General features: G+C 42.0%; 1 protein-coding gene and 1 long non-coding RNA gene across 2 annotated transcripts; one reads left to right on the forward strand and one right to left on the reverse strand.

The window, feature by feature from the left end:
• Positions 1-28,160: 28,160 nt before the first annotated feature.
• LOC117409659 (uncharacterized) lies at positions 28,161-36,002 on the reverse strand. The gene is made up of 3 exons (XR_004545536.3): positions 35,063-36,002; positions 30,281-30,383; positions 28,161-30,000 (listed from the first exon to the last, which is right to left on the reverse strand). It is a non-coding gene; the product is annotated as an uncharacterized LOC117409659 (long non-coding RNA).
• Positions 36,003-36,028: 26 nt separating this feature from the next.
• On the forward strand, positions 36,029-109,646 carry pum3 (pumilio RNA-binding family member 3). Its single transcript, XM_034013307.3, has 18 exons — positions 36,029-36,173; positions 50,129-50,216; positions 65,700-65,891; positions 66,754-66,892; positions 67,413-67,488; positions 67,668-67,761; positions 68,093-68,159; positions 68,837-69,011; positions 69,131-69,234; positions 72,522-72,600; positions 73,040-73,138; positions 80,266-80,319; positions 82,517-82,597; positions 83,446-83,588; positions 90,594-90,816; positions 104,085-104,172; positions 105,064-105,154; positions 109,339-109,646. Exons 1-18 carry the CDS (start codon positions 36,156-36,158, stop codon positions 109,466-109,468), a joined length of 1,941 nt encoding a protein of 646 aa, XP_033869198.1. The 5' UTR covers positions 36,029-36,155; the 3' UTR covers positions 109,469-109,646.
• The last annotated feature ends 34,533 nt before the right edge of the window (positions 109,647-144,179 follow it).

The raw sequence follows: 144,179 nt of genomic DNA on the forward strand, positions 1-144,179 counted from the left end.
GGTTTCCAGTTTTTCGTTGAAACACCATTGTCATGTATTTCAGTAGAAACTTGTTACAGAGCTGAAATAAAACACACACTGTGACAACTCCAGAACAAACAGGATCCCAAGATATTTTACTGTTTCGAAGTTAGGGGAGGACTGTAGTGACTTTAGGGCATTCAGCGTTTGAATGGGGCTTCCAGATTTCAGGGGAAACATCATTGTCATATATTTCAGTACAATCGCGTTACAGAGCTGAAATAAAACACATCATGGGACAACTCCAAAACTAATCAGTACAGCCTAAGATCTGTTGCTGTTTCGAAGTTGCTTATGTCAGGGCATTTAGCTTTTGAATGGGGTTTTTCTAGATTTCTGGGAAAACACCAGTCATGTATTTCAGTTCATTCTGAAAAGCAATAAATTAAAGGACCTCCAAAAACTGTAGGGGATAAAGAGATTCTTTCGATTGTCAAGATCTCGGTGGGACCTCTACAATAAACGGTGTCCTATTATAATGTACAAACCTGTTTTTAATATCGGTCTCTGTAAATGATGGCGGATCTACACATTACAACAAGCCAAAAATAGACCACATTCCAGACTGTTCAAAGTTCATAAATCATGTTTGTTCCACATGAGTGAATTACTCAATAGTGGGAATCTCTTCTTAGAAAGATGGCATTATTAAGCATGCAACAAAATAAGTTGGAAAATTACACAAAACAGTTAGACAATTAATGTCATTAAAAGCATTACAATGAGAACTAAGTTTTAAAAGAACAATTTACCAAATAAATATTAGTACATACTGACACAACAACCAGGGGTCACACAATACCTGAATAGATATTTAAGAGTATTGTTACCTAGCCTAGAAAGCAGTCACTTTCTGCATTCTGTTACCTTGTGTTTCCCCGAGTGTCAGGGCCCCCAACCTTGATGGATAAATACTGAGAGCTGAGGGCTCCAGCTGCAGTCTTGTAGTTTCTTTGAATCTGAGTGAGCAGGGATCAGCGGTCAGGGGATAGCGCAGGGGGCTATCGCAGAGGAATAGAGCAGGGGCTAATACAGGGGCTTTTACACTTTTCAAACAAAGAGATTATTTGAATTTCCCGCTGTATGCACCGATTGGCTATTTGTAGCGAATGGGCTTGAAATCTTGATTGATTGCTCCCCCCTTCCTCTGTCTGATTAGTTCATTATCATAATCTGGAAAGGGGAAACTTTTAAAATGTGCACAACTTTTGCTAAATAATTCAGATTTTATTTTGAATTCCCGTTATTTTTGCCATAAGAAATTACATTTATTTAGACACCAAACATGTCTGATTGCGACTTTGGTTAGACATTGCAAACAGTTTAATTCTCTTAGGGATTTATTACCAGGGTTATTCTATACTTGTTAGGCAATTTAAGAATAAAAATGCTTGCATCTTGTACTCGTAGTGGTATTAAATCAATAAGCTATTTTTCTCTCTTTCAGACTCCTATGCTAAACCACCTCTCACTAGACAAGTTAATTAAATCACGGAGACGGGTTTGATTAGCCTTTTGTTTCCTGAGTGCCTGATGCATTCAAGGTGTTAGGTTGATCGTTATCGTTAGGCAAAGCTAGACTAATTAGATTAAAGTTCATTCAATGTAGATTCCTGTTAATATACAATATCATAAGAACATAAGAACATAAGAAAGCACAACATTTGCAATATATTTCTGATGACAATGTCTATAGAACCTACAACTCCCCCCTTTCTGAAGAAGAATAGCGTTAAAAACAGCTGTTGTTCTTCAGAACCTAGTTACTGCCTTTGTTTGGCAAGGAAGGTGGTGGTGCAGTTCAAGCAAATGTTCAATTTCCTAAAACATTGTCTACATCTAACAAAATAAGAAAAAAAGAATACAATTCTAAAATAATGGCAACACACAATACAAAATCTTGATACAGGTCCATACAAGCAACAATAGTACACTAATTATAAATTTTGAGAGAAGCCTCTTCTGCATGGTTCGTCATGAGCATGTTGCAACATTGTGTTTTTTTTTTTTTTTTGGTAACTCCAAGGGATTATCCTTTTCATGGGTGAACACAGGTAGTCCTATTTTAAGGGAGTTCCTTTGCTTCTGATTGGCCAGGATTTTCAGTTCGGGATCATCGAGCAGGCTAGCTTGGGTGAGTGGGTTCGCTTCAGCATCTTGGACATGGTTGCGCATCTTGCAGATTGTAGTATCACCTTCTTGCATTTCTACCAAGTCTGTGGGTAGCTCTTCGTTGTACAAGGTGGCTGTCACCTGCAGTGATAGGGCTATATCTTGTCCTTGTTTGGCTTGTCTGCAGGTGATGGCATGGACCATTACTTGGAGTTCTGGGCTGAGTTCCCAGTTTTCTGTTTGAAGCGCCCTCTTTTGCCAGCCTGTCTGCTTGGTCGTTCCCTTGTTTTTCGGGTCCCTCAACAAGCGAGTGGCAGGTAGTTGATAAAACTGTCCTTTGTGTATGCAGAATCTGTACAGATTACAAATTCTGTAATGTCCTGCTGGATAGCTGTTTGGACAGCCAGCAAAGCTTCTACCAACTCGGCATATTGGCTGGTTTTTGATTGCAGGTGGTAACTCTTTTGGAACGAATTAGTCCTACGAATTAGTCCTACTCCTGCTTCAGTGTTCCTCACTTCCTAGTTGTGCTGCCGTCTATGTAGACTTTCGGCAGTCCCCAGCACACATCCTCATTGTAGTTCAAATGGGGATTAAGTTCTGGGGGATCTTCTGGAAGGTTTTCTGCTTCTGCACTGTGTTCGTACATAGTACAGTCGTGAAGTTCCGCCAGGTTTTGTGCTACTTCACTCTTCTTGTCCTTGGCATATCGCACTTCTATCGGGAGTCCTTCAACTTCCAAAATTCAGGATGCAATCCGGCTGCTTGACACTCTGCCATCTCGGATTGTCTGGCTGTTCAGGAAGGCAATGGTACGGTGCCGTGTCTCCAGGATGATTTTTACGCCACACACAAGATTCTTGAAGTGTTGTATTGCCCATATTGTGGCAAATAAAGCTTTCTCACAGTCTGAGTATTTGAGTTCTACTTCACTCAGGGTTTTTTTTACATTCCCTGATAAGGCTTCGTTCTGATAGTTTGTCAATTGTCTCTTGTATTGACTCATGGGCTGCGATGGGGATCCTGTACTGTCTGACATAAACTGGTTTTTGTCCAGTGTCAGTTGGTATTTTGACCATATGTACGTTGGTTTCCCCACAATCGTAGGAATCTCTGGAGTAAAGTCTCATATGCTTACAAATCAATTGCTCCAGTTGTAGACGCTGTGCATTTGTCTCCAGTGCATTAGCTTTGGAGATCTGTTATTTCAGCTGCTCTTCAAATCCAGCGAAGATTTCTTCAGTCTGTACCTGAACTCTGTCTTCTGTGACTTCTAATAAGTCCTTTGCAGGTATTGGCACTACTTTGTTTACGTGGTGTGGCTGGCAGTTTATCTCATCATCAGTCACCTGGACGGAGAGGACCAATTCCCTCCTTTCTATCCTGCTGTCGTATAAATCGTTTTTGTTTATAGGGCAGATGGATTGAATGAAGATTAGTCCTTGAGGCAGTGTGACACTGTTTTGCTTCTCCACATTGTCTGGTACCGTTCCTATAACTGGGACAGTGAGTTCCAAATAATGGAAGTTCTTTGCAATTGCCAATCCTATCTCAGTGTGTGCAGGGATTGTGACTGATTCTGCACTGAGATTGTCCACCAAAAAGTAAGAAGAGTTTGATGTAAACTCTATGTAGTCCATTTTAGCTACTGCAAGGTTCAGGTTGGAGAAGTAGATCCCTGGTTGGAAAAATGCTTCCTTTTCGGGTAATCCTTGTACTTCTTGGGGTGCGATTTGCACTAGGATATCCCTTTGTTGTGCTGGAAGCGCGGTGTCTTGTGCAGTGACAATGTGGCAGACCTGTGGGATTGTCTGCCCAGACAGCAACTGCTCTGTGCTGTCTGTGATTGGGGAAGGGTCACCTTGCAATCCGGTCCACAGCTGTTCACCAATTCTATCCACGCATATGCCGAGTCGCACTAGGAAGTCTGCTCCAAGATAGAAAGATTTACTGAGGTCTGGGAGCACATAGACAGTGTGCAGGAGTCTCCTGTTTCCTAATCGGGTCTGCAGGTTGCATCTACCTGCAGCTCTGCAAGCCTTCTTGTGGTTGGGAACACTATGCAAGTCCTCTGCTTTAGCGATGAAGGTAAGGTCTCTTCTCAGCCTCTGAAGTTTGTTGAACAGTGTAACAGGAGGAGACCTGTGCTGACTCTTCTGACGTGTTCATAGTGCTGCAGGGAGAGGGCAGCAGCTCATCAATATCTGCCTGTCAGTCATGGCAGTGACACGGAGAGGGGGGAGAGTGGGTGTGCGGACTTTCCTTCTCTCTGAGTGGCTGGGAGGCGGGTCTTGGGGGAATTGCTGACCCTATAAGTTTCATTCTGCTGTTCCCTCAGGTCTGCCCACGGAGACGTAAACGGCGTGCGGAAGCGCTGGAGGAAAATCAGCCGGGACGAAAATCCCGGCGAGACAAATAAATAATAAAAGAAAGAAAGAAAGATTTAGCGGTAGCGGGGGAAAAACTTTTGGGCAGCCCCGATAAAGTGGATAGCAGGCTGAGGGAGCCGCTAGGGTAGGACGGAGACCCGGGCCGTACGAGTAGCGATGGTTGGGGTGAAGCTGCCAAGTGCAGCACTTTTTATTTTGTAGTTTTGTTTACTGTGTTTTGTTTTCTCTGTTTCTTTTGCCTTTTGATTAGTATTTTTGTTCTAACCTCTGTACCCTGTACCACTCCGGTATAGTTGTGGCTCTGTCGCTACCATAGCTGGTACGGCAGGCCACAGACAACAGCGCCCTCTGCGGGCTGAACCCAAAATAAGTTTCTAATAAAACTGGGCACCTGTGCGGTGTTTTCAGCCTCATTTCTCTGTCTCCTGTGTCAGTGAATTACCCACCACCCTTCCACAAACAGTTTTACATTGATCAATGTCCATTCATATGTTAAGTAGAGGGGATAAAGTTTGGCAACCGTGTCCTCTATTTGTAGTAGGACATGGGTTTCTCCCCCCTTGTTGATGGTTGTGCACAAGGGTGCTGGTTCCGCATCTAGGAGACAAGCATCCTGGGTTGAGCAGCCTTCTTGCTCGGGCTTTGCTGCAGCAGCATCTTCTGCATTTATGCTGGGGCTGCTAGTGGTTAACTCTTGGGAGTCAGGAGGGAACAGCAGTGTCAGGTCTAAAGGATTCTCATCTGCGTGGGCTGTTTGGCTCTGTGGGACAGTGACAACAAAACCCAGTGCTGCAATGGCATCTTCATCACTTTTGCCACTTGTAGTGTAGTGGTCTGTGTAAATTTTGCATATTTGTGGGTAGTTGTCTCCATTTTTGCCGCCTGCCCATAGTTCATTCTGATCGCAGTCTATTATGGGTTTCAGCCTGCGCAGTAAGTCCATGCCAATTAGTAGTTCTCTTCTCTCGCTGTAGCTGACGTGGAATTGGGTGATGGATTTTTGTCCCATTGAATGTGATGTCCAACAAACTGCTGCCATATCCAGTAAACTTTATTTCACTGGGGTGTTCATCCACAGTTCTACCCTGTATTTGCAGTTCGGCTTTTAGTGCCTCAAACAGTTCATTCGTTATAAGGGTTATCTCGGCACCTGGGTCAAGGAAGGCCTCTTCTTGGAGCACGTCTTGAATGAGTACCTTTGTGTACAATCTTTCAGCTCCGCCTTTCCTAATAAGGGTGCCCAGATAGCTCGCTTTTGAGCTGTGATGGCTAGTTTCGTCAAACTAGACACTTCTGCTTCGACCTGGGTTGTGTATGTTTTTTCTTTTTGGAGAGAGTGTGCGTCGTCTTCCAGTGTTGGGGTTTCTGCAAGTGGTTGCAGCTCCTCCTCCACACCTTGCAAGTGTATTTTCTTTACTTCACTAGGTGTAGAGGGATCTTGGCTTAGTCAGCTGTCAGGTTCGTGTTTAGAGGTGTTGGCCTGGCAATTCCTAGATCCACTAGGGGGCATCTCAGTAGCATGGGGTGCAGTAGGAGGAGGAATCGACATCAAATTCTACATGTGTTGTTGTACACAACGTTACACTTCCTGCTAGTTCCTGTTGTCGCTTTTCCTTCCAATCATCTGCTCTCCTGTTGCCTTGGTGGTATCCCTCATGGTTAGATGGTTTGTAGTTATTGTGTTGATTGTAGTTCTTGTGTTGATTGTAGTTCTTGTGGGGCCCATCAGAGTATTCTCGTCGCCGTGGGTGGTTTCTCTCTGTGTATTTCTGGCTGCTGTTAGATCGCGGTGTTTTCTTCCAAGTAGGATTATTTGGAGGCGTTCACCCCCCCTCAGGTTCAAGGAAATCTGATGTGGTTGTAACTGCTACTACTTGGGGAGTTTCTTGTACTTTTCTTGCAGGCATTTTGGAAACCTGTGCATTTTGCCATACTGTCCTAGCAGCTTTCAGAATATCGTGCATGGGCGTGTCTGCATTTACCACCGCATTTACATTCGCAACTCTGACTTCTTGGGGTAAGTTGCAAATGTACAGTTGTTTGAAGCGTTTGTCCACATTTTCTCCAGGGTTAGGCTCACCAGCATGGTAAAGGCGTTTAAGTTCCTCGTAAAAGTCTCTCGGGTCCTCATCCTTCTTGCATTGTCTGGGACAGGCTGTGTGCAGGGCCGTGCAGGAGTCACCATACCTGGAGTATCTCTGTGTTACTGCTTCACACAGTTTCTCAAAGTTTTTTTCTAGTTTCAGTCGATAATGTAGAGATCCACTCTTGAACTGTGTCAACAAGTGTTAGAGACAGCAGCTTGGCTTTAAGCAGGTCCTTTGTCAGTCTCTTCTACATTGTCTCTAATGCAACTGATATGTCCCTCAATGGTGATGTCTTTTTTAGCTGGGTCAAACTTGTTGAGGGTTGATGCTAGCTTGTGGACTTGATAGATTTCTTTTTCTCCAAGACAGGTGGATTGCAGCAAGCGGTGAGGTGCTCTGTCCACTTGGTACAAACCATTAGTTCTCAGTTCAGGTTGCCCTGTTTCACCATTGTGTGTTGCAGAGGTATAAGCTGGGCTCTGCATTCTGTTGTCAGGGACGTGCCATCTGGGTAGTGGAGTGTACTCAGGTAGCGAAGTCACACTCTCGGCAGCGTTTCGGTGGAGACCGTTGTAACTGAGCACGTAGCGTTGCACACCGGGTGGCGCACTTGAGGCAGCTTCTTGCAGTCATTGGTCTCTGTTTCAGAGCCATGCCACTTCTCTGGAGAGCTGGCTCACTACTTCTGTAGGCTTCCTGCCTCAGTATTGTTTGTGGTTAGGAAGGTCATTTCAGCTCTGGATCTTTGGTCTGAGCGCTGATCTGACCTTCTTAGATAATCCAGTTCTCTGGGAGGTAGCTCTGGATTATTAGTAAGCGCAGGGGATGATTCAACTCTAGTGGTCAGTCTTCGAAATGACACCTGCAATCTTTTGGAGGTTGCGAATCTCTGTATTTGCTTTTACAAGATCCTCCTTTCTTTTTTCTAGCTCTTCGTGGAGCCTATTGATCTCCTCATCTTGTTGTTGCAGCAGCGAGCTCAGGCAGTTGTACTGCTCTCTTTGGTTAGGGATCAAGTAATATTTGTCCGTATGTATTTTTTTTTTAATAGCCCATACTGCAGCAGCACATGTTTTCCAGCTTTAAAAATTACGTGATAATTTAAAATAATGTCTGCAAAAGAAACTGGTAATATAGAACAGGATGAGCTGTTGGAAAGACTGACTGCACATTGTGGGGAATCTGAAAAGAGGTAGTAATCTTTGAATTTAAGACCTGACACTTCGATAAAGCACTTTATTGGATTGGTCTCCGTTCTATCGCAGAAAAAATGTCCGGTCTGTTCAAATCGTACGTCGGGTACTACAGTACTTAGCATGAGAAAATATCCTGTGTTTTCCGAGAACTTCAATCCATGTATACAGTTGAATTCGACTTTCTATCGTTAATCATGTAAACACAGAAAAGTGACGTTTTAAGAAAATCAATTTTCTGATTCAGTTTTACGAAAACATTAGTTTTCGGAAAACGCTTTGTCATGTAAACGTAGTCAAAACAGCAAAACTCTTGGTGCTGTATAGAGAGTCTCGGCAGTTCCGCCAAGTTTTTCTAACTTGTACGAGGAACGTTAGGTTACCTACCGTAACCCTGGTTCCCTGAAAGAGAAGACGACCACCAACATTAAGTATGGGATATTCCCTGCCCTAGAGGTAGGTAATACTGAGCTCTCTATATCAGAGCTGCCGAAGGCCCCTTCCTGTGATGACGCGCTCGGTCCCGCCTACCGAGGGTACAAAACCGGGACAGCAGTGTGGAGTAGTGGTTAGGGCTCTGGACTCTTGACCGGAGGGTTGTGGGTTCAATCCCTGGTGGGGACACTGCTGCTGTACCCTTGAGCAAGGTACTTTACCTAGATTGTTCCAGTAAAAACCCAACTGTATAAATGGGTAATTATATGTAAAAAAATAATAATAATGTAATTGTATGTAAAAAATAATGTGATATCTTGTAACAATTGTAAGTCGCCCTGGATAAGGGCGTCTGCTAAGAAATAAATAATAATAATAATAATAATAATAATAAAAACCGTCACTCACCGGAAGATCTCCCTCTTTTTCCGCCGAACCTGTGAGGGCGACCGAAGCAACCTCATGGTTGGTGGTCGTTTTCTCTTTCAGGGAACCAGGGTTACGGTAGGTAACCTAACGTTCCTTTACAAGTTGAAGACGACCACCAACATTAAGTATGGGATAATGTATACCAGAGCCGTCGCGAGGGAGAAGGAATGGCAGCATATGAGGGACACACAAGCACTGTCTAACCCAGAGGTTAGCGTTGTGAACCTACACCCTCAAGCACCCTTGTGCCCACAGACGGCACAGCAGGATCTACCACATTAATGCAGTAGAATCTGGTGAAAGTATGCGGCATAGCCCAGCTAGCCGCAGTACAAATATCAGACATCGAAGCACCTTAGAAAGGGCCCAAGATGTAGCCAACCCTCTAGCTGAGTGTGCGGCTACAGGTGGGGCAAGCCAGCACCATTACACACAGTCGAGACTGTCCACAATCCAGTGTGACAGACGATGCTTAGAGGGGCTGTCCTAGGGTCCGTGTTCCGTGACAGACAAAGAGCTGGTCAGATTGACGCAGCGCTCTTGTCCTAAGCACGTAGCATCTCAATGCCCGCACTGGGCAGAGAAAATGAAATCTCTCATCCTCCGTTGAAGCAACGGAGGTGGATGAAAAGACTCCAGTTCCACAGACTGGTTAATGGGGAAAGCTGTAACCACCTTGGGGAGGAAAGCGGGGTTGGTGCGCAGCGACGCTCCGCTTCCATCCTCCCACACGCGCATGCAGGAGCTGTGCACTGTGCACACTCACTGATCCGCATTACGGAGGTGATAACTAAGAGGAAGGCTGTCTTCATAGACAGATACTTCAGCTCAATGGAGTTTAAGGGCTCAAACGGACCTTCGTGAGAGCCTCTAGTACAATATTAAGGCTCCATTCGGGGAGAACAGTCCTCCTAGGAGGGCGTAATCACCATGCGCCTTTAAGGAAATGGGTAGCCAAAAATGCGTACCCGGAGTCATAGAATCTATGGGGGCATGGCAAGCAGAGATAGCCGCTGAATACACCTTCAAGGTGGAAGGTGACCTTCCATCACCAAGCAGTTCTTGCAGGAACTGCAATATGACTGGCCTAGGGCAGGTGATGGGGTCATGGTTTCTAGCCAGACACCAAGCTTGAAAATACTTCCATAGATATACAAAAAACCTAGTGGAGTCCGCCCTAGCGCTCTGCATGGTACCCACAACTGCGTCCGATAGCCCTAGGGCTAGCCAGCGGTCCCTTACAGGGGCCAGACCCATAGCTGGAAGCTGCCTGGCTCCGGGTGCCAAAGAGAGCCTTCCTCCTGACTGAGGAGATCCAACGAAGTGGAATCTCCCAGGGCTGGCTATGCAACAGCTGGCACAAGGTCGAAAACCACATTCTCTTGGCCACCTGGAGAACTGACGCTTTCTCTAACCCGACTTTTCCTAGAAAAGCCGGGATCAGCGGTATAGACGGGAAAGCGTACAAAAAACGCTTTGGACCACTCGTGGGCTGCTCTCAGTTCCCACGCATTATGTCCAGCGACCTGACCAGGGTCCGCAAACTCCTCCACCTGCCCAAACCAGCCCCCCAACCAGAGTTGGGTGCATCTGTCATCACCAATTGACAGTTGTGTATCACTCCTATGCTTGCACCTTCGCTCAGAAGAGAGGCTTGCTTCCACCAGCGTAGGGCTTCACAGCCTAGACGAGACACGGTCAGCTGACGGTGCCTGTCGCGCATGGGGTGCAGCCTAAGGCACTGAGCCATACTTGGATCTGGCGCTTGTGGAGTAACCCTAGTTGGGTGGGTGATGAAGCCGAGGCCATCAGACCCAATAGTTTTTAACACAACACCAATTATACTGCGAACCCTTGTTGAACAGGGCCAGACAGTTGCAAATGGCAGCCACTCTTTCGTCCGACAGGTAGGCTTGCACTGTGTGGGCCACTGCTCCTTCCTGCGACTGGGCAGATCAACCAATCGTTCAGCTAATTCATCACCCTGATCACTTGCAGCTGCAAGGGAGCTAGGACGGCATCCATGCACTTTGAAACGTGCAGAGCCTAAGGAGAGGTTGAACCACAGCACAGAAAACTCAGGACGCTCCCCTGTAAGGCGAAGCAGAGATACTTCCTGTGCACTAGACGAATAGCAACGTGGAATCCGCGTTCTTTCTGTCCATTGTGATAAACCATTCGCCCGGCCGGACAGCCTGGCGAGTACGACAGATGCCAGCGCGTAACATCCGGGGCAACCACCGGTGCAGGCGGGGTCAGCTCCAGGGCCGGCGTTATTGGCTGAGCTAGGGCCACAGCAAGGGCTTGAGCCTGCTGCCTGGCCAGGCCCAGCGCCGCGTACAGCTCAGCCGTGTACTGAAGCACTCAGGCACCAATGGTGCAGACGCACCGAGGACACTGAGTGAGGTAGAATACAGTACTGGTGCACCAAAGCATCGGGTGCAGGTGTTATTCACATGCTGTGGTGCTAAGCACTGAGGCATGGAGCATCTAAACACCAAGGGTGCCGACTGGGAGTGCCCAGCCTTAACCGCGTGAAGTCAACACAGCCTGGGGTAGCGCATAGCGTATGCCAGGGTGGAGCACAGGCTCAAGGAGCTGCAACCTGTTATTTCTTTTTAACTGCAAAGGCAGTAATAGGAACATACAGGCTTATACTGTCACCTCTCGCCGTAACCTCCGCTCTCTCTCCCCCTCTGTCCTTGCCTCCACTGCTCTCTCTCACCTCCCTCCTATCGACTCCTTTTCACAACTCTCCGTAGACTCTGCTACCTCTACCCTCTTCTCCTCACTCACCTCCTCCCTCGACTCCCTCTGTCCCCTCACCTCCCGTCCTGCTCGCCCCTCCCCTCCCCATCCCTGGCTCTCCTCTGCGCTCCGCTCGGCAAGAATCACACTGCGATCTGCTGAAAAGAAATGGAAGAGAACCAAACTCCCTGCTGCCCTAGACCTTTACCGCACTCTCCTCTCCTCCTTCTCCTCTACTCTCTCCTCTGCTAAATGTGCTTATTTCCAATCTGTAATCCAAGCCTCCACTAACAACCCACGTAAACTATTCTCTACCTTCTCCTCCCTCCTTAACCCTCCCCCCTCCTCCTCCCTCCTCTATCTCCCCTGATGACTTTGCCTCCTTCTTCTCTTCTAAAATTTCAGATATCCGCAAACTCTTTAACACCTCTCCCTCCCCCGCACCCCCTCCCGCTCCAACTCCTACACCCACTGCAACCCCTACTAACTCACCCTCCTTCTCCACCTTCTTGCCCCTCTCAGACTCTGACCTCTCCTCCCTGCTCCAGGGTCACAAACCCACCACGTGTGCCTTGGACCCCCTCCCCACTCACCTCTTTCAAGCTGCTGCTCCTGCTCTACTCCCCTTCATCTCCTCCCTCCTCAACACCTCTCTACTTTCTGGTATCTTCCCCTCTGCCTTCAAAAAAGCCTCGATCACTCCCCTCCTCAAAAAACCTACCCTCGACCCCACCTCCCTCCAGAGCTACCATCCTGTCTCCCTCCTACCCTTCCTCTCCAAAACCCTCGAGCGGACTGTACACCGCCAGCTCTCTGCTTTCCTGTCCAACCACTCTCTGCTTGACCCTCTCCAATCTGGCTTCCGCTCTGCTCACTCTACTGAAACCGCCCTCCTGTCTGTCACCAACTCACTTAAATGTGCCCGAGCTGCCTCTCTCTCCTCTGTCCTAATTCTCCTCGACCTCTCTGCTGCCTTTGACACTGTTGATCACTCTATTCTACTATCATCTCTTGCTGACCTGGGGATCTCTGGCACTGCTCTGGCCTGGTTCTCCTCCTACCTCTCCAACCGCACTTACCAGGTAACCTGGCGTGGAGCAACCTCCACACCTCACCCTCTTTTAACTGGAGTCCCCCAAGGCTCAGTCTTGGGTCCTCTCCTGTTCTCTCTCTACACCCGCTCCCTGGGCCCCCTCATCGCATCCTATGGTTTCTCATACCATTTCTATGCTGATGATGCTCAGATTTTCCTCTCCTTCCCCACCTCTGACTCCACCATCTCCTCCCGTATCTCTACCTGTCTGTCTGCTATAAAAACGCAGGGTTGGTCCGGAGTGTCACCCGTGACCGGCCTTTCGCAAAATATAAACAGGCTTTTGCGACGGAAAGTGCCTGCAGCTCACTTACTCGCTTAGCAGAAGTGACTGCCACCAAAAAAGCTGTCTTAAAAGACAAAAGCTTTAGCTCTGCGGAATGCATGGGCTCAAAAGGAGGTTTCGTTAGTGCATTCAGCACGACATTCAACCGCCAGTGAGGAACAACGTCCTTCCTTGGAGGACGGAGTCTCCTAGCCCCTTTCAAAAACTGTCCCGCCAGGAAATGTGCTCCTGGGGAGACTGAGTCTATCTTCACATGGCAAGCTGAAATAGCTGCCAGGTAGACTTTTAGGGTAGAAGGGCTCTTCCCATCGTCCAGCAGGTCTTGCAAAAACTGCAAGATCAATGCCATTGGACACATTGTGGGATCCTCTCCCTTCGACAGACACCATGTCTGAAAAACGCCCCACTTGTAGCCATACTGGGAACGAGTGGAGGCAGCCCTAGCGTTCTGTAGGGTGTCAATCACCCTATTAGACAAACTCAGACGGCTCAAATGGAGCCGCTCAGGGGCCAAACCCAGAGCTGTAGGCTCAATGGGTCGTGATGCCACAGAGCACCCTGTGCCTGGCTGTGCAGGTCGCGGCGACTGGGCAACTGCCAAGGCTGTCCGCACAGGAGCTGTATCAGTGAGGCAAACCAGGCTCTCTTGGGCCAGTGAGGTGCTACTAGTAGGACCGTGGCCCTGTCCTGTCTGATCTTCTCCAGACACAGAGGTAGCAAAGCTATCGGCGGAAACGCATAAAGTGGGCGCGCTGGCCATTGGTGAGCCAATGCGTTGACCCCTAGACACCCTTCGTCTCTCATTATGGAGAACCACAGGGTGTAATGCGTCGACTCCTGGGAGGCAAAAAGGTCGATCTCCGCCCTCCCAAACCGTTTCCATATGAGGCTGACAACCTCGGGATGGAGTCTCCAATCTGCGCCGCCCGGAACCTGCCTCGAGAGGAGGTCTGCGGCAATGTTCACCACTCCAGGTAGGTGTACCGCTCGGAGTGAGAGGAGATGGGTGTGTGCCCAGACCAGAAGCCTGTTGACCACCTTGTTGAGACTGGGTGATCTTGTACCACCCTGGTGGTTGATGTAAGCCACCACTGTCGTGTTGTCCGTCCGGACAAGCACGTGTCTCCCCCTGATCTCTTCTAGAAAGAACTGAAGAGTGAGAAACACTGCTTGCAGTTCTAGAAGATTTATGTGTCGGCCCAGCCACGGAGGCCGCCAAACCCCTTGTGCACCCCGACCGTTCCACACCCCACCCCAACCGTGGTTGGAGGCGTCGGTGGTAACGACTTCTCTCCTTGTGAACGCTCCCAGCCTGACGCCTAGGCGTAGGTGGGCCGGTTGTTTCCACCAAGAGAGAGTTCGGAGACAATAACAGGACACTGTCACCAAACGGTTGCGGTTCAGCATTGGGTGAGGGACCATCCTGTTGAACCAGGCCTGAAGGGGCCGCATATGCAGGAGGCCCAGGGGAAGGGATTGAGAAGCTGCTGCCATCAGGCCCAGAAGTTTCTGGAATGTCACCACTGGTAAAGCTCTGCCTAACTGGAATAGGTCTAGGCAGGCTGATATGCTTGACACCCTGTTGTCCGACAGCACTGCTGTCATGGATCGGGCGTCCAGACTCAAACCCAAGTAGCGCGCTACTTGAGCTGGCGTCAGTTGACTTTTCGCATGATTCACCTTCAGACCTAGTCTGGATAGGTGATCGGTGACAAGTTCCGTGTGTTGCAGCGCCTGACCTGGCGACTCCGCACAAATGAGCCAGTCGTCCAGGTAGTTTAGAATTCTGATACCGTTGAGTCTCAGAGTGGCCAGGATAGCGTCCATGCATTTCGTGAAAACGCGTGGTGCTAGGGATAGGCCGAACGGCAGTACACGGAACTCGTAGCCTTTCCCTTGAAAGGCGAACCGAAGATACTTCTGGTGCCCTGGTTTTATGGGAATGTGGAAGTAGGCGTCCTGCAAGTCCACTGTCGTGAACCAGTCGCCCGGCCTGATGGACTGCGACAGCTCAACAAGGTCAACATCTTGAACCGCCTGCGGCTCAGATACAGGTTGACCTGTCTGAGATCGAGGATCGGTCTGAGGCCGCCGTCCCGTTTGGGCACCAGAAAGTATTTAGAGTAGAACCCCCCGACCATGTCGGAGGGTGGTAAGATGCGAATAGCCTGCTTTTGCAGGAGGGTCTTTAGCTCCTGAGCCAGTGAGTCATTGGCACAGGGGTCCCTGTAAGTACCCCCGACGTATAGTGGTGAGCACCCACGAATCGCAGGTGCACTGGCCCCAGTACTCCAGATGGGCTTTGGAGAAGGGGCCCTGGGCCTGTGGCAACAAATCGTCCACTGCAGGGCCGAATGTATGCCCTGGCGTGATGGGCGTGTCCAGCAGAGCAGCCTTGTTATTCTCCGTCAGCCTGGCTTGAGAGAGCCACAGCTGACGGCGCGCAGCCACCAATGCTGCCATACTGCGCCCTGTTGCTTGACTCAGAAGCTGTGCTAGTCGTAGCAACATTCGGGAGATCAGCCGCAGCTCCTCTGTCTGATCGAGGGTCAGTCCCCCCTCAGCAGCGGAGCCCCAAATGTGGCTCTGGTAAGCCACCAAACAGGTATTGTAGTTGCCCAACCAGGCAACAAAGGCATTAGCGGAGTAAGCCTTCTTTAGAAGGACCTCCGTGACCCGACATTGCTTGTTTGGGCAAGCCGCATCTTTGGACAGCAGCGCAAGGTTCGCTGGTTGCGCCAAAGCTGGAATAGTGGACCCGACAGGGGGAAACTGGACCAGACCCTTTTTATCCCCCTCGTGAACCCTATAGGTCGTACCTGACCTAGGGACCGCAGGGCTGTGGCCGGGTGCTGCCACGATGAGGTCAGTTCCTGCCAAAAATCCGGGTGGATGGGCGGGGCCTCAGAGGGTAGCTCCTTACGCTCGTCATAAACAGAGCACCTCTCAACTGTCGCACTCGGCCATGGCACCCTAAGTGCATCATTGGCTTGATGCATCAGGGGTATGAGCTCCCCAGGCAAGGGAATCAGAGGCAGCGAGTCCAACGCTGGATCCTCTGAAAAGAACACCTCACGCTCCTCAGCTCCTTCTGAAGCGAGGACAGAGAGAGCGTCCTCCATTCCCCCCCCCCCCCAACTCAACCTCTGCCAGGCTCTGCGGAGGGGGGGAGAGAGAAGCCGCTTGTGAAGGTGGAGCAACAGGCGCTCGCATCACAACAGGTGCTTGCACCACAGCAGGTGCCTGGACTGGCAGAGACCGCACCTGCAACAACTGGGTCAGAGTTGACTGCTGTTGCTGGAACATCTCACACATATACCGCCAGCGGTCCGATGATCGGGACCTGTGCCTCCTTTTCTTACCCCTTGGGGAAGGAGAAGCAGGAGAGGAAGAGGATGAGGAGGAAGAGGGACTCCTCCTCCTGTGCTTCCTGGACTCCTTGGAACCCCGTGCCCTGGCACTGTGCTCAGCGGAGCGAGGCCTCTGGTTGCTCCCTGGAATGGCTGGAATGGCGCTCCGTGGAGCAGCGCTTTCCAGAACTGCGCTCCCTAGAGCGCCCCCTACTACTACCAGCTGCCTCTGCAGGAGGTAACTGCGCCGGGGTAATTGAGACATCACTGGACTGGCGCATAAGCCTGGACCTGCGTGTTCCTGACCTAAGCAGCGCACACATCTTTCGTGGCCATCAGCCACTGGCAGCTTGGCGCCACAGTCAATACAACCGTGAAACATAGTAGTGTAAGTACCAACAGGCTTAGTAAACTAGTGTGGGTACCCAATGTAAAGTACACCCAACAGTTAGCTTGGTACCAAACCTGGTACTGAGCGTTTGTTCTAGGTACTGAGGGAGTAGGTACCAACAGACTTAGTAAAACTAGTCTGGGTACCAATAAAAGCCTGGTACCGAACGTCAGTTCTGGGTACCGTTGGTATCAACAGACCTGGTATGAACCAGTCTGGGTACCAAATACAAATACCTACCGTCGGTACCGAAGCGTATGCTAATGCGGTAACGTCCGTACCGAAGCGTATGCAAACGCGGTAGCGTCTGTACCGAGCGTATGCAAACGCGGTACGGTACTGAGACGCGGTACTGTGTCTCAATAGAGAATTAATAAGTCAAAGGCTGCGTCAACTCTGGTACCGAGGTACAAAGAAGAAAAAACGCAAACCTAATGTACAGCAGCAGCAGCCAGCAATCCTAAAAAAGCAGGAGATCTCACAAAGAGATGCACGCCAGCTAACCGTACAGTGAAGAGACTGTGTAACAGTACTATACTTCAAAGGCTGCGTCAGCTCTGGTACCAAGGTACAAGAAGAGAAAACGCTAACCTTGTGCTAATGCACAACAGCAGCCAGCAATCCTACAAAAAAGCAGGAGATCTCACGAAGAGATGCACGCTAGCTAACTGTACAGTCAAACACTCAGTTACAGGTTATTCTCAAGCCTGAAAATAACCTCTGGACTACAGCCGTAATACAGTGTCCTGTGAGCCCACAGAACTGAATCCCGTTTTCTGTAAGAAAAAACAAGGGAAGGGGTATACAGTAATGTAAACAACACTGAATACACAAAATAATAATACAACAACAAAACTATCTCACGGGGATAGATTTTTTTTTTTTTTTTCTGGAACAGAGCCCTGTCCAGATGAGAGTTATCTGCCGTAATAGTGAACTAGACCCGGGGGAGGGCGAACGCAAGTCGCAGGCTCCCGCTGGCGCACTGCCAGGTCGGGCTGACTAGATCAAAAACTCGGCAATAATATAATATTTTAAACAACGGTAGCGACCGTAGTAAAAACACTGTTAGAGACAGAATACTGCAAAACAGGTTAAACAAGGCAATACTACTAAGTAATAAGAAATACTTAGCTCAGATGCTTTCACTCTTAGTGAAAAAGGAAAAAGAGAATTTGCAAATGGCTGCAATGTGCTTTTGTCGGGGCAACTCACATTGCGTCATGCACTCTCGCGAGAGTTTGTTGGCATAATGCTTTTCAGTTCTTGGGTTCTTAAAGGGGAATAACCCATTGGTGATGGTTAATATTTCGTACTTGAAAGAGAACCACACATACACGCACACAACAGCAAGCTGTGAGGGTAATAAAGCAGACACCACGGCAACTTGGGTGAACTGAAATTTTTAAGCGCACCGAGAGGGCAGGCTGAGGCAGTCCAGCAGAGTCAATTCCACAGCGGGGCACGGCAGAGCCGGGGCCCGGTGGAGCAACACGTGTCTCTTTTTCTTTTAACTGCAACATTATTATTATTTTATTCCTTAGCAGACGCCCTTATCCGGGTCGACTTAATAGCAGAGGAAAGCAGAAAACAGCGATCGCTGTAAGGCTTTCAGCAGACTGCAATCGCAAAGCGATGTAGGCTGTTACGCAGAAAAAAAGAGTAAACGCAGCGTAGTAACTGGACAGGGGTGTCTAGCCTGGACTACGTGCAGTCACACGACCGGGGCAGCGCGTAGCCTACCGCGGGGTGGAGCACCTTCTACAGGCAGAAGGCAACGAGGCACCTCGTGCATCAAGCACCCGAGGGCGCTATGCGCCCTGATGTACTAAGCACCTGCCTACCGAGCACCATACGTCCTGTGGGTACGATGCGTCGCAGGCCATACAGGGAAGGACCCCGATATGGTGCTGACTTTGTGCATTAGCACTGAGGCACTGCTCGCACTATGTTGAACACTGGTAAGTGTTAACGTAGTGTGTCCACTCACTAGCGTTACAGCAAGGTATGCTGAGTCCCGTGCGCACCGAGTATCCTGTTTTCACAGATACTGTTCAGCACCGTGAGCTATGTGCCAGGTTGAGCAGTGCTTATGCAATAACCTGTGCGCACTGTGTACTGCATTCGAGATGCTAGGCAGAGAGTCCTGAGACAGGACGTCTGGCTTGTGCATAGCACTAAGCACTGCTTTTACTGCGTTTGACCCACAGGTACTAACACAGTGTAAAATTTGCTACTGCTACAGCTAAGGCTATTAACACCGCTTACCCTGCGCTGGGTACCGTGGGCACAAGTGCACTGTGTACTACGCAGCGTATGGGCACAAATGTAGAACCAACTACGCCTGCACCATGTTATATGTACACCGCGTGCAGCTCTTGAGCTGAGCTCAGTGCGCACTGGTATTACCATGCAGCACCACGAGCTATGCGCTAGTAGAGCAGTACTTATGCAACAAGTGCAACGTGCACCGCACTGCTTCGAGCGTTCCAAACGCCTTGCGCAATGGGTACCATACACTGTGTGAACTGCGTACTGTGTGCACTGTGCGTATCTGCACTTTAGAACGAGCACAGCACTGCTTGCCTCGAACGTTCTAAACGCCTTGCGCAGTGGAAGCGTAGACTGCCTACCCTGAGCTCTGTGCGGAACCTGACTAGGAAGGAGTAACGAGCACCTGCGCGCTATGTGCGCTGTGAATATTGCTCTGCGTATGCTGCGTACTGGGGACACACCAAGTACCGTGTTATGCTATACTCCTACGCTGGCGTTGGATAATACGCAGCCTGCATCCAAGAGAGAATCAGGCTATGCGTGTGCCGCGGTACCGCAGCACCGGAGAGGACGCTACGCAAAGTGTGTACCCAGACCACGTGGTCAACACCAACTGGTCAGTGCAAAGCGTGTACCAAGGGGGGACAGAGGCCGAAGCCGCGATGGGTGAAGCTTTTGTTCAGCAAAAATTACACTTTTATAAGAAGGAAGGAAAGAGAGAGAGAGAGTTCACCGAACGCACATGAACCGACTCACCGCAGCGGTCAGGTTCTGCCGGTGGCTCCGCTCGGACGGGGATACGACAGTACCTAGCCCGGAAGAAGGGAGCGCGGCTGGGTCACTCGACAGCGGGGATACGGCCAGGCCTGGCCCCGAGGAGGATACTTGTGTAACTCTCTTTAGGAAAAGTCAACTCACTCGCAGGTGACTGCACAGACAGCCGCTCACATACGACAGACAGTAAAAAAGAGAGCGGCCCACCAAGGGGGGCCGCTGAAAGACAGAAAGATAAAAGACTCTGTCTTTTTCAAGAGTCGTTGATTCCAGGAAAGCGGCAAGCCAGCTTTCAGCACGAATGCTAGGGAAATACAACCGACCTGAATCGACTCGAGGGCTCTTCCTTTCAACACGCTCAGTTCTAGACACAGAGGTCCTACCTCCGTCTTGAAAAGGAAAAAGAGGGAGATCTTCCGGTGAGTGACGGTTTTGTACCCTCGGTAGGCAGAACCGAGTGCGTAATTACAGGAAAGGGACTTCGGCAGCTCTGATATAGAGAGCTCAGTATTATTACCTACCTCTAGGGCAGGGAATATCCCATACTTAATGTTGGTGGTCATCTTCGACTTGAAAGGGAACCACCGTGCCTCTCAATATATGTCTATGTATGAAACATCAGCTGCAGGCCGCAGTCATACCCTTCTCCCCCAGTCTGACAATAGCACAGGGGAGAAGTTTGCCCCGAACTTCGACTGGCAGGCAGGTCTGCCTATTTGGCAGATAACACTGTGTAACAAATTTTTTATTTTTTTTGGTTCCTGGGTAGTAAGTGTTATTTCCTAATTGCTTATGGCTCAAAAGTATAGAAAATGGCTATTATTCCCCACAAACTTTGCTTTTGTGACCAGGACAGTGATATTTTGAAATTTACCTATTTCCAATGAGAAAACGGGCGAATTTGTGTCTTTTCGTTCACATAAAGTCAGAAAAAAACAACATATGAATCCAAATTAACATGTATTTATACTAAAGTAATACAAAAATGACTACAAAAGATTTAGAAGTGAGTAGTTCTTCGAGATTTACGATTATACTGTAAATCACTTTCACGAATCAGCCCCCAAATGTAGTCTACCATCATGTTCTTGTTATACTGTCCTTGTCTACTGACTCCTTATCTAGAGCTCTGACAAATTGTTTCATAAGGCCCAATTTGATGTGCAGTGGTGGCATCAGCACCTTCCGGGGGTCCCAGCCGTACTCATCATACTTCAAGCCGTCCAGCAAGGTCTTGATGCTGTTGTAATCCTCTTTGAGGTGCACCGAGTGAGCCAGGGGAAGAGACGGGTACTTGTTACCATTATGGAGCAGCACGGCTTTGAGGCTCCTGGATGAGCTGTCAATGAAGGAGAGTATAACGAGAACATGATGGGAGACTACATTTGGGGGCTGATTCGTGAAAGTGATTTACAGTATAATCGTAAATCTCGAAAAACTACTCACTTCTAAATCTTTTGTAGTCATTTTTGTATTATTTTAGTATAAATACATGTTCATTTGGATTCATATGTTGTTTTTTTCTGACTTTATGTGAACGAAAAGACACAAATCCGCCCGTTTTCTCATTGGAAATAGGTCAATTTCAAAATATCACTCGGTCACAAAAGCAAAGTTTGTGGGGAATAATAGCCATTTTCTATACTTTTGAGGCACAAGCAATTAGGAAATAACACTTACTACCCAGGAACAAAAATTGTGTTACATAGTGTAATAAAACACCTCTCCGCGAAAACCCGCCTCCTCAGTTACATCACAAAGGAAACACGCCTTCTAAGGGCAAAAGCTGCCTGTTTCCACGCCCTCACATTCAAACTGAAAACTGCGCGCCAAGGTTTTGCAGCAGAACAGATTTGGAATGAAAAAGGTAGGATGTTTTATTCATCTTCTCAAAATACAGCGTTTTTAGCACAACACATGCACACAAAAGCATTAAAATATGTTGAGTTACAACTTAAATATGAATATGAATATCTTCTTCTGTTAAGTTATATTATATAACGTTTTTTTTGTGTAGCTATCATTTCAAATATTATTGATGCTTAATCTCTACCTTTGTCTCGTTTTGTTGTTCAAACGTATATTTGAATTATTCACTTTATGTGCAGCATAGTATTTATGCTGTACAGTGTGTGCAAGTTGTTCACAGTGATCCACAACATTCAATTACACATAATTTATAATTGATTTGCTTTTCTAAATGATAATACAAAATATAATAAACTTTCCAGGCATGTCAGCTGAAGTTTTACTAATGTCATATGTCTTAAGCAAATATTGGTAACAGAATTAACAAGGTTGGTTACTCTATACTAAATTATTAATTTACCAGCTGGTAAGACTACTGTAGTTAAAACACAGAGGCCTGGAAGGCAGGTTTACATTGGGTGTTTAATAGGCACATGCCTAGCAGGCTGGTTAATAATGGACACATGCCTGGCAGGCTGGTTTATAATGGGCACTTGCCTGGCAGGCTGGTTTATAATGGGCACTTGCCTGGCAGGCTGGTTTATATTGGGCACATGCCTGACAGGCTGGTTTATAATGGGCACTTGCCTGGCACGCTGGTTTCTAATGGGCACATGCTTGGCAGGCTGGTTTATAATGGGCACATGCCTGACAGGCTAGTTTATATTGGGTGTATTATATTGGGCACATGCCTGACAGGCTGGTTTATAATGGGCACATGCCTGGCAGGCAGGTTTATATTCAGTGTTTATATTGGGCACTTGCCTGGCAGGCTGGTTTATAATGGGCTGTGGCGGAGTGTCCCGCCCCTATGTATTATTATTTGTATTTTTGTTTGAGGCGCGGATAAAAGTGCCGCGTCTTTTATTATTAAATTTAAAAACCCCGTGAGGATGCATGGCTGATCAGCTACTGATTATTTAACTAGCTGACAGTCATGCATCCTTACCAAACACGTGCAGACTCTGGCCGAGGGATAATAAGATAATTAACAACTAGTTAATCCCTCGGCCAGAGTATATAAACCTGCAGCTCTCTGCACTTGGGGTTGAGTGTACAGGAGAGTACGGGAGAGCGGAGAGAGAAAGAGCGCGAGGAGAATAAGAGATAATTAACAATTGCTAAAATGTGCTGGATTAGCCAGCACGACACTTACTTGTTTGTTTGTTTATTCGTTTGACCCTCGTGCCCTTTTGTTTGGTGTTTTGTTAAATCTTTTGTTTTTGTTTTGTTTATTAATAAATACGCTGAGTGCCGTAGCATTCAGCTTCACCCGCCCATCCACTGTTTTGGTGTCAGTTACTTCCTGGTCCGTGACGTCATCCACCTCACCACTGCGAGCCATACTGTCACATATGGTGTCCAGCGTGGGACAAACAACGCCTCTAACAGCCAGACCAGGAAAGGAAAGGACGTTTTTTTTGTTTTTTTCAAAGTGTTTTTTTGTGTGTTGTGTTTGAAAAAAAAAAAAAAAAAAAAAAAAAAATGGATAAAGTTGATGCATGCATACATGGAGAGGTGGCATGAGCATCAGAGGGAGTTGAAGGAAGGAGGGGCTGCCTGCCCCTCCCACCTCCACCAGCAGAGGGTGAATGCCTGCTGGTTCCGTCTCAAGCGCCGTGGGAGGACTGCTTGCCGCTCCCAGCTCCACCAGCAGAGGGTGAATGCCTGCTGGTTATGCCTCAACCACTGTGGGAGGATTGCTTGCCCCTCCCACCTCCACCAGCAGAGGGTGAATACCTGCTGGTTCCATCTCCACCTCCACCAGCAGAGGGTGAATATCTGCTGGTGCCACATCCACCGTCATGGGAAGGACTGCTCCTGCCCTGCCTCGCACCGCCCAAGGATGCCTGCCTCGCACCGCCCAAGGATGCCTGTTGCTCCGCATCGCCTGGGGCTGCCTGTTGCTCCACATCGCCTGGGGCTGCCTGTTGCTCCGCATCGCCTGGGGCTGCCTGTTGCTCCGCATCGCCTGGGGCTGCCTGTTGCTCCGCATCGCCTGGGGCTGCCTGTTGCTCCGCATCGCCTGGGGCTGCCTGTTGCTCCGCATCGCCTGGGGCTGCCTGTTGCTCCGCATCGCCTGGGGCTGCCTGTTGCTCCACATCGCCTGGAGAGCCACCAGCTACAGGGAACGAGGGAGAAGTGGAGCTCCCGCTGCCGCCTCCATGGCCAGGGGCTCCCCTCCCGAGTTCACCTCCTGAGGGTCTGCGGCTGCCGTCACCCCCCGAGGGTCCGCTGCGGCTGCCATCGCCCCCCGAGGGTCCGCTGCGGCTGCCATTGCCTGCCGAAGGTCTGCAGCTGCTACCTTCGCCTCCCGAGGGTCCTGTTTTGCCTGGGGTCGCTACCAGTCCTGCCATGCGGCAGGAAATACTGTGGCTGGAGCCCCATGAAGGGGAGCTGCCGGCCACGGAAAAGGGGGGGGGGAGGTCAGGAGACCAGCTCCCCCAGCCGCACTTTCGCGGCAGGAAATACTATGGCTGGAGCCCCATGAAGGGGAGCTGCCAGCCATGGAAAAGGGGGGGGAGGTCAGGAGACCAGCTCCCCCAGCCGCACTTTCGCGGCAGGAAATACTGTGGCTGGAACCCCATGAAGGGGAGCTGCCGGCCATGGAAAAGGGGGGGGAGGTCAGGAGACCAGCTCCCCCAGCCGCACTTTCGCGGCAGGAAATACTGTGGCTGGAGCCCCACGGAGGGGAGCTGCCAGCCATGAAGAAGGGGGGGGAGGTCAGGAGACCAGCTTCCCCCGCAGCAATTTCGCTGCAGGAGAGAGGGTGGCTGGAGCCCCGTGAAGGGCAGCTGCCAGCCATGAAGAAGGGGGGGGGAGGTCAGGAGACCAGCTTCCCCCGCAGCAATTTCGCTGCAGGAGAGAGGGTGGCCGGAGCCCCACGGAGGGGAGCTGCCGGCCACCAGAGGAGCCGGCCTGTGCGCGGGCCATTGGAACGCTAAGGCTGTTTGGGTGGGAGGAGGACATCCCACCGTGGCCGCCACCTTTGGCCCATTGCTGCCCCTGTTCCTGTGCCGGGACTGCTAACCGGGACTTTAGGGAATAAGGGGGGAGGTGGCCAAAAAGGCCATGTGTGCTGCGCACAAGGGGGGGCATGTGTGGCGGAGTGTCCCGCCCCTATGTATTATTATTTGTATTTTTGTTTGCGGCGCGGATAAAAGCGCAGCGTCTTTTATTATTATATTTAAAAACCCCGTGAGGATGCATGGCTGATCAGCTACTGATTATTTAACTAGCTGACAGTCATGCATCCTTACCAAACGCGTGCAGACTCTGGCCGAGGGATAATAAGATAATTAACAACTAGTTAATCCCTCGGCCAGAGTATATAAACCTGCAGCTCTCTGCACTCGGGGTTGAGTGTAGAGGAGAGTACAGGAGAGCGGAGAGAGAAAGAGCGCGAGGAGAATAAGAGATAATTAACAATTGCTAAAATGTGCTGGATTAGCCAGCACGACACTTACTTGTTTGTTTGTTTATTCGTTTGACCCTCGTGCCCTTTTGTTTGGTGTTTTGTTAAATCTTTTGTTTTTGTTTTGTTTATTAATAAATACGCTGAGTGCCGTAGCATTCAGCTTCACCCGCCCATCCACTGTTTTGGTGTCAGTTACTTCCTGGTCCGTGACGTCACCACACCTCACCACTGCAAGCCAGACTGTCACATGGGCACATGCCTGGCAGGCTGGTTTATAATGGGCACTTGCCTGGCAGGCTGGTTTCTAATGGGCACATGCTTGGCAGGCTGGTTTATAATGGGCACTTGCCTGGCAGGCTGGTTTATAATGGGCACATGCCTGGCAGGCTGGATTATATTGGGCACATGTCTGACATGCTGGTTTATAATGGGCACTTGCCTGGCAGGCTGGTTTCTAATGGGCACATGCTTGGCAGGCTGGTTTATAATGGGCACTTGCCTGGCAGGCTGGTTTATAATGGGCACATGCCTGGCAGGCTGGTTTATATTGGGCACATGCCTGGCAGGCTGGTTTATAATGGGCACATGCCTTCAGGCTGGTTTATAATGGGTACATGGCTGGCAGGCTGGTTTATTATGGGCACATGGCTGGCAGGCTGGTTTATATTGGGCACTTGCCTGGCAGGCTGGTTTATAATGGGCACATGTCTGGCATGCTGGTTTATAAGGGGCACATGGCTGGCACGCTGATTAAAAAAAAAATAGTGATTGAAAAAAAAAAAAATTGCTGTAGCTTGCCATTGTCATAATTTCATTCTGATACTTGTTTCTCAGAGAAATGCCTTCCAGGAAGCATAAGAAGTGTACTTCAGTCACTGGTAAGTAGGTATTATTATTGTTTGTATATAAAGAATTATATTTTATCAAATTACTGAATAGTTTATGTAAAGAGCCACTATCGTAGTTTGTAGAAAATGTTATATGGTCTAATGTGTTCGTATGACTATCATTAAAGTATCTGATTTTTTTTCTAACAACTTATAACACTTTAAAATGTACACTCCACAATAATGTCTTCAGGATTGCTGCTCATGGACAGCACTTTGGCGCATACATTTTAAAGTGTTATAAGTTGTTAGAAAAAAAAAATCAGATACTTTACTGAGAGTCATACCAACACATTAGGATGTGTGTCAGGATGTTAACAACGAAAGAGAACAAATCAGATATTTTACTGATGCAGTTGGACTAACACATTAGACCATATACCAACATTTTCTACAACCTACGATAGTGGCTCTTTAAAGCAAGTAACGTAGTGTTACTTACAAGTAAGGTGTTGTATTTTTTTCCTTCATGAAAAATCATGCTGAAAAAACTACAAAAGCTACATCAGCAATCCCTGATGATCCTTCAGAAAGCGACACTGCTTCCCCACTGCCACAGGCATGCCCTCCTTCCTCCAGCAGTCGCTGTGTCACTTCAGCATTCATCTGTATCACTGGCTTTGCCTCGCCCAGCTGTAATACCCGACAGCATGGCTACACCACAAGTATTTGCTGAAGTCGAGAGCCTTCTCCCTCTTTCTTTCAACAAGAGAAAGAAAAGGTAATATAACATAAATAAACAGATTAATGTGATATTGGAACATTCCATAATTTAAATATTCTCAAGTTCATTCCAAAGGCTTAATGCACAATTAAATTAATTCTGAATTAAGTAAATGCCGTTTTATGGTTTAATTAAATTTACATTTGTGTATCAATTTTGCAATGTTGGCCATATTTTGTATTTCGTTATTCTTATACCTTTCCCCCAAAGATACAATGTGACAGCAGAGGAGATCAGGAGAAGGATAGGTCCACCTGAAAATATGTCGGCCAATTCCCTGGTTGCATATTTAAGGGTAGATAAAACTAAAAAGAGTGAGCTTAAAAAGAAGATTGAAGAGGCAGTTGGCATTAGTTCTGGCCCAGCAACCACTGTAACTTCCCTGTGTTCCAAACTGACTGAGGGTAAATTAGTAAATGTCCAGTGCAATGTCAACACACTAAAACATTGATATATTTTATCAATTAGTAGTATAACACATGGTACAATATAGAGACCACTGCATTCAACAGCTTCAAAATACCTTATCTCAATATTATATAGTGTGGGTAGCCTTGTTTTAAAACCTAACAATCTAATTATGTTTCCATTCTAAGTTGTCTTGCATTCAGGCACCAGCTTAAGTCAAATGTAACATGCAAACAGTAAACATTATATTTATCATTAAACAAATCCATTATTTGTGAATATAGAAAAATGTAATGCCAGTCTTATTGTGTGTTAAAAGTTGATTGTTACAATAATAGTAACACTTTTCTGTCTGCAGGAGAAGCTTGCGATTTAGGTGTGGGCATCGGCAAGTTGTCAGTAAGGATGATTCCTTTTGACAGGATCGCATTTTTGGAGGGCTCGATCACAAACAAAGATGTTGCCATTGGAAAGTTTCATGAATTTAAGTATGTTTCTTTACAGTTTTACACTAGTGATGAAAATGCCGGTGTAGTGTAACCGAAATGTTAAATTACATCAAATCTGTAACAAAAATATACACCATGAATATGATTATAGAAAAAGTAAAATCAGACCAAAACATTTCCCATGTACAAAACAATAAAGTTAGAAAGAGGGATCAACCAGAGAAAGATATGATTGCAATCAAATGTGCGAAATTGTAAAAATAAAGTCAACAGAAGACTTAATTAAACTATATATTTTACCTCTCCAGTTTGTTATGCATGGCACTCATTTTGTGGAAGCACAATTGTATCATATTAAATATGTAAGGCAGGATTTGCACTCTGCCTTTACGCGCTATGCCACTTGTGAGCCCCAATTTATTATTTTTTAAAGTGTAAAGGTACACATTAAAACTTCAAAATAGACTTACAGATTTTCTCAGGATGATTTATTCTGCTGGTCGTCTCAATATTTTTTGTTTTTATTTACATACCGTTACAAGATAAAATGTTAGGAGCTAAAAACAATCCTCATTAAATATTGGATAAAAGCCGTGCCTAGGCTAAAAGCAACTTACATAAAACCACGACTGGTTTATTGAGTATTGCAGTAAGAATTGTATTATTCATTCCTTAAAAAAAAAATAATAATATATATATATATATATATTTATATTTCTCAATGGCAGGGAAACCATCAAGAATACAACCGACCAAATTAAAGAATGTGCTACGGACTTTGACATAACTACTCATGGACTGGGCTTTCAAATGCTTGATGTTTACAGTTCTGTACTTCAAAACTGTGCTGATTCCCAGATAGAAAAACTGCAGAATGTGTAGTTTTAGATCACACTGAAAATAAGGCATCCTTTGCATATATGTTCATTATTTTAAAAAAGGTATTGTTCAAAACATTAAGAACAATTCTAAGCAAAGAAAACCTAAAATAGCATTTTCATTTCTATACAACCTCTTAAATATATATTTTAAAATGTACCATAAAAATACATAAAGGTACTGTACAACATCTCATATCTATAGTTTCTTGTTTTATTTGTTTATGGTTTAAATATTAACAGTATTAAAATGTAAAACTGCACATACATGCTTCAGCAGACCGATACAGAGCAATACAAAGTACTGGACCCAATTGTGGAAAAAAGTGCTGTACAGAAGAACCCTCCTCCTCCCTTCTCAGCTGTAAAGACACCCTGACATGTTCCCCATTTGAAAGAAATTCAGTTCAGGCTTAGATTTTTATGTTAACAATTTGCTTTTACACTACTCGCTACTTAAAGATTGCACTTTCTATTTACTACAAATCATATTTTTACAACTTTTATTTACAAAGTGTTACAATAATGCACATTTAAGTGTTGTTTAAAGCAATCTGATTAAGAGAGAAAAGGGAGACATACCATATCAAATAATCGACCAACTTGGCCAGAATACAATCATCAGCAATTAGAACTATGCAACATATATTTGATGTTATTTTTGATAACATGCTGCCATAAATAGCTATTTCACTCTTACTTTTACTTGAAGAGACCTTTGAGGTCCTTAACGGTTGTAATTAACCTCTATACTTAGTCCAGTTTTGTGTGCATTCAAAAATAATGGCATGGGCTCATAACAGCACATGTTCAGATAGATTTTAGTATCTGATTCTTTGCTCTGCTACCAATTATTCTTTTTCTAAAGGAACATACTTTGAATTTGGAATCAGGTCTATGGGTATATAAAGTTTGATTAAGGAGTTCTTTGAACTGATATGAATGCATGTCTAGCATGGCTTCTTGTTCTTTCAATGCGTTTTCTGTAAGCATGCAGCCTTATAATTTTGATTTTATTGCTGGCCACGCTATACTGTCCAAATGCTAGTTGGTGTGCATGTTTTACTACAGCATTCAACTCTGGAGATTCATTATAATCACTGCTGTCACACCACTCCTTTAAGCCTGAAATCATCTTCTTTACACACAGCTGTTTATTGTGCGATTGATAATTTGCTGTGATATTCGCAAAGCAGTCAGTTACCTCTTGGTTAGGGTTCTGTGTACCAATTAACTCAGAAAGTCTTAGACACATATTTCTCCAAGACTATTGGCAAGACAGGTACACTATTGGTTTTGCACATGTACTACTCCAAAATTGCCAGCACAATGTACAATTAAATGTTTTCCATCCCACTCATAACAATGCTGTTCAGTTAGTGAACTGGCTAATTATTTTCGAATTCCATCAATATCAATCCCGTTCTTTGCACATCATTTTTGCAAACTCAATATGCTTGCACAAATTACCCCTTTCAGAAACGGCGCATTCACATTTCATGCTAATTAAATCCACAGCATAACATTTTGCTTTATCTGCTTCTGAAGGCACTGTGCAATGGCCACCTGATTTGTAAGCAAAATTATTTTGAAGGCCTTTGTTCTTCATATGTAATGCAGATTTTGCAGTATCCTGTGTTTTGGAATCAGAAATCCTCTGAGCACCATGAAGATCTTCCAGATACCTGCGCCATATACAAGACAGAATAAAATTAGTAGAGCAGTATTCTATTATTCACATGCTAAAAAAGTTATGGGTTGTGTAAATTATACACATGACAAAAATGCATTTACCTGTGGTACACTATCTCCTATTTGTACAGATACTGAAATAAATGTACTTAACAACTTTATGTTCTAGGAAATTACAAATATAAAGTATAATGTATTTATTTTTTGAAATTCAACACTCATTTGCAACACTACACCACATAAAAATGCTAGTATTGGAAATGTTACACAAACCTGTAGTAACTGACCACCTTGGTATTAAGTAGTAGAAGTAGTTCATCAACTCATCTGTTTGCATAACCATGAAGAAACTGATACTTCATGCTGAAAAAAAAATCTATGGAAAAAAAGAAAAGCAAAAGCAATTTATTATTTTTTTCCCCTTTAATCAGCAATTCAACTTGGCTGACCGCAACAACTCCCCGCCTCCTCAGGAGGGATGAGACAAAGCATGCGCCTTCCGATACAAGCACTGTCAAAGCCATATGCTATTTTTCGCACTACAAGCCCAGAGCGCCCACCCCCTAGCGTGCACATCGTTTGGAGGAGTCGATGCAGCTGGAAATGCCAACACCCTGAACCTGTACGGTGACCATATAGGACATCGTCATTTCTCACGTCTCAGCGTCAGTTATCAGGAATTTCTTTGTCATGTATCATTTAGTTTGGCGATCAGTCGTCATTTCTCAATCATTTTTTCTGTCATCCCTCATGGAGGAGGAATTACATCTTTAAATTCAATTTTGAATTCCTTTAATCAGAAAACATTGCAGCTTAAAGTCTAACAGCTGCGTGACTTTTTCTGATAACAAGCTGAAACTTGGATTCAAATTCCGCGCCGTTCTGAGACAAGGGGGAGGGGCGGAGCCCGCAGCACAACGCAGTAACAAATAAAAAGCAGCCAGTGTTCAGAATGACAGCGAGTGAGGCAACAGCGTGGGAGAAGTACAGTCGTCAAACACAACCACCAGAAATCCAAACATCCAACAAATTTGAGCCACTTTAACATTTAGATGACCAAAACCATCATCAAGAGAATGAAAGGAACAACATCCAGGACCCTATAAACAGTGCTGGCCAGGCAGCAAAAAGGAGGGAGGTCATGATTGTTGGGGACTCCATATTGAGAAACACAGCAAGTTCAGTTCGCAGCTTGGACCCCCTTACTACAACAGTGTGCTGCCTTCCAGGAGCCTCTGTCAAGCACATCACTGAGAATGTGGACAGGCTCCTAGAACGAACAGGAGACGACCCGGTAGTAGTCGTCCACATCGGTACAAACAACATTGGAAGAGACAGGCCAAGATCCCTGCAAAACAAATTCAGAGAGCTAGGAAGGAAATTAAAAGACAAGACCAAAACTGTGGTATTTTCTGGGATATGGACAGCTGGAAATACAAAATCAAAATGCATGGTTGAAATCTTGGTGCACACAGGAAGGCTTCACCTTTCTTGAACATTGGAGCACATTCTACAACAAGGACTATCTATATAGGTGGGACGGACTGCACTTAAACATAAAGGGAACCAATCTACTCGGAGAAAGGATCCTTGAGGAGGTCCAGAAGCATTTAAACTAGAAAGGAAAGGGGGAGAAAACAAAAAACAGAAGGGAGACCACATCAAAACAAGGGCAACAACTCAGGTAAGACAACCATTAAATGTATTTATCTTAATGCTAGAAGTCTCAGAAACAAAATGTTAGAACTTGAAGCTACTGCACTAACAAGTAACTACGATGTGATAGGTGTTACAGAAACTTGGTTGTCTGAGACTGATGGAGATGAATATAATATTAGTGGGACACACTGTATAGGAAAGACAGGCAGGACAGAAGAGGCGGAAGGGTAGCGCTATATATAAGAAATAGTCTTGAAGCCCAGGTGTTAAATCTGGACAAAGAAAACAACGCCGAATCAATATGGGTCAGAATAATGGACAAAAATTCAAAGGGCATAATAATAGGAGCGTGCTATAGACCGCCAAATTCAGACGCCGAGCAAAGTAATCTGTTATACAATGACATTCGAAATGCATGTAGAAAAGGATAAGCCATACTAATGGGGGATTTCAACTTCTCCCGTATAAAATGGGAGAACCCAATGGGGAGCACGATGGATGAAATTGAAATGGTGGAAATGACAAATGACTGCTTCCTAACGCAATTTGTCAAGGCACCGACTAGAGGGGAGGCATGCCTTGATTTAGTATTTTCAAATAACGAAGACAGAATAACTAAAACAGAGGTCAGAGAGTCACTGGCAAACTCAGACCACAACATGATCTAATTTGAAGTATTTTTTAAAACCCCAAAAGTAATGACTAAAGCTAAGGTTTACACTTTTAGAAAAGCAAACTATGAAGGTATGAAACAGAGACTCACAGCAGTAGATTGGAGTAAAATAAAGGAAACATCCACAGAAAAAGGATGGCTGTTTTTTAAAAATGTAGTACTAGAGGCGCAAAACAATTACATCCCAAAAGTAGACAAATCTAAATCTAAAACAAAATGGCCAAAATGGTTTAATAGATCAATTAAAAAAAATATTCAGCAAAAAGAGGCACTTTACAGAGCGTTTAAAAGGGACCAAAAACAAAGTACACAGAAAGAGTACTTGGAACTGCAAACACAAGTCAAAAAGGAAGTTAGAAAGGCCAAGAGAGAGATAGAAATCAATATTGCTTTTCCAATATTATAACAGCAAGAGAACATTCAAAGAGGAGGTTAAATGTCTAAGAGACACAAATGGCAAAATCATAGATGAAGAAAAAAAAAAATAGCAAATATATTAAATGACTACTTTTCACAGGTTTTTACAAAGGAGGACACGCACAACATGCCCCACGTCAACCTGTTCCTATCCAATTTTAAATAACTTTAGCATAACAGAGGCAGAAGTGTTAAAGGGCCTAGGAGCTCTTAAAATAAACAAATCCCCTGGGCCAGATGAGATCCTCCCAATAGTACTCAAAGAAATGAAATTAGTTATTTACAAACCGCTAACCAAGATCATGCAACAGTCTCTTGACACAGGGGTTGTACCGACAGACTGGAAAATAGCAAACGTAGTACCGATCCACAAAAAGGGAGACAAAACCGAACCAGGTAACTACAGACCAATAAGCCTGACTTCTATTCTATGTAAACTTATGGAAAATATAATAAGATCTAAAATGGAAAATGACCTACATGGTAACAATATCCTGGGAGACAGTCAGCACGGTTTTAGGAAAGGGAGATCGTGTCTAACCTGCTTGACTTTTTTGAGGATGCAACATTGACAATGGATAATTGCAAAGCATACGACATGGTTTATTTAGATTTCCAGAAAGCTTTTGACAAAGTCCTGCATAAAAGATTAATTCTCAAACTGAACGCAGTAGGGATTCAAGGAAATGCATGCACATGGATTAGAGAGTGGTTAACATGTAGAAAACAGAAAGTACTGATTAGAGGAGAAGCCTCAAAATGGAGCGAGGTAACCAGTGGTGTACCACAGGGATCAGTATTAGGTCCTCTGCTATTCCTAATCTACATTTATGATTTAGATTCTGGTATAGTAAGCAAACTTGTTAAATTTGCAGACGACACAAAAATAGGAGTGGCAAACGCTGTTGCACAGCAAAGGTCATTCAAAATGATCTATTATTATTTGTTTATTTAGCAGACGCCTTTATCCAAGGCGACTTACAGAGACTCGGGTGTGTGAACTATGCATCAGCTGCAGAGTCACTTACAATTATGTCTCACCCAAAAGACGAAGCACAAGGAGGTTAAGTGACTTGCTCAGGGTCACACTGAGTCAGTGGCTGAGGTGGGATTTGAACCTGGGACCTCCTGGTTACAAGCCCTTTTCTTTAACCACTGGATCACACAGCCTCCACTCTGGACCACACAGCCTGATCTAGACAGCATTCAGAACTGGGCAGACACATGGCAAATGAAATTTAATAGAGAAAAGTCTAAAGTATTGCATGCAGGCAATAAAAATGTGCATTATAAATATCATATGGGAGATACTGAAATTGAAGAAGGGAACTATGAAAGACCTAGGAGTTTATGTTGACTCAGAAATGTCTTCATCTAGACAATGTGGGGAAGCTATAAAAAAAGGCTAACAAGATGCTCGGATATATTGTGAGAAGTGTTGAACTTAAATCAAGGGAAGTAATGTTAAAACTTTACAATGCATTAATGCAGACAGGCTAAAAGAATTTAATCTATTCAGTCTTGAACAAAGAAGACTACGCGGCGATCTGATTCAAACATTCAAAATCCTAAAAGGTATTGACAATGTCGACCCAGGGGACTTCTTTGACCTGAAAAAAAGAAACAAGGACCAGGGGTCACAAATGGAGATTAGATAAAGGGGCATTCAGAACAGAAAATAGGAGGCACTTTTTTATACAGAGAATTGTGAGGGTCTGGAACCAACTCCCCAGTAATGTTGTTGAAGCGGACATCCTGGGATCCTTCAAGAAGCTGCTTGATGAGATTCTGGGATCAATAAGCTACTAACAACCAAACGAGCAAGATGGGCTGAACGGACATCTCTTGTTTGGAAACTTTCTTATGTTCTTATGTTCTGATGTTATTCTGTTACCAATATTTGCTTAAGACATATGACATTAGTATAACTTCAGCTGACATGCCTGGTAAGTTTATTATATTTTGTATTATCATTTAGAAAAGCAAATCAATTATAAATTATGTGTAATTGAATATTGTGGATCACTGTGAACAACTTGCACACACAGTACAGCATAAATACTATGCTGCACATAAAGTGAATAATTCAAATATACGTTTGAACAACAAAACGAGACAAAGGTAGAGATTAAGCATCAATAATATTTGAAATGATAGCTACACAAAAAAACGTTATATAATATAACTTAACAGAAGAAGATATTTATATTCATATTTAAGGCGTAACTCAACATATTTTAATGCCTTTGTGTGCATACGTTCTGCTAAAAACGGTGTATTTTGAGAAGATAAATAAAACATCCTACCTTTTTCATTCCAACTCTGTTCTGCTACAAAACCTTGGCGCGCAGTTTTCAGTTTGAATGTGAGGGAGTGGAAACAGGCAGCTTTTGCCCTTAGAAGGCGTGTTTCCTTTGTGATGTAACTGAGGAGGCGGGTTTTCGCGGAGAGGTGTTTTATTATCTGCCTAATAGGCAGACCTGCCTGCCAGTCGAAGTTCGGGGCAAACTTCTCCCCTGTGACTGACAATGCGGCTCTTTACTAGTGCTTTCGTCACAATACTTACTTCATTAGATATTGTTGCTACGCGGTTCTAAACAATATGGCGCGCTCATTGTTTTCTGCATAGACTTAAAAGTGGAGAAAACTCTTTCAAATGGGGAATTAACAACCATTCGTGTATTATGGTACACTTGATGTCTTGAAAACCAAAAAAGTTTCACCAAAAAAGTTTCAAACTACGATGTCGAGGCAATTTTCCCGCTAAATTCACGCTCAAATGTTATTATAATTTATTTGTAAAGTATGTATAAACGATTTAAAATATGTTTAAACAAGAATACTAGTATTTGATCATATTAATGAAAAATACGTGGACTAATTGACACCGATTTATTATTGTGCTGTACATTTTAACAGTTGTGCTTCGTTATTCTCTGTAGCATACAGAAATATAATAATAACAATGATGGTGTTTATTTGTTATTAGTAGCCTATATTCGGACAGTTTTCTACAAACCAGCATGTCTTGCCATTTAGGGACCCAGACTAACGAAACTGCAGTTTTCTCTTTCTGAGAAAGTTTCTGAATGGTGGTTGCAGTCTGCAGTACAACACTAGCCCACGCTGTTTACTCTTTTTTGATTCATATTAAAAAATGATCTCTTACAGTTTAATTTACAGGTTTTAAAACGCACTAATGCCTTTTGCCAGTGACTCGCCTGCTTGTTTAGAACCACCTATGCGGATGTGACGTCACATTAAAGAAGCGCATTCTCACTACACGGCAAATCTTTTACCGTAATCCATGCCGATTGGCGTGAGTAACGTTTTCCGACCAGAGGTGATTTCTTAATCCTGATTGGCTGAATACGGTTGCCGTAAAGTGTTATGTTATAGATGCAGACACGTGAAGAGGTAAGTACGTATTATTGGGTATGCTTCTTAAATGAAACAAATGACCTTTTGTATAAAATGTAAAACACAACGAAGAAATAAGAACTTTTGCCTTTTGTTGCTGGGAGTGTGTTTAATACATATTTTACTGTACAGCGTGGCAACTAAATTGTATAAAACAAGCAGCTGTGTTCGTGTCTGTTACTTACAGTTAATGTTGGCAACAAGCATACATTCATTTATTACAGCTTTCAATTGTTGTAAACTTTATCGTAGCACAAATTATTGTACATAGTCATGGGGCATATGGAGACTGTCCAATCTTCCATCTGTATGTTGCACTTTTTACTTTACACATATACACACACACACACATATCTATCTATAGAACTTCTACCATTGTGATAAAACTTGCTAAGGATATTCTTATTGATGGTAACATAGTATGGGGATAAGTGGAGCGTATACCCTATCACACTTCTATGAGAACCAGTTGACCAAATGTAATGAAATTGGCTTTTGTACAAGTTATAATTAGTTGTAATGTAACATAGTCAAGGGTTAACTAGCAGTTATCTTAATGTATGCATCCATGCTGTATCATTTTCTGAGTCAGTTACGTCCTTAGGGTTACTAGTTTTTTTTTTTTTTTCAGAATTTCCTTGATTTTTTTTCGGTGTTTATTTTTAAATGATCGGTTGGGAATATTGAGGCCAGGAAAAAATCGGCATTTAGAATTCTCAAAGGTGTGATCGTTTTGGGCCTGTACGCTGTAAAAGGCAAATAAAACAACATGCTTGCTTGTTCAACTTGTTTATATTTATGAGCGTGTATTGAACAACTGACTAACAGCCTCTTATATTTTAAGCGTCTCAATAAAATTCAGCAGTTATACACACTTTAAGTAGTGTTCTCACATTATCACCATTGTGACTACTCAAGCCTTTTCATACAAAAAATAGCAGTGCATACCGTAGACCAGTGGTTCTCAGACTAAATGTTTTGATAGCCTCAGAGTGCTACTGCTAATGTTTCCTAAAATACTAAGTATATTATGATATATATATATATATATAGAGAGAGAGAGAGAGAAATATGCAGTTCTAAATGTTTTTGTAATATATTTTTGTAATGATGACGACGATATATATATATATATATATATATATATATATATATATATATATATATATATATATATATAAATAATATTATGTTTGATAAGATTTCTGTATAGCTAATTCTGGATTACAGACATACCATACAAAAATACAAAAAGTAATCTTGGAAATTAAATTAAATGTATGTATACTCAAATAGGTTTGTAAGAATAAAGGGTCACACTGATGTAGTTAAAATATCTTTCCTTTTCTACAGGGATCCCTTTATACGGTATATATTTATCTGACATGGAATTCTGCACAGATCAATATTGGATTATTAATCGTCTTCCAGTTTACATTGTACTTTTTTTACATATTTTTGTTCAATTATCCAGCATACCAAATCAGATGTTTCCACAAGTTCTTTTTTAATTTTCCTGAAAAATATTTGGCCGCCCCGAAAAGTTAGCATTGGAATTCTGTTCAATATTTTTGTTGTAGAAGTATGTACCATTTAAGACAAAGACTAAAAATAATTTTACTTTTAAACTTGTATTAGTATTGTTATGATACCCATAGGGCTTGTCTTGGTGTGGGTGCAGGCTGTATGCCTTTAAGAAAAAAGGCATGATGGGATATCAGCTTGGCCGAATGTCAGCTGATCTACAACGCTTGCAAGTGCAGAGAAGTGCTGGGTTAACACCAGTAGAATACGGTAACCGCAGTTTCGTGCAACAGTTGTGATGGTGACCAAACGTGTGTTAGTACTGTTGTGTAAAAATGTAGCTTAAAATTAACAGTGCATTCAAGACATTTAGAACAAGAACAACGAAAAATAAAAATGCACTTAAGGTTTGTGTGTTGCACACGTGCCATTAACATAATGCCCTGAAAATATGATTTTTTAATGGACTAAAATGCAGCAAGAAGCTCAATAATTAAACAAAGAATGAAAAGGTTAACTTTTCAAGCTTAAAAAAGTTTTCTTTGTGAACTCAAATAAACCAACGTTATATTTCGCCAGTCAAATCGTAGATTGCCTAAAAAGTTTTGAATCAACACGGTTTATTTCGTCTTAAGCCAAAGAAGCACGCACGTAATTTAAGACGTTACCATAATGAAAAACAGTGTGTAGCGTGAGTTTTGTAAAAAAAAAACCAGTGTCATCTGTCGCAGGGAAAACAAAGTTTATTTCTCAATCTGACAATTTTAAGGTGGTAGCACAACGCATAGAAATAATTGGGACTGTCATTTGGAAGTGTACCGCTGAGGGAAAAAAAACTAAACATTTAGGGAATTAAATGAAATGTACTGCTGCTTTTACTTGATTGCAGTAAAATTTAGCACGCAGTTTGCTAACGAAAATATCTAATATATGACAATGTGCTTTCTGTGGTGTATTTAATGTCGTAAGTAGCAGAACTCACTCACTGCAATTGAAATGTTTTACTGAAAAATAAATGGTAACATCATAAGAGCTCTGTATTGCATGCTGTCAGATCAGGACTTGACTAACACTGAGGATGGGAGCTGCACTGCAGCATGCTGTTTCCCATATTACAACTGTACATAATTAAAGGTGTGTTCACCAATTCCATTCACATTTTCAGCCAGTCTTGTATTGCAGGGGCCTTGATGCTCAAAGTCAATCCCCCCCCCCCCCCCCCCCCAAAGAAAAAAAGTTATATCAAAAAGGTTTTCATATTTTTGATTTAATCAGTAGCCCCTCGCTAAACTGGACATGTCTGGAGACATAAGTTGTCTGATTATAAAAGTTAAAATCAAAACAAAAAAAAAATTCAAATGAATACCTGGAGCGCACTTTCATTTTTACTGTAGCCCTACCTGAGGAGACAAGCGACATTGAAGCAACAATGAATATATTTTATTACTTAATAATAATAATAATAATAATAATAATAATAATTAAATTCATAAACCTAGAATAAAACTGTTGTACAAAATAGCGGTTCATATTTTTACACATTTATTTATTTTTCCCCTTTTTTTGTTTTGATTAGTAATCCCCCCCTTCCCTCATGTTGCAGTAACGTTACATTGATTTAAATGAAAACACAAAATGCCGAAACGCTGTGCTGCCATTAACTGCAATTAATTTATGAACAAAGGTTCAATTTCTTTTTTTAGATTTTCCTTGGATGAGCGGTAAGTGTAGCTACACACAGGTAGTGTTTGTACTTTGCCTTTGCTTGGAGATGTAAGCTTTTTAAATGTCTATGTGCTCTCCAAATTTTAGGTCTTTTTCACTGTGAAACTAATGTAATGCTAACCTTTAACCCTAATCCTAAGTAATCGCTGAAATATTTATGGCCCATGAAAAATAGCGCTGAAAACTGTCAGTTAGGTACTGTCCACACAATTTCTGTGCATGCGGCAAACTTGTTACTGTTCTCAAAAAACAGATTTTTTTTTAATGACGTTCAGTCATCATTTTCCGATTTATGCTCTTTCATTACAGACATATTGGGCTACAGCGAAATTAACTTCAAAAATTTGAGAAATTTTAATAACGTATTGCAAATCTACAAAAACAGAGCAAAATTTGACACGGCTCCATTGACTCTTCATAGAACATTTTCTCTGGAGCACTCTCTAAATCCCATAATTCTCTGCGCGGCAGGTGATGAAAGTCCCCATAGAGAATCTGCGGAGTTGACTATCTTGGTATAGAATATCTTTGACAATGTAGAAATTATTATAATGAGCGCAACAAAATGCTTGTCAAATAAGCCTTGATTGTTGGAAAGTATGACGGAAATGTGGCAGTAATAGAATTTCTTTATTTGTATAACTGTATGTCAAGATCAGCTAATAGCTGTTGGCTTTAAGAAGAACTGGGGAGATCTGAAAAGTTTCACTGCACACATAGTTTAGTTTAGTTTTGTAAAAACTATCTGTTTCTAGCCCTGAAGCTGCTTGAGTATGATAGCTGGCACAGAAATAGTACATTTACTCATGTTTGCAGTTTTATTTCTGTATGTATGTGGACTCACCGCTAGTGTCGGGGCCCCGGGTGCTGCTCGGTGCTACGTGAAGTTTGTGAAAAAAGGGATTAAAATGGTGCATTCTGCTGCATTTTTGTGCGGTTTAAGGATGTGCTAGACTAGTAGTGGTCTGTTTGTTTCAGCATTGCTCATAGCAAAGCAAGATAAACAAGAAGAAAAATTACTTTTGGAGCATTAGGCCCCTGCAATACAAGACTGGCTGAAAATGTGTGTGGAGTTGGTGACCACACCTTTAATTGTACAGTTGTAATATGGGAAACAGCATGCTGCAGCTCCCGTGCTCAGTGTTAGTGAAATCCTGACCTGACAGCATGTAATACAGAGCTGTTGTGAGGATACCATTTATTTTCCGTAAAACAAGTTTCAATTGCAGTGACTAATACACCACAGCAAGCACACTGTCATACATTTGAAATATAATTGGCATCTAAGAGCTACTTTTAGTTACTGCCTTTTTTTGACTGCACTACATTTCATTTTTAATTACCTAGATGTTTTTTTTTCCCCCTCAGCAGTACACTTCTTAATTACAGTATCAGTTATTTCTGTGTGTTCTGCTTTCACCTTTCTTAAATGGTCAGTTTGAAAAATAAACTCAGTTTTCCCTGCAACAGCAAACCCTGCTTTAGTACAAAACTAACGCTACATTACTGTTTTTCATGTTGGTAATGTTTAAATTACTGTGCCTGCTTCTTTGGCTGATGAGATATCAGCTCATCATCTAACTAGGGAATCTGCCGCGCAATTAAATCCTAGTTAAACTGCTGACGGTAAACAATATAACCTAATCTATTTTATCTGGGATAGTTGTGGCTACCAAAGAAGATGCAACAGACGAAACAAATCTGTTAGTTGTTGGGCTAATCACGTTAGTTTGTTTAATAATCAATTTAAACAATTAATTAGTTTGACTGATTAAATAGTTAAAATTTCTGTGCATTAATTAACCTGAATGAACACTATATGACCATTACCGTATTAGATCATTGACTAAATAGACAGTTATCTATTGGTTATCTATGAAATAATCTGAGTACTCATTCATGTTAATTAAAATCTCATCTTTTTATTTAATGACGTGTGAAAAAAAAAATGCGGCGGAGGTCGCGCTAGCCTTTAAAAATGTGCATTTGTAAAAAGCATACCATCTCAATTTGCGTTTTCAACCGTAACATCTGCATATTGCATCAACATAGTTATTATTTTCCAATGTAACTATTTCAGGTTAACAAAGTTAACATGCAAAACAGTACACAGTATAAATGATGGTAGGAGAAATAACATAATGACAAGCTTACCATGAAACGTTTCCTTTTGAAAATCCCCCATTCACGATGTAAAAATCAGTGTTTTAAAACATGTACAAAAGTCTCTACGGGTAGCTGTCAACATCATAACTATTTACAGTTTTGCTGTTATAAAAGTTTTTAAAATTTTCATTTTTACACCCAAGTCAAAAAATGACTTGTGCTCTTTCAAAATCAAAGTCTTAATAATTCTTAGGAGCTTCCATTGAAATTGTCATGTTTTAGATGATTCTCATGTAAACAAGAGTCTTTACTGGTGTGTACTCTGTTCTGACCTTCTGCTGGTACACAAGATACAGGTATCATTGCAATTGCTGCAAGTTTTGCAAAAGCAGGAAATATGTCAGAACAGTTCTCATTAAAAATCCTGCAGATCTCATCCATGGTCTTAAAACCATGATGCAGGGAGCAGTGGAACCATTTTTACACGGTGCATTGCATAAAACTACTTCGTAATATAAACTAAATTATTGGACAGGGGTGCAAAGGGGATCTGTTGTCTTTTACATCTGTGCTTTAGAAACACATTGCTGTTATTTTTTTGCGTTTTATTAAAATGTCCTGCGTATATATAACACAATTCTGCATAAACGTGACCTCTGAAATGCAGTGTCAACTTTATGTACTTTTTATTTCAGGAATAAACAAAACAATGTTTAACTTGAATTGTTGACATCCATTGTTTTGTAGTTAATTCACTGGGGTCAAGAAAGGCCTACACAGCATATTCTTTACTCCTGTGATATTTTTCTACTTTGACGTGCTGCTGTAAAACACAGGCACACACACGGCCCGTGCCCCCCTTCCCCTGCTGCTATGCGATCTCTGCCTGCGTTCTGAGCAATGTAATGACTTTTATTACTTTTTGAAGACAAACGAATATCCAAACCAATACTTAAATTGAGCGAATATCCAAACATAAATCCTGTGTTCGTCCCAGCACTAATTTGTGTGTGTAAGTGTGAGGTGCGCACAGGGGAGTACTCATAGAACCTATACAGTTGACCCAGGAGGTCTTTAAACTTTAGCAGGTAAGGAATTCCAGTAGCTGCCTGAGCAGCAGCCAAGGCAAGACAGTGGGCGATGCAGTGAACATTGACCATCTTGTTATTCGCAGCCCTCAGTTGTGTAGCAACTTGACGAAACCCAGCCATCTTTCCAATGTCCACATCCACATCAGTAAGGAACACTTTCAGAACATAAGAAAGTTTACAAACGAGAGGAGGCCATTCAGAACATCTTGCTCGTTTGGTTGTTAGTAGCTTATTGATCCCAGAATCTCATCAAGCAGCTCCTTGAAGGATCCCAGGATGTCCGCTTCAACAACATTACTGGGGAATTGGTTCCAGACCCTCACAATTCTCTGTGTAAAAAAGTGCCTCCTATTTTCTGTTCTGAATGCCCCTTTATCTAATCTCCATTTGTGACCCCTGGTCCTTGTTTCTTTTTTCAGGTCAAAAAAAGTCCCCTAGGTCGACATTGTCTATACCTTTTAGGATTTTGAATGTTTGAATCAGATCACCGTGTAGTCTTCTTTGTTCAAGACTGAATAGATTCAATTCTTTTAGCCTGTCTGCATACGACATGCATTTTAAACCTGGGATAATTCTGGTTGCTCTTCTTTGCACTCTTTCTAGAGCAGCAATATCCTTTTTGTAACGAGGTGACCAGAACTGAACACAATATTCTAGGTGAGGTCTTACTAATGCATTGTAAAGGTTTAACATTACTTCCCTTGATTTAAATTCTTGTTGGCCTTTTTTATAGCTTCCCCACATTGTCTAGATGAAGACACTTCTGAGTCAACATAAACTCCTAGGTCTTTTTCATAGTTCCCTTCTTCAATTTCACTATCTCTCATATGATATTTATAATGCAAATTTTATTGCCTGCATGCAATACTTTACACTTTTCTCATTTGCCATGTGTCTGCCCAGTTCTGAATGCGGTCTAGATCATTTTGAATGACCTTTGCTGCTGCAAAATTGTGGGACAGCCACCGCACATCTTTGCATTCTTTCAACTTGATGCTTTCAGTTTGAGAATTAATTTTTTATGCGGGACTTTGTAAAAAAGCTTTCTGGAAATCTAAGTAAACCATGTCTTATGCGTTGCAATTATCCATTGTCGATGTTGCATCCTCAAAAAAATCAAGCAGGTTAGTTAGACACGATCTCCCTTTCCTAAAACCATGCTGACTGTCTCCCAGGATATTGTTACCATATAGGTAATTTTCCATTTTAGATCTTATTATAGTTTCCATAAGTTTACATATAATAGAAGTCAGGCTTATTTGAAAAAAAAAAAAAATGTAATTGTATATAAAAATAATGTGATATCTTGTAACAATTGTAAGTCGCCCTGGATAAGGGCGTCTGCTAAGAAATATATATATATATTTTTTTTATTGGTCTGTAGTTACCTGGTTCGGTTTTGTCTCCCTTTTTGTAAATCGGTATTACGTTTGCAATTCTCCAGTCTGTCGGTACAACCCCTGTGTCAAGAGACTGTTGCATGATCTTGGTTAGCGGTTTGTAAATAACTTCTTTCATTTCTCTGAGTACTATTGGGAGGATCTCATCCGGCCCGGAGGATTTGTTTAATTTTAAGTCCCTTTAAGTTATTTAAAACTGGATAGGAACAGGTCAACATGTGGGGCATGTTGTCCATTTGCTCCTTTGTAAAAACCTGTGAAAAGTAATCATTTAATATATTTGCTATTTTTTTTTTTGCGTCTATTATTTTGCCATTTGTATCTTAGACATTTAACCTCCTCTTTGAATGTTCTCTTGCTGTTATAATATTGGAAAAACATTTTGGAATTGGTTTAGCCCCCTTAGAAATGTTCATTTCTATCTCTCTCTTGGCCTTTATAACTTCCTTTTTGACTTAAGTTTGCAGTTCCAAGTACTCTTTTTGTGTACTTTGTTTTTGGTCCCTTTTAAACGCTCTGTAAAGTGCCTTTTTTCGCTGAATATTTTTAATTGATCTATTAAACCATTTTGTTTTAGATTTAGATTTGTCTACTTTTGGGATGTAATTGTTTTGCACCTCTAGTACTACATTTTTAAAAACTTTTTCTGTGTATGTTTTCTCTATTTTACTCCAATCTACTTCTGTTAGTCTGTTTCATAGCTTCATAGTTTGCTTTTCTAAAAATGTCCCCTCCGTGGAATGGCATCCTTGCGTTGCTAGGGAGTACGTCATCCTATGACGCAGACTGCGTACCTACCTACTCAAGACCATAGATATAGGCTATTATATATGCTGACAACTACTTCCACAAAGCGTACTCATGTGCTTGACTTTGTCAAAGATATTCTATTTAACATTTGCCCGAAATTGCTGCGGGAGAAGCTGGTCTCCTGACCTCCCCCCCCTTCTTCATGGCTGGCAGCTGCCCTTCACGGGGCTCCAGCCACAGTATTTCCTGCCGCGAAAGTGCGGCTGGGGGAGCTGGTCTCCTGACCTCCCCCCCCTTTTCCATGGCCGGCAGCTCCCCTTCATGGGGTTCCAGCCATAGTATTTCCTGCCGCGAAAGTGCGGCTGGGGGAGCTGGTCTCCTGACCTCCCCCCCCTTTTCCATGGCTGGCAGCTCCCCTTCATGGGGCTCCAGCCATAGTATTTCCTGCCGCGAAAGTGCGGCTGGGGGAGCTGGTCTCCTGACCTCCCCCCCCCCTTTTCCGTGGCCGGCAGCTCCCCTTCATGGGGCTCCAGCCACAGTATTTCCTGCCGCATGGCAGGACTGGTAGCGACCCCAGGCAAAACAGGACCCTCGGGAGGCGAAGGTAGCAGCTGCAGACCTTCGGCAGGCAATGGCAGCCGCAGCGGACCCTCGGGGGGCGATGGCAGCCGCAGCGGACCCTCGGGGGTGACGGCAGCCGCGGACCCTCAGGAGGTGAACTCGGGAGGGGAGCCCCTGGCCATGGAGGCGGCAGCGGGAGCTCCACTTCTCCCTCGTTCCCTGTAGCTGGTGGCTCTCCAGGCGATGTGGAGCAACAGGCAGCCCCAGGCGATGCGGAGCAACAGGCAGCCCCAGGCGATGCGGAGCAACAGGCAGCCCCAGGCGATGCGGAGCAACAGGCAGCCCCAGGCGATGCGGAGCAACAGGCAGCCCCAGGCGATGCGGAGCAACAGGCAGCCCCAGGCGATGCGGAGCAACAGGCAGCCCCAGGCGATGCGGAGCAACAGGCAGCCCCAGGCGATGCGGAGCAACAGGCAGCCCCAGGCGATGCGGAGCAACAGGCAGCCCCAGGCGATGCGGAGCAACAGGCATCCTTGGGCGGTGCGAGGCAGGCATCCTTGGGCGGTGAGAGGGAGGGCAGGAGCAGTCCTTCCCATGACGGTGGATGTGGCACCAGCAGATATTCACCCTCTGCTGGTGGAGGTGGAGATGGAACCAGCAGGTATTCATCCTCTGCTGGTGGAGGTGGGAGGGGCAAGCAATCCTCCCACAGTGGTTGAGGCATAACCAGCAGGCATTCACCCTCTGCTGGTGGAGCTGGGAGCGGCAAGCAGTCCTCCCACGGCGCTTGAGACAGAACCAGCAGGCATTCACCCTCTGCTGGTGGAGGTGGGAGGGGCAGGCAGCCCCTCCTTCCTTCAACTCCCTCTGATGCTCATGCCACCTCTCCATGTATGCATGCATCAACTTTATCCATTTTTTTTTTTTTTTTTTTTTTTTTTCAAACACAACACACAAAAAAACACTTTGAAAAAAACAAAAAAAACGTCCTTTCCTTTCCTGGTCTGGCTGTTAGAGGCGTTGTTTGTCCCACGCTGGACACCATATGTGACAGTATGGCTCGCAGTGGTGAGGTGGATGACGTCACGGACCAGGAAGTAACTGACACCAAAACAGTGGATGGGCGGGTGAAGCTGAATGCTATGGCACTCAGCGTATTTATTAATAAACAAAACAAAAACAAAAGATTTAACAAAACACCAAACAAAAGGGCACGAGGGTCAAACGAATAAACAAACAAACAAGTAAGTGTCGTGCTGGCTAATCCAGCACATTTTAGCAATTGTTAATTATCTCTTATTCTCCTCGCGCTCTTTCTCTCTCCGCTCTCCCGTACTCTCCTGTACACTCAACCCCAAGTGCAGAGAGCTGCAGGTTTATATACTCTGGCCGAGGGATTAACTAGTTGTTAATTATCTTATTATCCCTCGGCCAGAGTCTGCACGTGTTTGGTAAGGATGCATGACTGTCAGCTAGTTAAATAATCAGTAGCTGATCAGCCATGCATCCTCACGGGGTTTTTAAATATAATAATAAAAGACGCGGCGCTTTTATCCGCGCCGCAAACAAAAATACAAATAATAATACATAGGGGCGGGACACTCCGCCACAGCCCATTATAAACCAGCCTGCCAGGCAAGTGCCCAATATAAACACTGAATATAAACCTGCCTGCCAGGCATGTGCCCATTATAAACCAGCCTGTCAGGCATGTGCCCAATATAATACACCCAATATAAACTAGCCTGTCAGGCATGTGCCCATTATAAACCAGCCTGCCAAGCATGTGCCCATTAGAAACCAGCGTGCCAGGCAAGTGCCCATTATAAACCAGCCTGTCAGGCATGTGCCCAATATAAACCAGCCTGCCAGGCAAGTGCCCATTATAAACCAGCCTGCCAGGCAAGTGCCCATTATAAACCAGCCTGCCAGGCATGTGTCCATTATTAACCAGCCTGCTAGGCATGTGCCTATTAAACACCCAGTGTAAACCTGCCTTCCAGGCCTCTGTGTTTTAACTACAGTAGTCTTACCAGCTGGTAAATTAATAATTTAGTATAGAGTAACCAACCTTGTTAATTCTGTTACCAATATTTGCTTAAGACATATGACATTAGTAAAACTTCAGCTGACATGCCTGGAAAGTTTATTATATTTTGTATTATCATTTAGAAAAGCAAATCAATTATAAATTATGTGTAATTGAATGTTGTGGATCACTGTGAACAACTTGCACACACTGTACAGCATAAATACTATGCTGCACATAAAGTGAATAATTCAAATATACGTTTGAACAACAAAACGAGACAAAGGTAGAGATTAAGCATCAATAATATTTGAAATGATAGCTACACAAAAAAAACGTTATATAATATAACTTAACAGAAGAAGATATTCATATTCATATTTAAGTTGTAACTCAACATATTTTAATGCTTTTGTGTGCATGTGTTGTGCTAAAAACGCTGTATTTTGAGAAGATGAATAAAACATCCTACCTTTTTCATTCCAAATCTGTTCTGCTGCAAAACCTTGGCGCGCAGTTTTCAGTTTGAATGTGAGGGCGTGGAAACAGGCAGCTTTTGCCCTTAGAAGGCGTGTTTCCTTTGTGATGTAACTGAGGAGGCGGGTTTTCGCGGAGAGGTGTTTTATTACACTATGTAACACAATTTTTGTTCCTGGGTAGTAAGTGTTATTTCCTAATTGCTTGTGCCTCAAAAGTATAGAAAATGGCTATTATTCCCCACAAACTTTGCTTTTGTGACCGAGTGATATTTTGAAATTGACCTATTTCCAATGAGAAAACGGGCGGATTTGTGTCTTTTCGTTCACATAAAGTCAGAAAAAAACAACATATGAATCCAAATGAACATGTATTTATACTAAAATAATACAAAAATGACTACAAAAGATTTAGAAGTGAGTAGTTTTTCGAGATTTACGATTATACTGTAAATCACTTTCACGAATCAGCCCCCAAATGTAGTCTCCCATCATGTTCTCGTTATACTGTCCTTGGTAGCGGCGTTCAAAGTCCAGTATATCCTGGTGGAAGCGCTCGCCTTGCTCCTCCGAGTACGCTCCCATGTTCTCCTTGAATTTATCAAGATGAGCATCAAGGATATGGACTTTGAGGGACATCCTACAGCCCATTGTGCCGTAGTTCTTCACCAGAGTCTCAACCAGCTCCACATAGTTTTTGGCCTTGTGATTGCCCAGGAAGCCCCGAACCACTACGACAAAGCTGTTCCAAGCCGCTTTCTCCTTACTAGTGAGCTTCTTGGGGAATTCATTGCACTCCAGGATCTTCTTTATCTGTGGTCCGACGAAGACACCGGCTTTGACCTTTGCCTCAGACAGCTTAAGGAAGAAGTCTTGAAGGTACTTGAAGGCTGCCGACTCCTTATCTAGAGCTCTGACAAATTGTTTCATAAGGCCCAATTTGATGTGCAGTGGTGGCACCAGCACCTTCCGGGGGTCCACCAGTGGCTCCCACTTGACGTTGTTCCTCCCCACAGAGAACTCGGTCCGCTGTGGCCAGTCCCGCCTGTGGTAGTGTGCCTTGGTGTCCCTGCTGTCCCAAAGGCAAAGATAGCAGGGAAACTTGGTAAAACCGCCTTGGAGACCCACCAGGAATGCCACCATTTTGAAGTCTCCTATGACCTTGATGCCATCTCAGAAAAATGCAGATATGTATCCACTTAGGCAGCTGGAACTAAACTGAACTGGTGGGCTTAAGGCCCCTGTATTTATACTACTATTTATATTACTGGAAAGTTCTAGAAGTTACTCCAAGTTTACTCAGCACTGAATCTATCTGGAATGTTCTGGAAAATAGGTAAATTCCAAAATGTCACTGTCCTGGTCACAAAAGCAAAGTTTGTGGGGAATAATAGCCATTTTCTATACTTTTGAGGCATAAGCAATTAGGAAAAAATCCTCCGTATCTTAACTGTAATACAGTTGAAATCCTGCTACCAAGCCTCCATCCTGATTGTAATCTCATTTTAAATCTCACAAGCGGAGTCTAGAAATATAGGAATGTGCTGTCATTCAGTAGTTGGGGCGGGTTTAAAGTATAAAGAATGAATCAATGACAGATGAAAGTCAGGAAGGCGGGACATTGCCCAGCAGCACTGGGAAACGTATTTATTATTATTTTTGTAGTAGGTTTTATTTTTTTAATGGGAAAAGTCAATGTGAATTGATTAAACATTTCCACAGTTTTTTCGGTGTTTATTGGCTACCCACGGATTTCATTTTTTTTTTTTGTGGGGGTGTTTTATTGGTTAAAACCGAAAATCAGAAGCCCTATGTATAATCCTTAATAAAATCACTGATTAGAGGAGCTTTATAGAAAGTGATCGGACATTAAATAAAGCCAGGTGTAGATTGGTACAATCAAGACCATGTGACTGAGCAGAGGTAAAATAGGGATATGAAGAAGATTATTCTAACACCCACTTCTGTGGTTACTAAATGCCAATGAGTAGCGGCAGTGGTAAGATACTTTAACCTCTATTTTGCACACCTCATTAGATTCAGTCCCCTCCACAGTTACTAGTTTAAGTAATTTGCCAATGCTATTGGAGTCTGGGTATATATAGCAGTGTCTTTTTACATTTTTAAATATACTACAGAACGTCTTGTACAGGACATTCTCACATTTGTACATAATGAAAAATACACTTTAGAAAATTGGTCATTTCATTCTCAGCAGACAAGTTCTGTTGCTTTTAAATTGATATGTATTTGTATATTTCTGTAATTGTTTTTCATTTATTTTAATAAGGTAAAAATGGAGGTGAAACATAAGAAGGCAATTACAGAAAGAGTTGGGAAGATGTCTCCTGGGAAAGGTCATGCTAAACAATTTAAAGGTAACATTTGAAAGCTTTGTCAAAATGCATCCTTGAAAGTGTATATTTTTTGAGAATGTTTGTGGTGCTGCTAAAGGGTAAATTATCAGTGAGAAACGCATGTGGTGTGAGGGTAAATTTATCAGCCACACATTAACCCTTTTAATATATTTGTTGCATTATGCAATCTTGAAGCAATATTCCAACAAGTATCTACAATTTACTTTAAATTTAAACAAGACATGTATTGTGGCTCTGCCTCTGATATATATATATATATATATATATATATATATATATATATATATATATATATATATATATATATATATATATAGAGAGAGAGAGAGAGAGAGAGAGAGAGAGAGAGAGAGAGAGATAGATAGATAGATATAGATATATATGTATATATATATATATATATATATATATATATATATATATATCATATACACGTGTGTGTGTGTGTTCTCCCCAGGAATTCTGTACAGCCGGGAGCACTTTTAACGGAAAAATAAACTTGCCTTACCTTGAGTATATACAGACGTGCTCAAATTTGTTGATACCCTTACAGCTCATTGAAATAATGCTTCATTCCTCCTGAAAAGTGATGAAATTAAAAGCTATTTTTATCATGTATACTTGCATGCCTTTGGTATGTCATAGAATAAAGCAAAGAAGCTGTGAAAAGAGATGAATTATTGCTTATTCTACAAAGATATTCTAAAATGGCCTGGACACATTTGTTGGTACCCCTTGGAAAAGATAATAAATAATTGGATTATAGTGATATTTCAAACTAATTAGTTTCTTTAATTAGTATCACACATGTCTCCAATCTTATAATCAGTCATTCAGCCTATTTAAATGGAGAAAAGTAGTCACTGTGCTGTTTGGTATCATTGTGTGCACCACACTGAACATGGACCAGAGAAAGCAAAGGAGAGAGTTTTCTGAGGAGATCATAAAGAAAATAATAGACAAGCATGGTAAAGGTAAAGGCTACAAGACCATCTCCAAGCAGCTTGATGTTCCTGTGACAACAGTTGCAAATATTATTAAGAAGTTTAAGGTCCATGGAACTGTAGCCAACCTCCCTGGGTGCAGCCGCAAGAGGAAAATCAACCCCAGATTGAACAGAAGGATAGTGCGAATGGTAGAAAAAGAACCAAGGATAACTGCCAAAGAGATACAAGCTGAACTCCAAGGTGAAGGTACGTCAGTTTCTGATCGCACCATCCATTGCTTTTTGAGCGAAAGTGGGCTCCATGGAAGAAGACCCAGGAGGACTCCACTTTTGAAAGAAAAACACAAAAAAGAATCTGAATCTGTGCAGGGCACAATGAAATCTCAAGACTATCAAGGCATTCTGGAGCGAAACGTACTGCCCAGTGTCAGAAAGCTCTGTCTCAGTCGCAGGTCATGGGTCCTCCAACAGGATAATGACCCAGAACACACAGCTAAAAGCACCCAAGAATGGATAAGAACAAAACATTGGACTATTCTGAAGTGGCCTTCTATGAGTCCTGATCTGAATCCTATCGAACATCTATGGAAAGAGCTGAAACTTGCAGTCTGGAGAAGGGACCCATCAAACCTGAGACAGCTGGAGCAGTTTGCTCAGGAAGAGTGGGTCAAACTACCTGTTAACAGGTGCAGAAGTCTCATTGAGAGCTACAGAAAACATTTGATTGCAGTGATTGCCTCTAAAGGTTGTGCAACAAAATATTAGGTTAGCGGTCCCATCATTTTTGTCCATGCCATTTTCATTTGTTTTCTTATTTACAATATTATGTTGAATAAAAAATCAAAAGCAAAGTCTGAATAGGGAGCAGATAAGAGCAAATAAAGTGCATTTAAGGAAGAGTGATAAGTCTGAAGAGGTGAGTCTTGAGGAGGTGCCGGAAGATGGTCAGGGACTGGGCAGTCCTGACATCTGTAGGAAGGTCATTCCACCACTGCGGGGCGAGGGTGGAGAAGGAGCGGGCTCTGGAGGCAGGGGAGCGTAGAGGAGGTAGAGCCAGTCTTCTAGTGCAGGAGGAGCGGAGAGGTCGAGTGGGGGTGTAGGGAGAGATGAGGGTCTGGAGGTAGCTGGGTGCAGTCTGGTCAAGGCATCTCTAGGCGAGTACAAGAGTCTTGAACTGGATGCGAGCTGGAGTGAATGCCAATGAAGTGAGCGGAGCAGTGGGAGAAGCGAGGCAGAGAGAACACCAGGCGAGCAGCAGAGTTCTGGATGAGCTGGAGCGGACAGGTGGTGGATGCAGGGAGGCCAGCCAGGAGGGAGTTGCAGTAGTCTAGGCGGGGGAGTACCAGGGCCCTGGACCAGGAGCTGGGTCGCGTAGTTGGTGAGGAAGGGTTGGATTCTTCGTATATTGCTCAAGAAGAATCGGCAAGTGGAGGGGAGGCATGCCTTGATTTAGTCTTTTCAAATAATGAAGACAGAATAACTAAAACAGAGGTCAGAGAGCATTGGCAAACTCAGACCACAACATGGTCTCATTTGAAGTATTTTTTAAAACCCCAAAGTAATGACTAAAGCTAAGGTTTACAATTTTAGAAAAGCAAACTATGAAGGTATGAAACGGAGACAAACAGAAGTATATTGGAGTAAAATAGAGAAAACATCCACAGAAAAAGGATGGCTGTTTTTTAAAAATGATGTACTAGAGGCACAAAACAATTACATCCCAAAAGTAGACAAATCTAAATCTAAAACAAAATAGCCAAAATGGTTTAATAGATCAATTAAAAAAAATATTCAGCGAAAAAAGGCACTTTACAGAGCATTTAAAAGGGACCAAAAACAAAGTACACAGAAAGAGTACTTGGAACTGCAAACACAAGTCAAAAAGGAAGTTAGAAAGGCCAAGAGAGAGATATAAATCAATATTGCTAAGGGGGCTAAAACCAATTCCAAAATATTTTTCCAATATTATAACAGCAAGAGAACATTCAAAGAGGAGGTTAAATGTCTAAGAGACACAAATGGCAAAATCATAGATGAAGAAAAAAAAATAGCAAATATATTAAATGATTATTTTTCACAGGTTTTTACAAAGGAGGACACGGACAACATGCCCGACATGTCGACCTGTTCCTATCCAATTTTAAATAACTTTAGCATAACAGAAGCAGAAGTGTTAAAGGGACTAGGAGCTCTTAAAATAAACAAATCCCCTGGGCCAGATGAGATCCTCCCAATAGTACTCAAATAAATGAAAGTTGTTATTTACAAACCGCTAACCAAGATCATGCAACAGTCTCTTGACACAGGGGTTGTACCGACAGACTGGAAAATAGCAAACGTAATACCGCTCCACAAAAAGGGAGACAAAACCGAACTACAGACCAATAAGCCTGACTTCTATTATATGGAAACTTATGGAACCTATAATAAGATCCAAAATGGAAAATTACCTATATGGTAACAATATCCTGGGAGACAGCCAGCATGGTTTTAGGAAAGGGAGATCGTGTCTAACTAACCTACTTGACTTTTTTGAGGATGCAACATTGAAAATGGATAACTGCAAAGCATACGACTTGGTTTATTTAGATTTCTAGAAAGCTTTTGACAAAGTCCCGCATAAAAGATTAATTCTCAAACTGAACGCAGTAGGGATTCAAGGAAGTGCATGCACATGGATTAGGGAGTGGTTAACAGGTAGAAAACAGAAAATACTGATTTGAGGAGAAACCTCAAAATGGAGCGAGGTAACCAGTGGTATACCACAGGGATCAGTATTGGGTCCTCTGCTATTCCTAATCTACATTAATGATTTAGATTCTGGTATAGTAAGCAAACTATACTGTAAGGTACTGCATGCAGGCAATAAAAATGTGCATTATAAATATCATATGGGAGATAGTGAAATTGAAGAATGGAACTATGAAAAAGACCTAGGAGTTTATGTTGACTCAGAAATGTCTTCATCTAGACAATGTGGGGAAGCTATGAAAAAGGCTAACAAGATGCTCGGATATATTGTGAGAAGTGTTGAATTTAACTCAAGGGAAGTAATGTTAAAACTCTGCAATGCATTAGTAAGACCTCACCTAGAATATTGTGTTCAGTTCTGGTCACCTCGTTACAAAAAGGATATTGCTGCTCTAGAAAGAGTTCAAAGAAGAGCAACCAGAATTATCCCGGGTTTAAAAGGCATGTCGTATGCAGACAGGCTTAAAGAATTGAATCTATTCAGTCTTGAACAAAGAAGACTACGCTGGCGATCTGATTCAAACATTCAAAATCCTAAAAGGTATAGACAATGTCAACCCAGGGGACTTCTTTGACCTGAAAAAAGAAACAAGGACCAGGGGTCACAAATGGAGATTAGATAAAGGGGCATTCAGAACAGAAAATAGGAGCCACTTTTTTACACAGAGAATTGTGAGGGTCTGGAACCAACTCCCCAGTAATGTTGTTGAAGCTGACACCCTGGGATCCTTCAAGAAGCTGCTTGATGAGATTCTGGGATCAATAAGCTACTAACAACCAAACGAGCAAGATGGTTTGAATGGCCTCCTCTCGTTTGTAAACTTTCTTATGTTCTTATCCAGGAGGAGATAGCAGACAGACAGGTAGAGATACAGGAGGGGATGGTGGGGATGGAAAGGAAAATCTGGGCATCATCAGCATAGAAATTGTATGAGAAACCATAGGATGCAATGAGGGGGCCCAGGGAGCGGGTGTAGAAAGAGAACAGGAGAAGACCCAAGACTGACCTTTGGGGGACTCCTGTTAAGAGAGGGCGAGGTGTGGAGGTTGCTCCACGCCAGGTTACCTGGTAAGTGCGGTTGGAGAGGTAGGAGGAGAACCAGGCCAGAGCAGTGCCAGAGATTCCCAGGTCAGTGAGAGAGGATTGTAGAATATAGTGATCGGCAGTGTCAAAGGCAGCAGAGAGATCAACGAGAATTAGCACAGAGGACAGAGAGGCAGCTCGGGCAGAGTTTAGTGAGTTAGTGACAGACAGGAGGGCCGTTTCAGTGGAGCGAGCAGAGCGGAAGCCAGATTGGAGAGGGTTGAGCAGAGAGTGGTTGGACAGGAAAGCAGAGAGCTGGCGGTGTACAGTCCGCTTGAGGGTTTTGGAGAGGAAGGGTTTGAGGGAAACAGGACGGTAGCTCTGGAGGGAGGTGGGGGGGAGGTGGGGTTTTTTGAGGAGGGGAGTGATAGAGGCTTGTTTGAAGGCAGAGGGAAAGAGACCAGAAAGGAGAGAGGTGTTGAGAAGGGAGGAGATGAAGGAAAATAGAGCAGGAGCAGCAGTTTGAAAGAGGTGAGTGGGGAGGGGGCCCAGGGCACACGTGGTGGGTTTGTGACCCTGGAGCAGGGAGGAGAGGTTAGAGTCTGAGAGGTGAGAGAAGGTGGAGAAGGAGGGTGAGTTAGTAGGGTATGCAGTGGGTGTAGGGGTTGGAGGGGGTTCCGGTTAGGGAGAGGTGTTAAAGAGTTTGCGGATATCTGAGATTTTAGAAGAGAAGAAAGAGGCAAAGTCATCAGAGGAGACAGAGGCGGGAGGAGGGGGGGGAAGGGTTTAGGAGGGAGGAGAAGGTAGAGAATAGTTTACATGGGTTGTTAGTGGAGGCTTGGATTATAGATTGGAAATAAGAACATTTAGCAGAGGAGAGAGTAGAGGAGAAGGAGGAGAGAGCGGTAGTGGTCTAGGGCAGCAGGGAGTTTTTTTTTTTTCACCCAGCAACGTGCAAGTGATCTTGTCTGCTGGAAGTGCAATCAGTCCTTATTGTTAAAGGCACAGTAGCATCTGCAAGACGGGGGGGATTGTGTGTTTTCAGCCAGGCAGCGACAGCCACTTCGCCGGGCGGCCCGTCTGGCTAAAAAGGCCTAGGGAGAACCCTGATTTTATATATATTTGGGCTGCTCCAATTAATCAACTAATGAATTGATCAGAGATAGATTTTTTCACAATTTAATCGAATTTTTTTTTTATAAAATGTCACATATCCGCCCTGACTGCTTACCCACTCTGATCAAAGTTTCATCAACGTCAGTCATGTGGACAGCGCCAATGCAAAGGGCTACAGCGAGTGTGTTTACAATTTCTTTTAAAAAAGAGAGATGTCTCTTTTCACTGCTGGAAAGGGTGTTAATAGGAATAAAATAGCACACGATTTCAGAATTGGTAAGAGTGCTGCTGTGACAGATAAAAAAAAAAAAAGTCTGCATCGAGACAAAAAAAAAGGACGGGTGCCGACATTCTTTGGAATTAAACAACGAAACGCTCCAAAGCATTATGTAAGTACAAGTACAGTTGTGTGCAATTTAACTTCTGTGTTCTACTCTTCAGTTTTGGTCTTAATTTATTTGAGCAAATGAAAACAACCTGTAGATTTTTTGTTTGTTTGTTTCGTTTGTTTTATTGTAAACCTGCAATGCACTTGTAAATTACCCGACAATAATGCAAACCTGTAGTGCATTAATAGGCCTACTGAGTATCTTTCTAAACAATGGGTTTATATTTAAACAGAGATCTGTTCAATCCTGGGAGTTACTAGGAATAAAATAGCACAGGATTTCAGAAATGCAATGCTGACTGTGTCTCCCGGGATACTGTTCCCATATAGGTAATTTTCCATTTTGGGTCTTGTTATAGTTTCCATAAGTTTGCATATAATAGAAGTCAGGCTTATTGGTCTGTAGTTACCTGGTTTGGTTTTGTCTCCCTTTTTGTAGATCGGTATTATGTTTGCAATTCTCCAGTCTGTTGGTACAACCCCTGTGTCAAGAGACTGTTGCATGATCTTGGTTAGCGGTTTGTAAATAACACTTCCATTTCTTTGAGTACTATTGGGGGGATGTCACCCGGCCAGGGGATTTGTTTATTTTAAGAGCTCCTAGTCCCTTTAACACTTCAGCCTCTGTTATGCTAACGTTATTATTCTTATGGTACATTGCTTGCTATTTGCATAATGACTGGGTTTTATCCCTGTGACACATGCAAGGCCAGCCTGCCTGTGGACAAGCAGATGCTCCATCCTGTCTGAGACAGCAGCAGCAGAGGACGCAGTGGTAAACTGCATTTCTGCGAGTTCTGTGTGCATTCTCCAAGCGTATGTTGGACAAAGATTTCTCCTGCAGTTCTACAGAGTGCATTGTGCCCCTCAACTGTACAGTGCTCTTCCCCATCACCCTCTCATAGAGAGGTGACTGTGTCCTCACCCCATGGCTCTGTGCCAGGGGAGAGCCACACACCCAGGAATAGAGAACTCTGGGCAGCAGTAACCCACAGGCAAGAGTGCCTGATGGGGACAAAGTTTGCTCTGTTTCGTCTGGTTCCGGACCACTACCGACCGGTGTTTACAGCCCAGTCTGGTACCAAGCACTGACAGTCCTGTTGCTGTCTTTAGCAAGCTGAGGCAGCAACTGTACATTCTTACTGTACATTGCTTGCTATTGCACCTGGGTTTTTATCCCTGTCACAGCAGTAGAGACCAGCACAGCCAGCTGCGGCCAGACCACCATCCTGGCACAGAGGCATGAGTCTCAGGCCAAGCCACAAAGTGAGCAGCGACTCTAGGGGTTTGCTGCCACAGGTCCAGGGCCCCTTCTCAGGAAGCCATCTGGAGTATTGGCTTCAGTGCACCACAGACACCTGGGTGCTTACTACCGTTCAGACTGGCTACACACTGCAGTTCAAGCATGGTCCCCTCCCCTTTCGGGTCGTGACTGCAGCTCAGTCACGAACCCACAGGATGCCACTGTGGTGTCTCGGGAGGCAGCAGCTCTGCTGCAAAAATGGGCTATTCATATGGTACACCCCATCCAGTTGAATGACGGGTTCTACTCCATGCCCAAGCGGGACAGTGGCCTCAGACCAATCCTCGACCTCAGGCAGGTCAGCCTGTTCTGAGCCAAGGGAGGTTAAAAATGTTGACGATGCAACAGCTTGTTGCAGTCATTCATGCCAGGCGATTGGTTCACCAAGGTGGACCTCAAAGATGTCTATTTTCATATCCCCATTAAAACAGGTGCACTCGGTGAATCGTGCAAAGTCTCCTATTTGGGAGTGCGCCTGGACACCAGGTCCATGATGTCCACTCTGTCGGACGACAGGGTGCAGGGAATGGCCACTTGTCTGAAAAGTTTTCAGCTTAACAGAAAGCTCACATTAGTGACATTCCAGAGGCTTCTGGGCTTGATAGCAGCAGCTTCCCAGACCCTTACTTGGGTCGCCTAGCCTGGTTGAACAGCAGGGTTTTTCAGCCTACTTTGAACCGTGGCCGTCTGGTGACGGTGTTTTCTTGGTGGACACAGCCTGCCCATCTGCGCTAGGCATAGCACTGGGCAACATCACCAGAACAGTCCTTATCATGGATGCCGCGTCCAGCCTTGGCTGGGGCGTTGTGTGGAATGGCAGGGGAGCGCAAGGGGTATGGAACCCCCTGTGGCAGGATCTCCATATCAATATTTTGCAGCTGCAGGCAGGGTTTCTAGCCTTGCAGAATTTTTTTACAGGCGGTTCAAGGGAGAGATGTTCTTGTCCGGACAGACAACAGTACCGCGGTGGCTTATATAAACCACCAGGGCGGCCTCATGTCCCCCAGTCTCTGTCGAGTAGCTCGCAAGCTGTTGATCTAGGCGCACAATCACTTCTACTCCTTGTAAGCAGTACACCTGCCCAGAGTGATGAACTGGGCGGCGGACCTCCTCTCAAGGGGAGTTCCCAGTGCCTCAGAATGGAGGCTTCGCCCAGAGGTGTTGAGCCTCATTTGGCAACGGTTCGGAAGAGCAGAAAGACCTCTTTGCCTCCCAGGAATTGACCCACTGGTTCTCCATAACAGGAGCTGGGGACCCACTAGCGATAGATGCCTTGGCACACCAGTGGCTGAGGCAGCTGCTGTATGCCTTCCCACCGCTCGCAATGCGCCCGCTGTGTCTGGAGAAAATCAGACACGACTGGGCCAGGGTCTGGCCGCTGAATGGCAACATTTGAGCCGTCTGGGGTTTTCCAACAGGTTTATTGACACCCTGCAGAATGCCAGAGCAACATCCACGCATTCCCAGTATGGGTACAAGTGGGGTGTTTTTCATACGGTGCTTGCCTAAGGGCTTCACCCCACGACCTGTCCCAAGGCAGTTATACTGCAATTTTTTGCAGGACCTCTTTGAGGGGAAATCATCCTCTACATTAAAGGTCTATTTGGCAGCTATTTCAGCTTGCCATATCACAATTGATTCAGTCTCCCCAGGAGCTCAGCTTCCTGGCGGGGAAAACAGTTTGAAAGTGGTTAGGCTCCTTCAGCTGCCTAAGAAGGACATTAACATGGTGCTCAATGCACTCTTGAAGCTTCCATTTGAGCCCCCGCATTCATGTGAGCTCAAATGTTATCACTCAATCGACTGTTTGTTTGTTATCACCTTCGCTAAGAGCGAATGCAGGGTTTCTCCTTAGTGCAGAGATGAAAAATCTCAGCTGATTGGTGGTTTTCCAATTTTACTCAGTCCCCCGTGGATATTGATGTGATCAAAGCAGATACGGAGGGAAAGAAATATTCCCGATTCGGGTTGTTTGTTCTTGTTGTTTGTTTTGTTTTTAATCTTTCATTTTTTTAAGCTTTACACATTTGTGACAGTTGGTGAGGTTTGTATTTATTTTTTTTCATTTCATTGGTCCACAAACAAGTACTGTGAATTAAACAGTTGTGGTGCAGTTCTACAGTTCACATTGCAGAAAATGGCGAAAATAATGGAATGAAAGGAAGGTACTGGCGAAAAATTAAGATATATATATATATATATATATATATATATATATATATATATATATATATATATATATATATATACAGTGCCTTGCGAAAGTATTCGGCCCCCTTGAACTTTGCGACCTTTTGCCACATTTCAGGCTTCAAACATAAAGATATGAAACTAATTTTTTGTGAAGAATCAACAACAAGTGGGACACAATCATGAAGTGGAACGAAATTTATTGGATATTTCAAACTTTTTTAACAAATAAAAAACTGAAAAATTGGGCGTGCAAAATTATTCAGCCCCTTTACTTTCAGTGCAGCAAACTCTCCAGAAGTTCAGTGAGGATCTCTGAATGATCCAATGTTGACCTAAATGACTAATGATGATAAATAGAATCCACCTGTGTGTAATCAAGTCTCCGTATAAATGCACCTGCACTGTGATAGTCTCAGAGGTCCGTTTAAAGCGCAGAGAGCATCATGAAGAACAAGGAACACACCAGGCAGGTCCGAGATACTGTTGTGGAGAAGTTTAAAGCCGGATTTGGATACAAAAAGATTTCCCAAGCTTTAAACATCCCAAGGAGCACTGTGCAAGCGATAATATTGAAATGGAAGGAGTATCAGACCACTGCAAATCTACCAAGACCTGGCCGTCCCTCTAAACTTTCAGCTCATACAAGGAGAAGACTGATCAGAGATGCAGCCAAGAGGCCCATGATCACTCTGGATGAACTGCAGAGATCTACAGCTGAGAAAGGCAAGAAGAAAGCCATTTCTTAAAGATATCCATAAAAAGTGTCGTTTACAGTTTGCCACAAGCCACCTGGGAGACACACCAAACATGTGGAAGAAGGTGCTCTGGTCAGATGAAACCAAAATCGAACTTTTTGGCAACAATGCAAAACGTTATGTTTGGCGTAAAAGCAACACAGCTCATCACCCTGAACACACCATCCCCACTGTCAAACATGGTGGTGGCAGCATCATGGTTTGGGCCTGCTTTTCTTCAGCAGGGACAGGGAAGATGGTTAAAATTGATGGGAAGATGGATGGAGCCAAATACAGGACCATTCTGGAAGAAAACCTGATGGAGTCTGCAAAAGACCTGAGACTGGGACGGAGATTTGTCTTCCAACAAGACAATGATCCAAAACATAAAGCAAAATCTACAATGGAATGGTTCACAAATAAACATATCCAGGTGTTAGAATGGCCAAGTCAAAGTCCAGACCTGAATCCAATCGAGAATCTGTGGAAAGAACTGAAAACTGCTGTTCACAAATGCTCTCCATCCAACCTCACTGAGCTCGAGCTGTTTTGCAAGGAGGAATGGGCAAAAATTTCAGTCTCTCGATGTGCAAAACTGATAGAGACATACCCCAAGTGACTTACAGCTGTAATCGCAGCAAAAGGTGGCGCTACAAAGTATTAACTTAAGGGGGCTGAATAATTTTGCACGCCCAATTTTTCAGTTTTTTATTTGTTAAAAAAGTTTGAAATATCCAATAAATTTCGTTCCACTTCATGATTGTGTCCCACTTGTTGTTGATTCTTCACAAAAAATTACAGTTTCATATCTTTATGTTTGAAGCCTGAAATGTGGCAAAAGGTCGCAAAGTTCAAGGGGGCCGAATACTTTCGCAAGGCACTGTATATATATATAATATATAATTTATTTATTTTCTGTTTCACTTGTGCAGCGAGCAAATGACCGCGGACATTGTTGACAAATCCTGTAGACCCCCACAATCCTGGAATAAAGTAGGCATGTATAGCTCACCTTCAAACCGTGAGCACCGTCTTTGCCTTTTATTATAAATGCTTTCCTTTTAAAAATATACTGACGGTACGCTTGCGTCTTATACAACAATAACTAAGTCTGCATTTTTTTAATGGTCCGCATGCGTACCTGCGATGTACCAGTTACGTGAACCCCTGATTATGGATCAAGAGGGTACAAGGTGTTGGAAAGCCATATTCTCTGCAGAAAACATGTTGACATAATACATACTCGTTGCAGTACCTACAGCCTGTCGTTTGCATTTTCTTTGTGACCTGATGTTGATGGAGACAAACATGGTGAGCCAGTGAATTATAAAATACACCCCATGTTTTAAATAAGCATCTTTTGAAAAATAAAAAGTTGCCAGACATTTGATTCCCATAGAAGACAGAGTGAAAAATCAAGAGGTCATTTTAAACTTTTTTATTAACAGAACGTTAAGATTTTTTTTTTAAAGTTGTACACGGACCCTTTTTAAGTTTAAACATTATTTTCATTAAACTTACATGACATAAGCAATTAGTGTTTGTTTTTATTAGCACTATATTTTCTTACATTGTTTATCCATGGTAACATAAAATGAAGCAGATAATGTCAACTTTGTTCTTAAAATAAACATTTACAATATTAAATGCTTAGTATTGCAAATAAGCCCAAACCAGTGGATGATTAGCACAAGTTCAAGAGCTCTTGCCTTGTGTGTGCCACACTGAAAGCATTTTGTGTGGCTTCTTTGTAGGTTCAATGCTTATTATTATTATTATAATTATAATTATTATTATTATTATTATTATTATTATTATTATTATTATTATTAAAGCTCAAAAAACAGAAGGGAAAGGAAGGTGCCACAAAAATAGAAATTAACAAGAAATTAACAATTGAAAATGTACATAGTTCTTTTTGACTTTGTAACAATTAAAAGGGAGTGACTTTCTGATATAAACAAGTTGCATTTGAGATCCAAAGGAGCAAGAACATTAAAATAAGACATGCTGTACAACATTTATTTCAGCCCTTGTGCACCGATAAGAAAAAATAGATTTCACTATAAACTAAATATATATTTTACCTGAACTTTTATTTGACTGGATACTTGCATCAAGTTTCACAGACACTATTTTACCATCCTGACCAAAAAAAAACATTCACCTAATTTTGTTTGGCAGGTGCTGTTTTGTTCACTCAAGTATTGGCATCTCTGGGTTTGTGAAACTAGCAGTTAAAGTTAATTTATTATTTGGTATACATTCTAATTTCAGGTGTAATCTGAATCTTAACTTCATTCAATTTGGGTTCCTGAGCAAAAAATCCAACGTGGCAGTGGATCCCTGATTTTTTTTTTTTTTTTTTTACTTCTCCTCACTTTCATCTCTGTTAATGAGAAACTGTTTAATTTTTACAGAGGCTAGGACAAGGGTTATGCTCCATACCGATCCTGCCTTTTGCTGAACACTGTCTCAGCATTCCATGTCAACCAGTCTGTGAATTTGGAGGCTTCCTTTCACCTCCTTCCAGTTTGACGGGGAGCTGCAGCTCCATATGCTCTGCCCAGTGTGGGCCCTGGCATGCTGTGCTGACAGGACAAAGAGTTGGAGGCAGTCTGGACGATGTGTTGTCCACTCTGGGACAGTCCCATGATCAAGCCCTGTCTAGGGAGGCTGTCCAAATGTATAGCAGACACATGCAAAACTGCCTATGAGCTGACCAACTTGCCCCCTCTAGAAAAGCTCACTCCATTCCTTCACGGGCATGGCAATTAAGTGAGCTTTATTCCACAAAACCCTGGTTTTTAGAACTAGAGTATTTGCTGTTCTAAATGATAATACAAAATATAATAAACTTACCAGGCATGTCAGCTGAAGTTATACTAATGTCATATGTCTTAAGCAAATATTGGTAACAGAATAACATCAGAACATAAGAACATAAGAAAGTTTCCAAACAAGAGATGGCCATTCAACCCATCTTGCTCGTTTGGTCGTTAGTAGATTATTGATCCCAGAATCTCATCAAGCAGCTTCTTGAAGGATCCCAGGGTGTCAACTTCAACATTACTGGGGAGTTGGTTCTAGAATCCCACAATTCTCTGTGTAAAAAGTGTCTCCTATTTTCTGTTCTGAATGCTCCTTTTATTTAATCTCCATGTGTGACCCCTGGTCCTTGTTTCTTTTTTCAGGTAGAAAAGTCCCCTGGGTCGACATTGTCAATACCTTTTAGAATTTTGAATGCTTGAATCAGAGCGCCGCGTAGTCTTCTTTGTTCAAGCCTGAACAGATTAAATTCTTTGAGCCTGTCTGCATACGACTGCATGTCTGCATATGCCTTTTAAACCCGGGATAATTCTGGTCGCTCTTCTTTGCACTCTTTCTAGAGCAGCAATATTCTTTTTGTAGCGAGGTGACCAGAACTGAACACAATATTCTAGATGAGGTCTTACTAATGCATTTTCCATTTCCCTTGATTTAAATTCAACACTTCACAATATATCCGAGCATCTTGTTGGCCTTTTTTATAGCTTCCCCACATTGTCTAGATGAAGACATTTCTGAGTCAACATAAACTCCTAGGTCTTTTTCATAGATTCCTTCTTCAATTTCAGTATCTCCCTGTGACTTGGTGGCTGAGGGTGGTGACGTCAGACCAGAGACAGACACTACACACACAGGCAGTATTCGGGTGCAAAGCGCACTGCGGCGCCGTGTTTATTCAAACAAAAATAAAACAAAAGGTTGCACACAAACACTGCTCACAGAACAAAATAAACAGAGTAAACAAAACAAACACAAAAAACACAACAAAACCCAGGTCAGGCTGGGCAATCGCCTTCACTGATCCTATAGTTTTGTTCTTACTTTCAGTTTCGTTCTCTCGCTCTCTTTCTCTCCTCAAAACAGGGAAAACTGCAGGTTTTTATACTGGTGACCATCCCCCGATTAGCAACAAATTAAACAATGGTCACCTTCTGCACAAGGTTTTGAGGGATGGGGCTTCAACCCCATCGATGCTGCCAAACAATAACGCACACGACTTTCTGCCGTCATATTTATAAACAATATATCATAATAATAAAACAAATACATTTTATTGCCCTGCTCCCTTTTATAATGTTCAGGGCTCTCTTTTGCCCTGCCACACTCCCATATGGTATTTAACTATTAACCTTCAAGGTCGCTGTAACCATTAACTCTCAGGGTTGCTGCGTCCATGATTGCAGCAGTTTTGATGGACAAATGACGACGATGTTTGTGTCGGCTGTCCCATTATGCCCTTGGGGGGCGGGATCGACAGCGTCACAGGCATTACGTGCAGCTTTGATATATCTTATTCAGGTTTCAGGGTCGTTGGGTTAAATACCCATTAGGTAATGGTTACATTTCTATTTCAGGGAACCAGGGTTCAAATAATAGCAAACCTAGTTTTAAAATATAAAGAAAATAAACATGTATACTAAAGGAGAGAATTTAAAAAATAATTTAAGAATTAGTACAAAAGTGATAAAAAAACAATGTAATACAAACTAAAAGAAAACATTTTCACCATTAGAGGCAACAGAAACAAAACATTAAAAATACATTCAGTTTAAAATGGCTATAGTATAAAAATTTGTTTAGTCTCGTTTTAAAAATTGCCGTTGAGGGAATTATTTTCGTTTTAATTGCAGAAGATTGAGACATTCAACTTTTAATATCAGCAACACTCAAATAAAACTGTAGTAGCATTGATATCACCTGGTTTAACAGAGATATAGAGTTGTGTGCATTCAGCATAACTGTGAAAGTTCACCTCATGTTTATGAATAATCTCACCTCGTGGTAACATATATAATGTAAATAACATAGGACTGAGAATGGAGCCCTCATGGCACCACATCGCTTCCCCCCTCCCAAAGAAACACCTTTATTAGCAGTACAAAGTTTGTAAACCTATTTTTTTTTTTTAATCTTTCGTATATGTCTAAATGCAAAAATGAGTTGCCTGAAGGTGTACTAATTTGTACCTTATTTTCACAGATTCAGAATCTCCAAGGAAGTTAAAAAACAAACAAGGAGAGGGAAAACAGAACAGACCCAATAAATTTGAGAAAGGGAACCAGACGTCTGAGAAGATGGGAGGAAAGGGGGGCATGAAGAAGTTTACTGGAAAAAAACAGTCTGACAAATTTACAAAAAAGAGAAAACCACAACAGGAACAGGATGAAGAAGGTTGGTTTATTTATTTTTCAATAACATTTTAATGGTGAATGTTTAAGTGAGAGTTTAACTCCACCGTGTTTCAAATAAAAATTCATATTCAATCGGCCCCTCACGGAGATGTTAATGAAAATGAAATATGAAAGTATGAAATCCTGATCATTAACATCTCCGTGAGGGGCTGATTGAATATGAGTGAGATTTATTTATTTATTTATTTATTTATTTATTTATTTATTTGCATTTTTATAGTGCTTTTATACAGTAATATGTCAAAGTACTGTACAGTAAATAGTAGAAAAACCAAACCACAATAGATCTGTAAAACCATCTACCACAATCAAACCATTTAAATAACATATTCAAACAGTATAATAAAAAATCTATATATACAGATACCCACACATGCATACATAGACACATATACTTACATAAATATTATTAGGAATAAGAATAAGAATAATGCAGCAATATAAAAGTTACATTAAAGTTACATTAAAACCCACGAAGACAAGGAAGCCATTTTATAAAAGTACTTTTTCAGTCTTGACTTAAAAACTGTAATGGTTCCAGCTTCCCTGACAGATGCAGGCAGAGCATTCCACAAGTTAGGAGCTCTACAAGAAAAAGCCCAACCTCCCATGTTGATTTTGTTGGCCCTAGGAATAACCAGTAGCCCTACATCCTGTAATATCTGAGTTTGATTCGGACGATACAGGGTCAGTAACTCCTGCAAATAACTGGGTGCTAATCCATTCAGGGCTTTATAAATTAACAACAAAGATATAAATGACCTGTTATTTTTAATTTTTTTAAACAGCTGTTCTTTTTGTAAGGATAAATGTTGATTTTTTTTTTGTTTTATCTGCATAAGGTTCAGCAGCAAAGAAGCCAAAGTGGGATGAATTTAAAAAGAACAAGAAGGAACTGAAGCAAAACAGGCAACAGAATGAAAGGAAGAACAGTTATTATATCATAAACAGATCTAAGCAGGTCTGGGAAGCTGTCAGGAGGTAAAGTACATTTATTTCGGGGGGTTGATTATGGGAATTGTGAATGCTGCAAAATAGGTTTTTCTTTGCCATTCACTGTATAGTTCTGAAATGTGCAGATTAAAAACAAATAATAAAAAAACACATGTCTTAGCAAACATGTATTTGTATTTTTAAAAAAGGATATCTAGTACTACACTACAAAGCCATACTTTGACTGCCTTTCTGGGTCATTTCACCTGGAAGGGTGTCTGTCTACCTAAACAGTATTAAACTAATATATATTATGTATTTGAAAAATGTAGCTCAACACTTTCAGGTACTGTGATTTTATGTAAGTCTGAAATAAAGATTATGCTTGTCAAGCACAAGACACCTGACATTTCCATTTTGTAACATTAAAGACTATTGACTACTCCTTTTGTTAAAGGACATGATAAATACAGTATAATTCAGGTGGATCTTCCTCTGAGTGTATTCAGTGATTAAACAATTTGTGCTCAGTGACAGCTTTTAACCCTTCTTTAATATCTGAGTGCAGAAAAGACTGTGACAAGGAGAAGCGGTTGAAGCTTATGAGTGAACTACAGGAGCTTCTTCGAGGCAAGATTAAAAGTGTAAGTGACATACAGCAATGGGAATGTGTTCTGTCTATTTTGTTTCAGGAAATATGGTAAGGCGGCATATATATTTCTGTTATATATTTTTTGTTTCTTAACATATTATTTGGCTTGATAGAAGTCTGTAGACCTGTGAAATTATATATATTTTTGCTCCCCCCCCCCCCCCCCCACAGATTGCCTTTGCACATGATTCAACCAGAGTGCTCCAGTGCTATATCCAGTTTGGGAATGACCAGCAAAGACAGGAGGTTTTTGATGAGTTAAAGGGTATTTGAAACACTTTGCAAATTGCTTCTCTATTCATTTTCTATATTTTGTACTTTTTTGTGGTGTGTTTTTTTTTTCTTTTCCTTGTAAGCCAAGTGAAAAAATGTGCAAAACAGTAAATGACTTGAAAATGTTATGCTAATTTGCTGTTTGGGTTATTTATTCACCTTGGGTAACCTGTATTAGATTGGTGAAATGTCTGTTAAACTCAATTTCACCTCTGCTCTTGCACCTGCATTCGGTCAAATGGATGTTTAGTTTAGTTTAGTCCTCTTTCAGCAGCGAAGGGTTGACATGTAATAAACATCCTCCAAAATGTGTTTTTATACAGAGCATCTGGTTGAACTAAGCAAATCAAAATATGCAAGAAATATTGTCAAGAAATTTTTAATGTATGGGTAAGTAAAATATATTCATATTAAATTACTATATATAAGTTAAAACAAATACACATGTATTATATGTATTTATAGGGGTGGGAGTTCCTCTTTTCTTACATTTTGTATTACATTTATACATTTGATGGACTCTTACAGTGTTTTAACCCTCAACTTGAAATATTTTACGTTGGGCAGAGCTATAGGTTGTTCCATGAAAAATAACTGATATAACACTAATGGAAGTTAGATCATCCGAAAGTTTTGGGCATGCAGTAGTCTAGTTTAACAAATGTTACATTTTTCATGGAATTGCCTAGTAGGAAGTTATGCAGAGCTTAAGACTGTGGCAGTGTTCTGCTAAATATGGCATATTGACTTGTTGAGGGTGTTTCAAGTGGATTAGAATTGTGTTCTGCGTAATTCATTTTAATAAAAGTAAGAAAACATTTTTCCACTGACCCCTTTACTGTTGCAGCAACACTTAACTGTCTAGATTGTGAAGAATGGCAAACGTTTCTGACTTAAAAACACTCAAATATTACAGAAATAAGTAGTTTATCTTGATTTTGGAATTTTTATCATTCGACTAAGGTATTGGCAAGTATTTGGATTTCTTCACAATATGACCGGTACAGTATTTGTTGTGGGTTTTTACCTGATTTTAAACATGTTTTTTTATACTTTCTTTGTTTTAGTAACAAACAGCAAGTGTCTGAAGTTATGAACAGTTTCAAAGGGCAGGTGAGAAAAATGCTGCGGCATGCCGAGGCCTGTACAGTAGTTGAATTTGCATACAATGACAAAGCCATTCTTGAACAGCGACTGATGTTGACAGAGGAGCTGTATGGAAATACATTCCAGCTTTGCAAGGTTTGTGGTATTATTAAAACTATATATAAAATTTTTTTTAAAAAAAGCCACACAAACACTATAGTTTTGGATGTGTGAAATGTATTTATTTATTTTCATATATATATAACTTTTCCTAGTCTGCTATTTGCCCAACACTTGACAAGGTGCTGGAGTCCAACCCTGAAAAGCAAGCAAGCATCATGGAAGAAATGAAACAGATCCTTACTTCAATGGCTCACAAGTAAGCACCAACAGGCTTGTATTGTTTCTCCAGTTTAATGCATATGGTTTCAACTTTGTTTCTGTGTTAAATTCTGATTTTCAACCATTAATATCTCAGCCTTTGCAACATAAACACCTTTGTGACTGACATTGTCACTTTTTTAAATCTTTAAACCAATATTTCAATTGGATTAGTGTTTTAAGATAATTAAAAAAAAGGCCAGTAAAAACTTAAACATTTCCCTTGTGTACAATGCAAATTATAATTAGGGCTTCTGATTTTTGGTTTTAAACAATTAAAAACAGATGAAACACCCCATACAAAAAAAGATGTAATCGATGTATAGCCAATAAACACTCAAAAATTTTGGCCATAGCTACTGTTTTCCATAGTGAACTTAGAATCAAACAGGAAATTGTTGAAGGTTATTCATCTTTTGAAGTTTTAACCTTGACATTAAACAGTCCATTACCTTTTCATATTGTGATTGTTTATTGACCACCTAAGTCAAACCTGCTATTTCTGACTGAATTTGGATCTGCTATCTATATAGTGGAGTGCTTGGGATATTGTGGAGTGCTTGGGATATTGTTGTCACATACACACTTTGACCAGTCTTGGCCATAAAAGTCTGTAGCTCTTGCAAAGTTGCCATTGACCTCTTGGTAGCCTCTCTGATCAGTCTCCTTCTTGCTCGGTCATCCAGTTTGGAGGGACGGCCTGATCTAGGCAGGGTCTTGGTGGTGCCATAGATCTTCCACTTCTTAATAATCGTCTTGACCGTGCTCCAGGGGACATTCAAGGCCTTTTGATATTTATTTTTATACCCATTCCCTGATCTGTGACTTTCAACAACTTTGTCCCGGAGTTCTTTGAAAGCGCCTTGGTGCTCATGGTTGAGTCTTTGCTTTGAAATGCACACCCACCGGTGGAGGCCACTTAACTTGGTGTGTGATTTTGAAGGCGATTGGTTACACCTTAGCTAATTTAGGATTGCTATTATTATTATTTATTTATTTCTTAGCTGACACCCTTATCCAGGGCGACTTACAATTGTTACAAGACAATTGTTACGTTATTGCTGCCCTAGGTGAATGCTTATCCAATCAAGCTATTTCAATTTTTATTTTTAATTAATTTTCTACAAATTTCAAGCATATTTTTTTCACTTGGTGAATATTTTTTTCAAGTTGTGGGGTAGGATGTGTAGATCAATGAAAAAATATATATATATTAATGCATTTTAATTCCAGGCTATAAGGCAACAAAAGGTGAACAGTTTGAAAGGGGGTGAAGACTTTCTATAGGCACTGTGAGTGTATGTATGTATGTGTGTATATATATATATATATATATATATATATATATATATATATATATATATATATATATATATACAGTGCCTTGCAAAAGTATTCAGACCCCTGACCAATTCTCACATATTACTGAATTACAAATGGTTTTGGTTGAAGATCTGATAACATTCAGTGTCAAAAATATGCAACAATGCAGAAAATCAGACAGGGGGCAAATACTTTTTCACGGCACTGTGTGTTTATGTGTATATATATATGTATACACATATACAGTGCCTTGCAAAAGTATTCAGACCCCTGACCAATTCTCTCATATTACTGAATTACAAATGGTACATTGAAATTTCGTTCTGTTTGATATTTTATTTTAAAACACTGAAACTCACAATCATATTGTAAGGTGACATTGGATTTATGTTGGGAAATATTTTTAAGAAAAATAAAAAACTGAAATATCTTGCTTGCATAAGTATTCACCCTATGTGCTGTGGAAGATCCCAGTTTACACCGATAAAAGAAATTGCCCTAACGAGGACACAATTACCTTACCATTGGCCTCCACCTGTGAACCATTAAAGTTGCTGTCACATTTTCTGGATAAAAACCCCACTGTTGAAGGATCATTGGTCAGGCTGTGAATCTGAAGGAAAATGAAGACCAAAGAGCATTCTACAGAAGTTAGAGATAAAGTAATACAAATGCATAGATTAGGAAAAGGGTACAAAATAATATCCAAGAGTTTGGATATCCCAGTGAGCACAGTTGGATCAATAAATCAGGAAGTGGAAGCTGCATCACACCACCCAGGCACTGCCAAGAAAAGGCCGTCCCTCAAAACTCAGCGCTCAAACAAGAAGGAGACTTGTGAGAGAAGCCACAGAGAGGCCAACAATCACTTTGAAGGAGCTACAGAGTTCAGTGGCTGGGAGTGGTGTAATGGTGCACCAGTCAACCATAACACTGGCCTGTATGGGAGGGTGGCAAGAAAGAAGCCGTTACTCAAAAAGTACCATCTGAAAGCACATCTTGAGTTTGCCAGTAAGCATGAGAGTGACCCAGCAAGGTTTTGTGGTCAGATGAGACCAAGATAGAGCTTTTGGCCAAAACTCAAAGCGCTATGTGTGGCGCAAACCTAACACTGCCCATGCCTCAAGACACACCATCCCTACAGTGAAGTATGGTGGTGGCAGCATCATGCTGTGGGGATGCTTCTCATCAGCAGGGACTGGGCATCTTGTTAAGATTGAAGGAAGAATGGATGGAGCAAAATACAGGGAAATACTGCAAGAGAACCTACTTCAGTCCGCTAAAAAACTGAAGCTTGGGAGGAAATTCACCTTTCAGCAGGACAATGATCCCAAGCACAAGGCCAAAGCAACATTGGAGTGGCTCAAGAACAAAAAGGTGAATGTCCTACAGTGGCCCAGTCGTGATCTCAATCCCATTGAGAATCTGTGGCACTATTTGAAAATTGCAGTCCACAAGCGTCGTCCAACCAACCTGGAGCAAATCTGCCAAGAAGAATGGGCCAAAATCACTCCGACACTGTGCAAAGCTGGTACATACTTACCCCAAAAGACTTAAAGCTGTTATTGCAGCGAAAGGTGGCTCTACCAAATATTAATGTGTGGGGGTTGAATACTTATGCAAGCAAGATATTTCAGTTTTTTATTTTTCTTAAAAATATTTCCCAACATAAAAACCAATGTCACCTTACAATAAATATGTTTATTGTAATGTTTTAAAATAAATTATCAAACAGAACGAAATTTCAATGTATCATTTGTAATTCAGTAATACGAGAGAATTGGTCAGGGGTCTGAATACTTTTGTAAGGCACTGTGTGTGTGTGTGTATATATATATATAATATATATATATATATATGTTTTAGCTCAAAGAGCTTTTATATATATATATATATATATATATATATATATATATAAGCTAAAAATGCATTATAAATAACATCTGTTCTATTTATTGACAGAGAGGCCGTTGTAAAGCACTCATTGGTCCATAAGGTGATTTTGGACTTCTTCATTCATGCTTCTGCCAAACTAAAATCAGTAAGTATTTTTTTAAGCTTCTTTTAGTCTGTAGTATATAACAAGTAGTAGGAAATGTTTTTTTCGTTTGTCTGACAAGAGAATGTTTTTTACACTGCTATATCAATGATCATATGCATTTCCGCATGTCCATTTTATGGGTTTACAAACCAATTGATTAGATACCCTTGCATGCTTTATTTTTGTTTACAAAAAGCATTTATAGTTACTAAAGTACTACTGTACACTGATGGAGTGTTTTAAAATTATGGATGGATCTATAAATATCAAACTTCTGTAAAATGTTATTGAATGTCATAGAACAGAAAAAAGGTCATTCATAACAGAGTAAGGTACCCTCTGGTGAAAAGCTGTCTGTAGTTTTCTAAGTGGACACATGAAACTGTAAACATTTATACTAAAACTTGTATAGAAATAATATAATGTTGATATTTTATAGGAAATGATTGAAGCCATTAGGGAAGCTGTTGTGTACATGTTGCACACCCACAATGGAGCCAGAGTAGCCATGCACTGTCTTTGGCATGGAACCCCCAAAGTAGGTTTTGCTTTTTTTCTGCAGATTTTAAGAATAAGTGTTATCCACTGAAAAAAAAACTTGGTCAACTTTTTGTTTTAACCCTTTGCGGTCCATTGTCGGACTGGGTCCGACATTGCAATTATTCCTCACAGGTCCTTTGTCGGACTGGGTCCGACATCATTATAGCAACGCAATAAACGGGTGTTTAGTCGTTTTTTCTCCGGAAAAAGCCGAGAAAACCATTCAATTGCCGAGTGGTAGCGACAGGAGCCGAGACAAGTCGGAAAAAAAAAAAAAAAAAAAAAAAAGGCGTATTTCATGAATAGTCATACATGGTATCAGGTATCAGATAATGGGCGTCCATAATAAACAAGCTGGCTAAGTGCGTCAGCGCACTGAGACTATCATGGACATTTGCAGAGCTTTTTTCAGATGTTATAGTAATAAAATAATGACTTTGATCGCATTATTGAGGAGTTTGGTGATAAAACGAGTGATCTGGAGATGATCGATCGGTATGTACGACTATTATTATTATTATTATTTATTTCTTACACAGCTGAACGCTATAGCAAACAAAAGCCTGTGGAGGGGCTGGAGATGCCTAGTGTGTGCTTTGTTGATATGCAGGGCCATTTAAACCCGTTTGACTGTGAAAGAAAATACTTTTAAACAGCGCGTATAAAATTAACTGCGCGTGTGAAAATTAATTATTCCTGGCGTGCCTGACGCGCGATTAATAAATGGACCGCAAAGGGTTAATAACTGTGTCAGTAAGGTGTCCATATCTTATTTTTAAGTGAGCATTTTCTGTGGCAATGATGCAGTGATACTCTGAGATATAAACTAAACAATATTGTAAAAAAACAAAACATTGCTGGATATTTCAGTATTTCTGGAATTTAGATTAGTAGAAGGAACCTGGTTTGTTTTACTGGTGCTACAATGCAAAAACATTAGTTATGGGCTCCCGAGTGGCGCTCCACGTGGAGTGCAGGATGCGCTCTATAGCCTGGATGTCGTCGGTTGGAGTCCAGGCTATTCCACAGCCGACCGTGGACGGGAGCTCCCAGGGGGTGGTGCACAATTGGCTGAGTGTCGCCCAGGGGGGGGAGGGTTTAGGTTGGCCAGGGTGTCCTTGGCTCACCGCGCACTAACTACCCCTGTAGTCTGGCTGGGCACCTGCGGGCTTGCCTGTAAGCTGCCGGAGAGCTGCGTTGTCCTCTGATGCTGTAGCTCTTGGGTGGCTGCCTGGACAGTGTGTGTTCGTCTTCACCGCTCCCAAGTCAGCGCAGGGGTGGTAGTGGTGAGCTGAGCCTAAAAAATAATTGGCCATGCCAAATTGGGAGAAAATAATACAAAATAATTGGCAACGACTAAATTAAAAAAACAAACAAAAAAAAACTGTTATTAACCCTTTGCGGTCCATTGTCGGACTGGGTCCGACATTGCAATTATTCCTCACAGGTCCTTTGTCGGACTGGGTCCGACATCATTATAGCAACGCAATAAACGGGTGTTTAGTCGTTTTTTCTCCGGAAAAAGCCGAGAAAACCATTCAATTGCCGAGTGGGAGCGACAGGAGCCAAGTCGGGAAAAAAAAAAAGAAAAAAAAAAAGGCGTATTTCATGAATAGTCATACATGGTATCAGGTATCATATAATGGGCGTTCATAGTAAACAAGCTGGCTGAGTGCGTCAGCGCACTCAGACTATCATGGACATTTGCAGAGCTTTTTTCAGATGTTATAGTAATAAAATAATGACTTGGATCGCATTATTGAGGAGTTTGGTGATAAAACGAGTGATCTGGAGATGATCGATCGGTATGTACGACTATTATTATTATTATTATTATTATTTATTTCTTACATAGCTGAACGCTATAGCAAACGAAAGGGTGGGGCGGGGCTGGAGATGCCTAGTGTGTGCTTTGTTGATATGCAGGGCCATTTAAACCCGTTTGACTGAAAAAAAATACTTTTAAACAGCGTGTATAAAATTAACTGCGCGTGTGAAAATTAATTAGACCTGGCGTGCCTGACGCGCGATTAATAAATGGACCGCAAAGGGTTAATGTTAATGTTCTAAGGCCACTCACATCATATAGTGTCTGTACAGTCAACCCTAAACTTACCTGTTATGATTTTTTGAGAGTGAAAATACATATTTTTTTAAAATTGATTTTTCTTTCTACCAGCCAACTGCCTAATGAACTACAGTAAAACCTATCTAATCCACCCCCTCTATTAACCGTCATTCTGTATAATTGATTTTTGCATCCCGACCAAATCCCTATTGAAATTAATGGTTTGATACCCACTACAATCCGGAATGTATCTATTCAAAATCGCAAGACAAACCGTTTTCTGAAAAGAAATGAAGCCTACTTTTTCTGAGTTTTGTTTTATATATATTAAAATAGGGATGAAATTGATAAAAATGTGTGTTTAATTGAAACATCAGTAAAAATCGAGGAAAATTTCTCAGTATACACACTTCACATGTGGAATGTGATGCGTAGCAGTTCTGATTTCTGATTATTTTTTATGCCCCTGGGATGTATGATGAAGCAGAATCTGTGCAAATTGAGGCCACGTTTTCCCGTTAGCTGGTACTTTGTGAACATTTGGGCAATCACTGTGCTGACAGAGCTAGTATCTGCAGAAGGTATGAACGTGACATCAGCACAAAACAAGCCAGGTTTATTCGCCTTGAAATCATAAAAAGAAAATTGACAGAACTGGACGGTCCAAGGCATCGGGAGACGTCAAAAATCACACTGGACATTTCCAGCAATGCGTTCCATAAGTTTACCAATAAAGCATCATTTCTGTCAAATATATTTACGATATATGATTGTCGGCGTTAGGCAGTGTTTAGCTGATGGACAGTACTGTCGCACAAAATTACCAGTACGTACCCCTCTGTAATAAACCGTGGCTGTCCAGCAAAGCACAGCGCTCTGGCAAACTCATGAACACAGTCATTCTGCGCTCTCTTTTATTAAAGCGTAAAGTTGCAGAAATGGATTGCTTGTCTCAGTTTACTTTCTTGTTTTAGTTTAATGTGTCACTTTCACTATGTTCTTTTATTCTGTCAGCGCGAACATGTACCTCAATGCAACAGTATTTGCAATGCAATGCGTCCTCTGCCTTATCTGGCCCACTTCTGTTTGGCTTTTTCTATACTTCGAAACATTGTTTTCTTTTGAATAGTCATAAACTGATTTACGTTTTCTCCCCATTCCTCATCCACTCAATTTTATATTTTCGTGTTAAGTATTTCAATTTATTTTTTGATCAAGTTAGTTACTACACCCAGCACTTGCCACAGTAATCTGACTTTGCTTGGCCATTGGCCAACAGAATCAGGTGATAATGTGCTTGTGAAGCAACAGAGAAACAATCACATGAAACGTTTGAACGTTATTTAATCCTCTGTATCCTAGGGTACAATGTAGAGTTGCTTATTACAATGTCGGAGTCAAAATAAAAAGGCATTTTAATCAAGATATTGTGTATTTCCTAAAAAAATAATAGCAGGAAAATACTGAATAGACTAAAATTCGGGTATAAATTGGTAAAAACTGAGGTTCCGTTAAAAAAAAAAAAAAATCCTGTTTTTTTTCGGTAAAATTCAGAATAAACTGGAAATGCAGTAATAAACAGTAATTATGAACAAGTGAATGACATTCTATGGGAATGGTTTAAACAGGCTCATGTTAATAGCAGGTTAAGATTGTGTTGAGGCTTTGTTGTGTTGAAATTTTGCTTAGGCATTGTTGTGTTTTATTATACTGTTTATTAGGGATGTGCTTTTGGAAATTTTTTATGAACATTTAAAATGCTATGCAGGTATGTGGCAAAATGCAGTGTACAGGTGCAGGAGTGATGCGGTGCGTAATCAGGAGACAGACAATTGTAACCCACAATGAACAGGTTTTTAAATATAATCCGGGTCTGGTGATCAAACAGTAATTCCAGGCAATACACAGCAATGTGTAATGCACTGGAATAAATAAACAGGTTGCAGTCCCAAATAATAAATACAGCTAATAGTACACGCACAATACACAAACACAGTCACCAGTCCTGGGTGAGTGCAGTAGTGCTCGTGGTGCAAATACAGTAATTATCGTGACACAGGTGCAGTGATGTCTGGGTTCGTGCGGGCCTCTGGTGACAACTCCGGAACGTGTTAGCCGTCTACTAATAACAATAATCAACAATTAGAGACGAGACAAAACAAACAAAACACTCAAGTACGATATCACGACAATGGTCCTTCCGGGTCGTTTCCTTAACCATCTGCCGTCGCACATGATCCCTTGCTAAACGAGTGCAGCCGCCCCTCCAATCCGCGACTGCCACATCGTTTCCCTTCCGGGTCGATGAGTTAATGCACCGGAGTTCCGCCCCCTTTCTAACTGGCCGACTTCCCTTGAACCCTGGGAAAGAACTGTTGGGCCAACCCGTCCAAGGTACTCTGTTAGTGCACTCACAGGTTGGGAGGGAGATTTACCACCAAGAATCACTGTATTTTTGTCACAAGGTGTCAGCGTTTAAACCTTTAAACCATATCTACATAGATACATACACTCTGTATATTACATTATGACGTATATTAACAGCCCTGGTTAGTATTTTCTAAGCAAAGAAACCCTAAATAAGCTTTTTTTTTCTAACATTTTTACATCATAAAGACTTTATTATTATTTATTATTATTTGTTTATTTAGCAGACACCTTTATCCAAGGCGACTTACAGAGACTAGGGTGTGTGAACTATGCATCAGCTGCAGGATCAATTACAATTACATATCACCTGAAAGACGGAGCACAAGGAGGTTAAGTGACTTGCTCAGGATCACACAATGAGTCATTGGCTGAGGTGGGATTTGAATCGGGGACCTCCTGGTTACAAGCCCTTTTCTTTAACTACTGGACCGCAGCCTCCTTAAACAAAGACAACAAAGTAAAAAAAACAAAACAAACAAACAAAAAAACCAAATCACATATATATTGAAATTAGGGCTGCCACTCAAATGTTTTGATTGGTTAATTTATGGGCATTAGTTGATTTAACCGGTAAATTCATCTGTTCACATTTTTAATAATCTTATAGCGGCTGTCCTGCATGTAATATTAAAAAATCAATGTAATCAAAAAAAAAGCCCAATGGGGGTCTTTTTAAAAGCATTTGTATTATTATTTTTATCTTGGTAAATGTCTCTTTGTATTTCTACTGCACTATTGAGATGTGCCTGTGCTGGTCATGTGGGCACAAAGTGAATAAAATAAACTAAACTAAACCTTTTTTAATAAAAAATAAAAAACACATCTTATGTTAAATAATCTATCAAATGAACAGATTCCAGTACACTGTTATATTAATGCTACTGTTCAGGGATCGGTGCCACAAATGGGAAATCCATACATATATACATATATATCAAGGACTTTTTTTTTTTTTTTTTTAAACAAACGATTTGCATAAAAGTGTACTGGTAATTAACCCGTTGCAGTCCATTTATTAACCCGTTGCAGTCCATTTATTAACCCGTTGCAGTCCATTTATTAACCCGTTGCAGTCCATTTTTTAACCCTTTGCAGTCAATTTATTAAGTGCGTGTCAGGCACATCAGGTCCAATTTATTTTCACACGTGCAGTTAATTGTAGACGCGCTGTTTTAAAAGTATTTTTTTTCCACAGTCAAACGGGTTTAAAAGGCCCTGCATATCAACAAAGCACTCACTAGGCATCTCCAGCCCCGCCCCACCCTTTCATTCGCTATCGCTTTCACATATGCTAAGAAATAAATAATAATAATAATAATAGTCGTACATACTGATCAATCCTCTCATGATCACTCGTTTTATCACCAAACACCTCAATAATGCGATCCAAGTCATTATTTTATTACTATAACATCTGAAAAAACCTCTGCAAATGTCCGTGATATTCTCTGTGCGCTAATGCAGTATCAGCCAGCTTGTTTCCTTATGGCCACCCCTATCTGATGCCAGGGGCAAGTATGACTATTCATGAGATACACCCTTTTTTTTTCTTTTTTTTTTCGGCTTGTCTCGGCTCCTGTCGCTCCCACTCGGCCATTGAATGGTTTTCTCGTCTTTTTCTGGAGAAAAAACGACTAGAAACCTGTTTTTTGAGTTTTTTTGATGATGTCGGACAGGGTCCGACATTGGACCGGATAGGAATAATTGCAATGTCGGACCAGGTCCGACATAGGACCTCAAAGGGTTAAAGCCTATACATAATTTATTTACACACGTCTTCTCTGAATTAAACACAGTGCACCAATGAAGCGCAGATTGACCGAGAATAAAACCCTCCCCAGTGTCAATCTTTCTGTTGCACCAATTAGAAAAGCTACTTGGAGGCTATTATTATTATTATTATTATTATTATTATTATTATTATTATTATTATTATTATTATTATTATTATTTATTTCTTAGCACAAACCCCATTATCCAGGGCGACTTACAATTGTTACGAGATATCACATTATTTTTACATACAATTCCATTATTTTTTTACACATTATTTTTACATACAATTACCCATTTATACAGTTGGGTTTTTAGTGGAGCAATCTAGGTAAAGTACCTTGCTCAAGGGTACAGCAGCAGTGTCCCCCACGTGGAATTGAACCCACGACCCCCCGGTCAAGAGTCCAGAGCCCTAACCACTACTCCGCACTGCTGCGATGGACTGACTGTATATGATAATAAATTACTAAAATGAATACATTAAAAAAATATGTGCTTGGTGAAGTTTGTCACATGACTGATTTATACGTCTAGCATATTATTCAACATTTAACCACTTCTTGGAATTTATACCTTTTAAACGTTTAAAATTCCCATCCCTCCTGTTTTTGTACAGTATTAGATTTTTGACAGTAACTCTGTAATCGAGCACACTGTCTAATCCGGCACAATTTTTCAAACCCAAGCAGCGCCACATTGGACAGGTTTTACTGTATTGTGTCAGTATTGATTGAATAAAAACAAATAAACACCACCATTTTAAATAATTCTATCAATTTAAATTCAGCCTGTTTACATGTAAACAATTATGTGAAGTATACATTTTCCTTTTTTCATATAATACCCATCAGGACAGGAAAGTTATTGTAAAAACAATGAAGACCTACATCGAAAAGATTGCCAATGTAAGTTGTTTATTTATTCTTTAAACTACTTAAACTACAGTGCCTTGCGAAAGTATTCGGCCCCCTTGAACTTTGCGACCTTTTGCCACATTTCAGGCTTCAAACATAAAGATATGAAACTGTAATTTTTTGTGAAGAATCAACAACAAGTGGGACACAATCATGAAGTGGAACGAAATTTATTGGATATTTCAAACTTTTTTAACAAATAAAAAACTGAAAAATTGGGCGTGCAAAATTATTCAGCCCCCTTAAGTTAATACTTTGTAGCGCCACCTTTTGCTGCGATTACAGCTGTAAGTCGCTTGGGGTATGTCTCTATCAGTTTTGCACATCGAGAGACTGAAATTTTTGCCCATTCCTCCTTGCAAAACAGCTCGAGCTCAGTGAGGTTGGATGGAGAGCATTTGTGAACAGCAGTTTTCAGTTCTTTCCACAGATTCTCGATTGGATTCAGGTCTGGACTTTGACTTGGCCATTCTAACACCTGGATATGTTTATTTGTGAACCATTCCATTGTAGATTTTGCTTTATGTTTTGGATCATTGTCTTGTTGGAAGACAAATCTCCGTCCCAGTCTCAGGTCTTTTGCAGACTCCATCAGGTTTTCTTCCAGAATGGTCCTGTATTTGGCTCCATCCATCTTCCCATCAATTTTAACCATCTTCCCTGTCCCTGCTGAAGAAAAGCAGGCCCAAACCATGATGCTGCCACCACCATGTTTGACAGTGGGGATGGTGTGTTCAGGGTGATGAGCTGTGTTGCTTTTATGCCAAACATAACGTTTTGCATTGTTGCCAAAAAGTTCGATTTTGGTTTCATCTGACCAGAGCACCTTCTTCCACATGTTTGGTGTGTCTCCCAGGTGGCTTGTGGCAAACTGTAAATGACACTTTTTATGGATATCTTTAAGAAATGGCTTTCTTCTTGCCACTCTTCCATAAAGGCCAGATTTGTGCAGTATACGACTGATTGTTGTCCTATGGACAGAGTCTCCCACCTCAGCTGTAGATCTCTGCAGTTCATCCAGAGTGATCATGGGCCTCTTGGCTGCATCTCTGATCAGTCTTCTCCTTGTATGAGCTGAAAGTTTAGAGGGACGGCCAGGTCTTGGTAGATTTGCAGTGGTCTGATACTCCTTCCATTTCAATATTATCGCTTGCACAGTGCTCCTTGGGATGTTTAAAGCTTGGGAAATCTTTTTGTATCCAAATCCGGCTTTAAACTTCTCCACAACAGTATCTCGGACCTGCCTGGTGTGTTCCTTGTTCTTCATGATGCTCTCTGCGCTTTAAACGGACCTCTGAGACTATCACAGTGCAGGTGCATTTATACGGAGACTTGATTACACACAGGTGGATTCTATTTATCATCATTAGTCATTTAGGTCAACATTGGATCATTCAGAGATCCTCACTGAACTTCTGGAGAGAGTTTGCTGCACTGAAAGTAAAGGGGCTGAATAATTTTGCACGCACAATTTTTCAGTTTTTTATTTGTTAAAAAAGTTTGAAATATCCAATAAATTTCGTTCCACTTCATGATTGTGTCCCACTTGTTGTTGATTCTTCACAAAAAATTACAGTTTCATATCTTTATGTTTGAAGCCTGAAATGTGGCAAAAGGTCGCAAAGTTCAAGGGGGCCGAATACTTTCGCAAGGCACTGTATATGATTTATAGTGTGTACATTTCATTTGTTGTCAGGTAGAATTTCATTCATTACAAGTATTACAGAGAAACTGGTTTAATTGTTAGACAAATGTTTCAAAGAAATGTCTTCATAGAAAGTTGAAAAACATTTTGTCAATGTTTATAAATCAATTAAACTAGCTTTTATTTAGTACAGTGCTGAAGTTTGATGAATAGATGAAGCATTTCATTCATGTCCATTGGAGGGAGCCATTGGATGTCTTTTAGTTTTTACAAACTAATATAAAAATAATTTACCCAATATTATGCAATAACCTGTGTTGAACTGAAATGTCCTTCATGAAATGAATGATGGTAATTTTAGTTTTGCATACAAGAGATGTATTCATGTAAAACTGCTGCTACTGCTATTTAAACTGCTGTGATCTCATAATATTACTGACATCTATATGGCTGGCATACATTGTTGTTAATCCAACTCGATTTCCTATTTTTCTCATCTCCTAGATTTTGATTACCTTGTTGACTTTTTCATTATCACTACAGGGAGAGTTTTCTCACTTGGTCCTCCTGGCAGCATTCGATTCCATTGATGACACAAAGCTTGTAAAACAATTGATAATTTCAGTAAGTACCCAGTTGTGTTGCAATTATATACTATGAAGTTTAAAATGCTGTAACAGGGGCTCCCGAGTGGCGCATCCAGTAAAGGCTCTCCGCGCGGAGTGCAGGATGTTCCCTATAGCCTGGAGATCGCAGGTTCGAATCCAGGGTGTGTCAGAGCCAACCGTGACCGGGAGTTCCTAGGGGGCGGTGCACAATTGGCTGAGTGCTGCCCGGGTAGGGAGGGCTTAGGTCGGCAGGGGAATCCACGGCTCACCGTGCATCAGCGACCCCTGTGGCCGATAGGGCGCCTGTGGTTCTGCAGTGGAAACGCCAGATCTGTGTTGTCCAACTGCACTATAGGTCTGGTGGCATTGCTGTGGATCTGCAGTGCAAAAAAGTGACGGATTGGCAGGAGCACTTTTCGGAGGACACGTGTTCCAGCCTCCGTTTCATGAGTCGGCGGGGGGGTGTTGCGAGTGGTGAGCCGAGGATACAGATAATAATTGGGCATGCTAAATTGGGTAGAAAAACCGGGGTAAATTTTAAAAAATAAATAAATAACTAAATAAATAAAATGCTGTAACAGCAGTACAGTAGTAGATGCTTGTGTATTGTGGCTGAGCTGTGGTTTTTTCCTAAATAAAGATGCAGAGAAATAGGAATTCTGAATTAAAATTGGAAAATTAAAGGGCTAAATTACAGTAACGTTGTTGGATTACATGATATACAGACGATCAAATTTGTGGTCTAAACCTCTTAAATAGTATATATATTTTCTCACAGTTCTGCTTTTGTCTACTTAGGCAGTGTGAAAATAATTCATTTTTTATTTCATAGTTTATTTTTAACATAGTTTTCTATGTTTCTAGGAGATCATCAGTTCCCTACCTATTATTTTAAACAATAAATACGGGAAGAAGGTTCTGCTGTATTTGCTGAATCCCAGAGATCCTGCACATTTCCTACCAGAGATAATCAAAGTCTTACAACAGGGAGATGGAAATGCTTACAGGTAAGCAATAGGACTAAGTTACTGCAATATGTGCTGTGTGGAGTAGTCTTTCCTCGTGGTTCCTGTAATTAAGCTTCCCTAAAGGGGCTTTATTTTTTAGTAAAGCATTACTGCACTTTACAAATACACTTCTCTGGTGAAATGTGAGGCTCACACTAACTCGGAGCAGCTGATTCAAATTCTGCGGCGTTCTGGGACACAGGGGAGGACCGGAGCCCGCAGCACAAGCACAAACAAACAAAAGGCAGGCAGTCTTCCCAGCGACAGCGTGTGGAAGGGACAGCGTGGGAGAAGTACAGTCGTGGACAAGTACAGCGCAATTAGAAGCAGTTTGAAAGCAGGTTGACAGCTGCAGAAGCTAAACTAAACTTCCAAAAAAAAAAAGCAAAAAAAACAACATGGTCATCAAGCCAGTAATCTGTGACAACTGCATGATAAGAACATAAGAACATAAGAAAGTTTACAAACGAGAGGAGGCCATTCAGCCCATCTTGCTCGTTTGGTTGTTAGTAGCTTATTGATCCCAGAATCTCATCAAGCAGCTTCTTGAAGGATCCCAGGGTGTCAGCTTCAACAACATTACTGGGGAGTTGGTTCCAGACCCTCACAATTCTCTGTGTAAAAAAATGCCTCCTATTTTCTGTTCTGAATGCCCCTTTATCTAATCTCCATTTATGACCCCTGGTCCTTTTTTCTTTTTTCAAGTCAAAGAAGTCCCCCGGGTTGACATTGTCTATATTTTGAATGTTTGAATCAGATCGTCGCGTAGTCTTCTTTGTTCAAGACTGAATAGATTCAATTCTTTTAGCCTGTCTGCATACGACATGCCTTTTAAACCCGGGATAATTCTGGTTGCTCTTCTTTGCACTCTTTCTAGAGCAGCAATATCCTTTTTGTAACGAGGTGACCAGAACTGAAAACAATATTCTAGGTGAGGTCTTAATAATGCATTGTAGAGTTTTAACATTACTTCCCTTGATTTAAATTCAACACTTCTCACAATATAGCCAAGCATCTTGTTAGCCTTTTTTATAGCTTCCCCACATTGTCTAGATGAAGACATTTCTGAGTCAACATAAACTCCTAGGTCTTTTTCATAGTTCCCTTCTTCAATTTCACTATCTCCCATATGATATTTATAATGCACATTTTTATTGCCCGCATGCAATACTTTACACTTTTCTCTATTAAATTTCATTTGCCATGTGTCTGCCCAATTTTGAATGCTGTCTAGATCATTTTGAATGACCTTTGCTGCTTCAACAGTGTTTGCCACTCCTCCTATTTTTGTGTCGTCTGCAAATTTAACGAGTTTGCTTACTATATCAGAGTCTAAATCATTAATGTAGATTAGGAATAGCAGAGGACCTAATACTGATCCCTGTGGTACACCACTGGTTACCTCACTCCATTTCAAGGTTTCTCCTCTAATCAGTACTTTCTGTTTTCTACCTGTTAACCACTCCCTAATCCATGTGCATGCATTTCCTTGAATCCCTGCTGCGTTCAGTTTGAGAATTAATCTTTTATGCGGGACTTTGTCAAAAGCTTTCTGGAAATCTAAATAGACCATGTCGTATGCTTTGCAGTTATCCATTTTCAATGTTGCATCCTCAAAAAAGTCAAGTAGGTTAGTTAGACACGGTCTCCCTTTCCTAAAACCATGCTGGCTGTCTCCCAGGATATTGTTACCATATAGGTAATTTTCCATTTTGAATCTTATTATAGTTTCCATAAGTTTACATATAATAGAAGTCAGGCTTATTGGTCTGTAGTTACCTGGTTCGGTTTTGTCTCCCTTTTTGTGGATCGGTATTACGTTTGCTATTTTCCAGTCTGTCGGTACAACCTCTGTGTCAAGAGACTGTTGCATGATCTTGGTTAGCGGTTTGTAAATAACAACTTTCATTTATTTGAGTACTATTGGGAGGATCTCATCTGGCCCAGGGGATTTGTTTATTTTTAGAGCTCCTAGTCCCTTTAACACTTCTGCCTCTGTTATGCTAAAGTTATTTAAAATTGGATAGGAACAGGTCGACGTGGGGCATGTTGTCCGTGTCCTCCTTTGTAAAAACCTGTGAAAAGTAATCATTTAATATATTTGCTATTTTTTTTTCTTCATCTATGATTTTGCCATTTGTGCAATGCCTATGATACCTAGCTGAATCTGTCCCTAAAGCCAGGAAATACTTCTACTGGGGAGTTACTTGCTGCTTGTCTTGCAGACATTAAGTGTTGGATGTCTCAGAATTATTTAACCCTTTGCGGTCCTATGTCGGACCTGGTCCGACATTGCAATTATTCCTATCCGGTCCAATGTCGGAACCTGTCCGACATCATCAAAAAAACTCAAAAAACTGGCTTCTAGTCGTTTTTTATCCGGAAAAAGCCAAGAAAACCATTCAATGGCCGAGGTGGGAGTGACAGGAGCCGAGACAAGCTGAAAAAAAAAAGAAAAAAATGGCTTCTCTCATGAATAGTCATACTTGCCCCTGGCATCAGATAGGGGTGGCCATAAGGAAACAAGCTGGCTGATACTGCATCAGCGCACAGAGAATATCACGGACATTTGCAGAGCTTTTTTGAGATGTTATAGTAATAAAATAATGACTTGGATCACATTATCGAGGAGTTTGGTGATAAAACGAGTGATCAGGAGATGATTGATTGATATGTACGACTATTATTATTATTATTATTATTATTATTATTATTATTATTATTATTATTATTATTATTATTTATTTCTTAGCATATGTGAAAGCGATAGCGAACGAAAGGGTGGGGCGGGGCTGGAGATGCCTAGTGAGTGCTTTGTTGATATGCAGGGCCTTTTAAACCCATTTGACTGTGGAAAAAAATACTTTTAAACAGCGCGTCTAAAATTAACTGCGTGCGTGAAAATAAATTGGACCTGACGCGCCTGACACGCACTTAATAAATGGACTGCAAAGGGTTCATGCTAAATTCAGATAAAACAGGTTATGCTCGTGGGCTCTCAGAACCAACTAAAAAATGTGGGATTACATGAGCTCGACCGTAGTACAGTCGCCACCGCTTAGAACAGGCGCGTTTTGTGTTAACGTGATTCGCTCACAGTAAGTGATGGATGGTATAAACTCATACACAATAACCTGACATTCAAAATGTCCACCAATCACCAGTACAGTAAACAAAACAAACACAAGTTGTGACACAGAAAAAAACAAACAAACAAAACAAAATAGATAGATCCCAGCTTATCTCAAGAGGGTGGTGATCAGAACAACATTCAGAACCTATTCTCCAGACCACCTTCTCCTTTTCCCCTCCCACCCTCATTCTCAATTTTCACACCTCTATCTGATTCAGACCTCTGCTCCTTACTCATGGATTACAGGCCAACTATTTGCGACCTGGATCCCCTTCCTACTCGCTTTTTCCAATCCATTACCCCCACTCTTCTTCCTTTTATCTCCTCCCCATTAATACATATCTGCTCTGGCTCAGCCTTCAAAACTCATCACATCACCCCCATTCTTAATAAACCTCTTGACCCTTCCTTTGCCCAGAACTATCGCCCTGTCTCTCTCCTCTCATTCCTCTCTAAAACTCGAGTGAGCTGTCCACCGCCATCTGGCATCTTTCATCAGCAAGCATTCTCTAATTGACCCTCTCCAATTTGGGTTCCTTCCTGCAAATTCCACGGAAACTCTGCTGGTGCTGCCTCCCTCTCCTCCATTTTAATTCTCTAGGACTTCTCTTCTGCCTTTGACACTGTTGTCAGTCATGCTATTCTCCTCTCCTTTCATTCTCTCCCTCTCTCTCTCTGGCCTGGGGATCTCCAGGCTCTACTCATGCCTTGTTTTCCTCCTATCTCTCTACCGTTCCTTCCAGGTTTCTTGGCGTGGCTCTCTCTCTTCTCTTCTCCTCACCTCTTCTGTACAGCTGCTACGGCCAAATCGTTGCAGTTGGCATCTCTGTACCTCAAGGATCTGTCCTCGGACCCCTCCTGTTATCATTCTACACCCACTCACTGGGTACTCTCGTCTACTTATCAGTTATTAAAATAGGAATCACTAATCGGAAATATCGAGAGGAATTTACCACAGAATGGTCATGCATTAAAAGAAGTGGAGTGTCTCAATCTCGCATCAACTGTGAACATGGCCGTAACTAGCTACGAGGACACCAAGGTTGTGTCCTCGGATGTTTTTTTGCATCATCAATGCTGATGCTCATATAAAAATTCTGCTAAAGTACAAAAGACTCTTTAATTTTCTCTTTTGGTTTGCCATGTAACATAGATTTGGAGGTTGAATAGTAAATACCAAGCAGTCATATAAATACTGTTAGCTGTAGCTTGAACCCTAAATTTGACCTCGGTAGAATGTCAGCTCTGGTTACAACGCTGACTGTGAATACTGCCCGACAGCCTTCTCTGTGAAACATAGTGGCTGTCATGATATTATCATCACATTGGTACAAAGAAACACCAGCAATAAGCAAAAGCTGACACTCCCCATTACTGTATGTTTGCGCAAATGGATTTTGAGGTTTAACTCGCTTTAAGTAATGAATTAATTATTGGATACTACATAGCATTTTGTGTGTTGATAGTTGCAGAGTAGTAAAAATGTAAATAAAAAAAAACTGTTAAATCTTTCTTGAGGTGTTGTCATTTTTATAGTTATTTTTATAAAGTTTTGAGGTTGAATATTTCAGTTTGATAGCACTTACTTAATTTCTAAATGCCATATGTTTACAATTACCAAAATTATAGATTGAACAGCAAAAATGAGGGCATTGGCTTCCCAAAAAAACAAAAAAAAAACTACCGTTTATGGTAATGATGTCCAGATCTTCCTCTCCGTTCCCTCCTGTGACTCCCACATCTCTTCCTGCATCTCAGGATGTAGTATTATTGCAATTATTGTAAACCATAATGTATTTAAATATTTTTAAAAAATATAAATGTTTTGTACATTTCAGTGTGATGTGAAAGTGCATGTTCTTTATATATTCACACCTGCACTTGTACACAAAATAAATGGCTTCTTTTGAGGGAAGTTAGTTTGACTGGTCCACTTTCACTGAGCTATACCTTTCAAATTACACTTATCAAACTAGCTCAGTTTCGTGTAACAATGGCATACTAAGTAATTGCTTGTTAGTACAGGCTAACTTCACTATAACAAACCCCCGTGGGACCTGGAGAAATGTTTGTTATATCAGGGTGTTCATTATAACAGGGTTTGGCATTTTTCTGTATCAGAATAATGACAAAACTGCAAATTTGAATTGAATATCAATATATAGTACATTTATGAAGAATCCTTCATATTGATCGACATTTAAACGGTATTGTGACAAGGTACTCGTGTCACATGTGTGGGTAACTGCATTTCAAGACGGAGAGATGTGGAAGTTGGAGTTGAAATGCCGGCACAGATGCGCAGGATTTATTAAACACAAAACAAAGTAAACAAACGGGTCATGTGATGCTACCAATGATGGTAATGCACAGAGGACACATACAGAAGACTGTACAAAAGGCAAAATAAAACACAGTACAAAAACTACAAATAAAAGGTGCCACACTAGCCTTACTGAACAAGGCGTCCCGCTCCAGGAACCTACTACACTACGTATCCCTCACTATACATTACTTGTGATCAATATCCCCTAAACTAACCTACTTATGAGTTGGTATTCTTACGACGACTCCTGCTTCTTCATACGGCCTTGGCTGGGCATTGCCTTCACAAGTACCTTGTTGCAGTTTAAGGGTTGCGTAACTGTAGTTCCTGCAGAGCGGACACTCTCCTCCTGAGTGTACGCAGCGCCCCTCTGTGTTACATGGCGTTGCAGTCGCCCAGAACGATCCGCCCCGGGTGTTTTTATGCTGGCGGACACTCAGTCGAGACCCGCCCACCTGCTGATTGATGACCGGTACAGCCAATCACTCGCAGCCCTTCCTCCCAACCAGACTTAGCAGGCAGCAAGTCTCAGTCAATCACCCATCTGCAAATAATCCAAAAAACACACAAAACAAACCCTTTTTCCACGTATAAATTATACCAACACTAATCTCCCCCTGTGCAGGGCAGTCGCCCTGCTACAGGTATGTTTAAAAGAAAACAGTAAAGAAATGAAAAAGGAAAGAATGTACACTTACATGCTGAATACAGTAATTACATGTCCTTTCTCTTGAAAAAACTATCCAGCGTAGATTGCTTCTCACTGCCTGGTTGCAGTTTGTGTGAAGATGACGGACAGGCAACGATTGCATTTGTCATGCATGATTCGTACTACAATATGTCATCTTTGATAGCGTTATCTTTGAATTAGTCAACCATGGTGTTTGTTTTCACTGAGATAATAACACACTTGACACTGGAGAAAGTTCAGTGTCAGTCAGTACTGAGAGAGTTGTATCTGGGTCGATCCTGTACGTGATCGTTCTAATAGGGCTAATTTGCATTGAAAAAATCACACTGTAATGTATATAAAATATCGTATTCATTTTTGTATCATAAACTAGCAGAAGCAGTGCTTTTTGTGTCATTTGTTTTTTTTTTTTTCATTTGTGATTGAGAGGCCTTGGCTGTGGTTTGATGTCCAGACAACTAAATGATAGACAGCAGCGCCATAGATAGTGTAGGGAGTTTACCAACAGCAATTTTTAGTTTGCTGTCAAGAAACGTGAACAATGCAGATGTTAATTTTGAACCCTGGCATGTTTTGATTGCCGGTACTCATTTTCTTAACTTCATGGCTGGGTTTTTGAATCTCGTGACCAAAAACAAAAAAGTAAAATGTGTGGTTTACCTTAGATAAAATCAACATTATAGTTAATTGTTTGTCTGAATCTGTGGAGTTTAATTTGGATTTGAAGATTAATATTGTTACATTGACACCAGTTAGCATCCAGTCAGATATATCCTTGACTAGGTTCCCACAGCATTGCAAAGCATGCTTCAGTATATCTTTGCTTTTTACAGTTGTGCTCTCTTCTGATTTTAGCAAGAAGGATGTGCATACACGGCAACACGAGTTGCTAGAAGCCATATCCCCTCCAGTCCTCCAGCATCTGCAAGAGAACGCACGTGAGGTGGTGATGGACAAAGCTACAAGTGTGGTTGTTGCAGATATCCTGGGCTCTGCTGTTGGAGACCTGCAGCCAGCCATGGACTCAGTTGCTGATCTAGCTGCAGAGGAGTTCGTTCCTGGAGGCAAAGGAGGACAGGTAAGATAAGCATATTATTTTCCCAGCACTTTCACAAAATGTGAAATTTGTTCAGTCTCAACCTGTTCAACTTGGTTAAACTTTGTTCAACTTTGGTCTTCATCTAGACAATGTGGGGAAGCTATAAAAAGGCCAACAAGATGCTCAGATATATTGTGAGAAGTGTTGAATTTAAATCAAGGGAAGTAATGTTAAAACTTTACAATGCATTAGTAAGACCTCACCTAGAATATTGTGTTCAGTTCTGGTCACCTCGTTACAAAAAGGATATTGCTGCTCTAGAAAGAGTTCAAAGAAGAGCGACCAGAATTATCCCGGGTTTAAAAGGCATGTTGTATGCAGACAGGCTAAAAGAATTGAATCTATTCAGTCTTGAACAAAGAAGACTACCTGGTGATCTGATTCAAGCATTCAAAATTCTAAAAGGTATTGACAATGTCGACTCAGGGGACTTCTTTGACCTGAAAAAAGAAAAAAGGACCAGGGGTCAAAAATGGAGATTAGATAAAGGGGCATTCAGAACAGAAAATAGGAGGCACTTTTTTACACAGATAATTGAGGGTCTGGAACCAACTCCCCAGTAATGTTGTTGAAGCTGACACCCTGGGATCCTTCAAGAAGCTGCTTGATGAGATTCTGGGATCAATAAGCCACTAACAACCAAACGAGCAAGATGGGCTGAATGGCCTCCTCGTTTGTAAACTTTCTTATGTTCTTTAGGGGTGTGAATGTTTAACGTGAATCACATCCTCTGATTTGTCTTAATGTTTTTATTAGGGCTGCTCCGAATAACAGATTAATCTGGCTGATTAATTAACTAATGAATTGATCTGAGATTAATTTTTTCACAATTGTTTTTATTTTTCACGTTATAAAATGTCACATATCCGCCCTGACTGCTTACCCGTCCTGATCAAAGTTTTATCAACGTCAGTCATGTGGACAGCGCCAATGCAGAAGGCTACAGCAAGTGTGTTTACAATAAATAAAAAAAATAGGAATAAAATAGCACATGATTTCAGAATTGGTGCCGACATTCTTTGGAAGTAAACAACAAAACGCTCCAACGCATTATGTAAGTACTAGTACAGTTGTGTGCAATTCAACTTCTGTGTTCTATTTTTCAGTTTTAGTCTTTTAATTTATTTGAGCAAATGAAAACAACCTGTAGATTATTTTGTTGTAAATCTGCAATACACTTATAAATTACCCGACAATAATGCAAATCTGTAGTGCACTAATAGGCCTACTAAGTATGTTTCTAAACAATGGGTTTATATTTAAACAGAGATCTGTTCAATCCTGGGAGTTACTAGGAATAAAATAGCACAGGATTTCAGAATTGCAATGCGCCTCTGTGACAGAAAAAAAAAAAATCAGAGATAGTATACGTGAGTACCATACGTTACACATTTATATACTGTATATAAACAAAGTTTGCATTGGATGCCAATAGTTTCTTCGGATACAAACAACAAAACGCTCATTAATGTAAGTGCACAATGTAACGTCTGTTCTACTTATATTTTATTAATGTCTAGTATACATCTACCGATTTTAATCAACTAATGCCCATAAATTAACCGATCAAATATTTTAATCGAGTGACAGCTCTAGTTTTTATGCAACAGTTTAAATAAAAAAACATTTTTTTTCAAAATTTATTTTATTGTTTTGTTTTAATTTATCAATGTGTGAATGCACCTAAATGACATTGAGAAAGTATCAAATACTGTTTACCTTTTTGTTGCTAATGCTGTGGTGGAGAAATTCAGGCTGTTACTGAAAATAATTTTGTTGCCTCAACACAATAAATAAACTGGGCTGTTTTTCCCAACTTTTTTTTCTTGCAGCTACTGTTCCAGAACATAAAATCTTAAAATAATCTTTTATTTCATTTAAGAGAAACTTTTGGCCATTCTTTGTAGTATGATCTCCTAGAACATTTTGATTGCACAGTTGGTAGAGTCAAATTCTGCCAGTGTGCATCCCTCAGTGCAGGGCTTTAAACTTACTTTTTTTCTAAGATAAAATATCTAGGTGCACACTGACAAATATTAGGCACATATAAACAACAACAAAGTAACTATTACAAACCAAGTTCAACACTCAGTTTGCCACACTCCAACACAGCAGGCCTGAAGAAAAAATGGCTCTGACCCTAATGTGACAGTCGTGTTTCCCTATCAAGTACGAAATGTAACCATTGTTGTATGAACATAAGAAGAACATAAGAAAGTTTACAAACGAGAGGAGGCCATTCAGCCCATCTTGCTCGTTTGGTTGTTAGTAGCTTATTGATCCCAGAATCTCATCAAGCAGCTTCTTGAAGGATCCCAGGGTGTCAGCTTCAACAACATTACTGGGGAGTTGGTTCCAGACCCTCACAATTCTCTGTGTAAAAAAGTGCCTCCTATTTTCTGTTCTGAATGCCCCTTTATCTAATCTCCATTTATGACCCCTGGTCCTTTTTTCTTTTTTCAAGTCAAAGAAGTCCCCCGGGTTGACATTGTCTATACCTTTTAGGATTTTGAATGTTTGAATCAGATCGCCGCGTAGTCTTCTTTGTTCAAGACTGAATAGATTCAATTCTTTTAGCCTGTCTGCATACGACATGCCTTTTAAACCTGGGATAATTCTGGTTGCTCTTCTTTGCACTCTTTCTAGAGCAGCAATATCCTTTTTGTAACGAGGTGACCAGAACTGAACACAATATTCTAGGTGAGGTCTTACTAATGCATTGTAGAGTTTTAACATTACTTCCCTTGATTTAAATTCAACACTTCTCACAATATATCCAAGCATCTTGTTAGCCTTTTTTATAGCTTCCCCACATTGTCTAGATGAAGACATTTCTGAGTCAACATAAACTCCTAGGTCTTTTTCATAGTTCCCTTCTTCAATTTCACTATCTCCCATATGATATTTATAATGAACATTTTTATTGCCCGCATGCAATACTTTACACTTTTCTCTATTAAATTTCATTTGCCATGTGTCTGCCCAATTTTGAATGCGGTCTAGATCATTTTGAATGACCTTTGCTGCTTCAACAGTGTCTGCCACTCCTCCTATTTTTGTGTCGTCTGCAAATTTAACGAGTTTGCTTACTATATCAGAGTCTAAATCATTAATGTAGATTAGGAATAGCAGAGGACCTAATACTGATCCCTGTGGTACACCACTGGTTACCTCACTCCATTTCGAGGTTTCTCCTCTAATCAGTACTTTCTGTTTTCTACATGTTAACCACTCCCTAATCCATGTGCATGCATTTCCTTGAATCCCTACTGCGTTCAGTTTGAGAATTAATCTTTTATGCGGGACTTTGTCAAAAGCTTTCTGGAAATCTAAATAGACCATGTCGTATGCTTTGCAGTTGTCCATTTTCAATGTTGCATCCTCAAAAAAGTCAAGTAGGTTAGTTAGACATGATCTCCCTTTCCTAAAACCATGCTGGCTGTCACCCAGGATATTGTTACCATATAGGTAATTTTCCATTTTGGATCTTATTATAGTTTCCATAAGTTTACATATAATAGAAGTCAGGCTTATTGGTCTGTAGTTACCTGGTTCAGTTTTGTCTCCCTTTTTGTGGATCGGTATTACGTTTGCTATTTTCCAGTCTGTCGGTACAACCCCTGTGTCAAGAGACTGTTGCATGATCTTGGTTAGCGGCTTGTAAATAACTTCTTTCATTTCTTTGAGTACTATTGGGAGGATCTCATCTGGCCCAGGGGATTTGTTTATTTTAAGAGCTCCTAGTCCCTTTAACACTTCTGCCTCTGTTATGCTAAAGTTATTTAAAACTGGATAGGAACAGGTCGACATGTGGGGCATGTTGTCCGTGTCCTCCTTTGTAAAAATCTGTGAAAAGTAATCATTTAATATATTTGCTATTTTTTTTTCTTCATCTATGATTTTGCCATTTGTGTCTCTTAGACATTTAACCTCCTCTTTGAATGTTCTCTTGCTGTTATAATATTGGAAAAACATTTTGGAATTGGTTTTAGCCCCCTTAGCAATATTGATTTCTATCTCTCTCTTGGCCTTTCTAACTTCCTTTTTGACTTGTGTTTGCAGTTCCAAGTACTCTTTCTGTGTGCTTTGTTTTTGGTCCCTTTTAAACGCTCTGTAAAGTGCCTTTTTTCGCTGAATATTTTTTTTAATTGATCTATTAAACCATTTTGGCCATTTTGTTTTAGATTTAGATTTGTCTACTTTTGGGATGTAATTGTTTTGTGCCTCTAGTACTACATTTTTAAAAGACAGCCACCCTTTTTCTGTGGATGTTTTCTCTATTTTACTCCAATCTACTTCTGTTAGTCTCCGTTTCATACCTTCATAGTTTGCTTTTCTAAAATTGTAAACCTTAGCTTTAGTCATTACTTTTGGGGTTTTAAAAAATATTTCAAATGAGACCATGTTGTGGTCTGAGTTTGCCAATGGCTCTCTGACCTCTGTTTTAGTTATTCTGTCTTCATTATTTGAAAAGACTAAATCAAGGCATGCCTCCCCTCTAGGACTAAAACAACGTAAATAATGATCACATTAAATCAGTGTAATACACAATTAGCGAATAATAGATGCATATAAAAAGTAACACACACTCATCTGTCTATGTCTCTCCTCGTCTAGGTTCAGTCCTCTGAAAGGAAAAATGATGCTGGTATCTGTGCCTGCAGTCTTTTATGCCCTTCAGGGTCGGGTGTTTACCTCCTAAAGACGCCGAACCTGAATAGATTATACTAAAGCTGCACGCCAGTGCCTATGATGCAGTCATGCCCGACCCTGAAGGGCATAAAAGACTGCAGGCACAGATACCAGCATCATTTTTCCTTTCAGAGGACTGAACCTAGACGAGGAGAGACATAGACAGATGAGTGTGTGTTACTTTTTATATGCATCTATTATTCGCTAATTGTGTATTACACTGATTTAATGTGATCATTATTTACGTTGTTTTAGTTTTACTAATTACACAGAATTTTTTGCACATAGCCTGTTTGTTACGTCACTTAGTGGCCTTGTGCCCCGCGTGCTCTCCTAGGCTACTACATCTTGAGTTAAAAATAAAAGTTTATTTTTTGTAAATTTATTTTATTATTATTTGAACTGTAATTGTGTGATTTATTTATTATTATTATTATTTATTTCTTAGCAGACGCCCTTATCCAGGGCGACTTACAATCGTAAGAAAAAACATTTCAAGCGTTACAATACAAGTAATACAATAAGAGCAAGAAATACAATAACTTTTGTTCAAGTAAAGTACAAGTTTGACAAACCACAATTCAATAATACAGCAGGTAATAGTGATAGTTACATCAGGATATGATTAAATAGTGATAGTTACATCAGGATGTGATTAAATACAAAGTACTACAGGTTAAAAACTTGGCAGATTACAGTATTCTGAAGTACAGGATTAAATGCAGTAAAATAGGGGCTGATAAGAGCAAAATAAAGCACATTTACATGAAGGGTGATAGTGTCCCAGGATTCAAACAGAGGAGTTCTAAGGTGCTCTTTGAAGAGGTGAGTCTTAAGGAGGCGCCGGAATGTGGTCAGGGACTGGGCAGTCCTGACATCTGTAGGAAGGTCATTCCACCACTGCGGAGCAAGGGTGGAGAAGGAGCGGGCTTTGGAGGCAGGGGAGCGTAGCGGTGGTAGAGCTAGTCTTCTAGTGCAGGCGGAGCGGAGAGGTCGAGTGGGGGTGTAGGGAGAGATGAGGGTCTGGAGGTAGCTGGGTGCAGACTGGTCAAGGCATCTGTAGGCTAGTACAAGAGTCTTGAACTGGATGCGAGCGGTGATCGGGAGCCAGTGGAGCGAGCGGAGTAGTGGAGTAGCGTGGGCGAAGCGAGGCAGAGAGAACACCAGGCGGGCAGCAGAGTTCTGGATGAGCTGGAGCGGACGGGTGGCGGACGCAGGGAGGCCAGCCAGGAGGGAGTTGCAGTAGTCTAGGCGGGAGAGTACCAGGGCCTGGACCAGGAGCTGGGTAGCATAGTTCATGTAGCATACTGTTTTCTGTGAGTTTCTCTTGTGTGTTTTTCTTCTTTTTTTTTGGCAGAAACACAAGTACAGATGCTGGGTTCAGCAACTGTGCATTAACCGAGATACGTGCTTGGGCGCCGATTGCTTGCAGTCTCATACTGTATCTCGTTGTCCTCCTAGATGACCTGCTTGCAGCACCATTACAAAGGCTGTGTTAGGGCTCTAACAGCAGGCTTCCCTCAGTCTTGTATGCATTCAGACTGTTTGTTTGGGTTTACCCAAAAGCTGTATAGATGGGCATCTCTGTATACTGCTTCTTGCGGTAACGCAAACTGAGTAGACCTGTAGGTCACCGCTCTGTTATCCGTACCGAACAGGGATTGAGGTTACCGCACCGGTACTGTACCGACCCGGTGCAAGTCACCGCATGTGTACCATACCAAGGGTACCGTACCGTCCCGGTACCACCCAGTTCCATCCTGGTACAGTACTGTTCCAACTCGGTGCAATGTCACCGACCTGGTTCCGACAACGGTACCATCCCTTGTCCTGTACCAGAGGACCTGTTAACGGTTTTTACAGTACTGTACATTGCACCCACCCTGTTACATTACTGTAGAGCGGCGTTGCTGCTTGAGCAAATGCGTCCAGACTGGGATGGAGCGCTGTGTAGCGCTGGCGGGGGGACGCAGGGGATGTGTAACCCCCATTGCACTACTGTACCGACCTGGTGCTACAGGCACCAAAACAGTACCAAACCGACCCCGTACCATTGCAGTACCGTCCCTGTTCAGACCTGCTACCGACCGTTGTTTACATGCCAGGCCAGCCTGCCTGTGGATAAGCAGATGGATAAATGTCTCTCCTGCACAGTGCTCTACCCCACACCCTCTCATAGAGAGGTGGCTGCGTCCTCACCCCTTGGCTCTGTGCCAAGGGATAGCCACCCACCAGGGAATGGAGAAGCTCTGGGCAGCAGTTTCCCACCAAAGAACTGTCCTCGCAGAGTTGTTGCTTGAACATTCTGCACCGCCTGTCCCCTTGGGGTCCCAGGGAGCTATGGGCGCAGATTGGCAGCAGGAGGCCGCGCTCTCCATCACCGCCTCCTGAGGAGGTGGGTGAATAGGAGCTGGCGTTCCCGTATGAGGATGTGGAGTCATGTAGTGCATCCTCTGTGGTTAAGCTCTCCCTGTATCCGCAAAGCTTATGCCATTGATCAAGAGGGGCAATGCAGTCTTGCAGGTGCGCTGGTCTACAGGGCGTCCACATTACTGTACACATGGGTGAAAGTGTCCGTCCAAATGGCCTCTCCCAGGTCCATTCCTATGATTCGTGTAGAAATGCTACTTAAATCTAGTAACATAAGAACTGAGGGTAAACCCATATCGAAAGACAGCAGTACATACATTTACAACTTTAACAAGGGCTGTTTCAGTTTTTTTTCTTTTTTTTGGAAGTAATGGTTTAATAACAGCAACCTTGATGGAGTTCGGAACAATACCAGACAACAGTGAGCTGTTAATGATACTTTGACTCATTATTGCTGCACTCTTTCTAGAGCAGCAATATCCTTTTTGTAGCGATGTGATCAGAACTGAACACAATATTCTAGGTGAGGTCTTACTAAGGCATTGTAAAGTTTTAACATTTCTTCCCTTGATTTAAATTCAACACTTTTCACAATATAGCCAAGCATCTTGTTAGCCTTTTTTATAGCTTCCCCACATTGTCTAGATGAAGACATTTCTGAGTCAACATAAACTCAGTATCTCCCATATGATATTTATAATGCACATTTTTATTGCCTGTGTGCAGTACCTTACACTTGTCTCTATTAAATATAATTTGCCATGTGTCTGCCCAGTTCTGAATGCTGTCTAGATCATTTTGAATGACCTTTGCTGCTGCAGCAGAGTTTGCCACTTCTCCTATTTTTGTGTCGTCTGCAAATTTAACGAGTTTGCTTCTATACCAGAATCTATTTTGTTACATGTTAACCACTCCCTAATCCATGTGCATGCATTTCCTTGAATCCCTACTGCGTTCAGTTTGAGTATTAATCTTTTATGTGGGACTTTGTCAAAAGCTTTCTGGAAATCTAAATAAACTATGTCTTATGCTTTACAATTATCCATTGTCGATGTTGCATCCCCAAAAAAATCAAGCAGGTTAGTTAGACATGATCTCCCTTTCCTAAAACCATCTGACTGTCTCCCAGGATACTGTTATCATATAGGTAATTTTCCATTTTGGATCTTATTATAGTTTCCATAAGTTTACATATGATAGAAGTCAGGCTTATTGGTCTGTAGTTACCTGGTTCGGTTTTGTCTCCCTTTTTGTGGATCGGTATTACGTTTGCTATTTTCCAGTCTGTCGGTACAACCCCTGTGTCAAGAGACTGTTGCATGATCTTGGTTAACGATTTGTAAATAAATAACTTTTCATTTCTTTGAGTACTATTGGGAGGATCTCATCCGGCCCACGGGATTTGTTTATTTTAAGAGCTTGTGGTCCCTTTAACACTTCTGCCTCTGTTATGCTACAGTTATTTAAAACAGGATAGGAACAGGTCAACATGTGGGGCATGTTGTCCATATCCTCCTTTGTAAAAACCTGTGAAAAGTAATCATTTAATATATTTGCTATTTTTTTCTTCATCTATGATTGTGCCATTTGTGTCTCTTAGACATTTAACCTCCTCTTTGAATGTTCTCTTGCTGTTATAATATTGGAAAAACATTTTGGAATTGGTTTTAGCCCCCTTAGCAATGCTCATTTCTATCTCTCTCTTGGCCTTTCTAACTTCCTTTTTGACTTGCGTTTGCAGTTCCAAGTACTATTTCTGTGTACTTTGTTTTTGGTCCCTTTTTAAATGCTCTAAGTGCCTTTTTTTGCTGAATATTTTTTTTTAATTGATCTATTAAACCATTTTGGCCATTTTGTTTTAGATTTAGATTTGTCTACTTTTGGGATGTAATTGTGGTTTTTTTTTTTTTTTTTAAATTTAGTCGTCGCCAATTATTTTTACCCCGGTTTTCACCCCAATTTAGCATGCCCAATTATTATCTGTATCCCCGGCTCACCGCTCGCAACCCCCCCGCCGACTCAGGAAACGGAGGCTGAAACACGCGTCCTCCGAAACGTGCTCCTTCCAAGCCGTCATTTTTCGCACTGCAGATCCACAGCAATGCTATCAGACCTATAGTGCCGGAGGACAACACAGATCTGGCGGCTCCGCTGCAGAGCCACAGGCGCCCTATCGGCCACAGGGGTCGCTGATGCGCGGTGAGCCGTGGATGCCCCTGCCGACCTAAGCCCTCCCTACCCGGGCAGCGCTCAGCCAATTGTGCGCCGCCCCCTAGGAACTCTCGGTCACGGTCAGCTGTGACATAGCCTGGATTCGAACCAGCGATCTCCAGGCTATAGGACACATCCTGCGAGGAGCGCCTTTACTGGATGCGCCACTCGGGAGCCCCCGGGATGTAATTGTTTTGCGTATCTAGTACTACATTTTTAAAAAACAGCCATCCTTTTTCTGTGGATGTTTTCTCTATTTTACTCCAATCTACTTCTGTTAGTCTCTGTTTCATACCTTCATAGTTTGCTTTTCTAAAATTGTAAACCTTAGCTTTAGTCATTACTATATATAAATAATTTAAAAAAATAGAGTATCCCAAACTATCACATAGTAGACCTATATCTAAATCAGAAAGTATTTATTGAAACCACCTTGTGCTCAACTAAGTAATGGAACTAATGCAATTCCTTGTCGAAATGTATTTTGTTTTATCCTTAAGTTCTGCAAGAATGCAACCATATTTGTCATCTAAGAATTTTATGTGCCATCAGTACGGTTAACCAGGTTATGTTTCATCGGTACAAATTAAGTGGTACGAAATTGTCCTCTTATCTGTCTTCAGTTGTTGACTGAGATTTCAGTAACTAACAATCATACACACATATAAAGACAGCGATTAAAAAAAAATAAAAAATAAAAGTAACATGTACCACATTATCGTTGAATCCTGCATTGTATGACTTTATAAACGGTAAGATTACAACCACAACCGAGCTGTTTTGAAAATGAAAGCTTATTCCAGCACGGTACCGATACAGTTAAAGGATTCATGCAATGTGTTATACTATCTGGTTTGTTTATAAATATTGAGGGATGTTCAAGAACTCTTCGGCGGCTATAAGCTGCAGCCACACTCTGTAGTCCAGTCTCTCTCTCTCTCTCTGATTCCACTCGTCTCAGTAGGTTGAACTCGAGAGCGAACACCTCCACTGCTTCTCCTTATCTTAGCTGAATCCTCCTCTCCTCTAGCACTCCTCCAGTCCCTGCTGCTGTCTTAACTTTCGTGACCCCTTTTGGGAGTGTGCTGTTGCTGTTACCCCAGAGGGAGCAAAGATATCTCTCTTTCCTCCCAGGAATCAAACCACTGTCCCCTGGCTCTCCATAATAGGAGGCGGGGATCCGCTGGTGGTAGATGCCTTGGCACGCCAGTGGCCGAGGCAATTGTTATATGCCTTCCCACTGCTCGCCTTGCTCCCGCTGTGTGTGAAGAAAATCAGGCACTGGGCCAAGGTGCTCATAGTAGCCCTTTATTGGCCTAGGAGACTATGGTTTAAACTCTGATGCAGCTCTTTGAGTGGCCAACCGTGGAGACTGCCCAAGCGCCATGACGTGCTCAGTCAGGCACGGGGGGACCTTATGGCATACCGACCCATCGAGCCTGTAGCTCTGGGTTTGGCCCCTGCATGGCTGCATGGAGTCGTCTGGGTCTGTCCAATAGGATTATTGACACCTTTCAAAATGGTACAAGTGGAGCGTCTTACAGGTGTGGTGTCTGCCTCATGGGTTTGACCCCACGACTTGTCCCATGGCAGTAATATTGCAGTTTTGCAGTACCTGTTTGAGAGGAATGCCCCTCTACATTAAAGGTCTATCTGGCAGCCATTCAGCGTGCCATGTAAAATTGACTCGATCTCCCCAGGAGCTCAGCTTCCAGGCAGGGCAAACATTTTTGAAAGGGGTTCAGTGGCTTTGGTCGCCTGTGAAGGACATTTGTTCCTCACTGGAGGTTAAACGTGGTGCTCAGTGCACTCTTGAAGCTTCCATTTGAACCCATGCATTCAGATGAGCTGAAAAATTATCGCTCTGCTGACCTGTTTGCTTGCTATCACCTTCGTTTTTAGAGGCCAGGACAAGGGTTACGCTCTGTACCGATCCTGCCTTTTGCCGAACAGTTTCGGCATTCCATGTCAACCAGTGGAATTGGATGCTTCTTTCCACCTCCTTCTAGTCTGACAGGGTGCTGCAGCTGCATACGCTCTCCCAGTGCGGGCTCTGGCTTGCTATGTTGACAGGACAAAAAGTTGGAGGCAGTCCGGACAATGTGTTGTCTGCTCTGGGATGCAGTCCCATGGTCAAGCCTGTCTAGGCAGAGGCTGTCCAAATGGATAGCAGACACATGCAGTACTGCCTATGAGCTGGCCACATCCAGAAAGCACACTGCCCATTCCTTTAGGGGCATAGCAACTTTGGAAGCTTTATTACAGGGTGCATCTGTCACAGACATTTGCAATTCAGCGAAGTGGGCTACTCCCCATACCTTCTACAGACTTAGGTTGTGGATCCACAAAACCCTGGCTTTGGAACTAGAGTATTAAGGGTGGCTTCCCAGTCAACCCTTACAAATAGACATAGAGGTGAGTTTCTCCCTCAATTTTTTAGCCCTAGCTACTGGTTACTGGGGTTCCGTATGGTAACACAAAGGGCAGCCTCTCTGCTTAACCTTGTAGAATTCCAGTCGTTCTACAATCTTGCCCTTGCGACGGCTTTGGTTCACTCATAAAGTAATGGTTAAATTTCCTACTTGAAAGGGAACATTAGGTTATTATCTGAAGTCTTCTTATGCTCTCGTGGAGGCAGGCATGACGGGCGCTTTGGTATAATCTATTCCGGTTCAGGGTCTTCACGAGGTAAACACCCATATGGTAATGGTTACATTTCTATTTCAGGCAACCAGGGTTATGATAATAACCTAACTTAAAGCAGGACATGATCTTGGAAACTGCACCTCACTTTTTTTTTTTAACTTCTACATTTTCCCTTAGTTTTTTCTGATGTTAAAACAACTTTACTGCAGTTTATTATTATTATTATTATTATTATTATTATTATTATTATTATTATTATTATTATTATTATTATTATTATTATTTATTTCTTAGCAGACACCCTTATCCAGGGCGACTTACAATTATTACAAGATATACATTATTTTTACATACAATTACCCATTTATACAGTTGGGTTTTTACTGGAGCAATCTAGGTAAAGTACCTTGCTCAAGGGTACAGCAGCAGTGTCCCCCACCTGGGATTGAACCCACGACCCTCCGGTCAAGAGTCCAGAGCCCTAACCACTACTCCACACTGCTGCCCTAAATAATGTTATAGGATGGTTACATTTTAAGTCTACTGGAAGCCATAATAGTAGCACAGTGTTTCATGTTGGATTTCATATGTAACATTTTTAGATGTGTCACTTTTTCTCAGTATAGAAAACTACAAAGCAGTATGTTAACCCTTTGCGGTCCATTTATTCAGCGCGTGTCAGGCGCGTCGGGTTCAATTTATTTTTGAGCACTGGATGCGAAAGCAGCTATCTTGTTTGTTTATGTCCGTGTTATCTATGTGGTGTCGGGTCTATCAGTATTCATGAGATACGCCCCTTTTTTTTTCGGCTTCTCTCGGCTCCTATCGGTCTCACTCGGCCATTTGAATGGTTTTCTCGACTTTTTCCAGAGAAAAAATGACTAGAGACCTGTTTTTTGCGTCTTTTTCATGATGTCGGACAGGGTCCGACATTAGACCGGAAACGGAAAATTGCGATGTCGGACCAGGTCCGACATAGGACCGCAAAGGGTTAATATGTTAATGTAACATTATTCAGCAGGTTTCATTTGACTTTATGAAGGAAAATGTGTAAATTCTATAGGTTGATGCAAAACTTTTGGCCATAACTGTACAGTTACTTTGAGGTGACTGCAAAACAAAAATTACTGTTCCTAGTATACCTGCTGGTGGTTTTAACTTGGCGTGACAAACCACTACTAGTTGACTGCTTGATTTTTACAATTTTTATACAAATGTTTGTATAATTGTGTTTGAATGCATTGCCACAAAATATTAGTTGTTGGTAGAATAAAATAAGATGTTTGGAACAACGTCTCTAATCTTGAGATTTTCTTTTTTCTCTTCAGCTCCACTTGGCAGAGCACCCTGCAGGGCACTTAGTGCTGAAATGGTTAATTGCACAGGATTTTAAGATGAAAGAGCTTGGGAAAAAAGGTAATGTTTAGTATATGTAATTGTTCCTTGAAATCCTCCTACAATCAGTTATTTGATACAGGTTCAGTATTTCAGATGCCAACTTCATATGTTCAGTGTTATGACAATTTTAAGTCTAAACATAGATATAATAATGCTGAGGGTAATTCTGATCAGTTTTTAATGCATTTAGAAATGTAAGTTTTAGTTTGATAGAGACTGAGGTTTTGCAGGTTGTGTCTGAAGTGGTCTCTGATTGCAGTAGAATATGCTTTTTGGCCTCAGAAGGTAGTGGATATTAAAAATGATAACGCTGTTTTTGGCTGACGATCTCAGTTTATACCTTTTTGCCTATACTGTAAGTGGGTTTTTTTTCTGTCGAGCCTCATATCAAAGTCCTTTTAGGTGAGCTTCCCTGAGTAATGAAAGTGTACATATTTGTTTTTCCTCTCTTTGCAATGTTTGTAAGCACAGCTCCATTACACTGTTTTTTAAGCAGTGAAAATAAGTGTTGAACCGATATTTTGGCCTACTTATAAAAGTACATTTTGAATGGCTACATAACATGACACATTTCTGTGTTCAAAACTATTGGTCCCTTGCAAAATTACCCTTTGCTCCTTTTTGTAGACAGAAAGTATGTGTTACTTCACATTTGTCCCCTTAGTGACTACAGAACCGTTGATAGTTCTAGGCCAAATATTTATTTTTATTTTTTGTTGTATTGTGGATCTGCCGTACACCAAAATACATACTGCGTGCTGACATTTTACACCCAAAGTGAAATTCTTTATCTATTTTCTACTCTGATTACATGGAAGTGTTGTCAAAGCTTGTATATTTGTTATGTAGCGACCCCTGTATTTTAATATGTGTAATGTAATTGTAATGATTTATAACTTAACCCTACAGAATGCTTTTCAAGAACATTGCTGGAGCGTGTAGGTATTGAGAAAATGAAGACATGGGCCACTGTAAATCGTGGAGCTATTGTTCTTTGTTGGTAAGTTGCTATTAACCTATAACCTCTATTCTTTTGTAAATACATTTTGGTAATGATTATTCCATAGATGTTTGCCTCAGGTTGTCTGCTTGAGGTGGCAGAGCCTCACGCCACAGGCCTGGCCGCAGTGCCCCCAGTCTTGGGCACAGTGTTGCAGCTATCGCAGCCTCACTCTGCAAGCAAGGGCCCAGCATGTACCAGCAAGCAATGCAGGGTGACAGAAGCCATTGCCAAGAGAGCTAATGCCGTTGGAGCCTTAGGGGTCAAGGTCAGCAATTATAGTGCAATCTTGGCTGGTTATCACCACCGGCTCGTGAGAGAACTGCCTGGCTCATCGCTGTCTCTGACAAGCAAGATTTGTGCAGAGCTGGAGGTGACTGGACTTGTTCTTGACCACTTAAAAAGGCTAGATCACGGGCCCCTGGGTGGTTCACCTGGTGGAAGCGCAGATGCGTGGTGCGCAGGGCGAGTCATACAGCGCAGGCCCCCTTCCGAGTCTAAGCTATCAAAACTTGTCTGAGTCTCTTCACCCTGAATTCCCGGGTGAAGGTTTGCTCCTTTCAGAGGCTCTTCAGGCTATTGGCGGCAGCTGCTACTGTACTGCTGTTGATGGTCATGAACATGAGACCCCTTCAAATATGGTTTCTACAACGTGTGCACAGGCCAGAAGCGCACACGGACAGGCAAGTCACTGTGTAAAGCGCATGCACACGTAGAAAACAGGAAGTACTGATTAGAGGAGAAACTTCAAAATGGAGCGAGGTAACCAGTGGAGTACCACAAGGGATCAGTATTAGGTCCTCTGCTATTCCTAATCTACATTAATGATTTAGATTCTGGTATAGTGAGTAGCAAACAGCAGCAGCACAGACAGACACATGGCAAATTACATTTAATATAGAAAAATGTAAGGTACTGCACACAGGCAATACAAATGTCCATTATAAATACCTTATGGGAGATACTGACATTTGAAGAAGGAATCTATGAAAAAGATCTAGGAGTTTATGTTGACTCAGAAATGTCTTCATCTAGACAATGTGCGGTAGCTATAAAAAAGGCCAGCAAACTGCTCATATATATATAGTGAAAAGTGTTGAATTTATATCAAGGCAAGTAATGTTAAAACTTTACAATGCATTAGTAAGACCTCATCTAGAATATTGTGTTCAGTTCTGGTCACCTTGCTACAAAAAGGATACTGCTGCTCTAGAAAGAGTGCAAAGAAGAGCGACCAGAATTATTCCTGGTTTAAAAGGCATGTCATATGCAGACAGGCTAAAAGAGTTAAGAACATAAGAAAGTTTACAAACGAGAGGAGGCCATTCAACCCATCTTGCTCGTTTGGTTGTTAGTAGTTTTTTAATCCCAGAATCTCATCAAGCAGCTTCTAAAGGCTCCCAGGGTGTTAGCTTCAACAACATTACTGGGGAGTTGGTTGCAGACCCTCAGAATTCTCTGTGTAAAAAAGTGCCTCCTATTTTCTGAATGCCCCTTTATCTAATCTCCATAAACCTTGAACTGAAAGCAGTGCGCTTAGTGATAGTCCACTTCCGGAGGGAGCTCCTTTCCAAACACATTCTCCTCAGGTCAGACAATACAACAATGGTGGCATACCTGAACAGACCCTTTGCAAAAGAGGCCTTGAAAATATTGCACTGGGTCCACTAGCATGGCGACTCGATAAGAGCCAGCCTTGGGAGCTGCCTGCATGCTGCAACCTTCTCAGCCAGGCGCATGGGACCATGTGACATCCCGACCCAGCGAGCTTGCGGCTGTGTGTCTGGCACCTGTGTGGCTGTATCTACGACTTGCTGTCTGTCTCGTGGCTGGACCCCATCACTTTCCCCATGGCAGCCATACTGCAATTTTTACAGGGCCTTTTTAAGGAGGGGCAATCCCCCTCTACTCATAAGATGTACATGGCAGCTATTTCAGTTTGACATATTAAAATAGACTCTCTCCCCAGGAGTTCACTTCCTGGTGGCACAGTTTTTGAAGGGAGCTTCGAGGTTGCGTCCTCCTAGGAACAACCTTGTCACTCGCTGGTGGTTCAATGTAGTGCTTCACACGCTTAAAAAAATCCCCATTCGAGCCCCTGTATTAGCAATTACCTCAGCGAAGTGAGTAAGTGAAATGCAAGCATTTTCAATTATTATTATTATTATTATTATTGTTGTTATTATTATTTATTTCTTAGCGGACACCCTTATCCTGGGCGACTTAGTTGTAAACAATTGCTAAAGCCTGTCTATTTGTCACAGAGGCCAGGACTAAGGTCATGCTTCATACTAGCCCTACTTTCCTCCCTAACAAGCTTCTCTGCTTTGCATGTAGACCAGTCAGTGGAGTGGGAGGTTTTTCAGCCTTTTTCACTTTTCCAGTCTGACAGGGAGAGGGAGCTCCACATGCTCTGCCCAGTTAGAGTTTACTATGTTGACTGGAGTCGGGGTTGACGTCAAACAGAGCAGCTCTTTATCTGCTATGGGTCTATGCTGTTTTGGATTCCAGACTGTCAAGATTGCCTATGATCTAGCCAACCTCACAACTTCTTGGGCATTCCAGGGTGCATCTGTCTCTGACATGCAATGCCCCCCCCCCCCCACATACTTTTACAAGGTTCTATAGATTGAATGTCATAGATCCACAATACCTTGGTTTTGGGACCAGAGTGTTAAGGGCAGCTACTCGGTCTACCCTTTGACACGCATGTACCATGGTGTGGGTTTACCCTACACTACTTCTTTTTTTTTTTTTTTTTAAATCTAGTTCGTAAACTAGATGTTATGTATTCCATGAAAAACCCACAGTTCATACTCCAGTGCTAAAGGTAGCTATTCAGTCTACCTTTTACAGCACACACACCTAAGGTACAGGTTCTCCCAGCACTTGTCTAAGTTCAGTCATGGGTCCTCAAAACCTGGGTTTTGGGACCAGAGTGCTATGGACAGCTTCCCAGTCTACCCTTTTTAGCACATCTGCCAGTACTGCAAGTCCTGCACTAGCAACGGCTTGGGTATACTGTTCCAGTCGGTAATGGAATAACATTTCGTACTTGAAAGTGAATGTTAGGTTATATATCATAATTCTTGTTCCCTGAAATAGAAATGTTATCCATTACCTTTCGAGATTGCTGCGTTTCACTCCAACACAGCGGGCTTGAATAGAAAATTGGCGCCGAGGTCTCATGCATGTGGAGTTTTATCCCCTTGGGGGCGGAGACTTCTCATCTGCGCAGAGAGGGGGCTCATTTAAGCAGCTTTGACAAAGTTGTCAGTTAATTCGGGCTATACAGAGATATAACCCAATCAGTAATGTTTGCCTGCCGCCTTGGAGTTTTATAAACTTTAGATTGTGAGGCCTAGCTGCCCCCCAGAGGAGCATCTTTGCTTTGCTCAGCAAATTGATATTTGCTCCCACCTCTATTTAAGTAGTATGATATAATACAAATGCTATTATTTTTGTTTGTTTTTTGTTAGAAGAGACAGTGATTAAGGTCACCTTAAATGAATTGCAGTCATAGGGAGAGACTGGTTTTAATCAGCCCACAAGCTATAGATTAATTCCCTTTCCTTCCTGGGTATTTGTGTGTGACCTCTTATAATCCCTGGTAAGACCATAAGTAGTGAAAGGGATTGGATTTGGAGATTCACAAGCTTAATATTTGGTCCAGAGAAATGACAAAATTAATATAATATTGGATTTATTTATGTACCTATTTAATTCCTTTGAAAAAAGTTTAAAAATGACCTGTAAGAAATCAACCAGTTACATATGTGTTAAAATTACAGCACATCTTTTCTTGTGAACATGTCATTGTTTGCACAGAACGCTCTAGCACAATTTTAATGTTGCAGGTTAAAAGTAATATTTTTTTTTCTGATGTTATACTGTGTGTAGAGATTCTCAAACTGCACAAGGTAGTGTGTATGGCTAACTGTGTTTGAAAGCATGTACAGTATGTATGGACTTGCATTGAGGCATATAGTGGAAAACTATTGTCAAAAGAAACTTAATTCAATTAAAAATGTTTAGACTAGATGTCTTCAATGAAAACTGCATTACATGTCTCTCTGATGGTGGCATTAAGCAAAATAAATAGACATTTGTCTTACTTTTTTAGATTGAGTTGTAATTCTAGACTTGTTTGATTTCATAATTCTATTTTTCTTACTCCCCCTAAGTCTTCTCCAGAGTGCTGATGAAGATGTTGCCAGTAAGGTCAAGGATGCTCTGAAGTTACTGATATGCAAGTTAAAGAAAATTGAAAATGCAAAGGGAGTGGAGGCTTTGCTGGGAAAACTAACTGCATAAAGTGTTTTGATGTAAAATCAGACAACCTACTTTGAGAAACAAAACAATAAAAAATAAAAATGTGTTGTTTTACCTGTTGGTTCAACTTAGTTAAGGTTGGTCATGTTTACCTTCTGTGTTATATTGTGATCATACAATTAATACCATCTAAAATAAAATTAATACCATCTCTTTTTAACTGTCCTTGTGTTAACTTTTTGGTTATTGTAGATCTACTGGGTTTTTGGTATGCTATCCTGTATGCACGAGGCCAGCTCAGAGTAACACATTGTGATTTTGTATAGTGTTGAGACAGCACAATAAAAGCCATTACATTGCTCAGAATGCAGGCAGAGACCGCATAGCAGCAGGGGAAGGGGGGTGTGGCCCGTGTTTGTGCCTGTGTTTTACAGCAAGACGTACAGTAACGACTACACAAGTAGAAAAATATCACAGCAGTAAAGAATACGTTGTGTAGGCCTTACTTGACCCCAGTGAGTTAACTTCAAAACAATGGATGCCAAATAACAGTTCAAGTTAAACGTTGTTTTGTTTATTCCCGAAATAAATAGTACATAAAGTTGACACCACATCTCGGAGGTCACGTTTACGCAGAATTGCGTGTTATATACGCAGGAAATTAATAACGCAAAAAAAATAACAGCAGTGCGTTTCTAAAGCACAGATGTAAAAGACAACTGATTCCCTATCCAAATATCCAATTTAGTTTATATTACAAAGCAGTTTTATGCAATGGAATGTGTAAAAATGGTTCCACTGCTCCGTGCAGCCTCTTTAAAAAAAAAAAAGGAGCGTAGATCTCAGTATCCCATATAGCACTGCGCACGTCCCTGTTATTAGAGCGACTCAATAATCTGTATCAGAGCATCTACCTGTTGACACTCAGCCAAGAATTTGGACAAGTAAAACACAAGCTCAAAAATCATGGTTTTAAGACCATGGATGAGACCTGCAGGGTTTTTATTGAGAACTATTCCAACGTCTATCCTGCTTTCGCAAAACTAGCAGCAATTGCAATTACGATACCTGTATCTTGTGTACCAGCAGAACAGGGTTTTAGCTGTCAGAACAGTGCAGACCAGCAAACACTCTTGGTTATGTGAGGATCATCTAAAACATGACAATTTAAATGGAAGCTCCTGAGAATTATTAAGACTTTGATTTGGAAAGAGCACAAGTCATTTTTTGACTTGGGTGCTAAAAGGAAAACTGAAATAACTTTTGAACAGCAAAGCTGTAAATAGTTCTGATGTTGACAGCTACCCACAGAGACATTGGTACATGTTCTACAGCATTGATTTTTATGTTGGTAATGGGTGATTTTCAAAAGAAAACATTTAATGGTAAGCTTGTCTTTGTCAATTTCTACTACCATTATTTGTACTGTGTACTGTTTTGCATGTTAACTTCATTAATTTGAAATAGTTACATTGTAAAATAATATAACTATGTTGATGCAATATGCAGATGTTATGGTTGAAAGCGCAGATTTTGAGATGGTATGCTTTTTACTAGGCTTGTAACAATAACGATAATGATAGAATTATTTATCGATTTGGGACCCCACGATAACAAATCGATAATATTGTAATGAAATCGAATATTCCATGAAATTTAAAAACATGTCTTGTATATATTAACTGTCAAGAACATAATCTTTGTTTCTTCTAAAAGTTACTGAGAATAAATTAAGTTAAGCGAGTGAACATTTTGCGAGTGTCCAATATGAATAATAAAAAAAAAAAACTACATTAATTACTGCAGCGGATTGTGTACAATACTGGTGGCAAACTATTTTTTACAACCTGCAATGTTTCATTGAATCTCATGTCAAACTATGATCCAGCGTCATTTAGACACAGCAATCAAAAATGAAAAAGCTTGCGGATAGTGCATTGCTTCAAAACAAAAAGGTTAAAAAAATGTTTTCTGAAACAGCGGCACGTGACAACGTAGTAATGTTAAATATTACTCGTTTCGCTCAAGACAGACGGCTACAGGCGGGACTGATTTAAAACAAAATAATATGTATAAAATACATTAACAAAGCAGGTTACTCTTGATCTCTGCATCATCATCCTGTATTTGTTCACATACGCATAGTGACTTTAAACACCACCCATGAATTCAACAATCCAATCAAGACAAGATCAAGGTTTAATTCAAAAGAGTGGGACAAGCAAGAATTTGTAAGTAGGAAAATGTGACAGAAATGGGCCTGAAATATGGTCTGAGTATCTGAAATCTATTCTGAAATCTGCTCTGAAGTGGGGATAGAATCAGATACAACTGGCTAAAATCATGTCCTGAGAAGGCTGACATCAGCTCTGTAGAGGGCTCTGCTCTCTGCCCACCGAGAGACTGAACCGGGAAACTACATTGATCCAAAAGCTTGCCTCTGTTTTTATTTTCGCTGCTTGAAATCAACCATGAAACTAACTGAAGCAACTAGCCAGCAGCTGGTCCTGTAGCCATACCAAAGAATTGCAATGAGGAGACTTTTACAAATGACATAACTTTTCAATCGCAATGCATTCTTTGAACTCTGTCCAGTTGGAAACCTGACAAGTCAAAGCTCCTGTTGCAAGAATATTGGAAATCCACAGCTGCCGTTCCTTGAAAATAACTATTATTTTGCTGAGAGCGGGCACAATATAATGCCTACTTCCCAAGGACAACCATCTTCTTTCGGGGGAACAGAGAGATGGGAGGAACTGCAGTGTTTTCATCGCCAAAGGAGACTGACTTCTTTGTTGAAAATCGAAAGTATTCAACATATCAAATATGAAACATTTTATGACTCGAGAAATTAACTGTAGCTTATGCTGTCAAGTTAGTGGATAAATTGTTCTAGGAATAGAATATAACTTCCTGTTTTGGAGTGTGCAAGAAATCTATTTTGTTTGTTGAAATGTGTAATTCAAGGAGTTACCTCGTAAATGCAGAGAATTTGATCATTGCCCCATTTCTGAGTTAATTTGAATACAGAATAAATTGAGAGATTGATAACATTTGTCAGTTTGGTAGATCATGTCTAAACTAAATTAATACGGTAAAACTAATTTGATAAATTAGTTATTGGAATGTTGGATTCCATTCTGAATGGAAAGTTGAATGAATTCTTGTGCATTTTGATATGACTATCGATTACAACTAGAAATGAGTAGACACTGATTAACCATAATTAATATTAGTATATTAGCCATGTATGCTAATCGTTTTGTGGTCATTGTAATCGTTTGACTAAGAAATCAATGATCTGTATACTATTCACAAAGAGCTATAACCAATTGCCTTTCCTTTCTGTAATATTAGATTAGCTGTGCACCCTTTTTATTCTTAAATAAAATCATAATGTGATTTGATTCTAAATTTATACCCAGCAAAGTCTAAACATAGTTGATTACAGAACACAGGCAATTGGACTTATCCATACAGCCGCACAACTTTGGTAAAACAACAATATCACCGAATTTGCTGGCAGGTTATTATCATCATTCTTTTTCCCACCCCGATAGAATCCTGCAGCTCCATGGGGTTGTCGAAGGTATGCTGTACTCTGTTGAAAGTTATTCGGGGATGGGCTGGATGTAACAGGCCATATTTTATCCCCGACTCCCTTAATCTGTCTTTCACCTCATTAAAAGCTGCTGGGTGTCTGGCCAGGTCAGTGCTAAGGTCTGGGTAGTATTCAAAATTCATCATTAAATAGTAAAATCCATTGGTTTAGATTTGGTCTCAGCATTCCACTCTTGGTCTCCACTTCCTTTGATGCAGTCCATAGTATTTAGTATGGATTCATAGTGTGGAAAACACTTCTATGGCATTCAGTCTTTGAACCCATCTAGTCTGGCATACATCAAGAACTTTAGTTTCGAATTTGGAATCAATTCCTGTATTTTTTCCTGCAATAGGGACTGACGCTTTGGGGAGAAGGAAAAGTACCTACTTCTCTCACCAATTGTATTCATCGTGTGTTTAATGCTTTGAACTTTGCAAGTTTTAACTACAAAGGTTCAGCCGATGGGATGCACAGTGAGTGTATAAAGCAAGTGGATGCTGATTCTCAATGAGTGCCGAGGCACCTTTGTACTTGCCTGCCATTTTTAAAATCAAATTTGCAACTGCTTACCCTGAAACACCATCTTCACACTCCCAAAATCCCACAAAATCTTCCTTTATTCTTTATTTTGGTCAACATAGTGTAAAACAAGAGGCAGTTCCTCTCTGTTACTAGAATCGCTGGCTTCATCAGCCAGGATTGAAAATGGGCCACTGTATTTCATTGACAATTCTATTTTGAATCCATGATCCACAGAGTAATTACTTCATTTTGAATGGTTTTAGACTGGTAAATGGTGTTCTTAGCAGTTTTAAAGTGCTCCTGCAAGACTGTCGCCAGCGTCAACTCAGGGGCATGGAAATTGCCAGGATTGCTTGATGTGTTCTCTGCATCACATGTTGCATCATCTCTGTGACCCCTTAGATACATTTTGTTTTCTGCAAAGAATTACTGTTTTTATTATAGTCTTGTCTGTTTTTTCCACTTTCTCTGTATGCTGAATTTAACTGCTGATCTACAGGTGTTTTAATTTGTTGCATAACAGATATGAAATAATTACCAAACTTTACTGCTGCTTTGTGGAATTCTGAATTTTCTTGGGGTTCTTTTGAGTTTTGTAACTGCTGATCCCCAGACTTTTAAAGGACATGTGTATAACCTTTCTAGTTTCTCTGCATTTTTCCCTGTTCTGCCAAAAAGCACACAGTATTTACAATATGCTCCATCATTTAACTGATGAATAAAGCAACCAAGGAAAGTGTATGAACCAGTCCCTTCTGAATGACCTCACTTTATCTGATGTTTTCTGCTTTTCTGCTCATTAGGCTGCCATGACTGCATAAAAGTTCATATCTCTTTGCATCTGTCCAAGTTTGTGTGTTCATATATAATCCAATCTCATTTGGATGGTGACTACTCTCAGCATCTAATTCTCCAAAGACAAACATTTGTTTTTCTTTTGTTTATTTCTATTACACACTTATTTTAGAAAACATTTTAGTAAATTACACAGCTACTTTTATTCTCATCTAGACTAACCTGAGCTCTTGTCCTCGCCATGGCTAGCAGCTGCTGGGCACTGTTTTCTGGGACGGGAACATTCTTTCCCTGCACTTTCACTGAAAAATACATACATCAAATACCATGAGATTTACAGTGCATATTTTATCTATAACAAAAACATTATCAATGTAAAATAACAAGTTAGAAAAACGCAACAGCCGTTTAAAGGGGTGATATCAAACACAAAAGCCCAAGTTAGGAGAAGCAATTAGGCCAATCTTGTCAAGCATCAAGCAAATAGGCACAATTGGAAAGTTGCTGGGGCCCAAGATTCACACAATTCTTGCTTCTAACTTGGCACTATTTTTTTGATCACTTCGCTCCACTTGAAATGCGCAGTGGCACACCGCACTAAGGTTGTGTGCTCTTCAAGACAGTCATGTTGCAAGTTCAAACCACTTGAAATGCTCTTTGTATGATTTGAAGTGACTGAGACACATTCACACACACTGAGACTGTGTGTGTTGTAGTGAGTGTGTGTCTCAGTCACTTCAAGTCATTCAAAGATCATTTGAAGTGGAGCGATAAAGTGGAGCGAAGCGATCAAAAAAAGGCGCCAAGTTAGAAGCAAGAATTGTGTGAATCAGAGTGTTTGTGTCTCAGTGTGTGTGTGTTTCTCAGTATGTGTGTATGTGTCACTGTGTGTGTGTCTCAGTGTATGTGTGTCAGTTTATGTGTGTGCCTCAGTGTGTGTGTGTCTGTGTGTCTCAGTCACTTCAAGTCATACAAAGAGCATTTGAAGTGGAGCGATAAAGTGGAGTGAAGCAAACAGGAACAAAGCAAATCAAAGGTGATGCATCAGTGATCTCACATACAAGTCTCAGTTGGTGATGTTCTGAGCTGGCATCAGTGTACATGTTATTTACTTCTGAGCTGAGCTTTCAAAGCATCAGAGACGTTGACTTGTTCCTGAGTCGGCATGGAACAGAGATGTTAGTTTCTGAGCTGGCATCAGTGTAGATGTTTCTGAGCTGAGCTTAGCAATTACTTTGTACAGCACAGATATACAGCTAGCTTACGTAATTTCCTTGACCAAATTTGATCTTATTTCTCTAGCATAATGCATGGTGTGAGGCATGGTGTGCACATTAATAGTTAACATCTGCGTTTCTTCTTCACTTCACCAATGTCAGCAGAAAGCCAATTAACAAGTTACATTTAGAGTTTTGCTAAATTCTCACAGGCACCAAAACGCTATATCTATGCATCAAAGGTCAAACAAAAAGGCTGGTGTTTGTAAACTACTGATGTACCAGCTATGTACAGCTTAATTTTAAATTAATTAATCCTGCATTGATTCAGAGCTTACATTAAACACAGGAAAATCACACATTTACAGACAGTTTCGATTATTTATTTACAATTTAAATGGGAAGCATAAGTAACGGGTTGTATAATGAAAATGAACAAAGGCTGATGACACAATAAGAGCTTGTGCCATTTAACTGGTACAACGTGTACACTGCCCCACACAAGGTGCATGTTTATCAGAAAAAGCCTATGTGTTCCAATTGTATAGTGTATTATTATGCGTTCCGTGACACTTACCTAAACTTATAGCATGTCACTTTTAACAAAAGTAAATGGTTCTAGAACCAGTTTTAATTGGTTTGTATATAGGTTCAAAACAGCTTTCTAAGCATAAACAACTTATACAAAAACACATGTTATCATCTGTTCAAGATCACAGCTGCACTCTGAGTTATGAAAAGCCAGTAACTCCCACATGGCCAGGACAATACATAGGCAATAGTTTCAAAATCCTTATAGGTGACTGTGATGGGGTGCTAGCTCGCCCCTATAATTTGTGTTGTTTGTTATTGTTATTTTTACTGTTTTCATTATGTTTATTATTCTTGTTTGGTTTGGATCGGCAGGGAGGGGGTTTAATTCCTCCCTGTGAAAAATACATGTGAGAATGTGGCTGGAGCCTTAAGTGCTTAATTGTTACTTATTGGTTAATTGGGCTCCAGCCACAGACTATAAGACAGCTGAAACCCTTTTGTTAGGTGAGGGTGATTTTGAGTGGATTTGTTCAAAGAGACACAGTGTAAGTGTTGTCTGTAAAATACTTGTTTAATTTGATGTGTTTTGTTTGGAAGCCTTTGTTTGGTATTTATACCTTTTGTTTGGCCCTTGTGCCTTTTATTTTGTGGTTTTTGTCAATTAAAATATTTTTGTTTCACTGCATTTTCTGTCTCTGAGTCTTCCCTCTGCTGCTATCCTGCCACAGTGACCAAAATAAATACTGCTGAGCAGTTGGAAAACAAAAGAGCCATAGATCACAGGCCCCATGTGTGTCAAAAAATTAACAAATAGTAAAGGAAGATTTAGAAGGAGGTACTGGATTTGAGGAAGAGCATTCCAACTTGGGGTTTTAAATGCAGTTCATGTCCCATTGTCTCCCATCCCGAGTAATAGGTGGTATGTGTGTGTGCATATAAGGTAAGGACAGAAAGTTAGTGAAAAACTGGCTGTCATCCCAATTAAATGTACATTGGCTAAAATTAATGGGGTGTTGAAAAATGTACCTGTGGTAACAATATAATGGCCATTTGGGTCTGCAGTCACCTGGGAGGCAATGAACAAAAAGGATTTCTGCACTAGAATTGCCACTCCCTGAGCCTTGCCATGAAATTTAGAAAGAAACAGCTGACCCACCCACACACTACATATGCGGGAGGTCTGAGTTCTGAAGGTGTGTTTCCTGGAGGAAAGCAATGTCCACCTTGAGTTGTTTAAGGTGCGACAACACTTTATTACATTTCAACAGATGATTAAGTCCCTGTGGTTAAGATGGCTTGAGTGGCGTGAGTGGTGACATCAGCGTCCAGGAAGCAGCACACAAACAACCAGCAGGGTTCCCACGCGTCCTGGAAAACCTGGAAAATTAAAGACTAGTCTTCCAGGCCTGGAAAACACATGGAAAATGAGAAAAAAAAAAAAAATGTCCTTGAAAACTTTGAGTGTCCTGGAAAAATCATATAAGATTACAGATGTCATAGTAACTCAAACGAATAAGCAGTTGCATCAATTCAAAACGTGTTTGGGCATACTGTAGCTTGTATTAGCACGCGGCGGCAACATCAGAGTCCAGGGAAGGTCAGTTCAGTGCAGGTTGAAAGCATCAATAACTGCGCCCCTTGACCGCGCTCTCGGTTCAACTCGTTGAGGACAGAAACTGCAATGTGGTGAGAAGTAAGACAATTTGTGTCGCTAACATTATGCATTGAGACTGGTTGTTATGTTTAATTGCAATTACTTTGTTGTATGTTATAATCTAGCTGGAATCAAATTTAGCAACGATAGCAAGCTACCGAGCTAGTCAACTCGTTGGAGTGAGAGATGGTACGTGAGTGTGATCCTGATGCTGTGGTAATCTTTTCTCAGAAACGTAGGCTACTGGTAGCTAGCTAATCTTGTTGTTGGGAAACAATATGCAACATGAAAGTAGCTGTTGTGCAGTGCTTCCTCATTGACGGATTCATGCTCACTTCGGGTAATGCATTGAGAATGAGAGCGGACTTGCAGTCACGTGTGTGTGTGTGTGTGCGCACGCGGGCACAACGTGTATCAACATGTGTTAAGTCTCTTATCAAAAACTCAAACCTCTGTGTGAATGCACCTATGAGTGTCTGTGCACTGTGCTTGTGTTACTGTATTTCTGTGTGTGCGCGCGTGCATGCGTGTATCTCTGTGTAGTCTCTTATCAAACTCAAAACTGTGTGAATGCACCTGAGTGTCTGTGCACTGTGCTTGTGTTACTGTATTTCTGTGTGTGTGCGCGCATGTATGTGTGCATAACGTGTATTTCTGTGTAGTCTCTTTTCAAAAACTCAAGCCTCTGTGTGAATGCACCTATGAGTGCTTGTACTGTCTTTGTGTGTGCGCGCACACAACGTGTATCTCCGTGTAGTCTCTTATCAAAAACTCCGAACTCTGTGTGAATGCACCTTTGAGTGTTTGTGCACTGTGCTTGTGTATATTGTGTGTGTGTGCGTGCATGTGCATGGCACGCATAACATGTATCTCCATGTGTAGTCTCTTATCAAAAAATCCAAAATCTGTGTGAATGCACCTATGAGTGCTTACTGTCTTTGTGTGTGTGTGTGCACGCACTTTTGGTTGTGTGTGTGGATCTCCATAGGTAGGCTGGTCTCTTTTCTCAGTATGTGACTGAAGGGTGTGTGCACTTGCAGCTGACTCCTCCTGACATTGACTGTGTAGTTCAATTAAGCTAGAACCTAACCCCTCATTTGATATGATAGCTTGAGTAATAAAAATCCCTCAGTAGGCAACTTTGTGTGTGCGTTATAATTTTCATTGGTTTGATATCATACAGAGCAAAATCATACAGAGCTCTCACTCCCAAGTTGGAATGAATTTAAAGCTCTATATCTATGGTGGCTCTTTGCTAATCATTACATTCATTAGACACATTTCCAATCTAATTTGCAAAAGTGATTTAATGCTTTGCTGTGTTTTATTATTAAAGGAGTGAGTGAGGAAGTCAGGAAGTCAGGATGTCAGGAAGGCAGTGCAAGTTTAAAGTGGAGTGGAAAGAAGAGCCTCTGTTCAGGGACTGGATAGGGGAAGTATCAGGAGATGTGCACAGGGCATATTGCAAGTTTTGTAGGAAGTCCTTTGATGTTGGTAATATGGGCATCTCAGCACTCGAGCCATGCACGAGGCCAAGGACATCTGAAAGCAGCAGGACAGTTACAAAATGAGCCTCGCATGACACATTTTATGAGAAGGCCATCTGAGACAGCAGTTGAGGCAAGTGGCAGTCAGGGAGGAAGCACAGGACCACAAACGGCCAATGCAGAGGAGGAAAGTGTCAGTCAGGGAGGAAGCAGAGCAGGACTACAAACATCAAATGCAGGTGCCGGTGAGGGAACAAGCTCAGGACCACAATGGTCTTCCTCAGTTTCAACTTTTTTTTCGAATGAAGCTGTACTTGAAGTAGAGATCCGCTGGGTTATCAAAATGGTGATGTCACACTACTCCTTCAATTCATGCACAGATGTGGCTGACATTTTTGGAAAAATATTTCCAGACAGTGAAATTGCAAGGAAATTTTCGTGTGGTGCAATGAAAGCAGCCTACCTTGTATGTTTTGGTTTGTCACCGTATTTCAAAGAGAAGCTAATCAAGGACATAAGAATGTCAAAGTGCTACGTTATCTCTTTTGGTGAATGCCTAAACAAAGTAACACAGACAGAACAGATGGATGTGGTCGTTCGATACTGGCGTGAGGATGAGTGTAAGGTTGTGGTGCATTATCTTGACTCAGAGTTTTTGGGACACACTCAAGCAGAGCGGCTCCTTGAGAAAATTAAAATAAGTTTATCTCCTCTTGATCCCAAGAAGCTCCTTCAAATCTCCATGGATGGCCCAAAGGTCAACTGGAAGTTTCTGCGAATATTTGAAGAAAAGAGAAGACAAATGGACCCAAATCTACCACATCTGCTCAACCTGGGAAGCTGTGGTCTGCATGTTGTTTATGACAGTTTTCAGCAGGGTGAGAAAGAGACTAGTTGGAAACTGGGAGAAACACTGAGAGCCCTGTGGTAGCTCTTTCACTACACACCGGCCAGAAGAGACGATTTTGCTGACTTGACGAAAACAACAATATTTCCTCTGAAGTTTTGTGCCCACAGATGGGTGGAAGATCTTCAAGTTGCAGACCGTGCAATTGAGATATGGCCAGCTGTACTCAAGTATATTGACAGCCACAAGAAACTTCCTAAAAGCAAAGTTCCAACCTCAGTGTCCTACACTTTGGTGGAAGAGGCAGCTGCTGACCAACTCTTTGAGGCAAAACTGCATTTTTTTGCATTTGTTGCAAGACAGCTGAAACCATTTCTGGAAACCTTTCAGACAGATGCACCAATGGTGCCCTTTTTGGCAGAAGAGCTGCAGTCTACTCTGATGAGCCTGCTGTCTTGCTTCATCAGAGAGACGTCCTGGAGAACACAAAGACAGTCCTCCAGATGCTCAAACTTGACCCACTGGACAAAACGCTGCATGTACCACTCACAGCTTGACATCGGCTTTGCCACCAAACAAGCTCTGGATAAAGCATCACAGAAACTTCAAGCAAATGCACTGAGGGGACAAGAGTTCAAGAAGGAATGCATCACCTTCCTCGCAACAACCAGCAAAAAGCTGCTGGAGAGAAGCCCTCTGATGTATCCTGCGGTAAGACTCCTGAGCTCCCTTGACCCAGTGGCCATGGTAACCGAGGAGAAAAGTTCAATATTCAAATCTCCTTCTTGCAACTCCTTCTCAATGCAAAATGGTGCACCACTCCACATGACCAGCTCCTCTCAGAGTACAAACACTTCCTCTCACAGATGATCCAGCACAACAAGGCTGAATTTCTGGAGTTTGTTCACAAAGGTGATTCCTGCAGGGTTGATGAATTCCTTGGGAGATTTGTAAGTGGCAGAGCAGAGTACGAGAATCTCTGGGATTTGCTGAAGGGCCTTTTCACTCTCTCACATGGGCAAGCAGCAGTTGAAAGAGGATACTCTGTTAACAAAGACATGCTGGTTGAGAACCTAAAGGAGAGGACTCTTATTTCACTCCGCTTAGTTCAGGATTCTCTGGCTGGACGTGCCATGGAAGATGCCATTCCAAAGGCCCTTGTTCAACATGCCAAGGCTGCAAGGATGAGATATATACAGTACCTAGAGATGAGAAGAAGAAAAAAGTTGCAACAGAGAATGACAGGAAAAGAAAGGAGCTAATGTCTGACATAGCACACCAGACAGCGAAAGCCAGAAGATTATCAACAGCAAGTAATGCAGAGAGAGGCAGATGAAATGGCAGAAAAGGCAAAGAAGCAAGATTTCACACTACTCTCGAAGTCAAACGCCTACCGGAAGAGTGTCACAGAGAAGTCAGAGGTGACAGCTCTGGACCAGAGAAAGTGAAACAATTGAAGTGAAGAGACTAAAAGGTGTTTTGTTTTTGTTTTTGACAGAGAAATAGCTGTGTAAATATGTTAGATTGAGTGACTGAAAGTGAAAAAAGTATTCCATATCTGTCCTAAAGTACTTATGTTGGTTGTTTCATTTCAGTTCAAGTTATGACATTGGATGTGCTTTTCATGTTTCTACTATTCTCCACTCCTTATTCTGGAGAGGTGCAGTGTGTGCAAGATTTTGTCTCGGTGACAAAGGTCGTCTTGCTGATTAATTGATCAGGTGTGTTAATGGTGGGCTGTATTGAGAGCCTGCACACACTGCAGCTCTTCAAGACATGAAGTGAAGAATACTAACCTAATAAAGTCTGGGTGGAAGATATTAAAGTAGCCTAATAAAGAAACAAGATGATCAATATTGAAGTTTAAAAACATGAAGAACACAAGCCTATTAGTAAATCTTTAGATATTAAAGTAGTAAAGAAAAGGGAGGGTCAATATTGCTGTTTGAAAATGGGTTCATTGATAGGTTTAGAGATTGATTAGCACCAACTTGGTGCTGGTGTGTGTAGGGACAGTCCATAGTCTGGAGCTGTTCCCTTAGTTGCACTGTAAGCAAGCACCAGGGTCTTGAATCTGATGCACCCTGCCACCAGAGGCCAGTGGAGAGTGCAGAGGAGAGGTGTGACATGACAATGCTTTTACACATGAGGTACCTACTGAGGCTGTGTGACAGCCAATCATTGATAGTAATTGCATGTTTCGCCACTCAGTGAGTAATGTCTCCCTATTATTTATCGTAAAATGTCATTGGAAATGTCCTGGAAAATTATTCTCTGAACTCTGAACCAGGGATAGGGGGTTAAATGGTCATAAACAAAAGGGCACAAAACTAAATACAAAAAGATCAAACTCGTACCTTTGTACAACTTCACACAAATAGTAGCATTCGTCTGTTTGGCGCTCTGTCTCAGTGTGTCTCTGCTTCTCCAACCAACTCCTTAATGAGCCCAGAGTGGGTCATTTTATACTGTGGCTGGAGCCTTAACTATCCATCAATCAATCAATTACCTCATTAAGGCTCCAGCCACATTCTTCACAAGGTTTTTTTGTGGATGGAGAACCCATCCTTGCCACAACACACAATTCAAAATAATAATACATAAGGCAAATACATATACAAAACTATAATAACAACAATAATAATAATACATACATACATACATACATACATACAGTGCCTTGCAAAAGTATTCAGACCCCTGACCAATTCTCTCATATTACCGAATTACAAATGGTACAGGCTGTGAATCTGAAGGAAAATGAAGACCAAAGAGCATTCTACAGAAGTTAGAGATAAAGTAATACAAATGCATAGATTAGGGAAAGGGTACAAAATAATATCCAAGTGTTTGGATATCCCAGTGAGCACAGTTGGATCAATAATCAGGAAGTGGAAGCTGCATCACACCACCCAGGCACTGCCAAGAAAAGGCCGTCCCTCAAAACTCAGCGCTCAAACAAGAAGGAGACTTGTGAGAGAAGCCACAGAGAGGCCAGCAATCACTTTGAAGGAGCTACAGAGTTTAATGGCTGGGAGTGGAGTAATGGTGCACCAGTCAACCATATCAAGAGCTCTGCATAACACTGGCCTGTATAGGAGGGTGGCAAGAAAGAAGCCGTTACTCAAAAAGTACCATCTGAAAGCATGTCTGGAGTTTGCCAGAAAGCATGAGAGTGACCCAGCTGTGATGTGGGAAAAGGTTTTGTGGTCAGATGAGACCAAGATAGAGCTTTTTGGCCAAAACTCAAAGCGCTATGTGTGGCGCAAACCTAACACTGCCCATGCCTCAAGACACACCATCCCTACAGTGAAGTATGGTAGTGGCAGCATCATGCTTCTCATCAGCAGGGACTGGGCATCTTGTTAAAATTGAAGGAAGAATCGATGGAGCAAAATACAGGGAAATACTGCAAGAGAACCTGCTTCAGTCCGCTAAAAAACTGAAGCTTGGGAGGAAATTCACCTTTCAGCAGGACAATGATCCCAAGTACAAGGTCAAAGCAACACTGGAGTAGCTCAAGAACAAAAAGGTGAATGTCCTACAGTGGCCCAGTCAAAGTCGTGATCTCAATCCCATTGAGAATCTGTGGCACTATTTGAAAATTGCGGTCCACATGCGTTGTCCAACCAACCTGAACAACCTGGAGCAAATCTGCCAAGAAGAATGGGCCAAAATCACTCCGACACTGTGTGCAAAGCTGGTACATACTTACCCCAAAAGACTTAAAGCTGTTATTCCAGTGAAAGGTGGCTCTACCAAATATTAATGTGTGGGGGTTGAATACTTATGCAAGCAAGATATTTCAGTTTTTTATTTCCCAACATAAAACCAAAGTCACCTTACAATAACTGATTTTGAGTTTCAGTGTTTTAAAATAAAATATCAAACAGAACGAAATTTCAATGTACCATTTGTAATTCGGTAATATGAGAGAATTGGTCAGGGGTCTGAATACTTTTGCAAGGCACTGTAAATAAAAGGGGCAGGCACCCCGTCACAGTCCCTTGACATTTCATCTTATAAAATTAACATGAAACTCATTTGTGCCGGTGCTAGTGCCTGCAACATCAGCCATCAAGTTTTAGGGATGTAAAGAAAATATGGAAAAATGTACCAAGGACCTCCGTAGTATATTAGCCCCAGACTTCCTCCCTTTGACCAATACAGAAAAGTGTGACAAAAGAGAAAGTAAAGAAAGTGAAAGAGAGAAGGAAGCAATAGAAAAAAGATAACAATCCACCCCCCAACACCCCCATACCACCTACTAAGATAAGAACATAAGAAAGTTTACAAACGAGAGGAGGCCATTCAGACCATCTTGCTCGTTTTGTTGTTAGTAGTTATTGATCCCAGAATCTCATCAAGCAGCTTCTTGAAGGATCCCAGGGTGTCAGCTTCAACAACATTACTGGGGAGTTGGTTCCAGACCCTCACAATTCTCTGTGTAAAAAAGTGCCTCCTATTTTCTGTTCTGAATGCCCCTTTATCTAATCTCCATTTGTGACCCCTGGTCCTTGTTTCTTTTTTCAGGTCAAAAAAGTCCCCTGGGTCGACATTGTCTAGGATTTTGAATGCTTGAATCAGATAACCGCGTAGTCTTCTTTGTTCAAGACTGAATGATTCAGTTCTTTTAGCCTGTCTGCATACAACATGCCTTTTAAACCCGGGATAATTCCGGTCGCTCTTCTTTGCACTCTTTCTAGAGCAGCAATATCCTTTTTGTAACGAGGTGACCAGAACTGAACACAATATTCTAGGTGAGGTCTTACTAATGCATTGTAAAGTTTTAACATTACTTCCTTTGATATAAATTCAACACTTCTCACAATATATCCGAGCATCTTGTTGGCCTTTTTTATAGCTTCCCCACATTGTCTAGATGAAGACATTTCTGAGTCAACATAAAATCCTAGGTATTTTTCATAGTTCCCTTCTTCAATTTCACTATCTCCCATATGATATCAATAATGCACATTTTTATTGCCTACGTGCAATACTTTACACTTTTCTCTATTAAATGTCATTTGCCATGTGTCTGCCCAGTACTGAATGCTGTCTAGATAATTTTGAATGACCTTTGCTGCTGCAACAGGTTTTTGCCACTCCTCCTATTTTTGTATTTTCTGCAAATTTAACAAGTTTGCTTACTATACCAGAATCTAAATCATTAATGTAGATTAGGAATAGCAGAGGACCCAATACTGATCCCTGTGGTACACCACTGGTTACCTCGCTCCATTTTGAGGTTTCTCCTCTAATCAGTACTTTCTGTTTCTACCTGTTAACCACTCCCTAATCCATGTGCATGCATTTCCTTGAATCCCTACTGTGTTCAGTTTGAGAATTAATCTTTTATGCGGGACTTTGTCAAAAGCTTTCTGGAAATCTAAATAAACCATGTCGTATGCTTTGCAATTATCCATTGTCAATGTTGCATCCTCAAAAAAGTCAAGCAGGTTAGTTAGACACGATCTCCCTTTCCTAAAACCATGCTGACCGTCTCCCAGGATATTGTTACCATATACCACTTGTCCATTTTAGATCTTATTATAGTTTCCAAAAGTTTACATATAATAGAAGTCAGGCTTATTGGTCTGTAGTTACCTGGTTCGGTTTTGTCTCCCTTTTTGTGGATCGGTATTACGTTTGCAATTTTCCAGTCTTATCGGTACAACCCCTGTGTCAAGAGACTGTTGCATGATCTTGGTTAGCGGTTTGTAAATAACTTCTTTCATTTTTTTTGAGTACTATTGGGAGGATGTCATCCGGCCCAGGGGATTTGTTTATTTTAAGAGCTCCTAGTCCCTTTAACACTTCTGTCTCTGTTATGCTAAAGTTATTTAAAATTGGATAGGAACAGGTCGACATGTGGGGCATGTTGTCCGTGTCCTCCTTTGTAAAAACCTGTGAAAAGTAATCATTTAATATATTTGCTATTTTTTTTCTTCGTCTATGATTTTGCAATTTGTGTCTCTTAGACATTTAACCTCCTCTTTGAATGTTCTCTTGCTATTATAATATTGGAAAAACATTTTGGAATTGGTTTTAGCCCCCTTAGCAATATTGATTTCTATCTCTCTCTTGGCTTTTCTAACTTCGTTTTTGACGTGTGTTTGCAGTTCCAAGTACTCTTTCTGTGTACTTTGTTTTTGGTCCCTTTTAAACGCTCTGTAAAGTGCCTTTTTTCGCTGAATATTTTTTTTAATTGATCTTTTAAACCATTTTGGCCATTTTGTTTTAGATTTAGATTTGTCTACTTTTGGGGTGTAATTTTTTTGCGCCTCTAGTACTACATTTTTAAAAAACAGTCATACTTTTCTGTGGATGTTTTCTCTATTTTACTCCAATCTACTTCTGTTAGTCTCTGTTTCATACCTTCATAGTTTGCTTTTCTAAAATTGTAAACCTTAGCTTTAGTCATTACTTTTGGGGTTTTAAAAAATACTTCAAATGAGATCATGTTGTGGTCTGAGTTTGCCAGTGACTCTCTGACCAGTCATTTGTCATTTCCACCATTTCAATTTCATCTGTCGTGCTCCCCATTGGTTTCTCCCATTTTATACGGGGGAAGTTGAAATCCCCCATTAGTATGGCTTATCCTTTTCTACACGCATTTTGAATGTCATTGTATAACAGATTACTTTGCTCGGCATCTGAATTTGGCAGTCTATAGCATGCTCCTATTATTATGCCCTTTGAATTTTTGTCCATTATTCTGACCCATATTGATTCGGCGTTGTTTTCTTTGTCCAGATTTAACACCTGGGCTTCAAGACTATTTCTTATATATAGCGCTACCCTTCCGCCTCTTCTGTCCTGCCTGTCTTTCCTATACAGTGTGTCCCACTAATATTATATTCATCTCCATCAGTCTCAGACAACCAAGTTTCTGTAACACCTATCACATCGTAGTTACTTGTTAGTGCAGTAGCCTCAAGTTCTAACATTTTGTTTCTGAGACTTCTAGCATTTAAGATAAATACATTTAATGGTTGTCTTACCTGAGTTGTTGCCCGTGTTTTGATGTGGTCTCCCTTCTGTTTTTTGTTTTCTCCCCCTTTCCTTTCTAGTTTAAATGCTTCTGGACCTCCTCAAGGATCCTTTCTCCGAGTAGATTGGTTCCCTCACTGTTTAAGTGCAGTCCGTCCCACCTATACAGATAGTCCTTGTTGTAGAATGTGCTCCAATGTTCAAGAAAGGTGAAGCCTTCCTGTGTGCACCACGATTTCAGCCATGCATTTTGATTTTGTATTTCCAGCTATCCATATGGTCCTTTGCAAGGTGCCGGCAGTATCCCAGAAAATACCACAGTTTTGGTTTTGTCTTTTAATTTCCTTCCTAGCTCTCTGAATTTGTTTTGCATGGATCTTGGCCTGTCTCTTCCAATGTTGTTTGTACCGATGTGGACGACTACTACCGGGTCGTCTCCTGTTCGTTCTAGGAGCCTGTCCATGTTCTCAGTGTTGTGCTTGACAGAGGCTCCTTTAGCCCATTCGGCTGCAGCTTTAGCACATATCTCCGATACTGCTGGAATACTGCTTCCAGGTGCTGTAAGTGAGACTCGAAATCAGGTGAGTAGACTATTACATCATCCAAGTAAATTAACAAGGACTCACTTACTTGGCTTCCTAAGCAGTGTTGCATCAATCTTTGGAAAATAGCTGGGGCATTGCATAACCCGAACAGCATGCGCTCAAATTCATGTCTTGGAATGATTTACAATCTAAACTTAAGTTGCAGTCCTGAATAACTTTAGTACAATTTAAGAGTAAGCTGCACGATTATCTACTTGCGAGTTGTGCATGTTTTAAGTTGAGCAGACTTGTTACTGTTTGTTACTATTTGATTGTTGACTGTATTATTATGATTTGTTTCTGTCTTAAGTATTTTATTTTTGTATCTGTGTTTTTGTACCGTGTTTTATTGTGTTGCTGCTGACTTTCTTGGCTAGGTCATACTTGTAAAAGATTTTAATCTCAATGTGCTTACGTAGTAAAATAAAGGTTTTAAAAAACAAAAAATGCAAGCCCAGCGGCATGGAAAAGGCATTTTTCTCCAGATATTTTGGGTCCACTTCAACTTGCCAGTAACCACTGGCCAGGTCCAGAGTGGAGTACCATCGAGCCTGCTTCAAGCATGTGAGGGATTCTTCGATGCGGGGCAGGGGATATGCATCCTTGTGGGTGATAGATTTCAGCTTCCTGTTGTCCACACAAAAGTGCCAGGAACCTTTTTCTTGACTAGAACCACAGGAGCAGCCCATGGACTGGCACATTCCCTCACTACCCTGCCTTCCAACATGTCAGCAATCAGGGATCAGAGTTCTTGATACAGCAGCAGGGGAATTGGCCGGAACCATTCTCTAATAGGAGGGGCTGTACTAGTGGGGATGTGATGCATGACTGTTAGTTCTGCCGTAATCCGTCTCATGGTGTGAAAACACGTCCCCCCACTTGTTTAGCAAGGCCGTCAGTCGATCTTGCTGCTGGGGTCTCCCTCTCCCTGCAGATCCATGGTAGGGGCCTCTGTCGATCTGGAAAGGTGCACTTGCTGCATGTTCAACTTGATTACACCAGGTTGTTCAGTCGACAGAACTATCTCCTTTTCTTCTTGTACTTCCGTACTGTCCACCCACAACACTTGTCCTAAAACCTACCTGCCAGAGTTCCCAAATAATTGTAAAATAATTTGTGAGTGTTTTGTTTGTTTGTAGCACTGTTAGTAATTGTCTTTTGTTTTGTAAATTCACTAGACGGCTAACACGTCTCCGGAGCTTGTGGCACTAGCCACACAAAGTGGTGCTAGATATGTACCACTTGTAGCTGAATGAATTGCAGTATACCTGGTCAGGTACAAATTGAATAAATAAACTAGAAAGAGTAAACTTGTAATTTCTAATTGTATAGTGCTAATGTCAGTTTTGACGTTGGGTGTAATTTTCCCTTTACGAGCCGTATTTAAAAAGTTTCCACGTCTCTCTCACGGGGGCTTCCTGTTTCCTGTTTTTGGCAGCATGTTCGAATGTAAGCTAGCTAAGTAGGGAAAAGCTCACTGCGAAGTGTTTTAGGTTTGTAGGTAATTAGAGTTTCAATATAAATATGATTAAACTCCCTATTAGGATCAATTTCACAGAATATGGAGGAAGTGAAGGCAATTCAGATCCTATGAGTTATCTTGATTTATGTGATGAGTTCTTGGCTCTCCGTCCTCTGAAGGACAAAGAAATAATGGCTACTTTATCATCTGTACGGAAAGGGTCTGCCAAGAGTTGGTGGTGGGCTGAACGTCAGAACATTTTATCTTGGGCTCTGTAACAGGGATAGACCTGGACTGGCCGTCTGACGCATGCGCGATGCTGCAGGAAGGGGGCGGCAGTCCCGTTGGGTCTGCCTGCCAGTCATGGTGGTGACACGGAGAGGTGGGGAAGAGGGTGTGTGTGCTTTTCCCCTCTCTGAGTGGCTGGGAGGTGGACTTTAATGGGATTGCTAACCTATAAAGTAACACTCTGTTGTTTCCTCAGATCTGCCCCTTTAAACTGGAACAGCGAGCAAGGCGGTCTCGCTTTGACTACCAAAAGACGGGAGGATAACAAACGCCCGGAAAGAAAAATCAAAGAAAATAATTTTAAAGAAAGAAAGGGAAAAGTGGGGGATCGTTGGGCAGCCCCAGTATTGTTGTACAGTGAGACAGCAGAGTGTAGGACGGAGTCCCGGGTCGTACGGGTAGCGGCGACTGGGGAGATTCACGCTGCGAAGTGCAGCACATTTATTTTGTAGTTTTTCCTCGCTGTGTTTTATTTTCCCTGTTTCTTTTTGCCTTTTTCGTTTTTATAATTTGTGAGCACCTGCGAGTGCCGGACTGTAGCTGAGTACCCTGCCGTGGTATTCCCCGTTGGTTCTGGATACCATAGCTGGTAGCCAGACCACAGACCACAAGCGCCCTCTACGGGCTCAAAGAAATCAGTACACCTCACCAGAGTACAAAAAGAAAATAATAAAACCGAGCACCTGTGTGGTGTTGTCAACTACCATTTCTGTCTCCCGTGTCAGTGAATACCCGCACCCTCCCACACGTGGTGTCAGAAGTGGGATCACTGGCACTGCCCAAACAAAGCAGTGCACCCACCAACGGAGAAGAAATGGATGCCGTCCAATTTGCGGCCATGATGGACCTCCTGCGCCAGACCCTAACTGCTGCGGTGCAGGGGGCTGCTCGACCGGCAGGTCCTGACCCCAGGTTACAGAGACCCACAAAGATGACAGCCGAGGATAAACCCGAAGCCTACCTGGAGGTGTTTGAGGCCATGGCGACCTCGGCCGGGTGGGCTCAGGCACAGTGGGCCAGCTACCTCTTGCCCCAGCTGACGGGAGAGGCACAGGCAGCAGCGAGAACGCTATCCCCTGAGAGGATGATGGACTACCCCGCGCTGAAAGCGGCCATCCTTAACCGCGTGGGGGCTACCCCAGAGGGGTACCGGCGAAAGTTCCGGGAGGAACAGTTCTCAGCAGAGGAGCATCCCAGAACGAGCGCGCATCGTTTAAAGGATTACGCCATGGGCTGGCTGAACCCGGACGCGAGCACCAAAGCCAGGTTAGTGGAGGTGATCGTGGTGGAGCGCTTCCTGGAGTGCTTGGCACCGGCACTTCGGCTGTGGGTGCAACGGCAGGCACCTGCCACTCTAGATCGGGCGGTCGAGTTGGCGGAACAGTACCAGGCAGCAGAGCCAACGCCAGCAAGACTGCCTGGAAGGAGTACAATTGCTGTATCACCCCCTCCACTGGCCCCGGAGAAGGCGAAGGGACTGGGGGGAAGGGGTAGACAGGTATTTGGATGGGGGGTGTCAGCGGGAGCTCCCGGCCCGGGAACTGGGGCAGGGTGGGGTTACCCACGGGCTGCCGCGGTGTCGGACCGGGGTCTCGCGCGGCCACTTTACCATCGAGCCCCTTTGATGGCTCCAGTGTTTCCACCCCTTGTTGAAGCGTCGGGACGAGAAACCAGCCCACCAAGGTGTTGGACGTGCAGGGAGGTGGGCCACATCGCGCGGGACTGCCCCGTGATGGAATGTGACCTCAGCCGACCAGGTAAGCATGTTCAATTACCTCAGTCACTCCAGCAGACGGGTTTTGTTATTCCTGTAACCGTGGATGGTACACAAACCCAGGTCGCTCCTGGATTCAGGGTGTGGGCAGTCCCTAATACAGGATAGCCTAATCTCACCGGGGCATAAACAAATATTGGGTCGGGTGCATATTAAATGTATTCATGGGGATGTACGCTCTTATCCTAAGGTTAGCATAACGATGAAAATTGGCCAGCAGATGACACAGGTGCAGGTGGGGTTGTGTCCTCGATTGCCGGTCCCGGTAGTTCTGGGACGGGACTGTGGGCAATTCAAAAGTTGGTTGGCTGCCCTGACGGCCCCGTCCTCCCTATTGGCTAAGAAAGAGGAAGTAATTGGAGAGATCTTTCCCTTTCGCGACCCGGAGTGGTTTTGTCATAAATTTAAACCCCGTAAAACTAAACGGGAGCGCCGGGCTGCTAAGAATGAGGGCTGGCAGTGGAAGGGGTTTGAGAAGTTTCAGGTGGGGGCGATTGGTGAAGAGTCTGGGGGGAGACCGCGGAGCCAGCGCAGGGGTCTGGTTCGGCTGCCTCCGCTCAGGACCGACCTGATCCCGAGCTGGAAGCCATGGGAGCTGATTTTTTAGCTCGTTCCCGTGACTTCCGACTCGAGCAAGGGCGTGACGATGTGCTGGGCAGGCTCTTTGACCAAGCAGTGGTGGTTAATGGTCGGGTGGTCGAGCCCAGACGCGCCGCCACGTACCCTCACTTTGAAATCGCTCGAGACCTCCTGTACCGTGTTGACAAATTGCCCCAGACCGGGGAAGTGCGTCACCAGTTGCTGATTCCTCATCCCTTTAAGGAGGATTTACTGCGGCTGGCTCACGCTATTCCTTTGTCTGGTCATTTGGGTAGGGATAAGACTAAAGCAAGGCTTGTGTCACGGTTCTACTGGATGGGGCTGGATGGTGACGTCAGACGTTTTTGCGAACGTTGTGGGGAGTGTCAGAAGGCTAGTCCTAGAGCCGTCCCACGAGCCCCACTGGTGCCGTTGCCCCTAGTGGAAGCTCCGTTTGAGCGTATTGGAATGGATTTGGTTGGGCCGCTGGAGAGGAGTGCGGCGGGATACACACACCTATTGGTCATTCTGGATTACGCCACGCGTTATCCCGAGGCCATTCCCCTTCGCTCTGCCTCAGCCAAATCTGTTGCCAACGAGCTTGTGAAGGTCTTTTCCCGAGTGGGGATTCCCAAAGAAATACTAACCGACCAAGGCACCAACTTTATGTCCCGACTAATCCGCGGAACATGTAAACTTTTGGGGATTAAGACCATTAGGACCTCGGTGTTTCATCCTCAGACCGATGGTCTTGTGGAGCGCTTTAATAAAACCCTTAAGAACATGTTGCGCAGATTTATTAATAGTGATGTGCATTACTGGGACCAGCTGATTCCTCCCCTTCTCTTTGCGATCAGAGAGGTACCCCAGGCTTCCACGGGTTTTTCGCCATTCGAGCTGCTGTATGGGCGAAGACCCCGGGGTGTGCTCGATCTGGTCCGAGAGATGTGGGAGGAACAGCAGGACAATTCGACTAATACAGTCCGGTATGTGTTGGACCTGCGCAAACATCTTGAGTCTGTGGGAAAATGGGCGCATGACAATTTGCAGCAGGCTCAGCGCAGACAGGAGACGCAATACAACCGAGGAGCCCGGTTGCACACATTTCAGCCGGGGGATAAAGTACTTCTATTATTACCCAGTTCTGAGTCGAAACTTCTGGCTAAGTGGCAAGGACCCTTTGAGGTTACACGCCGGATTGGGAAGGTGGACTATGAGATCTGCCAGCCGGAGCGACGGAGAGAGAAATACATTTATCATATAAACCTCTTGAAGCCCTGGCTGCAACCGGAGGCATTGGTAGTGGCGCAGGCAGATGACGTCACAGACCTGGGACCTGATCTTTCTGTGGTGGCGAAAACAGGGTCGGTACAGATTGCAGAAAATCTGACACCAACACAGAAATGTCAGGCTTGGGCCCTTGTGACGGAATTTCCTGATGTGTTTTCTCCCATCCCGGGGCAGACTCGAGTAGCCCACCATCACATTGAGACTGAGCCGGGGGCGCTAGTTCGCCAGAGGCCGTACCGCATACCTGAGCGCAAAAGACAGGTAATAAAAACGGAAATTGACGAAATGCTCAGACTGGGGGTAATAGAGGAGTCCCAAAGTGACTGGAACAGTCCGATTGTTTTAGTGGATAAGCCAGACGGGTCCACACGATTTTGTATTGACTTCAGGCGAGTTAATGAAAAATCGAGGTTTGACGCTTACCCCATGCCCCGGGTAGATGAATTGCTGGAGCGTCTAGGCACGGCTCATTTTATGACGACACTGGATTTAACGAAGGGGTACTGGCAGATACCCCTGACCCCGGAATCCAGAGAGAGGACGGCGTTTTCGACTCCCTTCGGGTTATACCAATTTAGGACCATGCCCTTTGGGTTGCACGGAGCACCAGCCACTTTCCAGCGGATGATGGATCGCATCTTGCGGCCCCATCAGCAGTACGCCGCTGCTTACATAGATGACGTGGTTATCCACAGTGAGGATTGGCCGAGTCATCTGTGTAAGGTAGCGGCGGTATTGCAATCCTTGCGGGAGGCTGGGCTCACTGCTAACCCAAAGAAATGTGCCATTGGGAAGAGTGAGTCGGAGTATTTGGGGTATCGAGTAGGGGGCGGCCAGATCAGACCGCTGATTGCTAAGGTGAAAGCCTTGGCTGACTGGCCGGTCCCTACGACCAAAACCCAGGTGCGCTCTTTCTTGGGACTAGCGGGCTATTATAGGAAGTTCATTCCGAACTTCGCCACGCTCGCTACGCCCTTGACAGACCTCACCCGGAAGGCTGCCCCAAATACGGTTGAGTGGACGGAGCCGTGCCAGAGGGCCTTTCTCGCTCTGAAGCGGAGGCTGTGTAGCAAGCCAGTGCTGTGCAGTCCTGATTTCAGCAAGAGGTTCACCCTGCAGACGGATGCGTCAGAGACAGGTCTCGGGGCAGTGTTGTCTCAGGAGGTGCGGGGAAGCGAGCACCCGGTCCTGTATATCAGCAGGAAGCTCCTTCCCCGTGAAAAGAACTATAGTACCATCGAGAAGGAGTGTCTCGCGGTAAAATGGGCAGTCGAGTCACTCCGATACTACCTCCTGGGGCGACACTTCACCCTGGTGACAGATCATGCCCCCTTGGCATGGCTTCACCGGATGAAAAATAACAATGCCAGAATCACGCGGTGGTACTTGGCCCTGCAGCCCTATGCCTTCAGGGTTGTCCACCGAGCAGGTAAGCTCCATCTAAATGCTGATTTTTTCTCTCGGGAAGGCATGGGGGTGTAGGATTTCGAATGGACCGGTGGTGCCATTCTGAGGGGGAGGATGTGTAACAGGGAGAGACCTGGACTGGCCGTCTGATGCATGCACGATGCTGCAGGAAGGGGGCGACAGTCCCGTTGGGTCTGCCTGCCAGTCATGGCGGTGACACGGAGAGGTGGGGAAGAGGGTGTGTGTGCTTTTCCCCTCTCTGAGTGGCTGGGAGGCGGACTTTAATGGGATTGCTAACCTATAAAGTAACACTCTGTTGTTTCCTCAGATCTGCCCCTTTAAACTGGAACAGCGAGCAAGGCGGTCTCGCTTTGACTACCAAAAGACGGGAGGATAACAAACGCCCGGAAAGAAAAATCAAAGAAAATAATTTTAAAGAAAGAAAGGGAAAAGCGGGGGATCGTTGGGCAGCCCCAGTATTGTTGTACAGTGAGACAGCAGAGTGTAGGACGGAGTCCCGGGTCGTACGGGTAGCGGCGACTGGGGAGATTCACGCTGCGAAGTGCAGCACATTTATTTTGTAGTTTTTCCTTACTGTGTTTTATTTTCCCTGTTTCTTTTTGCCTTTTTCGTTTTTATAATTTGTGAGCACCTGCGAGTGCCGGACTGTAGCTGAGTACCCTGCCGTGGTATTCCCCGTTGGTTCTGGATACCATAGCTGGTAGCCAGACCACAGACCACAAGCGCCCTCTACGGGCTCAAAGAAATCAGTACACCTCACCAGAGTACAAAAAGAAAATAATAAAACCGAGCACCTGTATGGTGTTGTCAACTACCATTTCTGTCTCCCGTGTCAGTGAATACCCGCACCCTCCCACAGGCTCATTTTAAAATTGCCTTTTTAAAAGCTTTTTTACCAGCAGATTTCATCACAGAGGTGGAAGATCGAGTGTGCAGCATAGTTCAGGCCTCAGGTGAAGGAATTTGTGACTTCGCCTATGATTTCAGAGCTCTCTGCTTGAAATGGAAACCTGAGATGGAGGAGACAGAGCTAGTAAGACGGATTTTGAATAATAGCAACCCTAAGTGGGCCAGTTGTCTACGAGGAACTGTGAGGTCTGTGGTGGAGTAGTACGTGTAGGATCTATGGTAGAGAGAGACTGGGCAGTACAAAAGGAGTACTGGTCCAGGATTAACAGCAAGACACCCTCTGTTGGCAGCAACCAGAAAAGTCACCAAACAGCTAGTAAAAAAACAGCTGATGTGAACATCATGCAGAATGTGAAAAAATCTAAGACTGAAAAGTTTCTTTCAACTAGACTCACTCTACTGGTGGTTAACATTGAAGTGAGAGATTTTCAAGGACCAGCTTTAATGGATACTGGATGTACGTTCACATTGATGGGTGAGAAGCTCTGGCAGCAACTACAAAAGCCAGATGAATCACTTATATCATGTGAAGACCAGGCTTTTGTGTTGGCTGATGGCCACTCATACAATTCACTGGGTAAAGTTTGTCTCGCTTATTATTTTCATGACCAGTATTGGACTCTGGATACTTAAATAATGGCCGTTGCCCATTTGGCTTTCCCGCTAGTGTTAGGTCTAGATTTTTTGCAAAAAATCAATTTAAGGATTGACATGTCGAGGAGAGCATATGGATTACAGCGTGCTGAGGGTTTTGACTATTTCCCTTTCTTAGAGAAGGCAAAGTGGGAATCTGCTTTGTCAACACTGAATGCTGATATAATAACTCCAGTTACTGTATATATGGCTATCAGTCAATATCCTGGAGCCATTTCTTTTCCTTTGGGGAAAATAAGAGCAAGAAGGAAATTACCATTGGTAGTACCTGTCAGCGAAAGTCATACTGATATTGTCATCGACTCTACAATACTGCGACAAGACCTAAAGGATTTGTTCACCCAATGGCCGTCTGTCTGTACTACTCATTTGGGAAGAACTGATGTCCAAACACATACAATTTATACTACAGATGAGGTTCTGATTCGATGTTGAGCATATCGGACATCTCTAATAAAAAAAAAATTATAGAAGAACATCTGCGACAGATGACTGAAGATGGCGTCATTGAGCTTTCAACTTCTGCGTGGTCAGCTCCAGTTGTGTTAGTACCAAAACAGGATGGTTCCTACCGTTTTTGTGTAGATTACAGACAACTGAATTCCAAAACTCATTTTGATGCATATCCGATGCCAAATGTGCATGACATTGTGGAGTCTTTGAATGGTGCCAGTGTGTTCAGTACCTTAGATCTGCGTTCTGGATACTGGCAGGTAGCCATGGATAAAAACAGCAAGTCAAAGACTGCATTTTGCACTCCATTTGGTCTATATCAATTCTGTGTTATGCCTTTTGGTTTAAAGAATGCTGCAGCAACATTCCAGCACCTTATGGAACACGTTCTACGTGAACTACGAGGTGGGTGCTGTCTAGTATATATTGATGATGTTATTGTGTATTCACCTTCTGAATCTCAGCATTTGGAAGATCTCCAGCAAGTATTTTCTATCAAGCCGGTTTGACATTGAATCTGGCCAAATGTCATTTCTTTAAAAGTTCCATCAAATTTCTTGGCCACATCGTATCTGGACAAGGAGTGGCTGCTGATACGGATAAGCTTACAGCAATTCAAGCATACCCCACTCCGACTAACCTGAAGGAGGTACAGCGTTTTTTAGGTCTCACAGGATGGTACCATAAATTCATCCCTAAGTTTGTTGACCTGGCTGCACCTTTAAATCGCCTCAAGAAAAAAGGTGTGCCCTGGGAGTGGACAGAAGAATGCCAAAACAGTGTTGAAATGCTTAAGAAGGCCCTCCAAACACCGCCCATTCTTGTTTATCCCAACCTAGATCAGGCATTCAGAGTATATACAGATGCCAGTGATGTGGGACTTGGGGCTGTACTTGCACAGAGTGATGGGGAGGGAGAGCATGTCATTGCTTATGCTTCCCGCATACTCAATCCAGCTGAAAAGAATTATTCTACTTCAGAAAAGGAATGTCTTGCCGTGGTATGGGCAGTCGAAAAATGGAGACATTACCTTGAAGGTGTCCAGTTTGAAGTGGTGACAGATCATGCTGCTTTGTCCTGGGCTTTCGACACACCGAAGACTTCTTCATGTCTTACAAGGTGGACTCTCAGTTTACAGCAATTTACCTTTAAGGTGCTGTATAGGAAAGGAAGTTTAAATACTGTACCAGATGCGCTGTCCCGAGTTATGGTCACACCTGAAGTTACGGTTGCAGTTTACATGAACAAGATCTGTTTCAGTACGGATGAGCCTACCTCCCTGGATGAGATAGCAGAGGCTCAGGCCAAAGATCCTTTTATTGCTAACATAATGGCAGATCTGAATGTGAAGCCGTGTACTGCAATGGACAGGATTAACTTTGTGATGGAACAAGGGCTGGTGTACAGAAAGGTACCTATCCAAAGAGAAGTACATAAATTCCAGCTCGTGGTGCTGACTAGCATGACAGACATTTTTTAAAATTATTACCACAACAATCCTCTAGGTTGTCATTTGGGACAACTTAAAACTCTGCTTAGAGTTCTTGAAGTCACTTGGTGGCCATCTGTAAGAAAAAACACTTGGACGTTTGTCAAGCAATGTTCTACTTGTCAAAAATATAAACCTTCAAATTGTAGACCAGCAGGTTTACTTCAGTCCACAAATGTGGAAGAACCTGGAGAAATGTTGGGGATAGACTTAATGGGACCATTCCCCAAGAGTAAAAGAGGAAACGTTTATCTATGTGGCCTCATAGATTACTATACCAAATGGGTGGAAATGTTCCCTTTACGTGACAGCAAGACCCCTAAAATTGTTAAAATTCTAATTCAGGAAATCTTTACCAGGTGGGGAACTCCACAATATCTCGTTTCTGACCGAGGAGCACAATTTACGAGCCAGCTTATTATCGACGTGTGCAAGGCTTGGGGAGTCGTCAGAAAGTTGACTACAGCTTACCATCCTCAAACGAATTTGACGGATCAAGTTAATCGAACCTTAAAAACCATGATAGCATCATTTGTGTGAGATCGACACCAAGATTGGGACCAATGGATCCGTGAATTTCGTTTTTCTCTCAACACAGCAAAGCAGGAAACCACAGGGTTTTCACCTGCTGAACTCGCAGTGGGACGCATGCTCAAAGGGCCCCTCAACTGTCTGATAACAGTGTCTCCAACTCCAGCCTCTGCACAATATTCATTGTTAGAACGCCAACAGGCTTTGGCTAAAGATCAGTGAACGAGTCAAAGCAGCTCAGTCTAGGCAGGCTAAACATTATAACCTCCGCAGACAGGATGTACAGTTTAGTGTGGGGAATTTGGTCTGGGTCCGAACCCATCCATTATCTGATGCTTTAGGGAAGTTTACAGCTAAGCTACCTACTAAGAACATAAGAGAACATAAGAAAGTTTACAAACGAGAGGAGGCCATTCAGCCCATCTTGCTCGTTTGGTTGTTAGTAGCTTATTGATCCCAGAATCTCATCAAGCAGCTTCTTGAAGGATCCCAGGGTGTCAGTTTCAACAACATTATTGGGGAGTTGGTTCCAGACCCTCACAATTCTCTGTGTAAAAAAATGCCTCCTATTTTCTGTTCTGAATGCCCCTTTATCTAATCTCCATTTATGACCCCTGGTCCTTTTTTCTTTTTTCAAGTCAAAGAACTCCCCCGGGTTGACATTGTCTATACCTTTTAGGATTTTGAATGTTTGAATCAGATCGCCGCGTAGTCTTCTTTGTTCAAGACTGAATAGATTCAATTCTTTTAGCCTGTCTGCATACGACATGCCTTTTAAACCTGGGATAATTCTGGTTGCTCTTCTTTGCACTCTTTCTAGAGCAGCAATATCCTTTTTGTAACAAGGTGACCAGAACTGAACACAATATTCTAGGTGAGGTCTTACTAATGCATTGTAGAGTTTTAACATTACTTCTCTTGATTTAAATTCAACACTTCTCACAATATATCCAAGCATCTTGTTAGCCTTTTTTATAGCTTCCCCACATTGTCTAGATGAAGACATTTCTGAGTCAACATAAACTCCTAGGTCTTTTTCATAGTTCCCTTCTTCAATTTCACTATCTCCCATATGATATTTATAATGCACATTTTTATTGCCTGCGTGCAATACTTTACACTTTTCTCTATTAAATTTCATTTGCCATGTGTCTGCCCAATTTTGAATGCTGTCTAGATCATTTTGAATGACCTTTGCTGCTTCAACAGTGTTTCCACTCCTCCTATTTTTGTGTGTTCTGCAAATTTTACAAGTTTGCTTACTATACCAGAATCTAAATCATTAATGTAGATTAGGAATAGCAGAGGACCTAATATTGATCCCTGTGGTACTCCACTGGTTACCTCGCTCCATTTTGTAGAGAAGCTGGAAGCTTTAATCAGTTCACACATCAAAAAATGGTTGGGAGTTCCACGCTGCCTCAGCAGAGCGGGACTTTATGGTAAAGGAATACTGCAGCTCCCGGTCTCCGCTCTAACCGAGGAGTTTAAGGGCGCCAAGGTCCGACTGGAAATGACATTAGTAGTCACGTGACAAATGCGTAAGGGAGGCAGCACCTGTGTTGAAAACTGGAAGAAAGTGGGCGGCAAAGAAAGCTGTGGATGATGCAAAGGCTGCCCTTCGAATTGGTGATATCATGGGGCAAGTTCAGCATGGAAGAGGCGGTCTAGGTTTCAGTTCAGCTCCTCCTACATGGCACAAGGCAGCCCCAGCTCAACGGAGGAAGCTGGTAGTCAATGAGGTGCAAAAGCAGGAGGAGAGGATGAGGTGTATAAAGGCATGGAGAATGGATGAGATGGGAGAGTGTGGAACAACGCAAGATTAGCTGGCAAGACCTGTGGTCAATGGAACAGAGCAGGGTCAGTTTCCTTATTAGGTCAACATATGATGTTCTCCCATCACCACAGAACCTAAACCTCTGGGTAGGAGAGGATCCCTCATGTCCTTTGTGTTCATCACCTGAAACATTAAGGCACATTTTGACAGGATGTAAGGTAGCTCTTAGCCAAGGATGGTTTACTTGGCACCATGACCAGGTGCTGCGATGTTTGGCCTAGCATTGGAAGACAAGCGTAACATGACCAATAAGTTGCCACCTGTTCCATCAAAACATTACACACAAAAGACAACATTCCTCTGCCCAGGAGAGCAACCACCAAGAAAAGATGTTAAAACCAATCCTCGCCCAGGACAACTGGAAGCTGCTAGAGACTGGAAAATGCTGGCAAATGTTGGTCAGCGGCTTATTTTTCCACCTGAGATTGCCACCACTAACCTTCGACCAGATATTGTCTTGTGGTCTGGATCAGCACGCCTTGTTCACCTGGTAGAGTTAACAGTGCCATGGGAGGATGCTGTAGATGAGGCGTATGAGAGGAAGAAACTGTGGTATGCTCAACTAGCCACTGAAGCAAAACAGTGAGGATGGAGAGTCCGGGTTTACCCAGTGGAAGTGGGTTGTCGAGGATTTGTGGCACACTCTACAACCCGGTTTCTCAGAGACGTCCGATTCAGTGGCCAAGAGTTGCGTCACACAGTGAAGAACTTATCTGAAGCAGCAGAGAGGAGCAGCAACTGGCTGTGGTTGAGACGGAAAGATTCTGGCTGGGGATGTCAAGCACAATAGAAAGGAAAGCTGATGTACGGGTAAGTAAGCTGGGCTGAGTTGAGTGGGGGACGGAGGGGGGTGATGCTGGGATGCCAGAATCGCCGTCGAGCCCTCTTGAGATGATTATGTAATTATGAGGTGGACTGTTCTCTGTCCATGGTGTCAAAGCATTCAAAATCATTTGGTTTTTACCTTTTGTAACACCATTGGCGCCACTGGATTTATTCAACAATGGTTAAGATTAACCACTTGTCCACTATTGAGTTTACAACTCTTTTTAAAAGCATTCTCTGTCGGTGGGGGAGTTTGTGACAAGAAACCAAGCAACACAGAGAATGGCTTAGGATCGCCCTTTATATTCCATTTCTGTTAATTTCATAAACAGAATAATATTATGACCCAACCTGACGCTACATTACACTGGCTCCCTGTGCAGTACAGAACTGATTTTAAGATTTTGCTGTTAACTTACAAGGCACTGAATGGATTAGTACCTAGTTATTTGCAGGAGTTACTGACCCCATATCTTCCAAACCACACTCTGCTGGTTATTCCTTAGGTCAACAAAAGCAACATGGGAGGTAGGGCTTTTTCATGTAGAGCTCCTAAATTGTCAGGGAAGCTGGGGCTGTTACAGTTTTCAAGTCAAGACTAAAAACGCACTTTTATAAAATGGCTTTCTTATCTTAGTGGGTTTTAATCTAACTTTAAAAATTGCTGCTTTTGTATTATTATTATGTGTATGCTGTTTTTTAAATGGTCTGACTGTGGCAGTTGTCTGTGTGACATGCTATACAATACAGTGCTTTGCAATACTTTTGTATAAAAAGCGCTATATAAATGCAATAAATACATAAATAAATGTAATCAATTAAGAAAATAGAATATATACAAATTACAATATTGTTGCATTACTGCCCAAAACTAACTTGGGACATATATTTTTGTGATTATATATTCTGACTTGTACATTATTCTTTTAATGCTTACTCAATCAGGAGCATTACGAACTTGTGTAAAACAAAGCTGGTTTTGTTTGTGAAAAATGTAGGCTTTGCTTGCAGTCACAGACTAATAGTTAAGAACATAAGAACATAAGAACATAAGAAAGTTTTGTTAATAACTAACTAAATATATGATCAATTGCACTTCAATCAGAGTATCTGAAGTCAAACGTCCGGACACTTTTAAATTGTTTTGTGGCGCCTCACCTTCTGTACCTTCCTTGCAAAGCAATAAAAAAACAAGGCAGTTTTCAAGCTATAGGGGGCATTTTCCAGCAATTTAAAGAGTTAAAACAACAATGTCAAAACAATAACTTGAAAATTGTTACAATTAACTATAGTTGTTTACTGTCCTTTATTGACTCAGTATACATAATGACTTTCACCAGGAGTCATGCTATATCTGTGATGTAGGTGGGTTTCCACTAAATTGATGAGATGCATCATATTTTTAGTTCTCATTCTTTGGTGTCCTACATTAATTTGGTTTTCCTTCAAATGAAGGACATCATGCAGAAGTCTGTGTCTGTGTGTATCACATACACAGTTCACATAACATTTAATCCACCTGGAATACATGCTTTTTATTGCCATTCTGTTTTTTAAAAAATTTGATTTCAGTACAGCTTCAACATTCAAATCATCTCGAGTCTACCATAAGAATGTTCTAATAAACACACATTAAACTAAACATATATTAAAACAATACTATTTTAATACAGGTTGTACTCTCAAAACTGATTTAATAGACACTGATTAGCCTTAATCTTGTACAAGAAAAGGTAACCTTTTTGTGGTGGTAATTTGCTGCTGCTGCCACACTGTCGAAGCTACTTATTTCAGATTTGCTGGGTTATATAAACATTACATGCTCAATGTGATGGTGACTTTTGACAATGACCTCTGACATGGCTGTCATTTTAAGGTTATGTGTAGGGTTGTTGGGAACTGGCATCTGTGTCTGGGTGGCAGGAATTAACAAAGTTGGCCACCCTAGTGTCTGGTTTTAAGTGAAACTCATAAGAAACACCAACCTTCCTTTAATATTTACTTTGACAAACCGTATAACGGGACATTTTGGAGTAGAATTTATTTTGGCTTTATTGGCGGTTTGGATTGGATTGGCAATAATACTTCCACCAATCAGAGTGTGGCATACAGTCAGATCCTGCCCTCTGACAGACTGATGGTATGCAGCACAGGTTAAAGAAGCGTGCATTGGATAAGGGAAAGAATGTGTCGGATGTCAAAGTGAATATGAGAATGGCAGTGAGTGATGAAGCCAATTTGCTTAAAAAAATTAAAAGCAAACCGGACATTTCTATCAATGAATTTATGAAATCTGGAATTTAATGCAACCAGAAACTCTGAGGCAGTGTAAACTGCACCTGCTACTGTGGTACCTGTAGGACTGTTCTTTTTTAGGTTAAGCAGTTTTGTGTTATTTTTTTATATTTTTATTTTTTCACAAGGGGTTAATTAAGTAGCAGCCAAAATTGTTTATGCCAGACTTGTTAGAAAATCTGTAACAATGGTGCAAATTTGCTTTGGATTGTTATTCTTGATATGTGTAGATACGACTATCCACCATGCAGGTATCGCAAAGTCCATAAACAATATGTTAAAATAAATTAGTTCTGCACCATATAAAAAAAGCTGATTTTGCCAGTGCTTGCTTGTCTGTTAACCAGTTTTAAATTTAAAGCGTTTTAGTTTCAGCTATATTGTTGAAGTTTGCACACGTGCAATACTGTCCTACAATTACCACATGATACTGTGATCATTCCACTGTGTTATGTTAGTGAACTATAGCTAAGTTTTAAAACTGAGAGTTAGCATATGCCTATTGTTAAAGTGTACTGCAGTTAGTAATCCTTTCCAATTTCTGATATTTTAAAATTGAAGGGCCATATAAGAACAATAAATATTGTAACTCATTTTTAGAAGACATTTGTTGTTCTCCAAGTTGCTGCAGTGACATTGTAGATGCTATAACTAGTTACTGTAAATTAGATGCTGTTTAGCAGACGTTTCATTAAGTAAACA

Source organism: Acipenser ruthenus, chromosome 2 (assembly GCF_902713425.1).
Source record: "Acipenser ruthenus chromosome 2, fAciRut3.2 maternal haplotype, whole genome shotgun sequence".
In the NCBI taxonomy this organism is placed as follows: Eukaryota; Metazoa; Chordata; class Actinopteri; order Acipenseriformes; family Acipenseridae; genus Acipenser; species Acipenser ruthenus.

Excerpts from the sequence above, each read along its gene's own strand:
- pum3 (XM_034013307.3), top strand. Across the intron at positions 68,160-68,836 it reads AAGAAATTTTTAATGTATGG|TAACAAACAGCAAGTGTCTG; the intron begins GTAAGTAAAATA and ends TCTTTGTTTTAG. Across the intron at positions 105,155-109,338 it reads GGAGCTATTGTTCTTTGTTG|TCTTCTCCAGAGTGCTGATG; the intron begins GTAAGTTGCTAT and ends ACTCCCCCTAAG.